The sequence below is a fragment of the Corvus kubaryi genome, unplaced genomic scaffold (genome assembly GCF_017639235.1).
Source record: "Corvus kubaryi isolate FWS band 111438036 unplaced genomic scaffold, C.kubaryi_AGA036_p1.0 37385, whole genome shotgun sequence".
Taxonomy (NCBI): Eukaryota; Metazoa; Chordata; class Aves; order Passeriformes; family Corvidae; genus Corvus; species Corvus kubaryi.
Genome location: NW_024581127.1, coordinates 28,647,757 through 28,791,935, shown reverse-complemented (window position 1 = coordinate 28,791,935; position 144,179 = coordinate 28,647,757). Strand labels below are relative to the sequence as shown.

At 38.9% G+C, this 144,179-nt stretch overlaps 2 protein-coding genes across 11 annotated transcripts; one reads left to right on the top strand and one right to left on the bottom strand.

Moving 5' to 3' along the window:
- Positions 1–6,633: 6,633 nt before the first annotated feature.
- HHLA1 (HERV-H LTR-associating 1) lies at positions 6,634–20,389 on the top strand (the record flags this gene model as incomplete). Its single annotated transcript, XM_042036489.1, has 15 exons — positions 6,634–6,841; positions 7,739–7,798; positions 8,853–8,933; positions 9,399–9,482; positions 9,564–9,647; positions 10,968–11,051; positions 11,612–11,668; positions 11,777–11,863; positions 12,633–12,725; positions 13,797–13,994; positions 14,507–14,578; positions 14,816–14,890; positions 18,996–19,152; positions 19,802–19,884; positions 20,109–20,389. Coding segments are annotated over 15 exons (1,467 nt in total), but the record flags the coding sequence as incomplete, so codon positions are not given.
- A 27,001-nt stretch (positions 20,390–47,390) lies between these two features.
- On the bottom strand, positions 47,391–123,858 carry EFR3A (EFR3 homolog A). 10 transcript variants are annotated; one of them, XM_042035898.1, is made up of 26 exons: positions 123,796–123,855; positions 119,283–119,336; positions 113,593–113,673; positions 100,794–100,870; positions 98,844–98,971; positions 97,307–97,457; positions 88,779–88,900; positions 86,929–87,078; positions 82,347–82,484; positions 77,461–77,539; positions 76,301–76,436; positions 74,935–75,099; positions 72,544–72,658; positions 70,690–70,741; positions 67,753–67,925; positions 67,227–67,302; positions 64,559–64,720; positions 63,208–63,339; positions 62,656–62,723; positions 61,303–61,430; positions 59,243–59,278; positions 56,687–56,775; positions 53,443–53,491; positions 52,283–52,386; positions 51,627–51,676; positions 47,391–48,571 (listed from the first exon to the last, which is right to left on the bottom strand). In XM_042035898.1, the coding sequence occupies exons 3-26, from the start codon at positions 113,603–113,605 to the stop codon at positions 48,454–48,456; spliced, it is 2,511 nt and encodes an 836-aa protein (XP_041891832.1). In that variant the 5' UTR covers positions 113,606–113,673; positions 119,283–119,336; positions 123,796–123,855; the 3' UTR covers positions 47,391–48,453. The 10 variants fall into 10 exon arrangements, with proteins under 10 accessions (XP_041891832.1, XP_041891833.1, XP_041891835.1 ...); XM_042035899.1 differs by lacking the exon at positions 113,593–113,673 and having other exon boundaries at positions 123,796–123,858; XM_042035901.1 differs by lacking the exons at positions 113,593–113,673; positions 123,796–123,855 and adding an exon at positions 119,551–119,588.
- Between the last annotated feature and the right edge of the window lie 20,321 nt (positions 123,859–144,179).

Sequence of the window (144,179 nt, the reverse complement as noted above, 5' to 3'; positions counted from 1 at the left end):
TAACTGAAAATAAAGCTTCAATGCTCTGGAGTAAACTTGTGTTAAGTTTGCTTCTTTGTTCTCTATTTAAAAGTGGCATTTCCTTCTCTCTTGCACGGCAGTATCTGATGAGACAGAGGCACAGCTGGATATGTGTTTTCCAGGTAGGCAAATCAGACAGGTTTTCAAGGTGCTTTAGGTACTACAGTGCTCCAGGTGCCACAGGTCATCTTTTAGGGCAGAGATGATTCATAGCCCAGGCAGGGCAGAGGGTGTCCCTGAGGGCACTGTCACACCAGGACAGAGCAGATGGGAGGGGAAGTGGGTTGGTGCCACTGGCTGAAGACACAGGGATGTATGGCTGGAGCTCTTGCAGTCACTCACACACACTGCAATTGCTATAGAGAAATGTGTGCTTTTGATCACATCTAAAGGTCTAAGAAAAAGCCAGAAGGAAGAAGTAGTGCATTGCTCTCACTCTGTGCTCTCAGCGCACAGAGACATAGAGCTCCAACAGCCAGACTTCATTTTCTCCCTCCTTACCAGAATGTCACATCACACTGTCCTCTCTCTTACAGATAAATTACAGGCATTTCCTTCAATTGGTGTTTCTTCAAATTGCATTAGTGGGGCCTTACCCTATGCAACCTTCAGCAAATGAAAGCATTTACTGGATAATTTATATTAATTATGTGCCTATACTGTGTTACTAAGAGACATTAAAAATGTCTTCTTTTCCTGTTCTGGATTTTGGGATGGTAGTTATGGACACAGTGCTGCCACACAAAGGGATGCTGGAAAAAGGAGGCATGTAAAGACTATACTCCTGAGAAAGCTACTTGCTCAGAGGGGTGTTCTGAGTGAGAACACAGCATTGTCCCCAAGAGTCAAAGTTGGGGCTGAACAAAAGCCCCCTCCCGGGTCACCTGAGCGTTGCTCAGCAGCTGAGGAAAGTTAAAATTACAGAGTCCCAGGGTAAAACACAACATGAGGCAAAACCTGCTGAAAGTCTAATTATCCTCATAGGCAAACATCAAACGGCTGGAAGTGATCCCAGCACACATATTTTCCTGGCTATACCTGGTTTTGTCAGCTGTTACAGAGAGGACTTTCATCCCAGCCTTCTTGATGTGATATTGAGCAACTGATAATTAAGTCAGTAAAAGTAAGTCTTGTCAAAGAAAAGATGTTTCCATATTCCTCAAGCTGCAGCATTCAGTCACGAGTCATGAAAATTTTCTTTTTTTCACACAAGTAAATTCCATATAGAATTAAATAATATTAAATGCAGAGACACCCCACTGCATGTTTTTTTGTGAAAGGCAGAATAAAAGAAAACAAAGGTAAGATTGTGCATGCATGTGCACAGATGTGTGGGCATCTTATTTACCAGCTACGACTCTGTTAAACGGGGCTTCAGTTTCCTCACAGATCCTGAAATTCTTGGAGAAGGCAGGAGTGTTGGACAGACAGACATAGCCCATCCACACACTTAACATGGTCACTGAAGCACTTTTTATTTCATAAACCAACTATGAATCCATTTAACTTTCCTTTATTAATTGCTATAAGGTTTTGAGTGATTTCATGAGTTGAAATGTTCAGTGGATTGTGGTAAAATTACTGAATGGATGATCATTGGCTTTTAAATGTGCTGCACCTAAACTCACTGATTTCAGAGGAATCATTTCCAGTCCACCAGAGTAAATGGGAGCAGAATTTGGCCCACTGTTTCCAACAGTGATCATTTCTTGGATACTACTATACACCACTCAGCATCACTGAAACTGCCTTATGTCATTGCTCTTACCAGATCTCTCTCCCTTCCTCACCACCTCACCGTGATTTCAGGCAATTTTTCCTGGTTTGACTGCCATTTTATTCCTTTTGAGGTTCCACACTTAAGATATAGTTCAGGCTTCATCTCTACCCTCTTGACAATGTCCCTTGTTTGAACTTAAGGATGGCTGAAGCTTTACCAAAGGGGCTCACTCTTGTCTACTTCTCACCATCAAAGGTGGCATTGGTCTAATAGCAGTAAGCTGAGCTGTTCCTTTAAAAGGAAAAAAAAATCCTCCACAATTCAATTCTACTGCCAAAAGGAGCTTCCAATCCCCACCTGACCTGCCACAGAGCCTTTCCATGAGGGATTCAACAGGCACTGTGTGCTTACGATTGTGTTACCTCTAGTTAGTCCTTCAGGGATTAGGATAACAATTTGCACAGTATTTTAAGGAAAGATTATCAAGCCTATCTACTCAAAGTTTTTCACAAAGTGTTTATTAAGACCTGGCTATAACCTCCAGTTTAATATAGGCTCTGAAGATAATAATCTTTATCAAGAGAAATCAGGTAAGTTGATATTAACTATTCCAGATCTTGGTGGTTTCGCTTGTACTTGGAGGAAACCATTTCAGCTGTACTATTAATGCTCAGTGGAAATGTAGCAAATTAAATGTATTTTTATTAAATGTATACTTATTTAATTTTACTGCATTTTCACACAAAAAAATCTGAACTTAAGAAGTAATTGTTTCATTGCAATGAAGCATGCTGTTGTAACGCAGTCAGGTTTTCACATTAACTTGAAATATTTCTTCAGACTTGGTGGATGATGGTGTGCTTAAAATGAGAGACGACCTTTAGATGTTGCAACTGAATGAAGGTAAGGAAATTCATACTCAAGGACTTTCCTCTCTTATTTCTTTGTTCTCTTAATTTCTGTTCCACTCTGTTAAGCGTGAAGACACGAGGAAACTGCTGGAGTGCACTACATTTGTACAGGAAAAATGAAAACAATTCAAACTTCATGGTTACCTGCCACATTAAAATGAGTTCTCCTGAAGCATAGCTAATAAACACATTGGTTTCAGATTGCTGTTAACCCAGAGTAACAGAGAGGGATTTAATAAGAAGTCTTCATGCATGTATAAAGATAATCTGAACTGGATTAAAATCTCCAATTTAGCAATTCAGGGAACTCTGGATCAACAGTTCTAAATAAAACGGATTCTACTAATATCATTCAGCTTAAAATAGCAGAGGAGGATTATAACATCCAGTAAAGTTGAAGGAGAATTTATTACCAAAGGCTTGAGCTTCAGCCTTTATCAGAAGGCAAACCTTCTCTGAGTCAGTTTATGGGATTTTTCTGCCTGCTCAGGGCTGTGAGGCACTGGCGCCTTCAGTGCCTGTGAATCTCAGCTCAGTCTGAAATGGAAACGATGATTTTGATCTGGAGGACAATGCGGGTTTCATATTTGCAATCTGGACATGTATTTCAGTCATCGCAGTGGTGTCACTTCAAGAGAGATACAGTTACAAAGTAATAAAGACTTGTCCCTGATAAATAAAAATTGGATTTCGGATAACCAGAGTAACGCAAATGTGATGTGTATTGCAAGAGTTAATATTACCAATATTCACATTGCTGAGAGATAAGGTATTTCAGGCAGCAGTTCTAGCAATATTTGTCACACATGGTTTTGAAATTTATTTGGATAGCATAAATTTCAGAGAGTTAATGCCAGAAAAAGATTTTGGGAAGCAGCTAAAAGCTAATGCTTCAAATTTAAATCAATGTCTCTGCCAAATGAGGAGCAAAGGTAGTCCATTGTGGAGTGATATCCCTAGTATTAAGATTTATCTGTAATTTCTTTTCAAGTATCTTGTGCTGGTCAGGGAACACACCAGTGCTAAATCCGGCATTCAGGAAAAACATGAACTCCACCAATGGAGGATTCTCCATCTTTTTATACCAACAATATTCATTTTTTTTTGCTAGAAGTAGAACAGGATTTGTCTTACTGTGATCCATCCTTCCAGGTTATGTTTACCTGTTGTCCCTATCGTTAGATTTTGCTTAGTTGAGTCTGTAGTGTGATGAGGCCAGGTTAATGCCTTCTCTGAATTCTTGCTGGAAATCAGTGCTGTGTGTGGAGAAAATTGTGTTGATTAGCACAGAGGAGCAGCTCAGTCGGGAGGACAGCAGGGAAGTGACAATTCAGGTGAGAGAGAAAGCATCACGCAGTGTGCAGGGAATGCTTCCAAGCACAACTTTGTATCTTGCTCTATTTTGTTTGTACTTTTACAGCTTTTCTCTCTCTCCTAGAATAGACAGTCCCTTCATGTGTCAGTCCTCTTGCTTCTTCTCTGTCTTTTAGGAATGTGCTCTCTCTAGACCCTGCTCTTACTTGCTACCCCAAGTTCTCTGTCAAACGATTTTTCCCTGTCCTGCTGCCACGAACAGCTCTAGGCCAGTTTAAATAAATCAGTACTAAATTAAAACTCTGATAGGAAATCGCCTGCTATGTACCCTTTTACTTATGAACCTTTGTAAAACAGTTGTGCTTTCACATCAGCCTCTGAAATGCTCTTACCAAGTATTTCAGTGTTAGTGTGATTCACTGGTGACCCAGGAGAGCCCACCTTCCTCAAAGCAGGTCCTGGAAAATGAAGTCCTGGAAACTGGCCATCCATCTGTATGGACAGACTGAAAATAGGGCAGGGGATGCCTTCTTCTCCCACCTCCTAGGTCTGGGTCTTTCACCTGCCGTGCAGCCAAAATTCCTGTGAAGTGCAGGGGTGCAGGGTCTTTCACCAGTCAGGGCTGCAGAGACCCTCCAGCTGACCAGCCTTGCACCTCAGGGACAGCTCAGTGGCAGCACTTGTTTTCCATGTTCCCTGCTGATGTCCCTTGTATTGGTGTGCACAGGGACAGCACTGACTGTGCCGCCTGGTCACTCCTGTGTGCATGGAATAGGTCATGGGGAACGTGCTCAGAGGTTCTGTGGCCCATAAACACTGAACCATCATCACAAGGCACGACTCATCCTAATGCAGATTTTGCAGAGCTAACACAAAACTCACTTCTCATAGTACAATCAAAATTCATAATGTTCTGTTAAAAAAGCAGCAAATCACCCCACTTCTCACCTCAAACGAAAACACAACCCAATAGTTCCCCTTTAATAGCACACTTAATTGTCTAGATGCACCAGCCACCACAGACCACCTGCTCCAAAACACATGTAGTTACAAACCTTACTTTAAACGATCACCTAACTCTACACCTCCCAAAGCCTGCTCTCCCCAACAGCCACCTCCCTACACCTTTGCAAAGCACCAGTTCCTCATACTCAGCTCCACTGAGGAACACCTTTCACCAACTCCTCTCTATTTCATTGAACCAAAGCAGAGGACGACAGAAAAATGAGCAGAATCCAGAGACGTGGATCGGTTTTATACCTATCTCCATGCAGACTACACCTCCACTGCTTCCATCACATCAGCCTGTGAGCAGGCTTGAACTAACACACTGGTCTTCTCTAATTACAGAGTCCACAGATTCATGAAAAAAAGCTGTTACAAATCCCAGCAAGCTTCGTAACACCAGAGAGTGGAAGTGGGGATAGCCTTGCCGGGGAGTCACGCCCTGTGGTTTTCATGACAGCAATACTTTCACGGTCTGTAGCCTAGCAGTTTGCCAGATCCAAATATTGTTGCAAGAAAAGCCAGGTTTAGGATTTTTGGTGCTAGACTTGTTCATGGGATACTGGAGTATGTCCATGCATAATTACTCCATAGAAAGGTGATGGAATATGAAGTCTGGGGATGAGATTTGTCCAACACTTTCTGCCTCAGTTCTGTTCTTCTGCACATGCTGTGCAGAAACAGTGGATGAGTCCAGGCTTAGGGCTCAGTAAAAAGAATTGGGCAGATGGACTGGATAGGTAGGATGAACTTCTTGGAAGATCCCAGACCTTTGTTTGAATTAGCAGAGCTGGCGCTTACATATTTTTGACTCATCTGACCAGCTAACACAGACATTTCAAACACAGAAATACTTAGTGTTTCATCCCAAAGAAGAATCTCTTTAGAGCCACTAAATACAAATAAACTGTCTTCTGAATGTGTTATTTCTCTAGAGACTTTAATATGAAAAATGGTTTAATTATGATCATACTAATTTTCTAATCAAATAGTATTATCTTCAAGATAATGATTTGCTGCATATTGAAAGATTAGCTACTCCAAGAGGATATTAAAAATTTTTGGAATTCTTTTTTTTTTTCTGATTTTTGTATCATTCCTAATTTTCTGACAGCTGCTGAGTTATTTGGCATGCTCTGATATTACAAAAACAGGGGAAACATGAAAAGAAACTTTTTTTTTCCTCCCTAACTACCTCTAATTAAATCTTTGAAACCTGGAAAGCAGCTCATGGTCTGAAAGGCAGACCACTGCTAATCCTTCCCAAGCAGGTAGGCAAGGCAGCACAGGACACAACCTGGTGATAGTAACTACAGAAATCCAAGACCAGGAATGATCAGACAAGCAGCATTCCTGTGGAAAAGAACCTCAGTTGACATTTCTGGTTAGAAATTAAACATAAGCAAATTTTATCTTGTTTTAACAGAAAGGCTTTAGGCACTTGATGTGTCAGGTGCCTTTTAGGCACCGGTCATCCTGCCAGAGAAGAGGGTTGTGCTGACAACCTTACCAAGTCCCCAGCAAAGCCACTTAGGTAGGACTCAGGAATCAAGAGTTACGTGCTAAACTCATGGCGCCCACAGGCAAAAGAAAGTACTGATTGTGGGATTTCTGTTTCTTCTGTTTCCATCATCAATCTTTCTCTGCATCACAGAGATCTGATATTTCTCCTGTGGTCAAATCATTCTGGGACAAGGGCTGGAAAAAATCACTCAATGCTACAAACTTGACCACCACGAAAAGAGAATTTCTCTCTCCTGGACCAGCCAAACCTGTTGGAAGTCAGCATCCATAATGCAGGGGTTCTGCTGGCATGTGGCAGCAAAGATGAGCCTGGGATTTCTATGTCTCTTTCTGGTTTTCAGCACAGGTAAGGACAATGATTTGGTGCTCCCCAGGGAATAACCCAGGTGCCTCTTTCCCAATTGCTCCCATAGCCCCATTCCCACATCTGTGGCAGGCTTGGTTCTTTCACCCTGTGTAGGCAAGATTCATGGGCTGGAGCTACAGGTCTGATGCCATTCAGCAGGGCAGACCAGGTGATGTCTATTCCTGGATCCCATGCCAAAAATCTGAAATCAGAAAGGTTTACAAGGAAAGAGAGAGAAGGGTTAGAAGAGCTCCTACCACCTAGATTATCAGTCCAAATTTAGCTCTGACTAATTGAGGGTTGTTAATACAGCTGATTAACACTGCATCACAATTTATAAGCCCTGTTATACATTTTCTATTGGGTATTTCTCCTTTATAAACATATACAAAGGGGAGCTTGGATGGGCTGAGAAGTTGAAGCTTCATAGGAACATGGGAGATTAACATTTTCTAGCACTGACTCATTTGGAGAGCCTTTAGGATTACTCTTTGGAGGCACTCAGCTCTCCTCTGGTGGAATAGGAAACCTAAATCCCAAACACATATCTTCAACTTATTCTGCAATCTCTAAATCACTGCTCTGCACTCAGCTGGTCACTGAGTGAATCCCAGAAAACCAGACCAATCTCCTGAGCCCAGCTCCAGCCCATTCCTCCTGCAACACAGCTCTTGAGGACAGTTCTCAACTGCATCACTGTTCTGAATAACAAACATGCACAGAGAAGGGAAGATTTGTTTGGATTTGGCTTTATTTTACTCTGTATCTTGCAGCAAATGCTGTGTGCAAACCTAGTGAAGATCTCTACAAATATTTACTATTATATTTTTCTTTTGATTATTGAGGGGCAAGCTCAACAGGGAAAACTGTTTCTCTGTCTCTTTCTTCACTTTTCAGCTTCGTGCATAAAAAAAGAAAATAAGAAAGAGAAGCAGGTGGCAGTGCTGGCTACTGCAGGTAACAGGCAGCACACCAGGAGCCCCAGTGTCGGGTGTTAATGGGAGTGGGAGGTGCTGTGTTGGGCATGGAGGTGGCAGCAGATGGGCCCTGCTCCTGCAGAGTCTGTGAGCCCCATCCCACCCCTGCTGTAAGGCCACCCCACCCAACCTGGTCCCTGGCCAGGTTAACAGCTGTCCTTCCCAAAATCTAATCTTCTCTTTTCCCGTTCTCTCCATTCCCTTTTGTTTTTCCTTTCCTCTCCTCTATGTTGTGGATAAGTGCTGCTTTTACCTGGGGTGCAGCTTGGTTCAAATTGGTTATAAATAATAGTGATGTAATTGGAAAATTGCATTTCTCCCCAAATTCGATTTTGTTCTTGTCTCAGCTTTCTGTGCTTCTTTTTCTATCCTGCTCTGTTCTTCCTCTCTCTGTCATGCTCACACACACCTTCCTCCCTCAGACACTGTACTGATCTGCTTTGGCATGGCTTTGTGGGAGGGAAGCCAAAAAAAATCTTTGAAAATTCTGACTTGGGGAAAACAAATAAGCAACATCAACAGAAATAAAACATGTTAAGATAAAAAGTGTGATTTGGCTACAGCAAAATTATTCTGTTGTAACAAGTAGTATATCCATCAATGCAGCCGAAAAACAAGAGTCTGCATTTTCATGTAGATTTGGGGAAGAGGGAACATTTCCTAGGCACTTTCTCTGCCTTTTGTGACCTGTATGAGAGATCTTCTGCTCTGTTGGCAGCAAACACCCACTGCCCAGCAGGAGAGGGCACCAGCATGCCAGGGCTGGCTGGGTCCTGCAGCTGCTCAAGGGCAGGGTCAAGGGCATAGCTGGCAGACCTGAATTTAGGCCCACCATTCCACTGTTGCTATATCTTCCTATTTTCTAGATTCATCTCCACGGTCCTGGAATTTTATTTTCTCGTCAGCGTTTTTTTGGTGTGTCCTAGTACATAATCTGCTCATTTTGGTTTTCCCATTCTGGCAGATTTCTAGCACTTTTAAGCAGGGGATGAACAGCTATTTCCTTGTGCCCTCACACATGCCTTTTCTTTCAGAGCTGCCTGCAAAGTCCCTGGACCTGTCTGCTATTAACCTGACAGAGCTGGTGAACGGGATGCTGAGCTCTGCTCTCAGAGGTAATGGGACATGGCTGGGCAGGTCACAGCTGCCAGGCCAGCAGTGCAGGAGAAAAGACACTAACAGTGTTAGCAGGAGAAGCTGCAAACATGGGCTGTCTGGCTCCAGAATGGCTTCTAGGAGCATGTTACCTTCACTCATTTATAATGCAGATGGCTGCATTATAACTTAGAGAACTTAGAAATTAGTGAGGGTTTATACAGAGACAATGTAATTACTTGTGGGCCGCCTTTAGAAAGCACTTTATAATCCAGTGTATGTTTCAATTAAAAGAAAAACAAAATAAAAAGGAAGAAGCAGTACAAATGATCCTTCCTCCAGTGACAATGGGAACAGACTGGGTGTCAGGCAGCTGTATCATACTGGCGCCTCAGGAATCCTTTAGACACTAAATGAGCAGAGTAAAACACACTGTTCTCACAATTTGTTCCAAGCACTAATAACATGGACGTGTGTTTCTGCAGGCACCAAAAAACTCTTCTCTTTGCTGAGTGTCACCTCTTCCAGCTCGTTCGCCTTCCACAAAGTGTCAGTCACCATTTATAACAGTGAGTGTTGGCTCAGGAGCAGTTTCTCTCCCACAGCCTGTGCAACAAGACACTGATTTTTTTCTCTGTCTCTCCCTCCAGTCTCTAATGCAAAAAATATTGACCCTGGCAAGTTCCCTATGCACTACTGCTACTGTTTGAACAATGTGACAAATGGCTTGACAGGTGGGTACACAAAAGAGGTTGGCAATTGCATGTGCTTAAGCTGAATTATTTCCTTTGGAGATTAAGGCTGTAGCCTGAATTCTGCAGAATTCATCCCTATGATTACTACCACCACCACAATGAGGTCAACAGCCATAACTCACAATGAGTGGCTGTTCTGACTCCGTGACCTCAGTCTCAGGTGGCTGCACCCAGCCAGCCAGTCTGGGATGGAGCCATCAGTCAAGTGACTGGCATGGTTTGACTGACAAAAGGCCTCTCTTTCCTCCTTGGAATACAAATTGCAGCACAGGAGAGATGACCAGCAATGTATGATACATCACCCTGGCCACTTTTGCTGTCCTAAAATAACCCACAGGAGGGGAGCAGGGGCTTCTCTGCAACAATAGACTCCAGCAACTTCAGTGAGCCCAAGAGAAAGGGAAAGCAAGGACTAACATGGATCTGTTTAATGGAGCACAAAATACTGTCAGGCAAACCCTTCGCCTGAAATCCTCATCCTCACCCCTGATCTCACAGTAGCTAACATTTCAGGATGCATCTGAGTGCCTGGATTCTATGACTGGTTAATGTAAGGCATCAAGAGTAGCTCAGCAGCTGCAGACCAGACTCCAAACCCTCTATGCCACACGTGGTGACCCCATAGGAGCCACAGTGGCTTTCATGGCTTTCTCTGGACCCACACATCTCACAGGCCTTTATGGATAATGACCCAGTCTGTCTTGGAGAATAGCAGAGAAACTTTAATCTTTCTGCTGCAATTCCAGAATATCTTGGTGATTGGAGCATTCTCCAAAGCAGTAAAAATTCAGGGCTCAGGTCCATCACTCCCTAAGTGAGAATACTAACCTGTCACTGCTAGGAAGCACCACCACAACACCACCAGCCACTTTTTGGGCTGACAACATCATCAATACACCTGAAGCAGACCCCAAAGGAAAAAATCTGATGCCTCCTGGAAGGCCCTACATGACAAACAGGCAATTACAGCAGGCAAAGCCTGCAGGCTTTAGATCTCCTTCTACATTTAAGCAGAATAAGGAGAGCATTACTTTAAAATGTTCTCTTGAACAGATAAATTCCATTTAAGTTTACTTTTAGAGAAACTGATGTAGTTTTAGATATCATCTTTGAAATATACTTCTGCAGACTATTCTTGTGATTTCTTCAGTCCACTCCATCAAAATCCCTTTAAACTTTAAATTATTTTAAACTTTATCATGTATGAGTACATATCCAAAATATCATCACATATGAAAGTGAATTTTTGATGGTAGTATATGTGTTTTCAATAACAAACTTTCTCTATTTGTTGTCTAGATTTTACAGCTTTACTTGTTGATATCATTGGAAACACCACCAGTTATCTCACAGAAATTTTCAAATCCACTTCTATTCTCTCAGGTTTGCATATCCTTTAAACATTTATCATTTTCTTATTTGTCTCATTTACTCCTGGCATGAAAAGAAGCATAAAAATGTGGATAAAAGCCTATTGCTCTTGCTCAACAGCATTTTTCTTGCAACCCATGGAACAAGATATGTATAAATGTGTATGTGTGTAATAAAGAGATGTACATGTTTCTATGAGCAGTTATGTTGTTTGACTGTTTTATTAATGATTAATAAAAAATGGTGGATTTGAGAATTATTATTAAATACTGATATTTTGGACAATTGTGGTTCCCAAAGAATAATTATGGACTATGCTATCTGAAGATTTTTTTTTCCATATAAAAATAATTGTAATTTAGAATTTTAATTAGATAGAAACTTTTCCACTGACAGTATTAACATTTGGGTTTGATGGTGGTTTGAAGTTTTTGTTGAAAATTAGAAGGCAAATATTTGCTCAGCTGCCGTAGACACATACCATTTTTTGTTTGCATTTTTAACTGTTTAGGATAATGCCATAGAAGGAAAACTGGTAACAATGATGTCTTTCATGTTTGTTTGCCTTTCAGTGCATCAGAGCAATGACTCTGATTGTATCTACATCTGTGTGATGGCAGGGCAGACAGGTAAAAGTTAAAATCATTCCACCCAAAAATATTGCCCTGGTTTTCCTCAGTGATAATTTATACTAGGAACAAGCCTTTCTTGATATTTGTAAGCATTTCTATTTGCAGGGAAAAATCTGTCTGATTTTTTGGAAATACTAGAAAAGTCTCCTGTTATTAATTACACATTTTCCAGTAACACATCATCTGACCTGGGTAAGTACATCCTGGGGAATAAAAGGAAACAACAACAGCAGTGAAAATCACATCCAGGTAACTCTTGCAATGAGTATTTCATCCTCATTACTACTACTTTAAATATAATTTTGTGTTTTATTATTGCTTATATATTTGCATAGTATTACGTATTTCATAATATTTAAAATAGAATAGTATTTTATATCATGTAAAGGTTTAATACAATAATTATATCATAAATGTAAGTAAATTTACAAACTTTCAAATTATTTGTTACAAAGTGTTCTAGTGGATGAACAAACAAAACCTGCTGGGATGAAAGTTTTCCAGAATTCAGCACTGGGCTGGGGAGGGCCTCTAGCACTCTTAATCTAACTGGGTGCCTGCCATAGCTCTCAGCACAAATGACCTCCTACCTTTACATGAATTTTCTTCAGAGAGGAGGTGAATACATTCAGTCATTGTCCTGAATGGCTCCTCCTCCCAAAACTGCTTTGCCAGGTTGAGCTGCACTTCAGATGTTCATCTTTCACTGCTGCCCATCACTATTTCTCATTTTCAATGATAGATTAAAGTAGGCAGACTGAAATCAGTGACAAGTTGTGTGTGCTGAAAGCTGTGGCATGTTTCCTTTAAAAAAAAAAAAAAAGACCCTTGGCCAAAACCCCCTTTAATTAAAAAAGACAACAGCTGTTTCTATGGTAGCAGTACATGATTTCTTCCCTTTTTCTCACACAATATATGGTGGATAGTGAGCGCTCTAACCTTGTCTTCTCATACCTCAAAGACTTAGATTCGGTATTCTCAAGTTTCGAGAAATTGCAGGAAGACCCAAACAAGACACTGGATTCATCAGCAGAACACGTGCGGACATTTCAATGTGAGCACATATTGTCAGACCTAAATTTGTGTTCCTTTGATTAATGTCTTGACAAGTGATCATGTATGTTGGCTTCACAGTTAACTGTGATGTTAACTACAAATAAAGGGTAGCATAAAAGTTTCTTTGAAACAGCAGAAGATGATGTCACTAATGCATTGAAGAGCTGGAGGATGGAAAAACTATTGCAAAAAGCCATTTTACCAGAAAAATAATATTTCTAAAGAAGCAGAGAAGGAGAGGAAAACTGGTTGTTGGTTTCAAACCAAAAATAAGATTATTTAAACTATTTCCTCTTATTTTCTATGGTCATTTTATTTTCTGTATTCTTCTCTGTTTCTTTACATGACATGCAGTTGTACTTGAGCATTTCATAAACTTGAGGACATTTAACTTTGCCATGGGCTACAAGATAGAAAAGTGCTTCTCTGCCCCATTTTGGAAGCCAAAAAGCAAAGCTTTGTGTCTGTTCATTTGTAATAGAAATCAAATGAAATTCCGACCTTGATTTCATACCTCCTTGTCATTGCAGCTGCATCCCTCTCCTACAAAATGTCTGCATTTCCTGTAGTCACTCTGCTGTCTTTTATAAACTTTTTAATTCCCTTAACCACATGCCAACCTTTGTTATCTCTCCTAACCACGAGTGTCAGTTCTCACACTGCAGTATCTGCCCTCCAGTACCTGCCTGCTCACCTTCAAAGAGACAAGAGCTTCCTCTCTTTCCTTTGTAGTGAAGCAGTTTAGGAAATTAAACATAAATTATGTGAAGAAAAAACCAAAACCCTGCAGGAACATTTCAGTTTCTTCTTTTTGTTTATGAAAATTCACATATTAAAATGTTCTCAGTTAAAATTTCTGACATTATTAGCCCTCCCTGTGTTTTTGTATTTAAAATGAAATGGAGAAGTGGCCACTCAAATGCCAGAGAAGCACTCGAGGAGTAGATGGGATTTTCTGGGTGTATTTTAGATGTTATTTTCCCCCAGTGTGTTGCACTCGCTGCTGCCGTGGAGGCACCAGCACCCCCAGTGCGCTGGTGCCCTCTCTCTGTCTCTCTTTCTTCTCCAGCTACCAGGATCCCTCTCGCCCAGAAAGATGAGGAAATCCCCACCACGAAGTTCCCACTGTGGCCAAAGACAGTTGGAGCCAAAGGATCGTGGTTTCCATCACCCCACGTGGATGCTCTCAGGCCCCAGGGCACGGCCGGACCCCCTCTGAGCCCTGGGGGGAGCTCAGCCCCGCCGCCGGCCCCGCAGCCCAGCCCCAGTGAGTACAGCCAGGAGCACTGGAACCTGCCCTAGCCTGCTACTGTGGGGTTTGGCCAAGTGTCTCTGAGGCGGAGGTTGGAGGGCCCTTCAGGGAGACCCAGTCTGGTTGATTACCTTATTGCAGAAATGTTAAAATCAGCTATAGACTCCATCCTGTAGTTTCTTATCTTTAGGGAAAAACTCGGTCTTGCATCCCACAAACACTTCTGCCGCTTGGGCCTTCCCTCTCATTTCGCATCGAGTTTGGTGAGCAGACCTGTGAGAAAGCATATAGAGATGCTTCTCCTGGTGTCCCCTAAACATGCCTTCTTGAAATCCTGCCCTTCCCTAGTCCACAGGCTTTTCAAGATCTAGCCAAGTACAGCTTTTGTTCTTCATATTTCATGCTGGCATTTTTATATGCCACTGGCAGTACTGTGTGAAGGACTCTGTCTCATAGATAGCAATTCTTCTCAGTAGACAGATAAATAATACACATGAATGACAGGAAGCGTCTCTCTGTTCTCATAGGTGACGTGTCCATGCTTTGGATGCAGACAATGTCTCCACAAGAAGCCAGCAAAGTGATGCAAACAGAGCCAGGTAAGACTGATCTGGGATAACAACAAAGTGTGTCAGTTGGCACATTTATGAAATAGAAATAATATATAGAATATATAGACTGATAGAACATATTTATACATCAATGTCTATGTAAGTGTTTATTAATGAACTGTGAGTTCAGGATTAATTTTTTATTCTTTTCTGTTGCTCCTTCAATCAACCTTCCTTTTTGTTTTAAGGTGTCAAGGCAAGTTCTGTTCTTCTCCTTCCCCTTAGATTTGCCTTCCTCAGTACTGTCTATTCCACCTTCCTACAGACCAGCTGTGACACTGAAACTTTACTCAGCTACCAGTAAGTAAATGCACCTCATGCAGGAAAAATAGCAGTATGTTTGAAAGTAATGCAAGATGGAAACATTCACATGCAGACAAAACATACGTGGTTAATTTGCTTGTGATAGTTTCTGTATCTAAACCACCCAAAATGTCCAAGGGACTGCTTCCTATTTGTTTGTGAATTGTACACAATTGCACATTCAAAACATAGATCATACTGTGGTGATAGAATTAACATAGGTAGTCTGTGTGTCAATTTTTGCACTGATTGGTTATTGGAGAATTCATTCTTAAAAATAATTCCAAAAGAAAATACCATGCTTTAAATCTCCTCATTGGTATAAATAAAATTATGAAACCAACTCATGCCACATGAAACCTCCAGAATTTTTCTGAATTTACAATACTGCAAACTACTTTCTCAGGTAAAAAAGGATCATCATCAACTAGATTTTCATGAAAGTTCAGTTCTCAACTGCTCTTGTGTCTGTGTGGCGACTGCCTAAGAGAAGCTTAGATGCTGGGTTAGAGCAAAGATAAAATATCAGACTAAACTGCAGGGGTCTTCAATATCCTTTGGGCTTGATATTATAGATAAAACCAGAGGAGTCTGAGGAACTAAAATGCTAGGCAAATAATATTTTTAAAGGTCTGTTTTAACATCTAGGAAATAAAACTAGGAAATTTGATAGTATGAATGAGCAAATAAATCCTGCAAATTCTGAAGGATCATAGGTGAGGAGAGCAAATAGAGAAGCTGATTACATGGTTTGTGATGAGTTAGTAGGAAATGTGGAAAAATAAACTTTACCAGTGGTATTGTCAAAAGAAACTGTGGGTCTTTGATGTGAATTCCTAGTAAATCTGATGAAGAGAAGACCACTGCTGATAGTTAGCCTGCTGAAACAGGAGACATAAGGTGAAAACAGCATCACCAGCAGGTTTGTGCACAACAGGAAACTGCAGCCTTGTGGTCCTTCTCTGCTGGTGGAGCTGACCCAGAGCATTGGTGATGCTGCCAGGTCCCTGGCTCCACAAGTAACCCCTGGGTTTTTGTTTTGGGATTACTTGGAGCCTCAAGATCCAAGTTTTTGTCTGGATTCCCTGCTAATTTCATAATTTCTGATGATATTTTGATTACTTCTCTTTTACTTATCTGTAAAGGTGTTTTTTGGGGGTAAACACATGTGATTCAGAAAGGTTCTTTCACAAATCTTCAATTTTTCTGTCACTGGGAATAAATGCACAGTAGGGGAGCAGCAGCATCTCACAGTTTTGGTGTCATTTGTTTTTTCCATTGGTTTTCATTTTGTTGCCTATTGCAGCAATCCAAGACCAGGACCCTGTGTTGTTACTTGTAGCTTTTGCTGATTTAGATCAGGTTTTCATAGTTTCCAGTTCCATTCTGGTTGATCTGACAATCAGCAGATGTTGGGCTTCTTGTCTTTTTTTTTATCTTTTATTTTTTACTCATGCTATTAGAAAAGAAAGCATTTGAGAGTGTATTACTCAGTGGGGCATCTATTTTCAGAATCAAATAGCACTATCAGAGCTAAAGAGACGACCACGAAAACCAAAGTCTGACAACATCAAATGATCATACAAATACAACTCCTGCAGAAAACCTGTGTCAGGGAAGAGGGGGAGGAAGCTATTGCTTGGGAGGCTTGAGAACACTGCAGTAAAAAAAATTGTCAACTGAGACACATTTCCAAGGAAAAGGCTCACTGGTGTTGAGCCAAGGAGCAGTTCTTGTTGCAAAAGTCTTTTCAAACCATGGAGAGAGGAAGTTAAATAACTTTGGTTTTCATGGTAATCTTTTTAACTCTTATAATGCTATTCAATTCTGAAATCAGATTTGTTTTTCTCTCATCTTACTTCTGTTTAAAGAGCTCTAAATACCAGAGTCCTCTGGTGTGCAACACTATAGACCCTGGAGAACCTAGGACTGGGGACAGCCCGTTTTGAAAAGGCTAGGAAACATGGATTTCAATGAGATGGGTACGTTGGAGTCACCAAATGCCTCTCTGTGAGAAACCATGGTGGCACAGGCTGCCTGCCTAATTCTAAGAACCAGGCATTTGGGGAAATAAATCCAACAGTGGGATCACAAAGTGAGGAAGGGCATCCACATTGTTCTGAGGGCTGGCTCATTATTCCAATAATTCATTCCTTAAATCACAGAAGTGGGTGACAACTAATAAAACATGTAAATATGCATGTTAGAGCATGCAGGGAGGGATATTTTAAGTCTGAATCATTCACAGTAACCGTAACATTGCTTTTCACCGGCAAAAAAATTTAATCTCAGTGTCACAGGGATGTGATATTGAGTTAATAAAAGAACTGTCTGTTTACTGCAAGAGTTGGTCACTTCACTGCCCCTGACAATAATATGGCAATTTAAAACAGAGAGCAGAAAAGCTCTACACAGGAGCTGTGGTTGCTGCCTTTTCTGGTCTCTTGACTAACTCAATTTCTTAGGAAAGAGCATTCTTAGAAAAGAAAGTAGTTAAATAAATTCCTATTTTTAATTAGCTGTATGAACTTATGCACTGAATGCAAAAAATACATTTCACAGTAGAAATTTATCACAGAAGAGGTATAAAACATTACTATGAATGGGTGAAAATTTGAATTTCAATAAGATGTGAATATACTATGCAATCAAAAAAATTAAATAGAAAATTAATTGAAAAATAATTTCATCATTAAACAAATATAGTATTATGCAAATAAAATGTTAATTTAAATTTAAGTGATTGTCAGAAATGAAAACCAAATCAATTTCTTTAGCTTTCAGCTTTTTTTGTTTGACTTCTCTTTCCCACATTGATGACTCCAAATTGAAATTGCCATCATTCAATTTGAAGCTAGATAAAACTGAAATTCTGCTGGCAAAACACATAGCTTGAGTAAAGCATTTAACACCTGGCTGGCAGGATAGCAGTACCCACTTCGGCAGAGACTGAAATTTGTAGGAGGGTGGCCTTCAGCAAGTTTTAATTATTCGTCAACTTTATTATTTCTCATCAACTTTAATGTTACTTTTCAGAGACAACTTATATTAAAACCTCATTGCCCCATGCTTTGATGTTTCATTATTAACATGAAGTGTGTTTACTCAAGCAAGGAATCATTAATTTTTAAATGACACCATGTCGGAAAATATCAAGGTGTGTCAAATGCTATTAAGTGGACAAAGCATAATGACATTTATGTGAAATTGCTGAGGTGAAGAGAAATGGGGCTCCCTCTTGCCCATCTCTGGCTAATTACACCTGATATTTGTGTAGTGGCTTTGATACACAACTGGTTTTCAGAGCAGCCTGTGAGTTTTGGAGCTGCCAGTGTCTGTCCCTTACTCCTCACATACACCTTGGGCAAGTGCTGCTGGGAGAGAAATAACTTCATGCAATCTCCTTCAGGCTGGCAGAGCCTTGATTTTCCTCCTGCCCAAGAATGCCATTTTATATTAAACTTCTTGTCAGCACTAGATGACTCAAGCTTATTTCAACAGAACTTAATTAGTCCAAATTTAACCTTCATAACCTCTGCTATCACATAACATAGCATTGCCCAGAGCCATAAAGTATATGAGACATTTGAACCTGGAAATGCAATTACTCTGTCTAAGGGGATTGTAAACTGCCTTACTGCAGGTAAGGCACTTCATCCACACATGGCCGAAGCCTGCTGCTAGTTACACAAATGGAAAAAATAGTTGGCAATCACACTGCTGCCCTTTTTCTTTTTCTTTTTCTTTTTCTTTTTCTTTTTCTTTTTCTTTTTCTTTTTCTTTTTTTTCTTTTTCTTTTTCTTTTTCTTCTTTTTCTTCTTTTTCTTTTTCTTTCTCTTTCTTTCTCTTTCTTTCTTTCTTTCTTTCTCTCTTTCTCTCTTTCTCTCTTTCTCTCTTTCACTCTTTCTCTCTTTTTCTTTTTCGTTTTTTCTTTTTCTTTTCCCCTTCCCTTCCCTTCTTCTTTTTCGAAGCCCCAGGAAGGCATTTGCAGAGATATCCCTTATATGTTGGTGGAGGGAAGACATTGCTTTGGAGCTCATAGCCCAGATAAAGTATAGAAAGGATTTTAGTGGGACAAGTCAGAATTGTGTTTTTTCCCCAGGGTGCCCACAGGCGGTGCTCAGAGAGCCCCGTGTGACCTCGCCTCCTGTCACTCTCATAGTGCAGAAAATCAACCCCTGTGTGATGGAGCTCTGTAGGTTCTTTCAGCTGTGCCTCTGTGTTGGTCAGAGAAGATACTCCAGAAAGGAAGCCATGAGGTAAAACCTGGCACTAGTTTTTCTTTCTCTGTCTACTTAAAATACTCCTTCAGGCTATTTTTTCCCAAATAACAATTTTCAATCGCCAACGATTATTTTTGAGGGTCTGTGGCCACCAGCTGAGACCCAAATGTGTCCCAGTGCACAGATCAGTACCTGATCTGGCTTCAGTATTCCAGCTAAGTGAAAAAAGCCCACCTGCATTTTTCCAAATATCTAATGACATCTTTGAGGTTGGAATCTAGCTTTTTATTTCCATATTCAGTAACAGCAGCATGATATGCTGTGCTTATCATAGAATCATAGACTGGTTTGAGTTGGAAGGGATCTAAAGACCATTTAGCCCCAACTCTGCTGCCATGGGCAGGGACATCTCCCACTATCCTGGGTTGCTCCAAGCCCCATCCAACCGGGTCTTGAACACTTCCAGGGTTGGGGCATCCACAGTTTTTCTGGGCAACCTGTGCCAGGGCCTCACCACCCTTGCAGTAAAGAATTTCTGCCTAATATTCAATCTAAACCTGCCCTCTTCCAGCCTAAAGCCATTCCTCCTTATCACTACATGCCCTTGTCCAAAGTCCCTCTCCTCATGAAAGATAACAAGCCTCTTATCTTTAACTACATCTCCTATCTGTAAATACATCTTCAGGTACTGTGTTGAATACTATTCCTGGTTTGTGAAAAATGCAAGTTATGTCTGTGAAAGAGTCAAAAGGGTTACTTACTCCCACAGTAAGTACATTTTCATTTTATATCTCCGTATCTCTACATACCTTATTACGAAGATATAACAAAGTTTTTTATATATTCACAGAGCATTTGCTGTCTTTCATCAGATAGCTATTTTATCTGATAATGATTTTTAAGACATTAAAAAAAAAATTATTTCACCTTCACGTGTTTTAGTATTTCCTCATAAAACCTCTTCTAACTAATATTTTCTTGTGTTCTTCCAGCATTAAAGCAAAAATGCCTTAAAAACATCTGTACATCAGTTTAGAGCACTGAGAAATTTTACTGCAAGTTGGAAGACTGGTGGCAGTTTTAGTTGTCTTTTTGATTTCTCAGTGTAAAAATCAGAAAGCAACATGTTATTTGCAAATATTTGAAATAAGACAAGCTATTAACCAGATGTTAACCTAGAAATGTCTCCTCCTCCAAGGCATTGTAAAAATAATGTGTAAAAACAGATATATTTTACACAAGTGATGTAACTGCAATAAAAGCATTGAAAGGCTTTTAAAAATCTTATTTTATAATGGATATTTACATGGTTGGCTTGTGAATCCAAATAGTTTCTATTAGTTTTATTGACATTACATAATCAAAATTAACAAATGCAAAATAATTTAAAAGCAACCTCACATACTGAAGACAAGAAGGATTCTCTGGTGTTAAACACATGCAGATTATCTTCTAAATTAGGAGCTTCCATTACTTCAGCAATGCATGTAGTGCAGAGGGTCAAGCCAGGAAGTGACCAGACCTCTTGTACTTTGAGATGTATTTGTGTGAGCTCACCAGGATTCGTAGAAACATGGAATTATAGAATGGTCTGGGTTGGAAGGAACCTTAAAAGTAATCTACTTCCAACCCACTAGATCAGGTTGCTCAGGGCCCCTTCCAGCCTGTCTTTCAAGTCCTTTATATGCAACTCTGGTGAACTGAGAAACAGTTCTAAAAAAATGAAAGAATAACCAAATCAATTGCATGATTCCGTATTTTGCTGTGCTGCAGCAACATCATGCTACTATCTATCCAGAGTACATCATCAAGCCATTAATATTGTTTTTAAATAAGAAGCTTATTTGCACTGTAGCTGCTGCACATTGATTTTTCACTGAAGAAAGATGTGTTCATAGGTAAAGCCAAGGAGAAAAGTGGCACTCTAAACAATGCAGACCGCAGGGAGAGGTGGGATGCAGGAGTTCTATTCCAAAATACATTTCACTGTTATGCTCAATAGCGCGAGAGAAGCACTTCTGTCATGCCAAAGAGCAGGAGAGATTGGAGCAGTACCAATTACAGCTGGTACTGAAAGTTAGGCCAATGGGATAAACAGGAACGTCGACACAAGGGAGTACGGGTTGGGAAAGTTAACACGGCCATAGTTCTGCGATGCTGTGGGAGACCTCGCCCTGTTGCAGCAGCTCTCAGTCTGTGCCCATTGCCTCTTGTCATGTCACTGGGCACCACTGGACAGAGACTGGCTCTGTCCCGTTTTCACTCTCCTCAGGTGTTTACAGGATTGGTGAGATCCCCCTGAGACTCCTCTAGCGAAGCGTCCCAGCTCTCTTGTCCCCTCCTCATGGGAGATGTTCTAGTCCCTTCATCATCTCTGTGCTCCTTCTCTGAACCGTTTCACGTTTTTCTATGTCTGTCCTATACTGAGGAGCCCAGAACTGGACACAGCCCTGCAGGCATGGCCTCACCAGTGCAGAGCAGAGGGGCAGGACCCCCTCCCTCGATCTGCAGGCAGCACTTTGCCCAATGCAGCTGAGGACATCCTGAGCCTTCTCTGCTGCAAGGGCACACCCCTTACTCCAGTTCAACCCTGTGTCCAGCAGGACCCGAGGTCCTTTCCTACCAAGCTGCTTCCCAGCTGGGTGGCCCCCAGCACATATCTGTGTATGAGGCTGCACCTTTACAGGTGCAGGACTTTGCACTCCATGTTGAACTTCATGAAGCTCCTGTTGATGTTCTTCTGGATGGCAGCATGACCCTTTGAAATGTCAGTCACTCATCCCAGGTCAGCGACACCAGCCAGGCTGCTGAGGGTCCATTCTGCTCCATCATCCAGATCATTAATGGAGATGCTAAGCAGGACTGGACCCAGCACAAACTGCTGGAATGCACCTCCAGTCACTGGCTTCCAAACAGACTTTGTGCCACTGGCCACCACCCCCTGGGCCCCAGCAGTCCGTTTTCTACCCACCTCACCAGGCACATCCAGCACAGATATCAACAGCTTCTCTATGAGAATCTTACAGGTGACTGTGTCAAAGGCCTTCCTGAAAACCATATAGGTTACAGAGTCAAAGAGCCTTTTGCTCATGTTAGTATTTTTTCAATTCCCAATTGTCAGACTTCTCGCTTCTCCATGCTACAGTTCAGCGGACAGTTTGCCTTTGTTGATGGACTCTTTGAAGGGTAGCTGTGTCTGGCCCTGGCAGAAAGCACACCTTCCTGATGAAGAGAAGCCTTCCCAAAGCTCACTGAACCAACCTTCTCCTGGATTTCATTCAGCCTTGGATCAGAGCCACTGTGGATAGATGAGAGAAGACTTCCCAACCCTGAGGAGTGCCAGTGTTTAAAGCTGTGTAAATCCTCACTCATCTTTCATCACTGAACACTACCTCTTGCTGAGCTATTAAAGCCATATTCACATGCCCAAGAGATTCTGTGAGTGATTAATAACAATGGGACGACTGTTATTTAATTACAGTCAAGAGTATTAGGGAAAGTTATGATATGGTGAATGCACCTGCAGGACAGACTTCTCAGTATAGATCCTTTACATGGCTGGAGCCATATTACCAGAAACACTGTGGGCATAATGACTCTAAGGAATCTCATGGAAGAATTAATTAATAAATGTTGAAGTGGGTTTGATAAAGGAACTGATCACATGGGTGAGGTCTATATCCAAGTGGGTATAAATAACTTAGCACTGGCTTTGCTGAAATCCATTTGTCCTCCATCCAACTGCTTTGGGATAATATCCCTCAAGGTAAGCCTTTCTGGGTGTTCTTTATAATAAGGGAAGCAGGAAGAAAACAATGTAGAATAAGCTATTTGTGACTTAGGAGCAATAGAAAAAATATAGGTAAGAGATTTGGGAAAATAGACTATAAATATTTAGAGCTGTTAGATTTAGAACCTCACTTTCTGATGAAATATTACAAGATTTTCTAACAGAAATAAATTCAATATTTGAGCTCAGAAAAGCAGATAATGATCAGTAGGCACATATTTGAAAAAATTATATATATATGTTCATTTATTTGGCTGTAAAAAGGTCTAAGCCTGACTTACTTGGAAAATCATTCTAAATTTAAAGTAATTTGTGACTGTAGTTAAAAAACAATCTATCGTCTTCCATTTAATGAAAACTAGTGCAACACATTTAGAAGAACTTTTTACACACATCTCTTGAAGCTCTCCAAACAACATCACTTTTCTCGTTAGGAAAATTTATGATCTATTACATCAGCCTCAACACAGATTAGGATAAATGTTTGACTACAAATTTTTGTGATATGAAACAAATATAATGGATTGCAGATAAACTGAATTCCATAGGCATAATCTCAGGAAAACGCTTCATTTACATAGTGTTTCACAATATCTTCATTTAAACATAAGAATTATTTGAACATCCTGTTAAATCAATGAAGATGTAAAAACTGTTTGCAAAACAAATGAAACTGCAAGTGCACCATTTTATTGCTAAATGGCAATTTCACAGAGTCTGTTGAATCACTTAAAGCAACACCAAAATAAATATTGTTAGTCAGATTTATAGAGGACATTGATAAAATAAGGATATATAAGGCTCATCATTCCTGTAATATGTGTGTTTACTCTGATAAGGGTAAAAACTGAATTTTATCAGGCAGCAATACATCCAGGCTACAAAAGAATGATGTCCTAAAATTAGGTCTTCCCATTCCCAGATTGAAGAGATAACATTCTGTCTAATATTTTACTTAACTCACCAGGCACGCCAGTCTGCTGCGTGACTTTTTTCTTGTCTTTGGATAAAACAAAAAATGATTGTAATTCTGCTGGTATCTATGTCCATGGTGGTGTACAGTGGTAAGTGGCAATGTATTTTTATGTTTATTTGACATTATGTCAAAATACTGGTTTAAGTATGTGCATTTGGAAACAGTCCCTTAGAAACACACCTTCTCTCTCCTCAAATTTTGGTGTGCAATACCCAAATGCACTTGAAGAAATTTCTTTATGAAGTACTTATATTTTTCTCAGGACTTGTAGTGAAGCAAAAAAAAACATGTAGTGGGGTTAAAAATACAACCAAAAACTTGCAACTTCTGTTTGCTAGCATTTTGTCATTCTTTAAGTCATTGAGACTCCAAAAGTTATGTTTCATATAAAGAAATTCTACTCATTAAATACATTTGTATTCTCTTAATTCTCCAAACCATTCAGGGCATCCTGAAACACAACCCATGTTCAGCCAAAACTCCTCTTTTAATTTTACTGTGAACAGGGCTTTTTCTTCATATATATAAACTCTTTAGATTTTATTGTCCTGGGTGAATGAACTTCCCAGAGTCAGGGATGAGCAAACATCTCAAATTTCTGCAGTCTCTGAACTGTGTAGGAATGTCAGTAAGAGTTGTGAGGTGCAAGTGAAGAGAAGGACCCCTGCAAGGTCTATCACAATTTCTGGTTTATCCATGGGGATATTTCTGAAGGAAAGAGAAAACCCAGGACCCCAGCATAGACAAATTCTGCACTGACCCACATCAACTTCACCAGTTGCCTCTCTTCTGAGGGGTTGCTTGCATTGCAATTCAGAAAAGAAATAGGTCTTACACAAAACATATAGGTTAAAATGATGAAGCTGAACTTTAAGATTCCTACTATATAAAGAGAAATCAGGGAGAATATTCACATTTCCCACTGCAGTGATAGTGAATGCCAAAATACCTGCACTGTTTATTCATTTAAAAAATAAATATATATACTTCTATATTGATAATGGACTCAAAATATCTGGACACTCATGAATTTTTCTGACATAATATTTGAAGAACAATTCCCCAAAACCTTAAAAAGCTGTTCAACAGTGTTTAGATTTCCCCCCCCCCCCCCAGCTAAGTACAATCTGAGCAAGAAGATTTAAAGTGTTACCACGTTTAGATTTGGGGAGGATTATTGGTTTATATTTGTATAGGATTTATTCTGCTGATCTCTGCTTTGAGACTGAACCAAGTCTCTGTGCATGAAATAGCATCTTTGAGAGGAATTAATGTGATTTACTTCGAATAAATCAAATAGTTTGGTTTTGCTGCACCCTGCCTTTTCCTGGCATAGTTAAGATTTTTGCTTCCCAAGGATTATAATGAGTGCATCCATGCTCTGTATTAGGACATTTTAGCGAGCCATGACTGAAAAAAATGACTGGAGGTGCAATGATGTTTTTGATGGGGTTTTATTTGGCAACACTTCAGAAAACTGTTGTCAGGTAGGAAAATCACAGTTGCAGTCCAGAAACAATTTTAAAGAAATTCCATGGATGAGGTGTACAATGGGAAAGCCCAAGAGCTGACGTATCATACAAGTCTCCTCAAAACGTGCTGAGTTTTTTAGCAGGTTTTAGACAGAGGTGAGAGAAGTTGGCATCCCCAGGGTCTTCTGAGATTTAAAGGATTGATTTTTGTAGTGAAATATTTCGCTGGTTCTACAGGGAATGTAGAGCCAGTGAAAGGGTTAGGGCATGGGTTAGGACATTGGACCAGTAGCTCCAAATACATGATACCAAAAAGAGGAAAATAGAATAATTACTCCAGAAAGTCTTTCCTCTTTGTTCCAATTTAAACAAAAGTAAGCAATCTTGTTAGCAAACATTGGCTCATTGATCTTGACTTGGTGACAATTAGAAATATTTTTCTTCATAATGAGAGGATTAGAAGAGCCAATGGTTTGCCAAACTGCTGACCCTGCAGCAGAGATTCCTCTCCAGGGGAACTTCAAAAATGTATGTGTTAATTGGGTGTACACAGTTCAGTTTGCTGAAAAGAATTAAGTGCAAGTGAAGGATACTGGAGCAATCACAGTTTCCAGTACCCCTGGAAATTTATTAATTTTCTCCTCTGATTCATTTCACCTCAATGGGATTTTCATGCTTTCAAATATTTTGCTGAAAGGACCAAATTATTAATGGCTATTCATCAAGACAGTTAGTTTGAGCTCTGGTGTTATGCAGTGTGTCAAACCTGGCTCTAGTTGCACTTGACAGAACCTTGCTCAGGGGATGTTTGTCATTGCTGGGGAAATACAGGCTTTAAGCCAGAAAATAAGGGTTAGTTTTTCTTTAGCAAGCATGCGCACAAATATAGCATTCAATGCTGGTTTTTTGCAAGGCAAGCCATTACTTTGCCTGAAGCTGAATTCCTCATGGCCATGAAGCTTTCAACAGACTTGTTCCACTTCTGTAAAAAGGCCAGCTTTTATTGAGAGACCTTTTCTGGTTTGTGGAAAGCAATTTTTTCCCCTTGGTCCTGCTGCAGTGAAGGACACTTCTGATGGGTTGCTATTTACCTAAAAGCTTCTCATTGTGACCAAGAATTTCAGGAAAAAGAAGAACACAAGGGAAAGCACCTCTCCCTGCCTCACTCAATCCTGTATACATATTCAGCAACTGAACTTGAGAAACTAATTGCTGGGAGCATATGATTGTTATCATGAAAATCTTGTTCACACCACAAAAGTTTTGGACATCCTGAAAAAACACTTCTATATGATCTAAAAAAAATTTTTTTAAAAATCCTATTTTTCCTAATCCCTTGCTAAACATAGAGTTAAGCCTTATATCTAAAAACCCCTTCTCTGCTTTACTCTTTACACCTATATTTATTGCAGGAAAATGTAACAGATGAGCAAGACAACTGTCAGCTCTTTTCCAGAATCTCTTATAGAGAAAAAGGACAGCTTTCCTAATGCCAGTTATTCTGAGATATAAGTTATGCCATGAATTTAACATTATGGGCTTTTTCAGTTTTAAATATTTAGATTCTTGAGACAGTAAATACTCTTTACTTACTATGTTTTTTAAAAAACCCAAGGTTAAATAAATCCAAAGTAACACACTGTCTTCTGAAATCATGCAGAGGAAAGGAACAGGTTAAAAAATGGGAAGGGAGAGAACAAATATTAGATTTCCCTCTAATTCAGGACTTGGCAAACAGAAAAAAATGCAAGTGTTGAAAATTTACCAAATCTACCACATCACCTTCAAAAGGAAAAAGAGATAATTAACTTAAAATATAAAGAGTTATAGGAAGAGAGACAATGAGCAATAAGACTTTGTGTTAAATAACTCTGCTTCAAATTATAGCACAGGGTTACAGAGTATTTGGGACATAGTTGGACAATAAAACAATTTCATATAATTCTACTGATTTGTCCCAGTAAGGGCTATTGTTGAGATGAGCACACAGAGACAAGGGTTAGCACATCCTCAGTACATGTTTAACAGAGACTGGGTTTTGAGCTGAAGTGGGTGTCACTTACCAGTACACACCAGTACACACCAGTACACGCCAGTACAATTCTGGGCTTCCCAGGGTGCGGAGCTGAGTAAGTGCTTCATGGCTTTGCTAAATCAGCTTGCTGGTGTAGGAAGATATTCAGAATGCCTGCAGTGTATGTGTCATAATGAAATATATGTTGCTGGTTTACTGTGATTTTTTGGTTTTGGGTTTTATTTTTAAATCTTTTTCTTCTCAAATTTATTTGCTGAGGTAGGTGGCCAAGAACTGGAGCCGCCAGCATTCCTGCCAGAGCTGCTTAACACACCTGAAAGAATCTTGAGTAAGAAAGGTTTAAGCTTTACTTTCTGCAATATTGCATGGCAGTGGGGAATCTCTTGAACTCCAGAACCATCACAGGGAAGTGTGAGCAAATAGCTAGGAACTCATCTCAAAATGGTTTAACAACTGAAGCAAGACCAGGGGAAGTCTGGGGACAGTTATTGTCATTTATCTTTTTTAAAATAAGCATGGTTTGTTTATTTATTTTTTCATTTAGACAATGCCACGCTCTTCAGCGGAGTCTTTCAAAATGTGGAAAGTGTTGCATTATTTTTTGGTAAGCACCTGTTCTAGTTGTACTTGAGCACTGAATAGAAATCCTGTGGGGTTTGCTTTTATGTATTTACTAAGATGGAGGGGGTTTTTTTGCATGCAGATGTCCCCAAAGACCACTGTAACACTAGATACTGCTGAGTGACAAGCACTGCTCAGTGTCCCTGTGTCACTGCCTTGTTTGGGCTCCGTGTGCATGCAAACATCATCCATGTGCGACCCACACCTGCCTCACCTCCCCTTACCAGGTGTTTTATGGCTGCTCTCTTTCCAGACTGCCTGGGTTCTCACTTCACCTGGTTACAATCCATCTTCACTAACTTCCCTGCCCTTCTCAACTTTGTGACCAAAATGAAGTGTGTTACTGGGTTTTGTCCCAGGGATTTTGAAGACTATGGTTGCTCTTGCCGGTTTGAGATGGAAGGGCTCCCTGTGGATGAAGCTGATGAGTAAGTCATATCCATGAGAGGTCCTTTTCTGCTCTGACTGGCAGTAAATGCCCTCATACTCTGATTATCCAAAGCATGACACTTGTATAAGTGAATTAAAGACAGTAATAAAAATGTAGATTTATTTAGGGGTAAGTAACACCATCTGGCCCTAGTGAAAGTGTAATCTCAGGCCAGGGCAATCAAATGGTTGTTCACTTGTATCAGCAGGAGGTGTGAAAGGAAATTCAAAGAGAATCAAGATGTATCCATGTCTGTGAAGAAAAAGGGTTTTCCAACAACATAATGTATTAATTCCCTGAGTGAAGACAGCAATGGCTCAGAAAGTGTTAATGCTTATAGATGGAAATTAATCCATCCACTCTGCAGCATGGGATGGCTGGGAAAATGGAGACCTAACCCATGGAAAAAAGCCATGGAACTTCTCTGTGAAAGGTTTTCTGAACAATTGTGATGACATCCTGAAATGGGAGCTCGAGTCAGTTCAATGGATTGATACTCAAGAGCTGAGCACCTGAGTTTTTGCTTCACTAACTTTCATTTTAATGCAGAGCAGCACAAACCCAGAAACTGCAGAACCATCCATCAGCAGGTTTGTCCTGAGAATCATCCACAGAGCCAGCTTGTATTTACAAATTGGTTTGCAGCCCTGGGGTGAGGTTTCCTCAGCAGCACAGAACTCCTGCTCCCGTGTGCAGCAAACAGAGACTGATTATTGCTTTGCCACTGGCAGAGATGTGCTCTTGGTTCAAGGGAGCCTCTAAACCAGTGGCTGTTGCATGTCTTTCCCAGAGACAGTTCCCACAGTGCTGCAATTTTTTTCACTGATGTTATTTCTTAGAAACTAGTTTTGTAAACCTTGGGGCTTGTCTGTGCCATTTCTGTTCCACGGAAAAGGGCTCAATGCCTCACTGCAGATTTTTAAGGCATTGGAAAGTACTAGTGCCTATAAGACCAACCTTTTCCCATTTCCCAAAGTAGCTCATTGTCATATCTAAATTAGGAGACAAGTTTACCTCCATGGTCCACATGAAGGAGAAGCAGGCCCAGAGGTCAATGCATGTTTTACAATCTCCTGCTTGCAAAGGAAAACTGAGTAAACTTTTGGATTAACTGTTGCAGTAAATGCTGATGTAATTGTGATTCTCCAAACGAACAAGCAGTGCAGAGAGTTTGTGTTAGACTTCTTATGCAGTTAGAGGAGCTTTTAGATGCTAACACCTCCCTAGACCTCAGGCAGAGTCAGAAGAGTGTTGAGACATCACCAGTTAGATGGTTAAAACCCTGTTCCTGATGGAGCTCACAGATTTCAGCCTCATGTCTGCAAGACGGCACAGTAGAATTTGTGGTGCAGAGGAGCCATCAGGCCCCTCTGCTGAATGCTACTTCCCTTCACTTTTTAGATACATTCCTCAGAGTCCTTCTTTGGTTGTGAAGGCAAATTAAATATTGTGATCATTATTAATTAATATAGTCAGTGATTAAATATGAAATGCTTTCTAAATATAGGGGATGAGAAAGTGCACGTGTGGCCTAGAAGGGAGCCTGGCCAGGGGCAGGTGTTTGCTCCGTGCTCCGGACAGTGCAGGAGTGCTCCAGACCACGGGCAGGCTCAGTGCACGTGCAGGGCTGTGGGGGCTGTGTAAGGACACATTCACTGTGTCTTTAGCAAGAACCCCACGAAAGATAACTCCTTACATTGTGATCACAAGTTCACCCTTCCTGGCAGCAGATGCTGGGTTTGGGTCTTCATGTTGTCTTTGCATTCAGCATTGTCCTGGCCAAATGCAGTTCAATAACAGAGCTGTGTCCTGAGTCCATTGCTCCGAAATGAGGGTATATGAACCTAAATCTAACAGCAAGCCCTGTTAATCTATGTAACAATTTTACCTGTGGTAAACGATGGCTGTTTTACTGGTATGTCATTTACAGCTGATGTCAGTGCACACAGATGCTGTGTAGATGATTTTACCTGTACAAAGAGCTGAAGAGAGGAGAGGATTGAAGAAGAACTTGTTGGTTTAGTTGACTTTTTATTCCTATTCATAACTAAAGTGGCCCTGCAGGCAATTTGAGGTTGGCAGGACAACAGGGGTGCAGGAAAACACAAGGTTTCTGACTGTTCATGTTGTGTAGTGGCAGAAGAAAGCTGCTTTACTCCAGTGCAAGAAAAATATTTTATGGCCCTTCTGCGTGGGTAAATGGTGCATTTCAATTGTGATTATTGCATAGAAGTACAAGAAATACAGGATAAAATTGTATGTATTTATATAGTCCCAATGAGACACAGGGATTGACAAGGCATTGCAGAACCATTAACCCTCCATGGTTAACCTCCAGGCTCAGTGCAGTTCTCCCAGTTTGCAGTGAGAAAGGTTAGGACAGGACTGGATCCAGGATCTCTAGAGCTGACTCATGGGGCATTGCTTGTCAGTAAGCTAGCAGTGCTGGGAAGTACATGGGCACTGGTAGTGGATTTATTATTTAAAGTGCCTGTAGAGTCCTTGCAAGCACCTGGGTACCACAGCAGGACAGAAATGCTTGGTAACCCACAGCATGCAGACCTGCTCCACCCCTCAGTTTTGCACCCATCTATAGTTATCCCACCACTCTGACTCAGGGAAAGGCAGCACTTGGCCTTTCTTGCGTCTGGGGATCAAACCCTTTTCTCATTTGGCAACTTTTGCAGTTTTGTGTAAGAGCAAAATGACATCACTAGAGTCTGACCTTGAACTGAAACTAAATTGTGTGACCTCGCTGTAATTTCATTTTTAAGATGCTGTTTTCAGCACCGCAAATGCTACGAGGAAGCCCTGGAGATGGAGTGCACGTGGGATGCATCAAAGATATCTGCAGATGTCAGCTGCTCTACTAAAAACCTGACCTGTGGTGAGATTAACCTGTCAAAAGAGCTTAACACTGGAGCCTCACTAGGGCCAGAAGCTTCTTCTGGTTTACCTACCAAAAGTCATGGACAAATTAATCAGAAACCACCTCCACTTCCCAGGGTTCCTCCTCCTGGGATTTCCCTGACTTTGCAGGACCACTAAGCATTGTTTGAGATGTCTCCACACATCAGAAATGCAGCAGACACTGAGGAGAAACCTGACAAACAATCTTCTTCTGAGACATAAAGGCCTGATTTTTCTGCAGTTTGAGGGATCAAATTCTTTATTCAGAGGTGATGCACACTCCTCAGGTACAGCAGCCTCACCAGTGAGGGCAGAGACCATGTGTTACATCAGGAGCTATTCCACGTTAGGCTGGTACAGGCCTCACAAGAGTAGAGTGGGGTTCTTTAATGACTAATAACTTTTAATATAATTTTTCATCAAGTATTGGCTCTCAGAAAAGACTATATGCTAGAACATGGTTTGAGGATACCAGCAAAGAGGGGCAGAACCCCTAAACTAATACCCTTACATCTTATATAAGCAACAATCCCATCCAATTTCCATTTTTTCTTTCAAATTAAAACCATTTTTGCTATTTAGGCCAATGTCTAAGGGTCCAAGTGCATTTAAACATTAATAATGCTTTTTAAGCCTTTCTATATAGTCCCCATCAAAAATATGAAACATAAGTGTGACAGCTATGAAAAGTCAATGTTTTTTTAAACTCTGAAAGGTAGAAGGTTTTGAAGAGGGAAAATAGTATTTCCTGGGAAACTGCTTCATATCCTTTATATTAGGAAGAAATTCTTTCCTGTGAGGGTGGTGAGGCACTGGCACAGGCTGCCCAGAGAATTTGTAGATGCCCCATCCCTGGAAGTGTTCAAGGCCAGGATGGATGGGGCTTTGAGCAACCTGTTTTAGTGGAAGGTGTCCCTGCCCATGGCAGGAGGTGGAACGAGATGAGGTTTAAGGCCCCTTCCAATCCAAGCCATTCTATGGTTCTCTGATTTTTTATAAGGAGCAAATCACAAAGGTTTGGCTTGTGGACTGTGACTTCTTGGAGTTAGGAGGAATATTTTAAAGAAGTCTGTGAAATGTCGAATGCAGTATCAGCTGTATTAAGTTTTCCATGGAAAAACAAGAGCATTGCTCTGTTGTCCTCCATACTCTGCAGACCCAGCCAGAGAGGCAATAATCTGTTGCCAGCCATGCCAGGCTGCATCGATTGGTGTTTAAAACCAGGGTTAGACTACAAAACTTCACTGTGTTTAGCATGGAGAAGCACAGTATAAATAGGTTTACATCTAACAAAATATGGACACAAACCTTACAGGGAAGAAAAAGCAGGAGGTGGAAAAGATTTTTCAATAGAGCCTTGTTTGTACTTTTGTTTTATTTCCAGAGTCTGGGGATCCCTGTGAACAGTTCCTCTGCAGCTGTGACAAAGATGCCATTGAATGCCTTGTGAATGCACAGATTAACTCCTCCTTGAATAGGCTGGATGTCTCCTCCTGTCCATCTCCAGTTACAGGTAACAATAGGGATCTGATCGACTGCCCCCTCCTGCCAGATTTTCCACTGGCATCAAATGTGACCCAATGAGAATGAAGCAGGAGCTGGGTGCTTTCCTGTCATAAATCTGGTCTCTATTTCATGTGTCCTGTCCATTTACTCCTACCTGGGTGAATAACAGGAGAGAAGGTGGTGGCAGACTAATTGCTGTCCAGGAGCAGAGCCAGGAGAGGCTTCTGAGGTGGGGAGGGGGCTGGAGCCCATGAGGAAAGAGGAGGAGGCTTGGAGGAGATCTTTTTGCTCTCAGTAGCTAGTGGGGTGTGTAGAAAAGATGGAGCCAGACTCTTCTTGGAGGTGCACAGGGACAGGACAAGAGGCAGAAGATACAACTGCAACAGGGAAATTCCAGTTAGATGTGAAGAAATTTTTTCTTTGGGAAGTTCCTGTCAACTGGAATGAATGATACTTGTGATCAGGTCACTAGCAGGAATGCTAAAAATATTGCTACTCCAAATCTTCCCTTAAACCATTCAAAATCTGACTGGAAAAGCAAAAACAGGCTTACTCTGTTCAGGTACCTGATTTCCATTTTGGAAGGAAAAATCCCTGCTAAAAAAGAAGGGGATGTTTGTCTCCATTGTCACACACTGATCCATGCTCTGCAGCTGAAATTACAGCCTTGCAAGACCAAATGCCTGGATTAAAAACTTCATTCATATGGATTGCAATGGGAGCATGGCAGGGGCAGGACCTCTGGGCTCCCAAGCTGAGGGAGATGTGAAAAAGCAGAGTTAGCTTTTCTAATCCTTTGGCCCACAGTCACAGCCCCCAGTGCTAAGGACAGACACACACACCTGTATCACCCCCTGGATGTGTGCATACCCTCCTGAATGGGTCAATGGAGAAGAAAAATGCCCCAGGAAAGTTTGCATCAAAGCCAGGTTGTTGTCTTTTTTTAAGACAGTAATATTTCACTGGGATCAGATGACCCTAATATATAGTATGGGAGGTCCAACACACTAAAAATAAAGGGGAAATTGTTCGGTGCTAACAGGAAAGTCATGCTGATTTTACCACTGCTGACAAAAATAGATTCAATTTTAGTTCGCTGGATGCCTCCGCTAATTTTTGGCCCCTGATTATATTTCTTGATGGAAAAAAAACCACCTTTGAATGAAACATTTTCATTTAATGTTCACTCATGTTATGATCCTTCTGTGTAACTGTTCTGTTCAATTCTGACTTTGAAAAGAAAAAAAAAACCCTATCTGATGAATCCATAGGCAAAGGGTTTTGGTAGGTTATTACAGAGAAAAATTAGAGTGAAATGGACATGTATTTGACTAAATCTTTGATTTAATAGGAATACATTCAACAGACTCCTGATTTGTACTATTCAGATAAAACAGTGAAAAAGTCCCCTTCTCACACCTTATGAGAGACTTTTCTCTTTCAGAAACAACCAGCAAGAGAGAGCTGACAACACGTCACATGGAGGGTAGGTCATCTCTGTAATTCTGTGTCTGGAATGTATTAAATTGAGAACAATTTATGCTCAGGAAAATAAGCTACAGAAGTGGGAATTTAAAGAATGCTGATTGCCAGCCAATTCCCCTTGTTTAGGCTGAAATTCTCTAGGATTATTTTTTATTATTACACTGTATGTTGCTCAGTAGAATTTAGGAACAGCTGGGTATAAATACTAAAGCAATATTTTAATATTGATACTGTAATTATAATAATATCTAGAAATAAGTTCCCTTCTGACAACTCTGATCATGTTATGCCATGATACAGTCTAAGGAGGACCCTAAGCCACGAGTTTCTGAAGTAAAACATTTTTTTTTTGCAGAGTTTGTTCATCAAGGGACTGATGAAACACAGGCTGTGACTGCATCTGTGGAAGAAGGTTTGCAAAAAGCTCTGCTTTCAGCTCCCAAAAGCTGAGAGAATACAAGATGTTTGCTTTCTTTCTGCCCTTCTAAAAAGACTGATGTAAAAGTAGATGTAGTGTTTTGGCAATGGAATTCAAGATTGAATGGGAAGGTGCAATTTTTCAATTTGTGCATGTAATGTGTTTACAGTAAGTTTCCCAAGGGCTGAGAATGAACGCTCTACAACAAAACCTGTTTTCATCAAAACAGCCTTTTTTCCCTGGGAACACAGGTTGAAGCAGGTGAGCTGTTCAGCAGAGATGCCCTCTGTGGGTGCCAACCACCGGACCCACTGCCAGTTGCATATTTCTTGTCTTCAAAAGATGTTGAATTAATTAGGATCAAGTAGCACGAGGAAATACTGAGCATGGTTTGTGGCAATGAGCCACCAGTTTGGTGGCTTGTTTACTTGTAACACAGAGATGCAGGCTGAAACCTCCTCAATCTGGTGCCTCCCGGTGAGTCGAAACCACGAGACCTGGTGGTTCTTGTGACAGTCTTAAATTTTTTTATACTTTTTTTTTTTTTTGCTACACTCAGTGGTTGAAACTGTTCTCTTGTCTGCATAGTGAGCACTGCAACACGAGAGGCCAGGGACAGAAGGAACCCAAAACACTTGGTATCTCTGGGAGGGGCTTGTAAGATATGAAACAGAGATGGAGACCGACCTTGGACCATTATGCACTTTAGCTGCTGCACTTTTGTTTTGTGGCTCCATCACAAGCAAAGCCACACTCTTGTTAAGAGAGGAGTGGCTTCAGAGGTGTTTGGCAAAGTGGACTGCAGGTGCTGGTCCACAGCTGGCTCAATAGAAGGCCAATGGCACCTTGGCCTGCGTCAGCAGTAGTGTGACCAGCAGGACCAGGGCAGTGATCATCCCTCAGCATCATGAGGCTGCACCTCAAGTGCTGTGCTCAGCTGTGGGCCCCTCACTTCAGAAAGGACATTGAGGCGCTGGAGCATGTCCAGAGAAGGGCAACAAGGCTCATGGAAGGACTAGAGAACATGAACATGTCTTCTGAGGAGTGGCTGAGGCAGATGGGTTTGTTTAGTCTCGAGAAGAGGAGGCTCAGGGGGCCCTCACTGCTCTCTACAACCACCTGACAGAAGGGTGAAGTGAGGTGGGGGTTGGTCTCTTGTGCTGTGCCTGCAGTGAAACAATCAGAGGAAATGGCCTTCAGGTGAGACAGGGGAGATTCAGATTAGATATTAGAAAGAATTTTTTCACTGTTTGGGTGCTCAGGTATTGGAATGGGCTGACCAGGGAGGTGGTGGAGTCACCATCCCTGGAGGTGGCTAAGAGGTGTCTGAACCTGGTGCTGGGTAATGTGGTTTAGGGGTTACGGGGGCAGTGCTGGGCTGACAGTTGGACTGGGTGATCTGAAGGTCTCTTCCAGCCTTGACAATTCCATGATTCTCTGTTCAGAGACTCCATATCTGCCAAGGACACAAAGCAACAAGCACTGGATATGTGCAACCAGGCCACTGCTTAACTCAGAAATTCACAGTGTGGTTTGGGTTGGAAGGGGCCTTAAAGCTCATCTCATTCCAATTCCCCTGCTGTGGGCAGGGACACCTTCCACTAGACCAGGTTGTCCAGGGAGAGGTGGAAAACTGGATTTTTTGAGAATTTAAGAACCTGGTTAAAAGCTGTAGTGTGCTCCTCTGGGTGAGCCATTACCCTAAGCATGAATCTGGAATAATGAAAGCCACTCTTTTTTTTTTTTTAAGAAACAATGTTTCTGACATTTAAAGGTTTGTGGGTTTATTTGTTTTTTATTTTTTTAAATAGCAGTGCATGCACAAGTCTATAGGTACCAGAAGAGGCTATATGCTAAATGTAAGTGCTGGCTGCTCCTTCATATCCTTCCTGTATTATCAAAGTAGTTTTCTACCAGATATTTTTCATCCTAGCAACATCTCCAGTGTTGATTCATATTTTTCTATCTGCTTCTGGAAGACTTTGTGATAGAAAACAGAACTCCTGAAGAAGTGAGAGAACCTGTATTTGCACTTGTGTTGCAATATTTTACTCCCTAAAAAAACAACTACACGTGCTCTCTAATGAGGCATATTCCATCAAAAGGCTCCGCATATTGCCTTAAGGAATAAAAACCTGTATCAGGAATTTTAGAAAGCTGGAAACAACATAGATAATATATCTAATCAGTCTTTGAAGGAAACATTTTGAGAACTACTTACTCTTTAACCAGTTGTCTCCCCATTTAAGCCCAAAGAAACTTCAACATTGCCAGCTGTGGGAGCTGCATTAAACCATAGTTAAGTATCACTGACAAACTCATTCAAAGGCAAAGGAGTTCTTCTTCACATCACAACATTCTAACAACACAGAAAAGGACGTGGAGATGATTTTTTGGATCACTTTATAGCTATGTTTATAATTTATCAAAAGGCAGCTGACAAATGAAAATCATTTTATCAGGTAAAGAAATAAATTAGAGGTTAGGGAGGTATTTGGACTTAGAGCTGTCCATCCATACCTGACTTTCAGTGCAGGTAAACACAAGATGTTCACAGGGAACTTGGCATCCTTCTGTGCACAACACTGGGATTCCAGACCTAATCCTGTTTAATCTATTTGTCTGACAAACTGACTTAATATTGAATTTCCCAATTCAGCCATATTTATGCTGCTTCATTCATAGAATCATAGAATCCTATGTTAGTGCAATGTACATTATTTGCATGCAATGAGATTATTTTATCAGTATCCCTTTGTCTATAACAATCAGTACACCACTGAGAAAAATAGGCAAATGTCTATCCATAATATGTCTGGAATGCCTTCTCTTCAGAAAAAGCTTTTCTCAGCAATCTGACTACTCATAGCTGTACTGGCAGTGTGTTTCCCGAGTTTATATTTTCTATTTTCAAAAGTGGTTGCTTTTGAGCCCCATGACATAGTCTTGGAGACTGCCAAAGCCAGAGGTAAGAGTCTGATTAAACTTTTATTGACAACTTTGGCACTTGACTTCAGGTGAAGATGTGTTTTCATTTATGAAGCTTTGTGGTGCAGTCAAAAATCTGCAGCACAGGATTTCTGAATAACACCTCTACTACTTCTGCTGACTTGCACATCCTTCAGTAAAACACTTTGCTTCTCCTAATTACCATCTCTATAAATCCAGGCTGTTTGGTTATGGTTTATAATGCTTTAAGTAAAAGTAATTTCAGAAATGCATAACAGAAATTCAGCAGGCAGGTCACTATCACGATGCCTCTGTTTTTTGTACAGTTACCACAAGGGCCCACAGAGGCACAGTTCCTGCTCCCCCCATACCCTCAATAAAAGGTCAGTGACCCCCAGTTTTCCTCTTTCTTTGACTGACACAGCAATTCTTCATCTAAAAGCATCACAGTTATGTTACCATACCCTGTGCATGGTAACAACAGGGCTGCTGGAGAATCAAATTTAGATCAGGGTCAGATAGCAGATACACAAACAATAAAACCTGGCTGAGAAGCATTAGCTGTTCCTTGCCTCCAGCCACTCATTTGCACTCCTCATCCAAGTATTTCTGAAAGCCTCTTCACATAAGATTTTATGATATAATGGTTGTTTCTGCAAATTACATTCACAGCGTCTGCTGCCAGAGGGTTCATTTTGATTCTGCCTCCTCCTTTATTATAGATAATTTCATGGAACTCTTTCCCAGCCTAAAACCTGTTTCAGTTTTTGCAGGTGTCCATGCTTCAAGCACAGCCTCACCAGTAGGTACAGCTGGAAATGGAGCACTTTGGTAGATCTGGAAGTTTCCTGTGGCCCCTTACGTGTAGAAAGGGTTATCCAGGAAGGCTGAAATCCACCAGAGAAATGTCAGGGAAAACTGCATATGGAGAGTAGAAAGCAGTCATTTTTTGTCTCTGATTACACTGTCTGAACAATATCCCTGTCTCCATCTCAATGAATTTGGCATTGCTGTACTAAGCACTGGTCAAAATCACTAAATGCTCTCCTACATTAACTTGAACGTATCAGAAAATCTGTGTATTGGGTTGCAGGTCTGCATGGCTCCCAGAAGATTATTTGTGATATCTATTCTTAGCTAAGCACAGAATTTCCCAAACTCTGGTTTTATTTTTTACATCCAGCAGGAATCACTTTCCTTTCAACATTCCACTGCCAAACAAAGTGGCATAAAATGTGCACCATGCTGTGCTATCAAACCCAGGGTGTGACTACTGATCTCTTTCTACCACCTTTCATGGGCTTTGCTGTGTTCTTAGCAGTACTTTAATTTCTTTTAATCTATTCTCTTACCCTGTGACAGGTTATTTTCAACACATACTAAAACCAGAACATCAGAGGAACAAGTTTAATGAATTTGAGTTTAGTCCAATTAATAAATTCAGCCAAAGAATTCAAAAAGGAAAGCTTTAAAAATATGAAAATACATGTCTATTAGTATTTTCAAAGTATTTATTTTGTGAAATGCCACATTGTTCACATTGACATTTAGAAAAAATGAAGCCATTTGATAAGTGTTTTCATTTAGAAATTACTTTATATGAAAGAAGGTTTTAAAAGAAAGAAAAAATATTTTAAGTACCTCCAAATTCAACAAAACATTCCTGATCAACAATAAAGTGTCAGATAATCTAAAAACAAATACCAATTTAATTTTTAGGATAAAGAATCTCCTGCAAACAATTATTTGTTGACTTACTTTCCCCTCAATATTTCCTTGTGGTTACAACCCAGTAAACCCTTCAGTCACCCAGCTCTGCATCATTCAAATAATTTTCTCCTTTCATTGATGTTACTCTAAGTTTTAGAAACTTCAAGTGAACAGACACTTTTTAAAAGAAATTTACTCAGAAAATGACATCTCAAGACATCTCACGTGTACTTTCTCTCAAAACAGCTGACTCAGCAGCAACCAACACGATTTTCAGCACCTGGCACAGCTGTCTGTCTCAGTACATAAAAAATTTAAAGAAAACCAATCAGCAGTTAAACTGACCATAGTTAACCACAGTCCTTTCTTCTGAAAGGCAAGAGATGTGAATAAATGACCAGTGTGGATAGTCTGCTCTTCCAATTTTCCTTTTGGATGTTCTTTCTCTATGGCCATCAATTCACACTAGTTCTGCTTGAGGATTTTACTCTCACCAGCTATCTAAAATTAAAATCTTGCTGTTTATTTTCTATGTCTTCTTCTTTTCTGCTTATTCAGAGGAAGACAGATTTATGGAAGGTGTGGTCCCAATGGAAGAGATAACCACCTCCCCAGCCTTATTCCCAGGAGACAGTAACTCAATGCAAGTCAAAGTTATCCCTACTGAGAAGATTCCTGCAGGCACACCTGCAAGGACAAAAGGAAAAGGCAAGTGAAAAATGAGTGACACCTTTTCTAATTTATAACATTCCTCTATTCCTGTTCACAGCTGTCTGAGGAGTCGGCTTTTTTCGTGGATATGTAGAATGACACTATTTTGTCCCTAAATCTAGAGGTTACATACAATACAGGATGCATAACACTGATTGCCCTGGAAAGGGCAACAACTGCCAGCTGACCAGGAAAACTCAACTAACTATTAATGAACAGCCTCCCACTATGAATTAACAAATTTTAGAAGACTGTTGGTTGATAATAGTTCAGAATATGCACTTTTGGACAGACCCCTGAAAGAAGAGTTTATTCTACCTTCACAAGTCTAATCTTTGCATTTGTCTTCTCCAGAGACAAGCCCTGCAAGGGATGGCCTGAGCATAGCTTCCTCTGGAATAGCTCTGGACCTGGGACTGTCTGACAGAAGACCTGCAGGAAAAGGTAAATAAAGGGTTTTTTCCCCATTACATCTGATGAAATATTCAGTTACCTCTGTATTAAAAGCAGGTATGTATTACATATAAAGGTTATAGTTATTTTAAACCATATATATTGGTATTTAGAACAAGAGGTGCAGACATCTGCAAGAGCTTCCATCACTTTAGCCTCTTCTGCCAATTAGCTATCAGTAACACAAAAATTGCTTATTAGTAGCTTATAAGTACATTTTTCCATATAGTGCAGTACCTAAAATGAGCTCAGGGAATGTTTCCCCCTGCTCTTGTTTGCAGAAAGTAATTTAGTAATTTAATCACGTCTTTAAGTTACTTTGTTTTACTGGCAGCAGCAGCAACAGCAATAATAGGAAATTCCCTGCTCTTCATTCCAACCTTTTGCCAAAGTCTTGCCTGTCAGACTTTTTCTCACCATTTCTGATTCTGTTCCAATTTCTGCTCAGAGATCCCAAGACATTTCAGACCTGTCATGGCTATAAATCCACTCTCAAGGACTGTCCCATCCATCTTGTTAGGCTTCCCAATGGAGAGAAGCAGCCCTGGAACTGGAAAAGAACAGACATGAAGAATCAACCCCACCTCTCACCAAACTGGAAAATTTGATTTTAAACTACCAGCTTTCAGAGAGCACAGATAAATGCATGAGCCTGTGGTTCATTCTGTGAATTAACATGAATGAGTCAAGACCCAAGCAGGCACATGTGCGAATTTCCTGTTGGAGACAGTGATCCAGGACTGACCCTGGCAGAAGCAGGGAATCAGTCTAGAGCTGCAGAGGGGAAGATGGGATTACTCGAAGGAGAAAGGAGGATGCAGACTGAACAGAAGCCCTCCTTCCTTCTCCTGCAATCCAACCATCAGCCCCTTCCATCCGTTCCCTGGCAAAGTTCCAGAAGAGGCCCCCCTTTTCCTCATCTGGAACACTGTGTTCTTTCAAATCTTATGAATAATTCCCACAATACCAGTTCTTCCTGAGTGGGGGAGCCACAGGGACATTAGTGATGCCAAAACCTCAGCAGCACAACAGCTATTACTATTAACAGATCACTCCTGCATTTGGTCTAAGGGCACCAAGCTCAAAATGGACTGTATTTCAAATGAAAACACAAAAAATACTGTTTCCTCCAGCAAAACATGGTCACTGCCCAGCTACCACTGTGGAAGCACAAGAGGTTAGGACTGTATTTTCTGAATTACCAAGACAGAAACCACTGAATACTCAGCTGGGTTTAAATATTAAAAAAAAAAAGAAAAATTAGCTATGAAAGATTACAAAGGACTGCGAAGTATTCTCATTGCAATCCAATTTGACTTGTATGTTCTATCTTCATAGGGATTTCTCTCCCTTTTAAGTATTGCCTTGCCCTTCTGTTGTCTTGCTCAGTCAGCAGTATTCTAAGAGCCATAATTCATGGACTGAAGTTGTAATTTAGAGATGGTAAAATGTTGTCTTTCAAAGTTTCTGATAGCTCTGGAAACATTTCTATCTTCACAAGAGAACCCTCAACCAATGAAAACATGATGTATCAAATAACAGCTTCGCTTTGTAGTGTGCGAGCGACTGACCTTTCTGCAAGAGAGAGGACGTGGAAGAGTGAAGAGGGAGCTGCCCCAGCTTGGAGAAATGCTGTTTTGTTTAACTGAGAGATGCCCAGAGGAATTTGAGTCTTATGGTTGCTATTGTGGCCAAGAGGGAAGAGGTCATCCCACCGATGCACTGGACAGGTGTGGGCTCCTCTGTATGTGCCATTAACTGTGGGTGTTATTGGGGTGCCCATGGACCAAGAAAGATCAGTATATCATTTTTGGGCATTGTATAACTATGTATCAGTAGTCAGGTCACATTTTGGGGAAAAAATCCACTTAAATAAAACATGAAATAATCTAATGTGACTAAATCACATTCTATTGTTGCATCAATGTTTTGGAGAGGACTTACTAACTCAGTTAAAATGAGAAAGGAGAATGATGGGAGGTAAGCAGAGCAGGAGGAGGAGTACATCAAATGGATAAGGGTCACTGTGAAACTTGGCTACGAGGTGGTTTGAAAAGTGATTTATGAAGAGAAGAATTAACATCCACTCAGGGCAAACTGTCCTTCAGAAGGGAGCAGAGCTGGAGCAAAGTCCTGTCAGAGTTGCAGCCAAGAGCCAGCATGGCTGACAATGAGGGGCAATGTAGAGAATTCCACAAAACAAAAGCTCTGAGAGCCTTGTATTTATAGCTAAAAATCTCTTCCTCTGTGGAAGGTTATAACAGCTGGGGCACATCAGGTCTAAGTATAGCAAACACCTTTTTCCTGCACTCACACACAAATAAAACTGCCTACCCATGAAAAATTGGACTAGATGACAAATAATTGTGAGCACTCTGGTATTCAGGAAGAGTGACTATTTTCCATTTGCTTCTACTGCGTATTTCAGATGCTGCTTCTCTCATCGCTGCTGTATGGAGCAAGTTAAGAAACTTGGATGTCATGCAGAAAGAAATTTGAGGTCTGAAGTTGTATGTTTTGATCACATGCCAAAATGTAAGTTTGTGTTAGAGGAAACTCTCATGTCCTGATGACAGTGTATCAGCATGATAAACTCAATGACACTATGACAGAGCTGCTAGAGCTGAGTATGGAGACAGAAATATTTAGCTTACAAAAAATTAGCAATGTTTACTATAAACTTGAGCTTTTTCCCTAGTTGAGACAAAGGTTACTACACCGCTGTGTATGATGTGACCGGGTCAGGCTGAGAAAATTACAGACATTTTATAATTGCAGACAGAAGTCAGCTACTTGTGTCTTTACATTCACAAATTCAACTAAAGCCAGAAGAACCTTCCACTGCCCACCACCTTGGTGTAAGGCTTTTGTTTAGGTAATTAATGGTGACTTTGGAAACTAAAATTGACGGCAGACTTGAAAATTTTATTTTCAAAAGCTCATCTACTTGTGGCAAATTACACATTAACTGATTTTAACAAACATGAATTTTGAAATTAATCAAACATTAATTGTGAAACTTCTCTTTCAGGCATTGGCTGGAGCACATGTGAGAAGCTCCTCTGTGCCTGCAGCGAGGCTGCTGCCAAGTGCATGGCTTCTGCCTTCTTCAACGAGAGCCTGAAGCTTCCCCACGGGCAGGAGTGCCGAGAGGAGGTCTCCTGCCAAGGTGACCCTGCTGAAAGGCCTCCAACAGGCACAGAAATAGGCACAGGGGGTTCCAGCTCCGAGGAGAGCAGTGAGGAAGAACGTGCCCTGCGGAGCGGATTCCGAAGAGCCAAGAGAGAGACACAGCATCCCATCGGGAACTCTGGAACTGGGGGACAGGAGGGCAGATAACCACCCACCCCCAGGGTTGGGGAAGGGGCATGTCAGCAGTCAGCCACTGAGTACCTGCCTCCTTATCCTCCACAGGCTGCCTCACACTCTCCAGTACACAAATGACATAATCATAGACTAGGATTAGGTGTTAGGCTGTACTAACTCCTTACTGTAGGGAAGTCAGCACTATGGACCATCTATCTAGGTCAGATATTACCGTAAATCATTATTTGGCAGTATTCTGTATAATTTCACTTGATTTCTATGTAAAACCTGTTATGATCAGACTGATTTTTGTTAACTGTGCACTTGGTTCAGACTGGATCTTACCGATGGTGGCCAAATATTTCAGGTTTTTAATTAAATCAGCATGCAACTACTCCAACTCCTTTTGCAGACATTCTTTACTGAGCTTAGCAGGCAACACACAGAAGAAAAGCTAAAGTAATTACATGAAAATGAGTTCCTTCCTTCATTCCTGTCTATAGCAGCATGTGACTCCCTTCTGAAGGCAACAGAAGATCCAAAGTGCTGGACAGACCCTCCTCTTAGAGAAGCCTCTTGCCTCCCTGGGGCACAAGTTAAGGACATGACCAGGAAACTTCCCAGCCTGGTACAGCCCTCAGACTGCTACTCGTTATTGCTCTTCCATGTAGGGACAATGAAATCACAACGTGCAGTCCAAGGGTGATCAAAAGAGACTTCAGCACCTTGGAATAGCTGATCAGGAAATGTGAAGCACAGGTCTTTTTTTCCCCTATCCTTTCAGGAACACATCAGTAGCTGTCTCCATGCCTGGTGTCACAGCCAGAATTTGGGGTTTTTTTCATAATGGGATGATCAGCACAACACCAGACCTGTCTGCATCAGATGGGATCCATATCTCTCACAGGGGCAAGAGGGTCTTTGCTCATGAGGTATCAGGGCTGACTGACAGGCTTTAAAACAGACTTGAAGGGAGAGAGGAGTAATATCAGGCCATGACAAACCTTTAAAGATCCCTTCCAACCAAACCCATTCTATGATTCTATGACTCACCAACATTTCCTAGAACAAAAAATGTTGCTACAAACTTCCCAGTGATTCAGCTGCACTGAAAGGTCTGGATTTCTTCTCCATCATCTTGTTCTACAGGGCTGAACTTTGTCACCAAAGTATTCCTTACAGACCAATGACTGTATCCTCACGCTGGATGCAGAGATGCCACCTGTATTCTTCCAGATCCTGCAGCACTCACTAAACCCCAGCATCTGACCCTGTGCAAAGTGAACGGTGTGAGAACAGGAGGTGAAAATGCCTGTGAATGTTCTTGGAAGAGCAGTTTATATTCTATAAACTTCTGGCTGGTGATATTCCCCCCTTCAGCATTTTTTCTACATTAAAAGTGCAAAGGATTAGTACAGTGCAAAAAAAAACCCCCACAAAACCCTAAACAAACAAAAAACCAAACATCACCATCCCCCAAGTGCAAACAAACAAAAAAATCCCCCCACACAAACTCCCAAAATAAACCCCAAAAGTGTTTAGTCACGTGAATCCCTCTGGATCCCAGTGGCTAAACCATCAGCACTACTGAAAAAAACCAACAGAACAAAAAGACATTTGTTAAGGGAAAGCAGAGAGGTCAGCTAAGTGATGCAAGAAGTTCTATTTGCAGACAAGATTTTAATTAACTCCCCCCTTATGCTGTACAGAAAAAGGACATCTCAGTACTGAAGCAAAATGCTAAAACTGCAAAATGCCCATTTTTGTCTTATGCTGAGGATGAGATTTGCATTACACTGCAACTTTTATCAGCCTTTTATTATAGGGATGAAAAGTTATTTTACATTTCACAGCATTTATAAGTAAATATTGCAATGAGAAAGTGAGATAGATAATGAGCTGAAATGGGGAAAAATGGCCTGTAAACAGGTGAGTGCACTGCAGAGTAACAGTAACACCAGCTCATCTCTCAAAGAGCAGTGCTGCTGCTCTGAACACTGCACCTTAAAATAAACCCCCCTTCCTTTCTGCTAATTATTACTACCTTCACGATTATGCGAACATTCACTCAATAATGCTGAATTTTCTGACTGCAGAGATGGGGACGGATCATTTGATCAATCAGGTAAAAGAGAAATAACAAAATAAATATGCTGTTATTCAGGCAATGTTGTCATTAATTCCTTTGGGCTTTTTTTCCAAGTATCTCTTATTTCAGGAAGAATTTAATGCCCAAGTTGTGCCCTAATTACCACCAAATGAATTGTGTTGATAAAGAGAAGTATTAAATAATCTAGTTATGATTAGCTTTTTATTTGTAATCAGAGAGCAGAGCTAAAATATTAAAAAAAATGACAAGATGATCAAAAAGAAACATTTAGCATAGCTTTTTTCTTTCTTCTCTCATTCTCATAGTCACTTTACACTATATTTTTCATAGATTTGGGGCACAGATAGCCAACACCTAGCTGTTACCCAAAAGCAAACAACTAATTTAATAACTACTAATCTAAAAATATTTCAGTATTTTAACTTTTTAAGCACTGAATTCTTTGCCTGTCCCATGGGCAGGGACACTTTTCATTAGACCAGGCTGCTCAAAGCCCCTTCCAACCTGGCCATAAACACTTCCAGGGATGGGGCATCCACAGCTTCTCTGGACAGCCTGTTTCAGTGCCTCACCACCTTCACAGGAAATTTCTTCCTAATATCTAACCTAAACCTGCTATTTCAGTTTGAAGCCATTTGTCCTTGTCTGATCACATGCCCTTGTCCTATCACATGCCCTTGTCCAAAGTCCCTCTTCAGCTCTCCTGAATCCCCTTTAGGTACTACAAAGTGCTATAAGGTCTCCCCAGAGACAAGGGAAAATCATGTTCCTCCAGGATGAACAGCCCCAACTCAGCCTGTCTCCATAGCAGAGATGCTCCAGCTCCTTGATAAACTTTGTGACCTCCTCTGGACAAGTCAACTTCTTTCTTGTTTTGGGGGCTCCAGAGCTGGATCCAGTACCCCAGGTGGCGGTAGAGGGGGACAACCCCCTCCCTCACAATGGCAGAGTAGAGGAGGACAACCCCCTCCCTCATCTGCTGCCCACGCAGCTTTGGGTGCAGTGAAGGACACGTTTAGTTTCTGGGCTGCCAGAGAACACTGCTGGGTCAGGCTGAGCTTCTCACCCACCAACACCCCCAAGTCCTTCCCAGGGCTGCTGTCAATCTCATTCTTCTTTCTCCCAGCCTGTGTTTGTGCTTGGGATTGCCCTGACCCCAGTGCAGGACCTCACAACTGGCCTTGTTGAACCTCATGAGATTCCCACAGCCCCACTTTCCAAGTCTGTCCAGGTTTAATAGTAAATAAATGCAGTAGTTTAATAACGATGCAATGCTGTAATATCTGCAGAACAAAATGGGTGTGTAAACTGAGGGCTATTTTAAATGCTAAAAAATTAGTAATTGACATCTAAATTGTGAGCAGTAAAAATTAACTGACACCTTAGAAAACATTGATTTTAAATTTTGGTTAATTTTATTGCTTAAATATAGATTGCACAGTGTGTTCTTACATTTACTGAAACTGGTTCATTACGTACAGTACAGAATATATGACCATTGGAACAACAGACAAATTAGCCCTACTCTGATTTTGGACAACAGGCTATTTCTACCTTTTAAAATTACCATGGATTTAATTTATCTTAAAGTGAACCACTACCAAAAGCTATATTATTTTTCAAAATGACATAATAGGAAAGAGAACCCCAAGAAACAGCTGGAATACATTTAAACTTGGTACCAATTATAACCATTATGACAGTGCTCAATGTGCTGCAGATAATGCAGGGCCACTTTGCATAAGGAGCTTTTAAGTTCTGCAGCTTGTCTAAAGGATGTAAAGAGAAGTGAAACAAAGCAGCTTTGTACTGTACAGCAAACAGCATTCTTAATTCTTTTGGTTTCATTCATTAGCTCATGTAATGATAGCTACCAAAACAATACATTTTACAGTCACTCCCATCTCCCACATGTCTAGAAAGGCCAGAGTGAACCAATTATCAACTTACAGACTCCCTGAATTTCCATAAAGGAAGAAATTAAACAACACGTGAACACAGTGTTACAAACTCTTCACTCCCTGCACTACACCTGCACAACACCTGCATTTCCCAAACTGAGCACTGGAAACATGGAAACCTACCATCACCATAAAGGAAAAATACTTCATTAACAGAACAGAAGATGAAATGCTGAATCTAGTTTTTTCACATGCAGCATTCATGCAAGAGAATTCAATCACAGAAACAATCCTGTATTTACAGCACAGTCTCCATACTGCACAAGTGCAAACAGAAGTACATTCTTTATTACTTAGACTCCTTATTTTCTTCTTGTACAAAAGTGCTGAGTGATATTCTTAAAAAAATGACAGAGTGGGTAGGTGTTTTACATTGTATCCCTATGTTGGATTTACTTTTTAAAAAATTACACTCTTTATATAGGCCAAAAAACTATTAGTCTTACCTTAAAAAAAAAGAAAAAAAAAGTGAAAACTAAAAGCTAGAGTCCTATTTATGTGTAGACTGTGGTCTGATCAGGCTGATACGCTGCAGCAGTAAAAATCACAACGGAATGCTGTAGATAAGGGGCTGTTTCGTCATCCACTAACAGCTGTGATTGCACTGTTAAACTGAAAAGAAGGTCTCAATTACCTTTTGAGCTTTGTGAATGCCTTCTGAAAGTCTCAGCATGTCATCTCATAGGTTTAAGTAGCTGATACTTCTCTGATGTCATGCCACATCAGGCTTCTAAATGTAGTCCAGTAGAATACTGAACTACAGTTCAAAAAACTTAAAATCCTTTATACAGTGGGTTTGCAAATGCTCCAGTCAGCAAATTAGCAGGGCTAATTACCCTTCAGATCTTGAGTTATGCAATCAAAGATTAATTTAGGTTGGGACTTCTGAAAGTCATCTAAACCAAGCTCCCGCTCTAAGCAGGGCTAACTGAAGTTAGGTTACTTTGTTCATCCAAACCACTAAATTAAATGTCTACATTTACTACAGATATTTGAGAGCATTCATTCATGTCTATGCTGCCCCAGACAGATTCAGATAGACTAAGGGACTTCAAAGTTATTATTCATGGCATCAATGAATGCTGGTTTTCTTTTTTTGCCTGCAGAATTCAGTGAGTCATAAAGAGAGCCTTGACAATTATCATCAAATGTCTGTGATTTACTCTGTCAGTTTTACTTTATTTACATTTGATTAGTATATGCTCAGATACATAAACCTATGAAAGTTACCTTAAAGGTTTGAGAAATGAAACAAAAACAAACACAGAGATGCATCCCTCAAAATGCTTTTGCTTGAAAATATAGGTAATAAATTCTTGATCTTTAAATGGTTTCATTGAGTTTTCTTTCAATTTCTAAAATATCACTAAAAAGCTGTTATAAACTACAGAGAAATGTCTCATAGAATATAGTTTCAGTATTTATGATTAAAATGCCCTCAGTATATTTTCTGCTATACTAAATATATCTCTCCTGTATTTATACTAAAGCAGACAGTAAAATACTACAGTGTTTTCAAAAGTACAGTCTGTAAACCATACATCTTAAGACATGAAATATATTGCACAATTCCGTGCTTCAAGAGGAGATTTCTCCTCTCTTATGCAAAGATTAAATTTAACTTTTCGCAAGAGACACAGGACATATACTGGATGTATCTATCTAAAAAGCATGTTATGTGATGCATCAAAATATACTTAACAAGTGTCCATTAATTCATTCACTGTATTTGAACACATGTAAGGTACTGGGTTCTTTCCAGATGTTCCAAACCAAACAAGCTGAGTAGCTATGACCGCATGAACAAGAGGGAGCTCAGGTGGTGCTCCACTGGTTACATGGAATGAGATGAAGCAAGTCAAAAGCATTCTAGTTCAACATAGAATTGAGGTGGTAGAATTGAGGTGGAGAGGAGTAAAAAAAAACAAACAAAAAACCAAAAACCAACCAACCAAAAAACAAATCCAAACCAAAACACAAAAAAGTTTTAATAGGTTTTTCAGTTACAATATCTCAAATTAAAGGAATTTGAAGCAATACAAATTCCTAGAGTAACTGAAATATTTACCTATATGGCAAGACAAGATTTAAATCTGAGTTTTACAGGTACTCAAATATGAAAATGAAGAAACATGATCTGTGAAAAACCTAACTTAAAATCTAGTACAGAATAAAGCAATTCAAGACAGTTTCATGAATTTGGCTAAAGTAATCTGTATTTGGCTCATCTCCATCATTGTATTAAAGTTAGATACAACAAACAATAAAATTTGAAAACTCATCTTGTTCTTTCTATTGTACTCTACTCTAAATAATGTCCAGCAGACTTCAGAAGACACTTAATACACACAAAGATCTGGAAACTTCATCTCATAGACTGGAACAGAATGGTAATGAGCATGTCCAGCAGTAATGGTCATCGTTCCTGAGGGGCTAGGCGGAGGACTGTGTGAGAAGCACAACCAATATACAGAATTTATAGTTACATGGATTGCTTTTTTATAACTTTACATACTAATAGTTGAGAAACAAGAGTAAACTAACCCCCCATATATATATATAGTATACCATAAATAATAAAATACCAACAGCATTTTATCCTAGTCCTGAAATCCTAATGAAATTATTATGCCCTGAGGATTTTTATATTCTTGTCTATATCATCAATTTCATTGATGTTACAGAACTATCCAAATGCATCTTACTGCTAATAAATACTATTTATCCTGCATAATGATGTGCACAACTCTCTACAATAACATCATGTACTACTTGGGGTACTCAGTATCTGATTACTTTCTCAACCAGATGCAGCAATGGGAAAACAAGAACATCCTGCAATACTACTGATAGACACAGAGATACTGTAAGACACAAGGACATGGTTTCTGGATATTCTCCACTATCAGGAAGATTCAAAGTAGTAAGAAAATCAAAGTGATGAAAAGTACTCTTTTTCAGTGTGATGGTTTTGGCCTGGATAATTTTTTTTTTTTACGGTAGCTAGTATAGGGCTGTATTTTGGATTCGTGCTGGAAACAGTGCTGATAACACAGGGATGTCTCTGTTACTGCTGAGCAGAGCTTACAGCATGTCAAGGTCTTTTCTGCTCCTCACACTGCCGTGCCAGTGTGTAGGCTGGAGGTGGACAAGAAGTTGGGAGGGGACACAGATGGGACAGCTGACCCCAGCGGACCCATGGGATACCCCCTATCATATGGTGTCATGCTCAGCAGTAACAGCTTCAAGGAAAGAAGTAGGAAAAAAAAGGGCATTCAGAGTGATGGTATTTGCCTTCGAAAAGAGCCCTGCTTTCCTGGAAATGGCAGAACACCTGCCTGCCCATGGGAAGTGAGTGAATCTCCTATTTTGCTTTGAGAGCATATGTGACTTGTGCTTTACCTATTGAACTGTTCTTATCTCAACCTATGGTTTTTCTCACTTTTACCCTTCCAATTCTCTTCCTCATCCCTCTGAGGAGGCTTAAGCCAGTGGCTACATAAGGCTGAAACACCTATCAGGGTTAAAACACAGCACTCAGTTAAGGTAATTATTTTCTCCCTATTACATGTGTTTGAGATCACTATGACATAACCATCTGAAAATAGCCACAATTGCTTTATAAATCATTCTTCAGTCACAATATTTTTCTTGCATAAAGCCTTACCGGATGGTGAGTTCCAGTATCTGTGCCAGTCTATCATGAAGCAAGTTTGCCTAGGCAAAAAAAAAATTAAAATTGAATTATCAACTCCTAGATATTGAACTGAGCTACAATGGGTGTGCCAGGCCATACTCCGGTGTGTGCGTTCCACACTGCCACATGTAAATCTAGGCCACATTTCTTCTCAATTTGTTTTCTCACTGCTGCAAGGATACGGAGCATTAAAGATGCATTTGAGATTGTGTGAGCCTGTCCTGGAGTGCCAGGAATTATATAGCAAATTCTGCTGGTGCAGACAGGAGTTCAACAAACATGAAATACATTTAGTTGTTTAAAACATACAGTGGGTTAAATACTGCTCCAGTTATCCCAGAATAAAATAGGAATGGACTGTGAACCTGGATTTCATAGATAGCAAGGAAAATACTAAGGTGAAGAATGTACAAGTTACCCATTACCTTCCAAATGGTCTAGGAACAAACAAAAACACACTTCTAATTACTGGGATCTCCCAACACTGACAGCAGTGGAGACAAAACAAAGAACTGAACTTCTAAAGAAGTAACAGCAGCAGTGACATAACAAATCACCTTCAGTCAGCACATGCCCACTAATACCTACACAGATAACCTCAGTGCTAACATTTTGCAGAAACTCACTTTGGTTTCACACTGAGCTGCGATTTCTTCAAACGGTGCTTTTTGGAATTTTTCAATCACAAGACGCCTTTTTTCCTTTTCCTGTTCTTCAAGTCCATTGTTATCTTAAAAGAATAATGAAAAACAAATAAAGACAAATGTAATCTTTGCCTATGAAGTATAAGGCAGATGTGCACTGCAGAAGCGAACAAGGACTGTGCTTGAAGTGATGCAACCATTCTCAAGTGAAATCTCATCTGGCATTGGTCCTAAAGCAAAATGCAGATAAAATTTCAGGGAAATGGTTTGAGGACCCAATATCCTCCCTTTCTTACTAAGTCTTTAAATATGAGTAACATCCAGGCTCCCTTTTGCTTTATTGCCTGCACTTCTCACTTACTGCACACAGGTTCAGCTTCCCTCCCAGTATCATACTCACAGGTGGCCAGAGTTTTCTATCAGAATTTGGGAAAAGCCAGTTCAACCTCCACAGGCAGACTGAATGTACAAGCAGTTGGAACTTTCCAGCATCTAATGAATTTAAGTACCTCAGGGATTAGGCACACTTGGAAGACTGTCAGATCAAATTGCTGTTTAGAATGTGCCTACTGTTTAAAACATCAATGTTATTCCATATTTTAAACAGGATTTTGGTGGACTGCACAGCATTAATTAGCAATTACTTAAAGTAATATGAAATAAGGAATCTGGATAATTCTGTGTTCTTGCAGCCAGGTCACTTGTCAGAAAAATATTCTTTTAAAAAATCTTAGCGCTTTAAAGTCCACGATGTGTAATTTACAACCTATTTTTTGAATGCCCTGAAGACCTGAAAATCTTCATGCATAAAAAATACTCAAGTTACTTCATAAATAATCACTCAATGTAACTTGAATATCTCACATTTATAGCTTTGTCTATAAGGCAAATGTAATAGATGACAGGCATTTCCAGATGCTTTTCATTCAGTCCCATTAACTTCAGAAAATGAATTCACTAACATTACATCAAGATATAATTTCAGAGATTCAGAAATAAATAACTGGAGTTTTAAATAAATTTACTAGCTGAAAAGAAACAAAAGTAAAATTTTATGTTATTCTGGCCTCTCTCCTTTTTATTCAGCAATTCCATAGTAATCGAGAACTATGCTGCACAAACACAACTGTAATAAATCTTACCAATGGCTTTCTTCAAAGCTTCAAAGGTGATTTCTTCAGTATTATCAACCTAAACACAACGAAAAAAAACTCCTTAATCATCACATTTAACATATAAGCTTCTAAAAAATAAGGAATGTTATAAACACAGAAGGCCAAAGCAGCCAGAACTTTTCTGCCTTACAAATCTCTAATAACTTTATTTGGATTTTCTGTGATAATCAACAGATCACTAATTAACATTTTTAAGTCACTGAAATTAGTGAGGAAATTTTTAACTAATGAGATCAAGGAAAACTTTCTAAATTCTAGTCAAGATGATCTACGGCAACAATACTTTATAAACGGATTTGGATTTTGGCAGAACACTCCTTTAGGTCAGGAATAAGCTGTAGTGTTCCTATACTGGAAAATCTCCGTGCTGGTTCTTAGACAGCTGCTGCCAATAACAGCACCTGCTTCCTTAGAGTAGCTGAGTTTCCAGCTATGTGATGCTAAAATAAGAGATGATAGTGGAGTGCAGAGTGGAAAATGGTTACTGCTTTAGGCTAACTTTGTACTATTATGGCTCCAAATAATTTGGTGCTTACATCATAAACACTGGAGTTAAAAGGGCTCTTCATAACAAGCTATGTCTAATGCACTGACAAAATTTGTGCATCTAATGATATGAATATCCATTTGCTGCTGCAGATGTACTTCACCAGGAATTGCTTGGGGATGCAAAATGACCAAAGTGTTTCAATTCATTACAGACCTAGTTTCTATACTAGTAAATATATTTACAGTGAAGCCACTTTCATGGCATTAGGGGAGAATGCTTGGATGGCAGAACAGTGTTCACCTGAACATAACACGGTTTCTTGGCTTGAACTTCCTCACTTCAATCCTTCCAACATGTAAACAGGCAGCACTTTTATTTTTCCTAATAAACACTGTTTACAATGGTCCAATGTGATTTAAGATAAGAGATAAGGTAGCAAAAAATTCCTTCATCCAGTTCAGAAGATTCTGAATTCTTTCCATTTTTTAATTCATTGGCTTGAACTACTGTTAAGGGATAAGAAAGTAGCTGTTTCCTTTTTACATGAGTGTTATTTCATGAGCTGCAAATGCATGCTTTTCTAACAGGCTTTACTTCATAAGCACGTATTCTCTACCTCTGAATAAATACAAATTAATAAATAAACAATGAAACACTTTTTTTGTCAAATATTCGTAGATATGGGTACAGATCAAGAGTATTCAAGAGTATCAAGGTGAAATCACCGTTTGTACAATTCACATTTGATAAATGTAGTTGTTTATGGCTGCCTTTCATAGTTCTAGTTAACATCCACATTAGCTGCTGATATTACCCAGCATTATACTTGGTTATTAATATCACAGAAGCACTACCTGCATTTACAAGTGCTTTCACCTTATAAATGGAGATAATTATAGAAAAACCCACCTTCCTGAACAGGATTCACCAACAGACTTGGCACCACAAAAAACTCTGAGTCCACTGACAGAAGAATTGCATTTATATTGTATACAATAACAGCTATTTTATGGATAAACAGTCTTCTACCTCAGTGCAGAAATTATACCACACATCATTAATCCTGAAACTTCCATTAAGTAGGTAATCCTCCCAATCATAAAGCTTTATGCTCCTTTTTTTGCAGTTTAGCTCTGCTGACTATTATATATTGTTATATTTACTAATCTACACAGCAAGAAAACCAGATTTCATTCATAGGTATGAAGGTACAGTCAGCTAACTGGAAAATACTGTTTTCTGCTTTGCCTTGTAAACAAACCTCATAAAGCAAGTAAAGGAGGAATATTTAGCTCCTGTGTTTCTGTTTAATAAAATTCTTGTTTTTAAGAGACAAAAAGTAATTCATTATCCAAGACACTGGACCACATTAAGCTGAGAACCCATAAAAAGACTTTATCTACAACCACTACATCCACTTCAAAGAGGTCTGTGTATCAATGCTTGACATAACATCAGCATAACCTGAAATCTGAAATGGAAACTTCTCTCATTTAATTCTAGTTTCAAGAGAGTTGTTCAATTCCATGATTTTAAAATGCATGGTTTTAAAAAAGAATACTAATGTTAAACAGCCCCAATCCTGTGGGGACCATTTAATTGCTTCAGAAAGGTAGAGGTCCGATTGTCTCACTTATGTTTCAAACACCTTTTTATTCCTTCTCCTGAACTTTTATCTGTATCCTTGCTAAAGCAAAAAGCAAAAACTGAACACGAAAGATCATCTGAGGTATCATCAGCACAAAGCAGAAAGGAATAATAATAGTAATAGTAATAATAATGCAAAACACATCACTCCTGTCTACACTGAAGCATGCTCCTTTGCTAAAGCTTAATACTGAATTTTTAACTAACACTCAGCTTGACTAAGTCCGCACATTTTGCTTCATGTCTCCAGGCAGTTTGTGCATGAAGATGCCAAAAGAATCATCTGTACCTCATCTGAGGTACAAACACCTCAATTTCAACAGCTAATCTCCATTGCAGCCAGCAGAAATCTAGTTAATAAAAATCAGCAGAACCTTGAAAAAGATTCAGTAGAAGTAGAAATTTATTTTAAGAAATACTTCAAATGAAGTGTCAAATGATGTGGGATAATTTTAATTATAATGCAGTCTTCCTAAGGGATAATTAACATCAGCGCCTGTACCCTACATATGAACTTTTTGTTGCTGCTTTATCCTTCCTGTGACTTTTAAGTGCTGCATGCTAAATTCTTCTGGAAGGGAACAGTGACACTGGTGCACACAGCCTGCCTAGTGTTTACCTGTCCCACTCAGAGACTGCAGGTCTCCCACTAGGATTTTATCTCTCTAGGCTTGTATCTTACAGTCCCAGGTTGTTGAACAAGTCTCTCAAATACTTCAACTGATACAGGGATATAGACGCTGAAATTTATTGTATCTCTCAAAAGGCAAAGAAAACATTTTAGAATATTTACTCATAAAATGCCAGTTGTTCAGCATGTAAATATATGTATTTCAACCCCATATTCTGCAGTACTATCTGTAAAAACTGTAGTGACAAAATACTTGACTCTTTTATACAATAAGATCAGCAGCGTGTCTTTGACAACACAGTTTTGCGAACACGCAACTTAAAAAAATCCAACCCCCGAAGTACTTAACATTGCTAGAATAATCAGATATTCCACCTCCTGGGAAAACTTCACTTGCATTTCCCCTCCTTCCACTGCTTTAAAATAATCTGTGATTTTCATACCTTATCCTCTGTGTTGTTGCCAGGCAGAATATCCACCTGAAGAGATACTGTGTCCACAATACTCTTCCTCCTGGAGAGTCTGTCCTCATCTAGCACAAAAACAAATTATCTCACTTTTTGCACAACACTTGAAACATGATCAGTCAAATTTCTACCCATCAGATGCAGATTTTTTTCCATGTGCCCGTTTAACCCAAGATCATTTATTTTATCATTTGAATTGTGAAAAATGATCAGTTACTTCTCTAAATTACTAAATATGAAGAAAGATAACATTTTTATAGTCCCTTCCTCCTCTCATTCCAGATCTTTTCAACTTTCCCTTGAAAGTCCAGAATTTTAAAAACGGAGGTCTTATTCAAATGCATAATAAGTAACATAGCACAGGATGATACATAGCTGTAACATCCTTTACAAAAATCTGAACTTATTTTTTTTGCTTGTGAAATTAAAATATTAAGGTCTTAATTTTAAGAAAGTCTGAAACAGAAAAGGGTTTCTTGGAAGATGATTTATTGACAGAAGAAAGATTTCTGAATGGAAATGAACAACTATCCTTCCTTATTCTTGTTGCTACAAGTACCATATTCAGCAAGTCTAAGAATCTACTGGGTGAAAAAAATTCTCAATTTCTCACTTCCTCCAAATATTTTAGCAGGTCCAGCTGGCCTAAAAAGTTGTCAGAATAAGACCAACTGTGCTGATACTAAAAGAAGTACAATTTAATTAATGCCTAAGGAGATTATGATCAAATGATCCATCAGTTGTTGGAATTTTCTTCTATGACTGCAGTCCTAAGACAATGCACCAGTAATATTTTCTCATTTTTGACATTTAATACATTAACGTAAGATTTTAATGAACAGTAAAAATACATTTTAAGATGTCATGAGGATCTGACAAACAGAGACTTGAGTGGCCTGATTTGTGTATCTCATTTACAAAACCATAAATTGCAACGTCACAATTTAGGTCTTAGCCAAGATCAAGCCATTTGGACCTGGCTATTATTATTTGATGACTTGCACTGCACATTTAGAACCACCTACAGGCACTTGATACTAAAAAAAGGAGAAGGACTGCAAAACTCTCCCTTGACAAGATAATTTATGCTGGTTCTTCTGCAACCTTTGTTTAAACCACTTCTAGCAAAGCAAAGTTCTTTTGCAGTGCAAATATTGAGCATGAACAAACAGAATTCATTCCAGCAGAGCTGAACACGCTCAGCTTTTAAAAACCAAGAAATAACTTTCAGAAGTCGCATAAATGAAATGTCATTTTAAGATCAAGAGGCAGTGAAAGAACAAGATTAGTGAAAAACACCTGAATCCTACTAATATTTGCCAGGTTCTCAGAGACCCTGAGCATTTGAAGCACCGTTCTGAAGGATTTACTGAATTTTTAATCCCTGACGGCTCACTGGTACATGACTCAACACATTCCAAATCTGAGGAAACCACCTCAGCCCCCAAGAGAAAACACCGGAGGAAAACCACATCTCTGCTGCCATCTTGCTGCTCTCTCTGTAACTAACACTCAAACACCAGAAGATACATTTTAGGGACTACTTTGGATAGAATTCATCTTTTTAATGGATGCCTCACTATACTTGCATGTGAAATATGCGCATATATCTCTAATTTCAACATATTAAGTGGGTAAAAAATGGTGAGAATTTCCATTTTTTTCTCTTACAAGATACAATGTTCATCCACATGCATAAAGGAGCCCAAGGGCTTGAGGACAGTGATGCAGCCCCAACATCCATTGCCCCAGCCCCTGCCAAGGCTGTCCCAGAAGCCTTGGCCCCATTGCCCAGGGACGGTGGGAGCAGCTCTCTGTGCCACCTCATTGACTGAGGCAGGATCCATCACTTTTGACAAGGGGCAGCGGCTTCAAACTAAAAAGGGGTAGATGTGCATTAGATATTAGGAAGAAATTCTTTCCTGTCAGGGTGGTGTTGCACTGGCACAGGCCGCCCAGAGAAGCTGTGGACACCCCATCCCTGGCAGTGCTCAAGGCCAGGTCGGATGGGGCTTGGAACAACCTGCTCTAGTGGAAGGTGTCCTTGCCCATGGCAGGGGGTTGGAACTAGATGACCTTTAAGGTCCCTCTTTTCCTGGGTGAGGGACTCTATTCTTTGTGCAGTCATTATCCTGAATGGCCAGTGACTAAGATGAATTCTTTGAACATCTGAGAGCTTCTTCCAACTTTCTACAGGGTTTTGCAATGTCACTCAAAGAGGTAATTAGCACCATCACAAAAATGACACCTACAGCTCTACTACCTGCTCAGGAAAACAAAACAGGAAACTACCATTTTGTAGAGCATCAAATCATGAGTAAACACAACAGCAAACCTCACAGCAGCTAACATTGCTACAGGCATGTCAAGGAGAGAAACAAAAAAAAAGCATAACAAACCACTAAGTCCACTAAGTACAACACAATTTCTGGCCTAAAAGTCTTTAGGCCTTCTAAAAGCATTTTTTGACTGCACATCCTATAGGGACACACCACAGGCAGGAGAGCAGGCTGACCTACAGCTCATTTTTACCTTTTGACTTGTGTTTGCATTTATGAGGTTTTTTGCCTGATGGAAATAGAGTTGAATTAAAAAAAAAATATATATATATATGTATAGACAAAAAATGATTGAAAGTCATTTAAATTATTAGTTTTCTCCCTCCCCCAAGTAAGAAAGAGACAAGTAAAAATTTGCAGATATGAATGTCTTTCAAACTGTTAAGAAGTATAAAGACATGAAACAAAGATAGGACAACAAAGTTATGTCTGTAAGTCGTTGTTAAGCATTATGTCACTGATATTTGGAAATAACAGAAATAATTAAGATGAAATATTTACTGACTTTTTAGGTTCAACCCTAGATTTCACAGAAATACATAAAAAATTGATCATTTTTTACTAATATTATTGATCTCTTTTGAAACACTACATTCCAACACTATAACATTAATAGCAGAAATGCAACATTTCATTGCAGTAAAAAATGAAAAGCTTAGGAATTCTACAATATTCACTCAGTCCTGATTTAGTTAAATGAAAACCTTGGAAGCTCAGTACTCCACAGGATCAGAGATAAATGAACTTAACTAGCTATGGCAACAGTCAAGGAACAAGTTTTGGTTGCTGCTCTTTACAAAAAGATTACAAAATCCCCGAGCCCATCTGACTCACATATGTTAAGATTTAGGATTAAATATGGCAATTTCTCATCACCTGCAGAGGCAGTTAATCACACACTTGCAGCTAAACTCAATTAATCTTGATGTCAGAACTTGCATCTCTTCCTGTGTGGGAATGCATTTTTAGCAAAGTATACACAAAAACCTTAGCGAGGTCATTTGGGTACAAATATATCTGAGTTTCTAGGAGAAGCTCAACATAAATTTCAAAGCAGGCTGTCTTCCTCACTCCATTCTCATTCAATTCAAAGCCTGTAACATTTCCTTACTTGCTGCCCACCTCTTCTGCCAATACTAAAATATAACATTAACCGGTTTTTTAGATGCTAGAAGAAGTAAGTATAGAAACATTATCCTTTTTAGAAGAAGACAACCAGCAACAGAAAACAGACACTGTGGCTGTGCTGGAACGTATCACTTAATGCGCCTGCTTGTGTTTGGGACAAAACCACACCTGCTGTCTGGAGAACTCAATTCCTCCCACAACTATCCAAAAGAGATATTCAAGAGCAGGCAGCAATGTCTCTGAATCAGACTGCAAGAACAACACATCTGGCATTCACTGTTCAAATGTACTTTGGTTCTTCCTATGTGTGAGCTAAAGAACATAGAAATCACATTTTTCTGCTAGGTACTTTAAAAAGGCCATGCTTTGGGCGGGGGTGTCCCCTAGTCTCTTACAATAGCAACCTGTTATATACAGCCACAAAACACACATGGTTAAGAAAACAAATTCTTCAATCAATTTTGTTCAGTAAGTTGCTCAATTGGCTGTTGAAAATATATTAAAAGCCAAAAGCACATGAATGTCACATACTAGCTAGTCCTTCTCACATTATTCACTCAGCCTGTGTAGCACAAACTCCCACAAACCTTCCTCAGGCAACACTTTATTTCCACTGTTACTTGACACTAAGCTTGCATAGGTATCTGATGGAGGAAAACATCCCATTCTTGCTTAAATTAACATCTGCTCATTAAGAATTTAACTAAGGCAAATAAATCAGCACATGACCATGGCAAAAGGACAGAATATCTTTCATCCAACATTTACATAAAAAGGATAATGTAAGCTGACTTCCATATTCTTCATTTTCTAGACCAAGTTAGCACAGGTATTCTTTTGAAAGCCAAGACTTAATTAAAAAGAGTCAAAGTGGGTTCTAGGACTTTCTGCCTCACTTCCATTGTTTAAGGAAAAAAAAAGAAATCTTAAAAGGACAGATAGTTGAAACTTCTTAGCAATAATACAGTAGCTAATGAGGAGAAAAAGAAACACCTTGAGAAGACAAAATTATCTGATTAGGTTTTGTTGCCAAGCAGTCACATTACATTTCACTGGCACACAACACATCAGGAAAACATCCTTAATAACTGGTATTAGGTGGTGTAGCTACTAATCACCACTTACCTGTTACCTGGGGCACATATGGGACTGACAATCTTTCCACACTGTATCCACTGCCTCCTAATGATTCTGCAATCTTGTTCGTCAGGAAAAATAAATCTGTTTCATCCTTCTCTAAGGATTTTGGAAGACTGTCAAAACATATATTGAAGTTACTGTCTACCAATAGATACTTGTTGGTTAAGTAAAATACTTTTCCTACGTCTGTGAGCAATCAAGAAGGGTCAATGGTAACGATTTGATTGAAATAAAGCCTGGTTAGTTTTTTAGGAATTAATATACACCTAAAATTAGTCCATTGAAAACCTCTGCAGTGTTTTAGATTACTTTAACACTTCTTGTTTACTTGAAATATGTTCTTCACCTGTTCTGCTACATCTTGAGAGAATATGATCTCTGTTAAATAAAAAAAAAACCCTGCACAGAAACAGTAATACTAATACTAATTAATTAATTAGTACTAATATTTGTCATTTGCCAGCAGTGTGTCCTTGTGGAAAAAATAGACTGAGGGTATCCTGGGCTGCATCAGGAGGAGCACTGCCAGCAGGTCGAGGGAGGAGATCCTTGCCCTTTATTCAGCTCTGGTAAGACCACAAACGGAGTGCTGAGTCAGGAGATGGCTCACCAGGACATGGACTTACTTTAAAGAGCCCACCACAGGGTCACTAAGGTGGATTACGGGGCTGGAGCATCTCTCCAGTGAAGACTGAAAGAGCTGGGCCAGTTCAGCACGGAGAGAGAAGCTGGACCATATCAGTGTGTACATATCCCTTAAGGGAGGGAGGGTGGAAAGGCCTCAGAGCCAGGCACCTTTCAGTGCTGCTCTGTGACAGAACCAGAGGCAACGGGCACAAACTGAAACACAGAAGGTTCTGTTTCAATATCAGTGAACACTTTTTTGTGTGAAGGTGAAGGTGACCAAGCACTGGCACAGGTTACCCAGAGAGGTTGTGGAGTCTCCATCCTTGGTGATACTCCAAAGCATCTGGATGTGGTCCTGCACAGTCTGCTCTACGTGACCCTGCTTAAGCAGGGGGCTTGGACCAGATGACCTCCAGAGAACCCTACCAGGCTCACCCATTCTGTGATTCATTGAACATATATTTTGCTCTGTTAGCACACTGAGGGCCCTGCTGTGCATAAATGCCTCTGACTACAATAAAAAAGCCTGAAACCCTCTTTTTTCTCCTGTAAGTGCACATGCTTTTAATGCTTGGGTTTCTTCTGCCTATCCAGAACACCATAAAACCTCTGGGTTTTTTTCACATATGTAACATTTTTCAATGATGTATGATTTTTAATAGGAAAATAGGGACTTCACGGTCCACTAATTTCCATTTTGTATCTACTTACTCGCATTTGTCTTTGAAAATTGTTTCTGGTAGAAAATAAGATGCTTCCACACTTCTGGTTTCAATGACCTGAAAAAAACCCCCAAGTCAAATAGTACAAATGGAGTAGTTCCATAGTTGTCTTCTTTAATACCTAACCTTCACTAACATCTACCTCAGGAGAAATGAGACATTTAGGATTTCTTTTAACCAGGGAAAGAGACTGTGGCTCTCACCCTTTAGACTAAAAATCTGGTTCTCATGGTCTTGTGCATGTCAATTCTGTTTTTCAAAAGACAGTTGGGCCGTAAAGTCTTATACCAGACGGGGTTTTGGCCCATTATATATGGTACCATAAGCAAAATAAAAATGCTGTACCTTGAGAGAAGACTATTTTGCTTATAATTTTAGGAGTCAGCAGTAATGCCATGAGAGACTGAAGATCAAGAACAATGTCAGTGGACACAAATACAGGAGACCAGCACCACAAGCAATTACTTGAAACAAGTTATTTACTGATTTTACAGTAGAATGTGTACTGTTCTAAATGACCTGAATTATTTAACCATGTTACCTTGCTGACATGCTGACAAAAGGCAGGAACTGCAATCATCTGACTCAGGAAGTTTAGATAGGCTGCAACCAATGCCATGACACCACAACGATTAAACATTGGCAGATTATCCTCATTGATGATGGCAATGTCCTGAAATATAAGGGGTAGCATTATGTTTTCCAAAGTTACCAGACTGTCCTGAATATATGGAAGTCACATTTATCATGTGGTAACACTAGCTGGCATGTGATGTTTATCTGCTATTACTTAACATTTGATATCTCTCATCTTAAAACTCTCGTCTTTTAGCTCACTCCTGAATTAGGAATATACTGATCTGAAGTTAGAGAGCTTAAAAGATTCAACCATTATGAAGAGAAATAAATTTACCCAACCCAAAATCCTGTTTCTCAGAAAGGAAGTACAGGTTAATGACCGGTAGTTTCTTGTCCTTACCACATGTTGATCATAACATTTTCTCAGGAAATTTAGAAAGACCAGTTTGATAATAAAGATCACCAGTGTGAACCACAGATATAGCACAATAAAGGGAATTATTTACTGCATATTAGCACTTCTATATTTATTCAGATTGCATTATTTTTGCTCTAGTAGAACTCCTAATGTCATTTCCATCAAGTAAAGATTTGGTTCAGTGATGTATTTTAAAATTAAGGATGCACACTGCATTTCAGATGTTTCATAGTGCAGCTGCACATTTGGGAATAAAGTTAATGACAGAGTGAACTGGGAATACAGGGGCTGATTTCATCAAATTTCCAGGGCACATGTTAGCACTACTTTATTTCTGACTTCAACACAGATAAACTTAGTAAGTTATCCAGTTTCCCTGAGGACTGTATGCACAGATGAGTTAATATCTGAACCTATTAAGGAAATGTTAAGGAATAAAGCTTGCTAAGACACTGACAGAATTTTACTCCAAGGTAAGATTAAATAGCCTGGTTTGGTAACTATTCCCAACCAATCAATTATACAAAAGTTTTCATCCTGGGCGCACACAGTCCATACACTTTACACAGAACACTCATAAGATCATAGGTTGAGAGAACACCTTGACAATCTGCTAATGAGTATCAGTGATTCTAAGAAATGTTTCAACAGATTTCCACATCTGCTGTTTTTCCTGAACAACACATGCTGTGGAAGTTTGTCAGAAAAGTGATCAGATGAAGCTTCCCCATTAGTAAGTGGTAGGTACAAAGTGCACTTCCTTAGTGGATCAATCAAGTTTGGGCCAAATGATGAGATTTCCAATTTGAAGATCAATATACAAAACCCCCAAGTTCTTCACATCTCCAATTACAAATATGAATTGTAAGTCAATGAACCCGACACAGCCTCATACCTGCAAGGCAATAGCTAATCGAATGAGGTCAATAACCACTTCTTCATTGGCCAGTTCAATTGTGGTAAGAGCTAGAGATGTAAACAGCAGTTCAAAGTTTTTTTGGACATTGTCCTCTTCTTTGCAGCCTAAGTAGATGTGTCTGTACAACTGCTGACCATGCTATAAAAGACACAAAAGGGAAAATGCATATTAAATAATAGAATAATTTAGGTTAGAAAGGATATTTGAAGGCATTCTAGTCCAACTCTCTATTCCAAATGGGGCCAACTTTTATGTTAGATCAATTTAGACAGAGAATTAAAAAAATAAAAAAGGATAAAATACATGTGTATAGATACATACACAAACAAGTACATGCTTAACAAGGAAGACCTCAAGTTTCTAACAACAGCTTCTTTATAAACACAGTACTGTTCTATTTTATGCAGAAAGGTACAGATAGGGAAGATGATACAGAGAACTGCACGATTACTGCACAGTGTCAGATGCTGGAATTAATTTCCTGTTGAAACATTAAAAAAAATAAAATTTGCCCATTTATGAAAAGGAGAAACCAAAAAGTAATCTTGAAACATTCTCAAGAACATTCAAGTAAGCTCCAAGTGTTATCCTTGTGAAGACATCGAATTTGTTCATTAAGCAACTGCCCTCGAACAGCAAACCAAGAAATAATTCTCCTAGAAGGTGTTTCAGAAGGTGAGCAGGGCTCATTTACCAATGTGTGCAGGGAGGCTGCAGAAAAATGCAAACACAAGAAACACAGGATAAGAAGCAGGTGTTGTATGCAACACACAGCTCACTACCACCCCAGCATTCTTAATCTGTGGAGGGGTGGGTGCAAGCCTGTATCAGCTGACCCAATTTTCAAGATTTCAAGACTAACTCTAGAAGTACTAATTCAGCTCTAGAAGGAGGAAGAAAAGTGATTTTTAACCTCTCTTTTTCAAACAGGACATATTTACTTAAGAAATAATGATGATGTTGTTGGTCTTTTCAGTACCTCCAAAAGCAAATAGTTGTTCTAACACACGTATTTAGAAAATAGGGAAACAGAGATATTAGCAAAGCACAGAAGCTACTATGAAATCAGCAGAGTAAAGGTCAGCTGTTTAAAGATCCAGTATATTTGGAAAATAAAAGTAACGAAATTTTTTATCCCACTGATTTAGAATTGCACTTAAATAGGAAAATAAATTATTATGTGCATTTTCTCAATATGTATCTTTCTAGAAGACTGGAAAAGGCAAGAAGTTAAATATTTCCCTTCAAAGAAAGGATAGAAATAAATTGAGAAAGTGGTCTGAGATGAAGAGTTTTGTGCCTATGTCTGGTTCCATTCCAGCTGGGTATGGTATACAACTGCTTCAGGGTCCTCATGTAGTATCAAACAAGCTTAAGTGGTCACCCAGATCTTAATGGACTTCTGGAGATGCCTCATCCCTCTCCTTTGATTATGCAAAGAATCTGGGAAGAGCAGGCTGCTAACATGCACATCTACACCAGGTGAGTAACATTTCACTTATGATACGCACCTGAAACAGTACCACACAGATAATCCTTGAATGACTCCATTTCCCAGAGTTAACGCATTTTTTAGAAGCCTGTATGATTTTTTCTTGACCTGTGGAGAATCTCTTTTCCTCTTCTGCCTTTTTTTCAGATCAGTATTAACAATTCAAATATTTAGCTTGACATTGACAACTTTCATCTAGCAAAATCAGTAAATACATCCTATCCAAACTGCATAAAATCATAGATATTAATGAATTAAAATTCAATTCACTTTTTAAAAGACATATTATTAATAATTGCCAATGTTGGAGTATTTTTTATATTTGTATTATTCCAGTTGTACTGGAAATATTAACTGGACTAACTTAGCAAGAACATTTATCTTGCAACGTTATTTGAATGCTGTACAACTCTAGTTTGCATATTATTACATATGTAGTATTTTTGCCTATTTCAGTAATTTACCTTTTTTTGTTTACAAACATACCTACACAGATAAACCACAGCCAGGAATGACGGAGCAGAGTAATAGCTTTATGTATTTTTCCCACATAAAACCAAGGTGTTTACTGTAAGTAATTTCACTCCATGTAAGTATCATCCAAAAAAACCCTGTTTTCTTTAGAACCAAATATACTCAGAAGTCATCTGGCACAAAGTTCTGTGAAAACAATCTTTTAAGAAGATGGATTTTTTGTGCAAAGTTAACTTTCTTTGACATCTTTACCTAAAACATAAAACTTAAGTCCCTGTAGCACAGCTATAAAAAGATTTCTAAGTACAAAATTGTCTAAAAATACAGCAAAATAAAAGCCATACAAGTGAAAAACTACTACTGAAAACAAATTAAATGCTGCACAGGGATCTAACAACAGGGAGGTCTTTTCACAATCATGGTTTAGACGTACACTGTTCTAATTTCATGTACATAAAGGTTTTAACTGAAGACATAAATTAAAATTTTATTGCATGGAATCATCTTTCAAGTATCTAGAGCAGCTCAACATTGAAATCACTGTCATTTGATTACAATAATTTGAAACTGATCTTTGTGACTTGTTGCAAAACCACAGATGTAGAAGAAAAGCAAAACCACTGCTTCAATTACTTTTATCTTATTTCTAAATACAAAAGTGATGTTTTAGTCTATTACCTTTTTCATGAAGCTCACGTCTTGCCTTGAAATCTTGTCTCGTTTTATCTTTAGATCAGAAACATCTGGTATTATTCTACAAATGAAAGAAATGTGTTGTTTTAGCAACAACAAACAACAAAAAAGTTGGAAAGGAAGAAAATGTGGAACACAGCAGCTATTCAAACAGATCTTGACCCAATTCCCATTTCAATTATTCCATGCTTTACAAGGATATTCAAATTTCAGCTGAAGAGGGAAAACCAGAAAGAGAATTATGACAATCACATTTTTTTTATCTACATAATAGAAGATTTTTTTTCTTCCACAGCTAAATGAGCAGATATTTATAATGGTCATTTAAAGTACTGTGCTCTAAGGCTTACCTGTAAAACACTTGCCATCAATAAATGACACTGAGAACTGTACATTTACCAAAACAGTGCGTTAATAATTCATATTAGCAAAGACATTTAAAAATCAACAGTACTTGTCTTTCAGGTAATGAACTGGAATTTCCAGTAGGCCAATAAATAAAATGCAGTACCTTATCCCTCTGAGCTTGGCTCTGTTGTCGTGCCGATCGATGAGGTTGTGCAGGATTTCCAGGACCAGCTGCCTCAGCTCGGAGTCTTCCATGAGAGAAGGAGACAGCAACGGGTCCAGAAAGGGGGCAGGAAGCGCATTACTTATTGTTGTGGCTTTGTATCCTGAAGTCACCTGTTCATTGTTGCAAGTAAAATTAATGTGTCATTACTGCACTATAAGAATTAATTGCAGCTGTCACTCACCTTTTAGTGGGTTTGCTTTGGCATCGGCAAGGTGGATTCAAACTGAAGTATTGTATTAATTTTGAAAATTCCTGATCTCAGTATGAATTTGGAAGAACTTTAGCACACGTTTTCAAATTAACTCCCTCATGATAAAAGTATTTTTCAGGATCCTTTCTTTAGAAACACACCCAGAATCAAAAAATGAAGACATGATTTCTGTTTTTTTTATATGGCCTATGAAAAGTTGCAGGGCATAAAATGAAGATGATAGTAATTCCAGTAGATAATTACAAAAGAGATTTTTCTATTTCAGGTTATTAGCTGTTCATATATGGTAGAGTAAGCTCATGTGAAATAAAAAAATGAGATATGAGGGCCTATATGTACACCTTAAATGTTTACAGATACTATTTTATTGCAAAACATGATGCAAGCAAATATGACTTTCTTAGAAATCTGGTACGATAGTGTTATTTTTGCTTTTCTTAAAAAATTAATACTACCTCTGACTTGTCTCATTCAATTACTTTTAATTAAAGCAAACTTCTACCTAACTACTAGTTCAAACATTAATGAGCTGAACATTTACAGCAGTCAGAAATATTTAAAATTTACCCCTTAAAATGGAGGTTACCAGAATATTACAGTCTCAAAACCAAAATGGATTCAGAAACTGCAAAGTATATGTAACCTGTTGAGGATAAGGGGAGCAAAATTATTCAAAATTTAATTATAATAAATGCAATAACATTTTTATCTAAGACTTACATAATAATTGTATCTTCCTTATATATATTTCATACCCTTACAGCTTTTACGTGTGAACTGTGTTGTACTTGCTTTGGCTGGGATAGGTCATTTTTTTGATAGTAGCACAGATGCTGCTGTGTTCTGAATTTGTGACCAAACCAGTGCTGCTAACACAGGGATGATTTAGCTACTGCTGAGCAGGGCTTACACACTTCTAGAGGGATATCCCATACTAAAATGTGTCGTGCTCAGCAGCAGAACAGGAGGCACTTTGTGAGGGCTGCCACTGCTCAGGGACTGGGCTGGGTATCGGTTCGCTTGTAGTGAACAATTGGGTTTTATGTGGGGGTTTTGTTTTATTTTATTATTACTTCTTTTCCTCGTTTCTTGGTTTTGTTTTTCTTGGTTTCCTTTCTTTACTTACTAAACTGTCTTCATCTCAACCTACTTTTCTCTCTGGCCCCATTCTGATTCTCTCCCCCATGCCCCTGGGGCAGAGTGAGTGAGTGACTGGCTGGTCCCTGGTGCCTCTGGGATGTGGCTGGCACAGGAGCACCAGGGGACAGGAAGGTATCTGATCAATCATTCCAAAAATGGAAAATGACTGATATTACAAGCAGCAAAGCTGCAAATCTAAATGCACACTTTTAATGCAGTGCCAGATTTCAGCTGCCTATACAGCATTAGCTTGTCTGCCTGTGTGTGTGCATGACAAAAGACTAATTGTGTTATGAACTATTATTCTTTTGTAAAGAATACATGATGTACAATGATAAATTTTTTCCAAATATTTATCTATTCATTAGTAATTCATTAAGCACCAGAACAGTGACTTTCACACCTTTGTGCCATGATGGGATTTTACTTCCATAATCTGAAAGAGGATACAATCCAAAATTCAGTGTCCAAAATGTTGAATCCCTTCCACATGTACAGTTCGACTCCCTTAAAGCATACTTACAGGCTATGTGGCACCCAAAATCATTAGAACAATTCTTACCTATTTTAATGGAATTTTAAGACTGGTGAGATGAATATTGTCAAGAACAGTTTAGACGTACCTGAGTCTATGTTTAATGAAGACAATGTGCAAAATGACCACCTGAGATCCTTCCTAACAAGTTTTCTATCTTTAAATTGCAACTGTGAATGCCCAGCTCTTTTGCAAACCAAAGTCTAAGATTTCAGATTTGGACAAGCCAAGAATGGTTCAATCTATTTGCCTAACACCATACACGAGTTTCACGTCAAAGCAGGGATAGAAACTCATTTTCCAGGAGGACATTCTTCTGCTTTAGTCATTCTTTATGCCATTTCCCCTATTTGAGTCACTGAACAGTTTTCAGCTTCTGCAGCAAAACAGGCCAGGATTCTACTAGCAAGAGCCTCCTTTACTACCCACTTTCTGATTCTTACCATCTGGGTCTATTTCCAGAAATACTCTTTGAAAGTTTACAGCTGAAAAATGTATTTGTGATAAAAAATTCAATCACGCCTTAAAAGAAACTTGGGAAACATTAGGAAGGAAAGAACAACAGTGTCTGAGGTTCTGATGGCCTGGAGATAGGCATCCATTCCTACGGTTTTAAAAATAATGGCCATTCTACTAATTGCCACTTTTCCACGCTCAGAGATAAAAGTGATTTCACTTTGATGTTGCCAAGTATTGCTGGCAGAACTCAACCTACTCTATGATGTTCTTTTGGATCTGAAGATCCAGTTATAACTGACATTCACTGAAGTGCTCTAAGGGATGGAGGCGTATTTCCTGCGCTGTTTGTAATGTAAATTGGGAAAATGCTTTCACAATATTACACAATAGAATTACAGGTCCATGCAATACGAATGCATGTTTATTTTCATAATCCAGAGTTGTTATACTGTACTTTTATATGTAAACATATACATATAGTGAAACACTGTGTGTTTATAACATAGTATACTAATCTCAGAAGGCTTACCATAAGTAAAGATCTCAATAACATGATTTGAATTCTTCTGGTTCCCAAATCTCTAAAATTGGGAAAAAAAAGTTGCAAATTAGGTTTTCTTGCTTATCTTTGAAATATTATTCTACTCTAGACATCATTCTCATTTTTGACAAGTGAATACAGCAGTCTTAGAAGGGATGCTGGATGATCACAGATAAAGGGAAAATATCTCTTAACTGAGCTGCAGTAACTAAATGTTTTTGAAAGACATGTTTACAGGAAGGCTTAAAAACAGAGCACGTGATATTGAAGAAAACAGTAAATTGTGTATGTGAAGCAGATCTAAATTTTCACGTTTTACTCAAAAATCTCTAAAATGTTCAACTACTACAAGCTTGACTATTTCCAAAAGCATCTGCACTAAAAATTTCTTCTGGATTAAAATGCAATTGAGTTTTCTAAGAAACGAGGACACTTCTTCTTTAAGTCAGACCCCAAAACTTTGAGAAAAAAAGTTATCTGCAAAATCAGTAGGAAAAACTGAAAGACTCCTCAGTTTTCATATCAGAGGAAGGCACATGAAACACTACTTGACCTGTTCTTCATCTGTTTTCATTTCCCTTCTGCAGGTACTAAAAGTAGCCAAATAGCTAATGGTATATAGTCACTCTTCTTGCAAGACCTTAGGAGATAAAAGTGGACTTGGAATAAATTGCTCCATTCAAAGAGATTCTTTCAGGAAAGTAAAAAAGGTACAAGTCATTTTGTCCATTAAATAGTGAAAGGAAGATCAACCCTCTTCACAAAAGCTGGCCTCCACTTAACAGTGGAAACTTGTATCTTAATGGGCTATAATCCTGGCTGTTGTATCATTCAAATGCAGAAATGCAAGACTTTATCAGCACTCAGAAAGCCTTCTTTGTTCAGAGTGACATATGCAGATCATACTAACACACTGCTCAGGCATATATTTATGCAGAATTTCATAAATGGAAAACTGTACAGTTAAAAAACAAACAACCACCACCCCCAGCTGTTAATCCGAGTAGAGAATTTCATATGGATTCTTTCTTCAAATACCTCCATAATGAGTGACAACTGCCTGGCACAGACAGATTTGTATCTTCCATGGAATAGCATTCCATACTGCAAAGATACTGTATGAAAAGCTACCAAGAAGCTGGAGAATGACAATGATTTCCTACTTAACCTAGTAGTGGATCACTTATGTGGTGCAGTGTCCATGTGCACCTGGAAAGAACAGCTGCAGCCTTTTCAGTGACTTCCCCATACTGAGGAAATGCAGTCTTTTAAACAAAGTTATTCATGTCACAGGGAAAAGTATTCAGTGTAGGGCAACTTTTAAACTGTGGGTTTATTACGTCTGCCCAGTCACAGCTCTTTCCTATTTCTAAAGACATAAGGAAAATCCAAAACTCACTGGAATTTCTGCAGTTACTTCATAATCTGAAGTCAACTCGTACAGAATTAAGAAAAACCCTTAAAAATAGTTTTTAAATTATGCAGCTATTTGAATGTATTTATAATTAAATTTCTCTCATTAGCAAAACACACAAAAAGTTATGGAATTAAAAACTATATAGTACATAATTGCAGAAAAATTTGTACAGCTGCAGAGAGAAAGAGTGTTTTAGTGCAAGGTAAACTGCATTCCAATCAGGTATTTTCTATCAATAACATGCCTGTACGTTGAATTCATGTTGCTGACGCTGTGCGTAACTTGGTTCTACATAGTATTCAATACAGCCCCTAAAGAGCAAAAATTTGCATTTCACTTTTCTTAATGTTTTTTACTTCTTAATTTATCAGGATTCTAAAATCTAGATTTTTAATTAGAAATTTATAAATGTAGGATATACAAACCCAAGGTGACTGGGATCCAGTATTTGTGAAGTTGTCCCCAAAACAGGAACTTTGCTCATAATGAACATCATAATCTCTGATCTCTGGTAATCTGGAAGATTGCTTCCAAAAAATCCTAAACAAAAAGAGAATGAAATCACAGATGAAAAGATATATAGGGCTTTCCTCTTTATATGAAAAGCCTTATAAATACAAGGAGTATTTTAACAAGGTGAAAATAGATGAAGAATAAAATTATGATTTGTTTTAGGGCATATTCTCATGTTCATTTCTGCTGAATGATTTTAGAGAGTCTTTCCATGACACTCATTTTCATCTTTAAATCCTAAAACCTTCTAATTTTATCCTCCTCTAAATACACCATCTCAAAATTAAGTATTTGGAGTCTTCTAAATACACCATTTCAAAATTAAGCATTTGGAGTCTATCAATTTGTACATAGTGAGCAAGTGGAAGCGTTTCTCATGGCACACCGTACTGTTACTTTTGTCTGTTAAGTCTCCATTAAGTATTACAAGTGAGGGGACAGAAATCCCAGAGACATACAAGTATTTTATGACTGTTGCTGCTCTTGGGGAGTGATGAGGTGAGCAGCTTCTGTGCCAGCACCATGGGAAGAGGAGCACTCCAGCATGGGGCACAGGGAGGGTTCCTGGGCCAGGGGAACCTCAGGGCAGCAGAAAGAGCCACAATGGCTGAGGGAACCTGGGCAGGGCCAGGAGAAATGTCAGGCACACACACCTCCCTGCCTTAAAAGAATCCCTTAGGAAGTGCCAGCATCAGCTGGCAGGCAGGAAGGGCACTGTAGCTCCACCAGCTGCACCAAGGAGAAATGGTTTCCACTCACAGAAGACGCCATCCTCTCCCAGCTCTGCACCCACCACAACTGAAGCAGCTTCCCTGACACAGCTCCAGTGGAAACAGCTGCCATCCCAGAGCCAGCTCCAGGCTGGGCCCTGCTCTTACGGCAGCACAGCCACAGCAGTGACACAGCTGTGGCACTGTGCCCAGGGAATTGAGACAGCACTGTTATTCCCAACATTCCTCATGGAAAGAAATTGGGGGGTTTGGGTTAATGGCAACTTGAGTGTGACTCAAGTGTGCCCTGGCAACCAAAAGGGCCAACTCTGCCCTGTGGTATACCAAGCACAGCATCATCAGCTGGTTGAGGAGGTGACTGTCCCATCTACACTGCACTGCTACAGCCCATCCTCGAGTCCGTGTTTTGAGTGCTGCTATCTAAGAACATCAAACACCTTCAAGGGAGGCAGCAGAAGGGGAGGTGCAGATCTCTCTCTGGTGACCAATGACAGGACACAAAGAAATGCAAAAGCATTCCCCATCAGGGGAAGTTCAGATGGAACATTAGGAAAAAGGTTCTTCACTGAAAGGATGGTTGGCCACTAGACCAGGCTCCCCAGGGAAGTGGTCACAGCACCAAGCCTGACAGAGTTTAAGCAGCATCTGGACAATGCTCCCAGGCACATGGTTTACTTGAAGCAGTCCTGGGAGGAGCAGAGAGTTGGACTTAATGATCCTTATGGGACCTGTCCAACTCCAGATATTCTATTTTATTACTGTGCAATAGTATAATGCTAACTTCAATAGAAAGAAGCTTCACTTTAAAAGATTAGGTTGTGGGGGTCTCTGGGATTTTTTTTGGTGGGGGTTTAATATTTTAACTGGGCAGTTTTACTGCAATGGGGAGAAATAATCTACTACATACTTGTTACTGCTCTAAAAAGCTTCAAGGCAAGCAAAGGTACAGACTAGTGAACAACATTTAAGTTACGTTCCCCCTTGTTCTTTCAGAAAAGGACAAATAAATGCACCCCAATATATAACATCAATACCATAAAGGGAAAATCTGAGAAAGGGGAAGATGCTATTTTAAGAAAATAATTTTCAGTGCTGTGCATTAAAGTACTTCAGTTAAGTCATGGTAGCACAACTGGCCATTAGGTGTCATTGTTGCTACTATGTTTAACATTCATTACTATCAATTTTAAAGTAGTACCTACTAAAATATGTATTCCTGTATATGACTGTTTGCAGTGATTTTCATAAAAGGACTAATATCAGTTCTGTACCAAAGGCAGAGATTTTTACATTTCAAGGGCCACAAAATAATATAATTAAAATTAATTTTAAGTCCACCAGCATTTTTAATTTTCGTAAGCTTCTTGGGCTATGTGCTCAGTTAGCATTTAAAAGAACAACCTTTCAGAAATCAGACACATAAAGCAAGCCTGAGAATAAGAGGCAAATGCAATCAGAGATACCACAATCAGTAGCATTCGTTGATGATTCAAGCTGGTGAAATATCATCTCATTGGGGAAGGGGGAAAAGGGGAGGAATTTTAAGTGAGCCTGTGTCATTGTGTTACTCACCAATTGTCTGAATAATTGCATTCTGGACAATCCTCTCATCGCTCTCCTTGGAGCTCGTGCTCAAAGTGGCACTTCCTGCTGAACTGCGCCTGTCACCCAGCTCCAAGTCAACACTGATGCGCAGGTGCTTCAACAAGGTATTAAAAACCTCCAGAACTGTTGGGCCTGGAAACAACAAATAACAGTGATTGCACCTGTCAAGGGGAAGATGTCTAAAGAAAATGAAAACTGGGCTTTTCAATCCCTTTTCACAAGAAATGAGAGTAGGATGAAAAGAACCAAGTGAAATTCAGTGTCTGAGGCATCAGGACTAGGGATAAACTTTTGAGGTGTGCCTACACCTTGATATTTTAGAAATTAACTTGGAATCAGGAAATACAATCAGGTATGTATGCATAATCCATTACGATCCATTACTGAGTCTGGCCAGGATGGAGGTAACCCGATTTTCCTTGTGCATGTGGTTTTTGCTGCACCCATGAAACTGCCTTTATCTTGATCCATGAAACTTCTCACCTTCTTTCTACAGTGTCCCTGTCCTGTGAGAAAGGGGAGTGCAAACAGCCCAAAGTCAACTCACCATGCAAGCTTCAGATACAAAATAGGAGTGGTTGCTGAAATTAAGCATCAATAATGGATTAAACTGCAGGTACTTGCCCCCGAACTTCAGTTATTTCAAAACCTGCTACTAAAATCCAGATCTATAGATTGGATCAAAAAATAAGCGCTTTTCATCATATGGTCAAAGATTTCACAAGTCTGTGCATGCAAGTGGGTCTCATATAAAGAGGAAGGACAGACTCAGGCTCAAGCTAATGAAGCAAAACAGTAATATTCCAGCAGGACACCAAAGAACATCAGGAACAGAACACATGAGTGTACATCTCTTCATAAGTACTCTTGTTTCAAGGAACTATCCTAATCTTAAATGACATATTTTACCTTATTTCAGCTGCTTTACAGTTAATAAAATAAAATTTCTCAAAGATCATTCTACTCCCACATTACCACTCAGGTCACAGCTGTATTGCAAAGCAACAGTGCTCTTGACGTTTTGTAGTGACACACAATTCTCTCAGACTTTATAATTTCTCTTCAAATAGGAATACCTGCCTTTCACAATTTTTTCACTCATTTTGTCAATGCAAAGGATTATATAACTGTCAAACAACCAAGTACATATGTTCAGAATAATTGCAAACCAAGTAAGACTTCAAGCATTTTATGAGCACAAAGGAGAAAAAAATTAATAAATACAAAACCTTCTCAAAATAATGTGTCCAATCAGTCTGAAATCAAAGTGAAAATGAGCACAACCCTCCAAATTTATCCTTTGACCTGATGCCTTTAATTTAATACAACTTACCTATTGATCCTTTAGCTGCTATTGCAACTGCTTCCAGAAGAACCTGAATAATGCCAGCACGAACTCGCGGTGAATCCCTTTTGCGGACATCAAGGTGTCCAAGGATTTCTTGTATTACATGATGGGAATATTGTGCCTATTAAAAAAAGCAGACAGAAAATCTACATCTGTGACTTTAACAAGAATAAACTCATACACCACTCAGCTATGGTCATGACCATATTCCCATTCTGCAACATTTTCATTCAGAAATTTATAAAAATTACAATAAATTAATGACTAAATACAGGTTCAAAAAACTGCCATGAGAGATGAAGCCATACTGGTTCATTCAGCCAGCCCAGTGTACAAAAGCTGAGAGTCTTAAAATATCCAGGAACATCTACAAGCACAGAGGAAGCGTGAAGTGGTCCTTCACTCAGCTAACTGCAGTTCAAGGACGTCAGCACCATTGATATAAATGCTGAGAAAACTCAGCTTTATTCCACAAATTTGGAATTTTACACTTCTCTTTTGGGCATCTGCGTTTGATGCAATCCAAGAATAATACCTTGATGTTTACAACAGACAATCATAGACTCATTGAATGTCTTGAGTTGTGAGAGACATTAAAGACCATCCCATTCCAAGCCACCTGCCATGGGCAGGGACACCTTCCACTGGACCAGGTTGCTCAAAGCCCCATCCAACCTGGCCTTGAACACTTCCAGGGATGAGGCAGCCACAGCTTCCCTGTGCAACCTGTGGCAGCGCCTCACTACTCTGCTGATAAAGAACTTCTTTCTAATACCCAATGTCTACCTTCTCTCCTTCAGCTTAAGGCCACAACACAGGTGACTCACTATTCAAAATCCTCAGCACAACACAGTTGCACTTGAAGCTGTTTTCTTGGGTTGGAAAAGCAGCACAGCTGTATTGGCACAAAGAAATAACCAACCTGAGAGTTTTCTTTGTCAAGCACAATGTCACACCAGCATGGTTATCCTGCTGCTTGTTCTGGAGCTTAGAAGCACCACCCCACTACCTTCCATTGGATCTTTCGGATTCTTTGACTTCATCTACTGTCTACCACTAGCATGGTGAGATGAACATTTAAACCTCTCTCATGTGCTTGACGCATCTATGCAAAGAAAAAAAAAAAAACCAGGAGAAAATCCTACCTGTATAGAATACATGATGATTTTAAAGCAGGAAACAGCAAATTCATTAGGATCCCATAGTTTATGATGGTCTAAATGCCTGTAAGCAAAAATTAAATAGACCTGAAATAATGACATTCCACAGATATAATAAATGGTATCTTAGAGTTTTCTCAAAATTCAACTCAAAAGGATCACTTACTTACATAAAACCTGTATACAATGACTTATGAACTAGGTGAGACATTTAGAACTTCAGAAAACCACTTGTTTTCTAGGTTTAGGATGTGATCACAAAACATTTGGCTGAACAGAAATTCCTGATCTTCCAGTTCCAGAAATTTAAAGAACCTAGTTACACCAAAGATATACAGTTAAGAATATACTGCTTCCACAGTTCATGCATAAAAATTGCTGTAATATTAGACGCTTATTTACATGAAAGGGATCTGCTGAAGTGGACGGTTGCAACACATTGACAAACTTCTACTCTACAGAAGATAAATAAATTGTTTTGAATTACACACTGCAAAATAATTAGGGCTGAATGCTCCATCCAGAACAAAACTCTAAGAAATATTTTTGTTATCATGATGGTTTCATAAATAAAATATACAGAAAAAAAAAGAGCTACTCTTTGTGCATATATGCCTTTACACTCTGAAGCATTTCAGCACTTTCTGCAAGAAATATCAAAACAAAATCCAAATAATAAATGCATCAGTTTCTCTTTAAATGGGACAGGAACCACAAATGAAAAAAAACTGTCAGCATTTCTAGCAAATACAAAAATTCTGCTTAAACAGAAATGTTGAAAGCTATGAATAGGGCACACAAATTTTTGCACAAAAGAGATCTGAGTCCCCAGAAAAGCATGACAAAAATAAATGTGTTTTTCATTCTAGAAGATTGAAGAAAAGGTAATTTTGGACACATTTTAATTGGAATGATTTAGGTTTTAAAAAAATCAAAACAAATCCACAAATTCACCAATGAACAGCAAACATGCCTAATCAACAAAAAAAGTTTGTAACAGAAACTGAAATTAGGTTGTGTTCCTGAACAGGTATCTGAATCTCAGCTACTGAATCATTACTGCTCTCCCCTTCCTCAAAGAACTTAGGAAACATATAAAGATGCTTGAAACAACAAACTCAAAAGCCCTACAGGTGAAAGAAGTCAGCGCTGTGAACACAGGAGGACTGGCTGGATGCTTTAAGTTACTCTGCCTAGAATCTGGAGATTTCAATTCACTCACTGGGCTGCTCACAGCCCAGTGACCCATCTGAGTACACAGGTCTCCTTCAAGGTTGACTAAACCAGATGACACAAAGCATCTCCTGTGCCCTAAATTACCTCGCATTACAATGCGGAGATTAAAAAAAAAGTTCTGCCATTTGACACATCACATACCTTTAAAAGAAATCCCTACAGGAAAGAATGTCAGGAATTTTAAAGGTATTTGGCTGCCCAGATAACAGCAGATTTGCATTACTAAATATCCAACTTGAATACTTGTTGGGGATAGCTGCCTTTCTTGTGCACACTGAAAATGCACAGGCATATTTAATTCTGCCTTGGGACAGAAAACCAAACAAAACTACCTCTTTAAATTCTTCAAGGCTTAGTGGCTCATAATGTATTTATTCATGTCTTCTTCCTCTATTAATATCATTCCAGTACAGTCCACCATATCTTGTACATGATGGCTTATTTTAGGTAACCTATTTTATTTTTGCCTCATCAAATAGAAGATCATACTCTCCACTATCTTCTCCTGATTGGAACTGATCCTTTAATCTTTCAGGGCAGTACGTGTTCTCTGTTACCCTTGACAGTTCCTATTCATCTGCCCCAAAGATCCATTCAGGCAGATTACGGTCAACTACATCCCATATCATGTAAAAAAAGAAAAAAAAAAAAAATCCCTCTCTAAACAAGACATATAGTTTTATTTTTCCAGAAAGGCCAAGTATTAGCTGCTTCAGGTAGATGAACTGCTGGGAGGACAGCAGGGGGAAGATGCCAGCCTTGGTTAAAGCTCCGTGTAACAGCTCAATGGGCAGGATACTTTGTGTACTGGAATCTTCCTCCTAAGGACAGCAGGATTAGATTCCTGTAGGTGATGTATTTTACTGATCATTACAAGTGTATTCAATGTAGTTTTGTTTTTGCAAAAGACAGTAAAGGGTATTTTCACTATGGTGCATTTACTTCAGTTAAAATCAAGTCACACCTTAACTCCTCTTTTTTTTTCCAAATTACATGTCTTTAAATAAAGGATATCTAAGACTGAAAAACACTCTATTCCTGGATTAACAAATTCCAAACTCTGCCTTCCATCGAGATCTGCTGCATATATGTAGCAAACGTGCACAATTAGGTTTCTCAATTTCAAATGGACAGCAGAACTGATGATGCAAATTTCTGGAAAGAGAGCCAATGATCCCTGAATTCTCTCCCAGTACCACACACACAAGCAATCCCTATAGTAATAGATGATAAATTCATCCTGAGGATTAGAAGGCATAACTGAGGCACACATGTATGGGAATATATAAAATATTCTGCTTTTGCATCATGTTTGCTGACAGAATATTAAACACCAGTCTGTTAATATTCCAAACCCCTGCACACATGATGTGATAACTGACAAGAATGGAAATACAGTTGTGAAGTTTCACTAGATTTCTGGATCTCTCTGAATCTGCCTAATTCTATTCACCATTGCAAATCCACGCTAAGTACGTCTCAATAGCTTCTGACTGTTGACACAACATACACAATTTTTTCAGGTAATGTTAATGTAAATTTTTTTGACTTTCATTAGGCAATTTGTGAGACTGATCTGCAAGATTTTATTACAAATTATTATTTGAGAGTTTCTAGCTACTGCATGTAGACACTTATAACCATGGAGATTTTTTGCCAAAGGCAAGGAGAATTAACGTCAATCCAAACCTATACCAGGAGACTGACTTTAGATTTCTACTATCTTCATTACATTTAAATCCTTCAATCAATGAATACACCCTGCCTCATGATGCAAGCAGCAGTGATCTCTGAGTTTCGCAAGGAAATGATAGCATGTTGCCTGATACTGGAGTGCCACATGAAGCAAGCCTTCAGGTGGGGAACTGAACCTGCACCTTCATGTTAGCATTGTAATAAGAGGCCTTATCTGTATTTCCTGAGTTTCCTTAAAAGCTGTGAAATAGCTGAAAATTGTTAGAAGAAACTGTTTTCTAATCATAAGCTAAGTCAAGTTTTTCAATCCAATACAGTGCAACAGACTATTTCAAACTTTCATTCTAACAGTTCTGTCATTCACAAAATGAAGTTGATTAGGTAGAGCACACTCTTGCTGTTTAGAAAAAACTGCTTGAAATGGCATTTTCTGCATCTCTTCCTCTTCAAAAATACTAAACCTTTACAGCAGTCATTTTTAGAAAGACACATTTGGTGATTTGTCCTCAAAGTAGAACACAAAAATGGTGACTACAAAGACTCGCTATTCATAGAAGAGATAATATATTCTGAGTAACTGGTCATTATCTACTCATTTCGGTGCATATGCAGTATGTGGCACACAGAGGTGCACTCAGTCAATTGTTCCTTACAGTCATAGCATGTAAGAAAACAAAATAGGCTGGAAATAGTATTATAGAGACACAGGCTTTAGATTAGCCACAGGAAAAGCAGCTACAGCACCTTCTCAAATCGCAAACCAAGCACTACCTCTAGTCTAGGGAATCAGCAATTATTCATAGGAAACTTCCCTGATACTAAAATGATTGAAAAGACTGAAGTCACTGCAAATGATGATAAAGTTTTGAGATAAACCCATAAAAAGAATTGAAAAGTGGTAAGAAAGCAGCTGCAGTATGGTACCAAGTAGTCCACCCAGACTGTTTAGTACCTAGGTGTTCCCTGTGATCACAGTTATTTTGGAGGAATGCAAATTTTACAACTAGGAAAGAATGAGCATTTTTTAATAAAACACTCAACTTTGCAACAGAAACTCCTATCAGGTTGGTATAACAGGTACATACAGAAAGTAAGAGAATGGTACAGCTCTTCGTAGTCAATGCTTTTTCAGGATGAACAAGGGGTTACAAAAGTTTTCTGCCTTCAACACCAACCCTATCTTCATTTGTAATTTCTGTTCTTACCGCTAGTAATTTGAAAATGGCTTTTGGTATCTTGAAGGTCATTCAGTATATAAATAAAATACTTAATTTTGGTGGGAAGAACTAGGCCATCTAAGAGAACATATTCCTGTACCCGAGATATACCTTGAAAAATCTACAAGCAGCAAGCAGGTCTCCTCACCACCAGGAAAAGCCAGCGTTTGAAAGTGGTATCACCGAGTGTTAATGTATCAGGTATAATTTGTACTGTGTCTGTTTGTGCATAATGTGCATACTGTGTGCATATTTGCCACTCACTACTAAATGAGCTGTTAAAGATATTCCTCACAGAATATCGAAACAGGTCCTGGAAGAAAATGGCAGGAAAATATAAATTGTAACTTTATGGGGCACAGTATTCCTTTGTGCTACTTGTACTTTACTTGTTTTGCCACTGATTGTAACACTCATCTCTGGGACATTAACAGCTTGGATAAAGTTTCCCATTGAAAAAAAGTAAGGCCAGCAGAAGCAACAAGTCACGTAAATTATTGTATTTTGCTTCTAAAAATCAGTAAAGCAGGACATGCATTCCTCCGTAACTACCTTTAAGTTTACAGACAGGCAGCAAAGAGGAGAGATTAAAAGAGGGGCAATTATTTTTAAGAAATGTGAATGGAAACCTTTGAGTTGAAAAGTAGGAGAAAATTTAATGCAACAGAATTGAGGATGAAATAAAGAAAACCTCTTAAGATCTGCCATGAATTTTCAACTTACGCAAAAACTGGTCTGACAGCATTATTCATATTTCCATAGGTTGCTCGTCCCAGTAGTTCCCTGAAACAATTCTCAGCCAGCACAGAAGGATTTTCTTCTTTCACTCCTCCTGTAGGAGAGGACTGGGGGCCTGTTCTGCTGAAATAAGACAAAATGCATTGATTATATTACTGACTATATTCACCTTTTCTTTACTGTATCCACCCTTGGTATTAAAACATTCATGAGTCACACTCTTGAACTAGGCAAGAACAGTATTTAAAATATGCATTGAACCAGAATTCTGAATAAAATATTTTATTCTCTTATAGCAGGACCATAGATCATCATCTGTTCACTCAGTACTGACCACTGTATTAGTAAGTATTTACATGGCAAACACAAAAGCTGCTAATATTCAGTTAACTTGTTACCCACCACATTTTGACAAACCACTATGTGTTGCTAACAATGAATGAAGGCTGTGAAACCATGAAAAAGTAAGACAGAATCTTAGTAATTTTGTTCAAATTAACTACTGAGTCCATACTGTGTGGGTGAGCATTAAATGAAACTCCAATACTTCTGCACAAACAGATGGCTTGTGAGTTGAAAAAAAATGTCTGAGTGAACTAATTAGAACATTACTACCCACACAGTTACCTCTAAATAGGCAGTGTAGAAGTTGGTCACCTTTCAACTGAGTGTCTTCCATCATTACTGTGGACAGGGCACTACTGAGCCCCTTGCTGTGGGCACCATGGTGAAAACAGGCTTTGGAAAGAAAGCAAACAGCTTCCCCTGAGGTACCTCTATCACTTATCAAGAGTCATTGTACAGGTGGCAACCTTTTTATTTTCTCTCACAAAACACATTATAGAAATTTAACTGAGGATTCATTTGCCTACATTAACATTATGCATCTTTAATTTTAGATTGCAGAAATCAATATGCTAAATCCTTAAACAAAATTTCAGTTCTGCAGTGTAAACTTGTCTGGTAAATACGTTTTAAAGTGCCCACTAAGAGCATCCAGTTTAGTTAAGTACCATAAAACCTTAGCTTTAAAGCATTATAAAAAGTTGCAAATCGAAATATCAAATGAACATGTTAACATCATAGTTGTAATGTATCATCTGATGGCAAAGGATTTTCTAGTGTTTCAATACTACTGAAATTTGCCTTATGAAAATCCTGTTGCCTCTGGAAACATCACTGTTTCACGAGTTACCGCAACAGCGCTAGTTTGTCAGATTTTAATAACAGAAAAGCCTCAGGAACCCTGTTAGATAATTAAGGAAAAACAGTTTTACAAGTGCAGCACGATTAGAATTTTAAAAGGCATGACAATTTGTATATAATCCACCACAAGTACCACTAAACTCCAGCTTTATCCAACTGTTGTGCCACTCAATCTCTCTGTTTCTTCCTTCCCCTGTATGGCCTGGACTCTGATCTAGGGAGATGGGCACTCACAGCACAGAGAACGTACAAGAGACAGTGCAGGACTGTCATTTCCATTGCTGTTTTGACACAGATTCCCTAACATACGACAGCATTGTAAAGGTGGTGTGTGGGGAGGAAAAAGAAAGCAGGCTGCATAGGACACAGAGCTAGGTCTGTCTGAAAGAATTCCAGTTAAAATGAAGTAAAAATAAGTTATGTTTTAAATGTTTGTATATGCAAACCTACAGAAGGTGACTTCTCAGCACTGCTTGGAGTCTTTTTTTAGATGAATCTTCCTAGTGTAAAATGTTACTCTTGGATTGCCTCAGAATGTCTAAAATTATCTTGCGTTGTCTGTAGGAATAACATTTTATTTTGAACTTTAACAGCACCTACGTCAAAGTATTTCTCAAAGTAAGTGTCCCTTGGCATTGTCAGATAATAAGACAATGAATATTGAATAATCTTTTTAGTTTTAGAGGAAAGCTTTGTACAGCCTCTTAAGTTTCTAGATTCAAATGAGCAACTCATACTCATTTTGTTTCACTGATTTGGTTTTTACAGAAATATCAGAAAACCTCTGAGAAATCCAACTGCAACAGTTAAGAAAAAAATAGTAGTATTCCTCTGCACCTAGAGCTTTTGTACTACAGCAAGAGAGCTGAAAATACACTTTGCAATGAAATGGGCAAGGACAACTCCCTCTGGCTGCTCGACCGACTTTTTTGTGGGCAATCTCTATCAGAAGTGGCAACAAGGAACTGGAAGGAGGATGTGTTGAAATACAGCAGTTTCCATAGCAAATACCTAATCACAGACTTAAACTAGCTCAGAGCAACTCAGCAACTTAATGAGACTTCTTTAATGCCACAAAACCAGGACTGGCCAAAAAATATGACAGGACATGTGAAGTAAGACTTAACCACTACTTTTGAGCAGAGTAGGTACAGGAATGTACATTTGACTATGATTCACTCACCCTGAGAAATAAATAAATTCTAACCTACCTCTATAGCAGAATCTGTATGAACATTACAGATATATCAGAAGGATCTGAAGTCAAGTTTACGACAAGTACTAGAGTGTCCCTCTGCGTGAAATAAGGCTGGCAGGTTTAGCTCCACAGTTATCATGAGGAGTGTATTACAAAGTAAGTGGATTACCAATTTCATACATCCCTTCCCTATTTTAGAGATGCACATAAACAGACAGACATCACATGAAGTCTGATAGACATGTAACTAGATCGTGCATTCAGATATATTAACAAATAATGACATCCACAAATACAATTATCTTTTTAAAATGTTGTTTGAATAGTAAATTCTTAACTCTAAGACATGTCTCATCTGCTATGTAATCAAAAGAATATTGAATTAAGCTATTAAGGTTCCAAAAGCTAGAATTACACTGACTTTCAAGGTAAGCTTTACCTACACGTACTTCAGCTTTAAACAAAAATGCTTTTTTTCTATGGACTTAAGTTGGGGGTATTTTCTGGAATTTCTGCTCTTTCTCAAATAATGCTTTGATTCCATCTGCCAGAACAATATGCTTCTTACTCCTACTCTTCAAGATGTCTTTGTGCTCCACAAATATGAAGTCACACACAAAATAAAATGAGAAATTGTCTGGAACATCATTTAAGACCAGCAGGTAACAATTTACGAATACTGCTTTCAGCTTCTCTATCATGCACATCATATAAGGCCCCTACTCACCACTTGGAAAATCGTTAGTCCTTTTTTTATGTTCAATGTGCATTATAGGACAAGGTTCAAGTACAACAGTTCAGAAATTTAAGTTGCTTTTTGACAGATTTCTTTTTCTACCACTACTATTGCATTCCTCAGACGATAAAAATCACTCCTGCAGTACATATAAACTGATCCACTTTAAGTGGTTAATCCAAATCCTACTTCAGTCAGTTTTTCCATCAGTAGTTAATTTACTTCTGCTATAAAAAAGAAAGTGTACGCCTGAGGACACTGTAAAGAGTAACAAAGGAAAGGGCCCACCTGCAGTTAGAAGCCCTGTAAGAGTAAGCAAAGGCAAACCAGGCTCTCCTTGTTCAAACAGCAGCTTCAGAAACCCTTGTCTCTTACTCAGATCACTCTTCAGATGTAAAATTCAAGTGAGTATTTCTGTACATATTGTGTGAGCCCTCAGTTATATGCAGTAAATAGATAAAAGCATGGACAGACAGGCAACTATTAATTTTAGTTATTTAGTCTGAAAATTTGCTTTAGCAATGAGACAGGTACTGGCAGTTAGAAATAACGGAACAAAAATAAAGCTGACGAATAGCAAAATAAATGCCAAAACTCAAACCAAAAAAGAGAAACTGACAGATCTAGAAAGCTGAGTGAAAGCATGAAAAGCTTGCTGTTATAGGAAGGCTCCTGAGCCTCTTAGCAGGCAAGTTTTGAAGCAGCCAGAATTGGACATGGAATGAATATTCAATTTGCTTGCACAGCTGAAACTGGTTTATGAAAATTTCCCAGTGCTACCAATAAACAGTTTTTATACCTACATAGTGTTTAACCATGGACCAAAAAAAAAGTGGCTTTTCAGTTGTAAGGTGACTGGCATCTCCTCAACCTTAATTGTCACAGAGATCTTTCTGAAGATCCTTTTGCAAATGTAGCAAGTAATATGACTAGGAGTCACTGAAAGCAAAAAAGAGAAGGGGGTCTGCATATAAATAAAACTTTAATTCCTTACTCTGAGTACTGTTTCAGCCAGGACAAGCAGTTCTTACAAATGGCTAAAGGAAATAAACCCTCAATTCTTAACAAATCTAAGTAGCAAAATCATTTGAGTCACCTAAAAGCCTTTGCTTACTCATCCCTGCATCTTATGCAATAAAAACCAGAGTTTATAATTTTTATCAAGTTAAAATATGGATATATGATTTCTGGAACAACTTTTAGGCCAACAGAATCTCGAACAAGTGAAAAAAAAGTGCTTAAAAGGATTTTAGGACAAGAAACAGTAAGAACCATTATGCAGACCTATACTATCAATTTCAAGGAGCCTCAGGCTAGAAAAGCAGAGTTGTTGCTTCCACTAAAAACAAAAGAAAAAAATACCCATCATAAAAACTTAGCATAGAGATTGCTTAAAAAACCACACCAGTGACAAGGAATAAAATTACCTGTCAATATCTTCTATTTTCTGCATGTTGAACAGCAATGATGGCACTATCTTGTCCATGTGCTGAGGTTCCCATATAGTTGCTCTAAGTTCATCATTAACTGTTTTTCGAACCACTCCCTGAATGCCCCTGATTCCAGCAATTCGGATCCTGAGGAAGGAAAAGAGGAATTACTGAGGCCGAGAAACAAAGCACCTCCCAGAATGGCTCTGTACCTACTGGGCAGCAGTAATTAAGTAGTGTGGAATTCCAGTAGGCTCTTACAAGCAGCAGTTGGGAAGTTGGCCAATCACCAGGGTTGCCCACAGTTTCTTTGAACACCTTTAAAGCAGTAAGGAAGCTGACAAAACAAACAACTGAACAGAAGATGGCCTGTAAGGATAAAGCTGACACTAAGCAATGAAGACTTAAACTTTGTGCATCGACTCTGACAAAAGTCATGTGGATGAAACCCACCAACTCTATGCAATTTATAATTCATCAGTTGAAACTTTGCACAGTCTCAGCCTATTCCAGAGCTGAAGAAAAATGTGAAGTTACCACAACACAGCTGAAGTAAAATCTAGCATAACCACGTGATCGTGTCCTTAGAAGTTGTAATTAAGGCTATGGATTAGTCAGGGAACATCTTTAAAGATTTCCGAAAAATTCACAAGATGGAAAGCAAAGGATAATTCTCTCAACTTAAGCCTAATGCACAAAAGGAACCACCACTTTTATTCTAAAACCATTTGAATGAAATCAACTGAGAAGTAATCAAAAACAATGAAATAATAGAAAGAAAAAAATAATATAAGTTCAAAAAGTCTAGCTGCTACCTATTGTCATTATTTTATTAAACAAAAATAGCTTGCGGGAAAATCTGTGCAATGAAATGAATAGCAGAATATTATTTTTTTAAGTGATAATAGCAAATTATTCGCTATAATAAATGGTAGGAAGAGAATTTACTTCCTGAAAACATGTAGAAGAAAGCTGGTGCAGCTATCAAATAAGCACAAGCTTCACTAAAATTTTTAATTATTTCTATTAAAATCCATCCCTCATTTTTTAAATCTTGATTCAAGTATGGACAAAACTTAACTGGCCCTTGCTCAGCCGAATTCGCTGAATTAAAAAATATCTAAGATGAGCTACAGAGGTAACTAAGTTCTATAGATAATATTCTTGTTTAGATTTAAATTTGTAAATACTTAAACCTGTAGCTGCTTGTATTTTATCTATTTCTGAACAAAGTCTTGTGCATTCAATACGAATCCAACATCATTCTAGACCTTTTGAGATAGTTTATATAGGATTACACACAAAGCAGGAAACAAGAGGGATGTACAAACAACTAGAAAAGCTGCTCCTGGGAAGGACACATCCTCGAGGGGGAGCCACAGGAAAACAAACTGCAGCAATTACTTAAGAGTGGGAAAAATTGGAACTGCCATTCATGGAGGCTCTTGAGCTTCACACACATGAGCATACTTCAGACATCTAAGAAAAACCAGGTTTAATGAGTAATTCTCAAAGAGCAGACTTAATATATGCATTTGTTTTTCATGTAAGTAGCCTTGTTAATATCTCAAGTAAGTTACAAACTCGCATATTTACATTAGTAAGTTGTGCCTTTCTGCAGAGAATCCACACAATCCAGTACGCATTTTTCAGGTAAAATTACACCTAATCATCCTAGGAGTTCTAGCTATCTAAAACTTGCAATATTTGGTGCTACTCAAAAAGTCAGACTGTTATTTTCTTCATATGGAATGAACTACTCCAATAAAAACCTTAATAAAAAGCTGTATTACAGACAATATTATTGTGTCAACAGTTTTCAGTAATTCCTACAGAATGGCTCTTACTCAGTTTGTACTTCTGGATCCTGGTCACAGGAATGACACATGGCACTGAACCGGGACACGAAGAAGTCGTAGCGTCTGTGATACGAAGGTGTGTCTTCCTCAATGTTGGCAAATTTGACAAACTGAAAATAAAATACATTAAAAAAAGCTTTTAATACCAATTTCCCAAAAGAGAATAATGACTACTAAGCTTCATTTAACAAGTAACATAAAATAATTGTATTAAAGTAAGAACCCAATTTTGACAACACTTTAGAACTTCAGAGAAGAAAGATTTGAATAGAAGGGTTTTCTTTTTAAGGTCTTTCCACAAGAACTTAATTTAGATAGTTATGGAAGGGTGAAACTAGATGAAATACAACATACTATGCAATATGGAAACATCTAACACTTGAATAGTGAGTGTCATCAACTGTCAGAATCATTTATGTTGGGAAAGACCCTTAGGATCATTGGGTCCAACCATTTGCCCAACACTGCCAAGTCCACCACTAAAACATGTTTTATGTAACTCCAGGGATGGTGACTCAGCCACCTCCCCAGGCAGCCTGTTCCAAGTAACTCCTTCAGAGAAGAAATTTTCCCTAACGTCCAGTTTAAACCTCCCCTGACACAACTTGAGGCCGTTTCCTCTCGTCCTATCTCTGGCAACTTGAGAGGACAGCCTGACACTGACCTCACTACACCCTCTCTCAGGCAGTTGTAGAAAGCAGCCCCATCAATCAAATGCAATACTGTCACTACCAGGTTACTTAGCAACATTCTGACCCACCAAAATTAACGGGAAATAAATTTGGAGGCATTCTGTCAATTCTATCTTGACAAAACGGAAAAAGGAGGAGTCTGGGAATTATAATCCAGTCAACTCTAGTCCATTCACAGAAAAACACTGGGAAAAAAAATGCCAATTTGCCAACATCTACAAAGTATCGAAGGGATAAGTAACAGTCAACATGGATTTGTCAAGAACAAATCACATCAATCCATCTTATTCCTATGACAAGTAAATAAACTTTGTGAATCCAGATGAAGCAGCATCTGCCAAAACTTCAGTGATGCTGTTGACAAAAAACCACACAAATTCTCAAAGGAAAGCTAGAAAAACACTGTCAAAAGAACACTCCCCCATAAGAGAGATGTGTAAGAGTTTGGAAAAAATATGGAAACGCTTGTAAATCATCACAGTACAAACGTATGATTTGAGCTTCACTAGAGACACAGATGGCAGGCTGGGATCATTGAATTTGCAAAGAACACTAAGATGGCCAGAGCTGTAGGCACACTTGATGCCTGGTTTTTGAGCAATTGGAAATAGGACCTGAAAAATTAAGGAAGCAATTTGGGAGTGGTTATTGCAAACCAGCATTTTAAGACAGTTGTACAAATACAAGCAAAAATCACCTGAATGAAGAAAAGGAACTTAGTCAATGCCAATACAATGGCATGAAAAACAGAACAATATACTGTGATACATCTGCATTAATCATGATACCTACAAAGAAACTTCTGCCATCTAATTGGGCCAAATAAGCCCTTAAGTGAAGTGGTGCATCCAGCTGAAAAATCACAGCTGAATATGATGAATAACTGATACAGCCCTCAAATTATTCAAGAGATGAACAAAGCTTTAGGTAACTATCTGTAAAAGAAGAATGAAATAGATTAAATTACCTAGACTACAGCTGCCTAAAAGGTATCAATCTTAAAATGTACAGAAGACAGCTATAAAAAGAGAAGAAATAAATTGGGTTTTTTGTCCAATAGTAATAGGAAAAGCAATAATAGGCTTACAACGAAGCAAAGGGTAAGCTAGACACTAAAACCCCTCCTTTCTAAAGTAAGCAGACTGCCTTAAGATCTTCTGGATTCTCGATCACTGACAGTTCTAAGAATAGACTACAGAGGGAAATAAAAAGTGAAACGAAACATTGTCAGGAAAGGTTGAACACAGTGCTGGTCCTACCCTGAAGCGGAGTGATGTCCCATTAAGACCCCTCTGCTTTTAGTCACACCATTTTATCAATTCCTAAGGACAGGCTGAGGCATTTCCTTTGTATTTTTCATGATGCAAAACCTGCTTTCATCAGCACATTACCAACAGACATCCAGACAAACCCAAAGCACTTTAGCATAATCTACAGCACACTGATTCATGGAGGGTGAGGTTTTCAAGCTGAAAGTGAAAGCTGTGTATTTCAGAAAAAAAAACTCCCACCATTTTTTTTCTACTCTTTTGTTTAGTCTTTTTTTCTGTTTTATGTAGAACACTTATCCCTCTCAGCTGCAGTACCAGTTCATGCTCTTGAACTGGTACAGCTGAAAACGATACAGTTCATAAAACTACATTCTCAGCTATTATGGAAAATGGAGCAAAATTGTATAGTACGAGCCCATTTTACAAGTCCTTCTGTTAGGACTACCGTGGTAGATTTCAGGTGGTAAGAAAGTGATAAAAGTCAAAAAGCAGGACCTATGTGTTTTCTCCAATAGAGAGTTATAAAAATGATCGTTTCCTTCCCAAGAGACCCTGGGAAATGCTTCATATGTAATATGTCTCCCTAGTTTGCTTCATGGAATTGTTACTAGCAGAACAGAAATAGACTTTAATTTTTTTTTTTTTTGCAGACAAGAATTTAATTAGTCCTTACATCTCAATAAGGCACGAAGACCAAGTATTTTAAAAAAAAGCCCAAACAATATGATCTTAGTATTTTCCAGACATTCAAATGCTCAAGTCTACAAATTATTCACCCAGAAAACTTCCATAAAAGCATGGAAAAGAATAGAAAAAAAAAAGAAGTTTGAAGAATACAGAGCACTGTGGGAATGGCTGTGACAATGAGAATATTAGTTCATGTAGCATTTAATACCAGCATTTAATATTGATTAATATTATCTGAAGTACTAAATTATTTGATTGACAGGATCTTCCAACAGGAAAGCTCAATAAACTCTAATAACTGTTTTGTTAGCAGAAAGATTTATTGCACCAAGAAACTGCTTTGTAAGAATAAATGATGAATTTAGGCCAAGCACATGTCAGGGACTCCCCTGCTCTGAGTACTTCTCCTGTATCAAGCTGCAGCTTTGCAGCAGGGACACAAACACATGAAAGTCACACCTTTCAAAATGGCATGCACAGTCAGAGATCCTGGGAGAACAAAGGTTTTTTATGTCCTCATGTGTATAACAAAACAATTTCACCCACTGAACATACAGAATTTCTGAAGCACAGTCCAGGATTAGCATTCAGATGACTGAGCATTTAGGCCACAGGAAAGCTGATTGTGTAACAGTTTTGAGTAGTGCATGGTCTTCCAGTAAAGTGCAAAATTCCATTTCATCACAGAAATTTTAAGTTTCTACAGTACACATCAGTCTCTACTTTGCTTTGCAGTGGTGCTCTTGTAATCGTCCTAAGCATATATTTTCAAACAAACTTCAAAGATAAAAATTATTCAACCTAAAAAAAGGATAAACTCTTATTAAAGTCCCAAGCACTTGCCTAGGAATTACTTACAAAGCTTTTATAGATGTAAACATGTCATTCAGTCACAGTAAATGCTTGCAAGCATCCAATGGTAATCCATGGAAGTTTTACCAGGACAAGGATCTTCTATATTTTATAATACAGAAGGTACAGAAAGGAACTTATATTGGTAGTATCTTATTTCCATTAACTTTGAAACCAATAAAATTCAATCAGTATAAATACACATAAATCTATCACAAAGTGAAAAAGAAACATATTATTTATTCAGAAGATGTTTTTTCCAGGCTGAGTTGAGAAATTTGGATCATATTACCAGTGAGAGACAGATTGTGCAAGTCCTGTAAGTAAATCATACACGTTCTCAAGGACAAAATTTCTTCTATGCATTTATGCTGTTTTATTGCTGTCATGTAGCAAGTACATTAGGAGAAAAATCGTAACTTTTAATGGTCCCTGGTCAGTTTTTTTCAAGAACAATCACCATGCATCATATTTGAGTTATGTTACTTAAAGTATCTCCCTGTAAGAACAGTAGGCTAGTAGGCTCGACCTGAGCAGTATTTTTTTCATATCTGAGCTCCCCAATCTGTCTTCTACAGCCTGTAATATTTTCTCTTGTTTCAAACAGGGAAAGAGGGTGCTGACACTGGCAGTTACCACCTTTTAGAGGACAAGGTACTGTATTTCATTATTATGAAACTGTCACATGGGAAGTCATGATCTCTTATAAACATAAGACTCTTACAAACCACACACTACAGCCTTAATGAGAAGTGTGAATGCTATGTATGCACTTCAACAAACAAATGCCAGAAGGACAAGCATTTCAACCTTCCTAAAGAGAAAAGCTTCAAACACTGAATACATTAACTTTACAAATATAGTATTAAAATGATCACAACAAATAACCTCAATATAAGGTTTTCAGCAATGAAAATTGGTGATTTAGTTTCTTTATTAATACCTAGGGTCACCTGACACTTTCAGTTTTATCGGAATAGGATGGATAATTTCACATTCTATTTTACTTTGTGCCCCTTGGATGAAAATTCTCCTGATCACCACATGTACAGTTATGTAACAAAATCCACAATGGAATGTTGGCTTACAGGGCCATGATAGTGTGGCCATGGATCTCCAAAACCAGAGAGCAGAAGTACGAGTGGGGGAAGCAACACTTAACTTTGAGTGACCCTAAAGGACTCACTCAAATTCTAGCAGATGCAGACACACAATTTCTAAGATAATTTAATAAACCACATGATGAGAAAGAGCACTGTGTGTTAATCTGTCTCCCTGAGCTTTAACTCCTACTAAAAAGACAGAGCTGGCATCCTAGAGATGGAATTGTTCCATTCTGTATTAAATCACTACCAGCATATAATTCTGTATTGGTACATGGAATGAAAGAAGCATCTTGCATTAAGGGTAAATTTCCACTGCATACTTCCAGATTAGCATGCTGCAGAAAAGGCAAACAGTACCCTACTGGGAATATTAATTGTGACATTGCTTAATTTTAAAGTGTTGAAATTTTATACTATTTTTACATACCTATGCACTTCAATTCTGCCCAAACCAACTGCTTTTATAAGCCAACACTAACAAATATGAAAGTCTCGTCTCAGGGACTGGTTGATAATTTTTCCACTTGGGATATAGCTTATCTTCATTTAAATAACAAATTATGACAACCAGCAATAACAGCCACCTCCTCGTGCACAGGAAGCTCAACACTGTCACTGATGGAATCATTATTTCCCTGCTCCTACAAAGAAACTGCCTTTATAAAAGGAAGCACCCTATCAACTGAATAAGCATTTGTGCTAGAATGTGGTGACACTGGGTTCCACATATTAGCTATTTTTCACATGAAACCCCAATATCTCACTGGCAAAATACAAAAAACTCACCCCATCAGCATTCCAAATTAGGTTAAAATGTTTTGTATTTAACTGAGTCTTTTAAATATGGATTAAGATGAAAGTTTTACTAAAATATGTATCCAATTGTTCTTGATCAGCTGCTGACTAAAGAAATTTTCTTTAGAAATATACATAAATTTGATATAGATAATGGATATAAATTGGATCTCTTATTCCAAAAAATTTTGACCACATGGTCAAAGATTTTAAAGCTTGTCACTTCTATCCTAGTAATAAACACTAGACCTAAGCAATACATTTAATTATTTGTACATGAGCAATGGAGATGTTTTACATGATACTCAGTTACTGAAATTCTGCAAGAAAATTTGAGAGAGAAATAAAGTATTGTCATAAATTTCTAAGGAAAAGCTTTTTGCAATCAGCCTTCAGATCCTATAACACATAAGCCAAGGAGATATCACTTTTTCCCACCACATTTTTTCAGTTTCCTCACTAGCATATGCTATCTTAGCACATGGTCCATAAAAATTTCTTTCATGCTAGAAAAAGCCATTTTGAACCTGACAGACTTATCAACCTGAAATTTGGTCTACATAAAAAAAACCCCCAACACCTATTCAATATATTCACTATTGAATTTTACCGATTTTTAAGAATCTGCCTTACATAAATAGACTTACAATTATGCTATTAAAAAAAAACAAAAATCACTGCTGCTGTAGAAAATAAGCTAACATAACTTATAAATGCAACATATAAAGATCACAGGAATAACTTATATGTAACCTCAAGATCAGGCTTAAAAGTACATAAATAAAACCCAAACAATTATTTATCTAAAATAGTCATCTTCAAGTTTGCTTTTCAAAAATAAATCAACTACTATGATAAATTAAATGGAGTTTGAAGTCCAAAATTAATTTAAGATGACAAACAGCTAAGTGAAAGTTTAATTTTCTTCTTAAAATATAGAGCACCAAGTAGAGCAAGTACTGCACCCAAAACCAAATATTTGGAAGTCAGCAAAACACGCTCAGAAGACAGTGGGAGTTTCCGAATCTTTTCAAGCCTTTAAATTACTTAAAGATGTTCAGTACAGAGATTTGCTTCATTTGAAACCCCGACTTTTAAGCCATCACAAGAGTCCCAAAGCCGAAGCAAAATCTGCGAGGTTGAAATAACCCTACAGTTCAAGTAAAGAGGCTTGAATTTTACTTCAAAGACATCACTGTCTTTCTATCTCACTGAAGCTTTGGGTAGAAAATAATCAAAATCTATTTAGAACCACAATCATACCCCATATATTTTAAATGTAAGCAGACTATAAATTTGTAGGGCCTTAAACTGAGTTTCCTAAAAATACTATGCGAAAATTTTCCAAAGGCTGCCTTTTCACCAGTTTAAAGACATTTACTTCGTATACAGTCCAGTCTTCTCTTCTAGACAATACCAGTTTGCACTCCAAAGTGGTACATCAGAATAGCTAAAGCACATGAAGCATTATTCAGTCACCATACCATCTCCTCTTGGTTTTTTGTTTGCTTGTTTATTTCCTTTTTGAGGAGAGAAAAAAGGCTGAATATGGCAGTAAACTTTCTTCGTTAATCTAACTAACAAAATTTATTTAAGAACACAGTAGGGCAGTGCCCTTGGTAACAGACAAGCTGTTACCCTTTGTTCCTCTGAAGTCAGTACAAATAGACTTGTATCCTTTGTCCTCATTAACTCTAGAAGGCACCTAGGGAAATTAGCAGTTAGGTTAAAATAAGGTTTTGGAATACTGTTGAAGAGCCATAAAAATTCTCCTCACAGAATTTCACCTCTTATTTAGGGAAACTTCTTTTTTTTTTCCCTGAGTTTTATAGAAGACAAACACAAACTATCTCCTAATTCAGGAAGTCCAATAATCTCCTTTACTCACAAAAGACTTAGGAACTGACAGGAATATCAAACAGATTACCCCAAGGTGGAGTTCTGTTCAGTAACATGCATTTTGAAGTGACACATGCCTTGTACATCAGAGTGGAGACTGGCAGTAACTGTTTGCCACCAAGGATTTTAAACCACTGGAAAGTGATGTACACCTTGCCAGTTGGCAGCCCAGGAAACAAATTCCAACACCACTTCCCTAAGGGGACTTGCCCAGGCATTATTATACAAACAAATCAAAGAAGCAGGGTAGCCTGGCTCGAAAGTATTTAAATAAATAAGTAAAATTTTATATGTATAATGAGATATAGATCTCATTATCCTCAGTAAAGCTCCCCTGCTAGTGGGGGAATGAGGGGACACTTCTACCCTACATTACAGCAAAACTCTCTTTATTCCATCACAACAAGAAATTCTGCTCTGGGGTAGCATCACTTTACTACACCCTCCTGTACACCTCTGCAACTCCAACTCCACCTAATTTCATCAGCTGGGAACCCAGCCCAAAAGCCCAACAGTTTTACTGATTCCTCCACTGTTAAGAATGGCAATAATTTACATGAAATGCAAGCACTACTCTATACGCATGTAAAAGCAGTCACTCTAAGTGAAAACAGTCTACATCACAGTCCTGGGATTTATGAGATTCCAATGTTACCAGCTGGAAAATACAATGGTTAGAAGGGAAATATGACAGAGCTATAACCCTGATTGTACCCATCACTCTAACTGGAAAACTAGATCACTAGATCTTTATTTTGACACTTTTAGTTACACCCTTCAAGCCTGGATCTGAATCCTGAAATATTTAAGCTGATAAAATGGTGAGATTGCAACAGTCAAAGCTACTTTTCAGCTAACAAGACTCTTTCCACATAGCTTAAGTTGCCAGAAAACAAAACTCTGTCTTACCTATACACTGGCTCCAGGAAGGCTGCTTAAAGACTTAAAATATGAACTCACACATCTTTTCTGTTCCTTTCAGGAGTTATTTTTGGAGGGAATGAGCCCAGACATCAAAAGAATTTGGGACACTGAAGGGAAACAGTTTATCTGCCTCCAGCTGGTATCTGTTCTGTTTTTAGGCCCAAAGGATATACCCTGCTACAGACAGCATCTTTCAATTCATGTCAACTGGCAGATACTTTAAGACTTCTTAAACTACTTTCCCAAGCAAAGATTTACTCTGATTTGATTCAGCATCTGAGCTTACTCACAGAATTAGTCCCAAGGACTTGCAGCTTTGGTTCACCTGATTCCAGAAGCTTGGCCACCATATGAAGGAAACTTTCCACAAATGGTTTTATGCTTTGAGAATGGCAAGCCATTAGAAGTTGGTCCAGTGCCTCCATGGCAATTAAAACATAACTGAAAATTAATTAGAGAGACTCACATAAAGATGTATTACATTTATCATTAACTCAATTAGTTCAATTTAGGATCTTACCACAAAAAAAAGAAAAGAAAGAATGGAAGGCACATATTTACCATTGTTTAAAAATGACACTTAGGGCTATTTCCTGTATCCATATTTCCTCTCTTTTTTTCTTTCTTTCTTTTTTTTTTTTTTTCGGGGGGTTGGTGATGTAGGAGGGAGGGAAGTACGGAATTGAGTGTTGGCCATTTACCCACCCTTTCTATGAAGTTGTAAAAACAGCTTCTGATGTCATGAAGGCCAAAAAATGATGGTCTGTGATGGATGTTGCTTTTCTTTGCCAATTCCCCACTTCTTAGATTCAGAATTTCTCACTTAAATATTTGAATCAGCCAAAAGGGCTCAAAAGAAAGATATCCCTGTTTCCCTATATCCTGACTGACATTCAAGGGTGTATTAGGCTTACATAGCCACGTTTTAGCAGCAAGGGGCTGCAGGGGTGGTTGCCATGAGAAACCAGGAGCTGCCCCCACGACAGACGCAGCCAGCTCCAGTCAGCTCCAAGACCAACCCACCGGTTCCCAAACCTGAGCCCCTCAGGGACACTGGAAGTGCCCACAGGTAAGCAGATATCCATAGTGCAGACCATGGAGGACCCCCTGCTGGAGCAGATGGATGTACCCTGAAGGAAGCTGCTGCCTATGGAAAAGTCCTGCTGGATACAGGCTCCTGGCAGGACCCATGGAGAGGAGCCCATGCAGGAGCTTTTCTGGCAGGATCTGCAATCCCATGGGGGACCTATGCTGGAGCAGCCTGTTCCTAAAGGACTGCACCCTGAGGAAAAAAGCCATGCTAGAGCAGTTCTTGAAGGACTGTCTACAAGGACAGACCCAAGGCTAGAGCAGGGTAAGAGTGTGAGGAAGAAGAAGCAGGAGACACAAGATGGTACGAGCTGACCACAGTCCCCATTCCTAATCTGCACTGCTTGGTGGAGGTGGAGGTAAAGGACTTGGAAGGGAAGCTGAGCCTGGGAAGAAAGAGGGCTGGAGGAAAGATGTTTTTAAGCTTTCCTTTCATTTCTCACTATCCTACTCTGTCTTTAACTGGCAATAATTAAATCAATCCTCCCCAAGTTAAGTCTCTTTTTCCCCATGATGGAACTGAGTGATCTCCCTGTCCTTATCTCAACCCACGAGCTTTCCATTTCTCCATCTGGCTGAGCAGGAGGAGTGAGAGCATCTGGACGGGCACCTGGCAGCCAGACAAGGGTAACTGACCACAAAGGGGCTGTCTTGCCTTCCAGACTCGATCAGAACAAACATGATGAAATTCCATGACTTGTTAGCATCTATTTTTAATGCTGTGACTTCTCTCCTTACCCATAGCGATGTCTGACCACATCCCTGCTCAGTCTCTCTGCCAGGTAAGCCCCAATTCGATCTAGCTTCTCTGGTGCAGAAACTGCATAGAAAGTCAGCTTTTCCATGTCAGCTTTAACAAGGCCATCCTAAAAACAGAAATACAAAATAGAAAATTAAAGAGTTCATAGGAAATATAAAGCTTTCCAAGTGTTCTTTCTTTTTTTCTAGTTAACATTCAAAGATCAGAGCCTTACCAATGGAAATAAGCTGCTGGAAAAAACCCCCAAACTTCTGAGCAAAACTGCCATTAGCTTAGCTGTAAAAACCAGCAACATTAAACAACTGAAATATTTTTAAAGGAAGTGAAGCAACTAGCTTGCTCCACCATTTTTTTGTGAGGGAAGGAGAAGGTATGTAATGAGATATGTGACCAGTTCTAAGACACACTTCTTTCCTACAAGCACGGTGTAATTTTTTTCTGTTCCCAGACCCGCCTCAAAGTATATTTGATGAATAATTTGGATAAACTATACAAACAAGATTGTAGTTTAAATATTTTATACTGTAGTTTAAATATTTTATTCCTTCAGTGTGAGATCTTGAACAAGGCTGACCCCCGGCACCTGAAGGCTAATTGGCAGAAGAAGATCAAAGATTAACATATTAGTTCCAACATTAACTGTAACATGGATCTGCTCAGATGAGGTTATAATCATAACTATTAGGTAAGCAGGATAAGGCTTTTTGTATTTTTATCTTTTTTTTTTTTCTGGAAGTTCATAAGAACATTTATTTTTCAAATAAATTACTCAGAAGCTTTTAAAACACTCATTATTTATTAATGGATTTTACCAGGCAAATCTTCTCATACTTTAGAGAAGGTCTGCAACTCAAGGGAAACATCGTGGACTGGCCTGTGTCCTGCACTGAGCCAATGAATAATAACCAAAGCAGAGACTCAAAAGTGCCACCTCAGAGCTACTGAGTTTAGCTTAAACTAGAACACTACAATCGTAGCAATTCCAGGTGCTTCTACACCTGTATCAAAAACTACATTAGAACAAATAAACCTACAAAACCATACTATTACATGCATCCAATACACGGTATACACAGAAAAACATTTCCTTTAAAGCCAGTAACATGCACTTACATAATCACTGGCAGTCAGTAACAACACAATTTAAAAGAAAAGCCCACATACTTTAACATATAAGCCAAATATTATGCAAACACTGACTGTTCTGCTTAATTCTAATGTAACAAAAGATACAAAAATTTGGTATCACACTTAAAAAAACAGAGCAGCAGAAACATAAGCCCTTGATCAGTCTGAACTGTCAAATGATTATCTGTAGACATAGGCATTACTAAACGGTACAGAGAAGTTATTTACAGAGAGTAACAGTTAGGCATTAATATAGCTCCAAGACTGTTACAGTGAAATGAAGAAATAAAATTGTAGGTAGGTACCTGGAGAAAGTTTAAAAAAACATCAGAAAAACCTTTTTGGGACACAAGAGTCTATCAGAACTATAGGAATGTTCAGAGTCAGTAAGTCAAGAGTTAAAAAATTAAAATCCTGAAGAAAATCAGAGAATGCTCACACCTGCAACCACAAGAAAGCAGGGGTTTGTGGTTTTAAAAAGTGATGAAGTTAAGTGCTACCTCTGCAGCAGAATACCTTGTTTAATTAAATCTGTTTCTCTGAGCAAAACATACTAATTTTATTCTTCAGTGTGCAGCCCTGTTTTGGAAATGGAATAAGACCAGATGATCTATATTGGTCCCTCTCTAGATAAATTAATCTACTAACCTCTCTTGAAACTATTATGTGCTAAAGCAGAATTTATGGTAAGATGTTAAAAGAGAAAAGAAAAAAGAAAATTTTTAGAAGTTGCTAAAGCACTAGCTATAAGCACAAATTTTCAAACACCAATCCCTTAAAATTTTAAAGTCATGACTCACTTTTGGATCTTCAGGAAATATGTTGTCTACCAGACGCTTGTAGCGAGGTCGCAGCGCAGCACAGCAGCAGCAAACTCCTGCAGAGAGATTTACCCAACAGCATTTAGGATGCAGTTCTAGGGACTCATTTGAAGGGACAAGCTGACAACCATGGAGGAAGAAGATAACACTGAATTCAGCTTGCTATCAGCAATAAAGCAAAATCAAGGGAATTGAAAGTAAGTACAAGTAAGTCAAAGAAGCAAAACGACTATCACACTACAATACATGAGAAAATATGCAAGCATCTCGGGTACTAGAAACGCACCTGTCATTCATACTTAAAAAAATGCAGAAAAGTCAAGGCATTTTAAAACTTAGTCATATTAAAACCAAAGCTACTTCATTTGTGGGTTTATCTTCATTCTAAATGACTGTTTCAAAACATCTCAATGTGCATTATGTTCATTAGTCTAAAAAAAGAAAACAAAAATGAAATCTGTTTTAAAGGCACCCATATAAACGAATATAAACCATAATATACAAAACAAGCTCTGCCCTCCTTATCCCTTATCCTTCCTTTTACTGGGCATCAGTGAAATGACAGTCACTTGAAGCAAAGAAATGAATTTTTTTGATCTCATTCCCGCTCTACTACTAATCCATGTAATCAGAACAAATGAATGTAAGTTCAATTTTATTAATTTTAGAAGTCACACTGCCTGCTCTAAAAAGGTAACCAACCTGCAAAGCATTGTTTGGTCTTTTTTCTAGCACTCAGAACTACTAGAACTTTGGAGTTAGGTTAAAACTCAGAAAAACAACAACAACAAAAAAACAAAACAAAAAAACCAACACCAAACAAACAAACAATCAAACAAAAGCTTCTAAGTATCTGTCCAACTGTTTACCGGGGTAGACTTAACTCCCTTTTTAAAAAATTTTCTTTACAAATCAAGTTTTAAATATTTCAGTGGGCATCAGACTAACTCACTGGTCAGGCCTCAGATCAACACCAAAGCAGCTCTAATGCACAAGAGCCACTGAGTAAACAATAATACACTCAATAATAATGTATCAAGCATACATGCAGATCATGTCTTTCAAGTCTCAACACCTGAAAGATTCAGAGTAGCTGAATACCTTACAAAAGCTAAATACCTTACCTTATTAAAGGTATCCATTTACATACTCAAAAAAATTGTACAACACTGCTGAAAACAGTAAAAAATGCAAAACAATAAAGGGTATCTTGGCATAAACTTTTGATGATTACAATTTATCTGCAAAAGCATTATGACTTCTATTTCTTTACTTAAGATGTATAAGTAATCTTAGTGGTTTTAACCATATTTATCAGAACATCTGGAAGACTCATGACAAAGATTTCACCTACTGTACTTAGTTTTTATCACAAGACTACAGGAGTAGACATTTTCCCTCTAATACACCTGTTTTCTGATACTATCTGTCTTTTTGACGCAAACTGTATTCTGCTCATACTTTGACAACTTAATTCTTGCAATTTATTTAATCAAAAACAATTATCAAAGACAAACCTATGATTTTAAAACTGTGCATTGACTCCAAGTTCTCCCAAATGGTCTTGAATTCTCCCCAACTCATGAATTAGAGAGTTCTGTATCACCAGTAACATCAACACTGACTTATGATTTCAATACATAATTATGAAAACAAAAAACACTCAAGGAATAAACAATTGGAATGATGAGAATTTTTTTGTTAAACAGTACTTTGTTACTGCTGTCAAGTTCTTCATACCACTCCTGATGTCTTACTCACAGAGGTCTAACAAATGTAAAAATCTACATTTACATAAAAGCTGCAGGTATGAAGTAGATAAAATCAGAGTTCTTTAATATGTCACTGGAAAATGCAGGTATGAGAAGAGGTTAAAATCTTACTTGACTTAAAACAGAAGTAATTTAAACAGTTCTACAAAAATATTCTATTGAGAGCAGTGCTGTGCAACATTTTAAAAGTCAAATCATAATAAGAAAGGAATGCTGTATTAGTGTCTAGTATATCATTCTGCATTGCGAAATTCAAGTAAGATCATCAAAATCCCCCAAGAAAGACATAATATTGCTAAATATTTCTTGAGTTGGGTATCCAACTCTGCACTTGGCTCAGCACTCTTTTTACTAGGTCTTCCTACTTGTTTTCTACCTTATGGTTGACCATTAACTTTGGTCCACAGTATACAGTATGTTTGATTACTACTAAATATAGAAAAATATTCTAACAATAACTGTAGCAAAATATTTTGATGCAACTATCTAAAATATAATGAGCAGGAAATATTCTAAAATATTGCAAAATAGGCAATTAAAAATACTTTAGAATTACTTTCTCCTTTAAGTGACAGAAGAAGAAAGTCTTCGCAAAGAACTGCAATTTAAATCTTAAAATGGTGTTTTAAACCCGTGTTAATTACATAAATTTAACATAAAATCTGGATACAGTTACTCCTTTGAGATGGATAAAAAAGATCAGATAACAGTACCAACTCATTCTGGCAGCCTTACCAGACTGTAATGGAAACATAATATTGTTGAAATACTGCTTTTCAAATTTATGGCACATAGTGAATTTTGACACCAAAGAAAGGCCTAACAGTAAGTATCCATAAGATTTGAAATTTTCTCCTCATCTTGGATTTTCAGTAGTATCTTTACATTGCTATGTATTTAATTATAGAACTGTTTACATGGAAAAAAACCACAAACTTGTCAAAAATTCTCTATAATTGAAGTACAAACCTAAAATTAATATGACTTTAATACCATCAAAAGAACTTTCTACATTAAACAGAACATTCAAGTATCAGAAAGTGAGATTTAATCTGTCAAAGCTTTCAGCCTCCAAGCAGAACACTATCAGAAATAAAACTGACAGGCACTCCAAACAACACAGAAAAAAATGACAACCAAAAGCAAAAATCAAAACAATTAACAGTCATGACACAGATTTTGTGGAAAAACTACTAATCATTGCTCAGCTATACCATTTTGATATAACAATAAAAGATTAATAAAATCATAGGAACAGGTTTAAAGAATGTATGAATATAAAAAAGAAGAGAAGAAAACAAAATCCCACAAAAATCAAGTCAACAACTTACAACAAAAATAACCCATAAAAATTTCGGAACATTTTAGTACACAGACCAAAATGATAAATCTTGTAAAAGATGGATTGAAGGTGAGTAACTGAAAACGGATTCCCTACTTCTTGGATACCAATTTAACATAGATAAAAATTTATACAAATAAACATATTCGTTCCACATAAATAAACTCTTTTGTAGGTCTGTAGAACAGAGTCAGGTAAAAAGAACCTGTTCCATTTTATGCAGGTTTATCAACGAAAAATCCTATGACAATTCCTTTTTAGTGTCAGGCAAAATTCGCATTTTAACGGCCTCCCCCTTGCAAACATCTTTACATCACTTTATACAAGTAAATATAAAGGTTAAAGCAATCTCTACAGAGAATTCCACACTGTAATATGATAGTTAATGTAAAAGGTTTAAAAAATACTTGTTTGCTTCTCCAATAGTAGGATTTTTATCAAGTTCAAACATGCATATTCTCTTCTGCTAAAGGAGTCCTATAATCTGCATTTTACACGTTAAAACTGTACACATTTACCAGCTGCACGGGTACTTCTTTTTACTGTATTTATTCTACACAACAACAGCAGTAAGATACAGCCCCCGCTATCAGAAAATGGCAAGTTCACCTACCCAAGCACATACATGGTCTCGGCTCAAAAGCAGAATTATAATCATAGGCTTTTTCTTTCTCAACAGTTGGAACTTGCACATACTGCCTCATGCTGGATATGAATTCACTCTCGGAGAACTGTCTCCTTTCCCAGAAATTTGCTCTCTCACACTCGCATAGCTGCGGTTACTTCCCATGAGGGCTCAGCAACACTGTAAGCTTATCTGATCAGCTCAGTGACATCTGCATAAAGCCACCAAACACGTGAAAAACTTCAGTATCAAATTCTGTTAACAAGGCCAGGCACAAGAAAAGAGAACAGGATAAAAGATACATTGTCAATGTGTGATTCACAGCTCCTCGAATGAAACTGCACAGTTAGTTTCATTGCTTCAACTTGCCCAGAACACACAGTTCATTATTTCTCTGACTAGAAGCAAAAAACCCAAATAGTTTCAGGAAAAACTACCTTCAGTCAGCTGCCACATATCACTGCAGAGTGATAAATATTTTAGCAAAACCTACTCACTTGGTCTTCCTGGAGAATGGACAGAGAGAAATGTATTTAAGGCAGACTACTGACCAAAAAGACTTTTAAACAGGAAGGTTTACACCTAAGAACAAAGAAAGAGTCTAAAAATAAAGAAATTAACATTATATCTAATAATACTTCTGAGTTTAGGAAGCAAGGATTACAGAATTTAAATCATTAACATGATTATGACACATCAGGTAGAAAATAAATTTTGAGTTAAGCAATTCTGAAGTCACTTTCTGGTTTCCCATTGATTCTCAGCATTTTATTGTTTCACTTCCTATATTACATCCACTTGGGCAACTCAAATACAGGATTTTCATACAGACATTTTTATAAACCCTGGAAATTATAACTACTGTTTTTAATAAAAACACAGCTAATAATTTCCACTACATAAAAATTCCATACCAATTCTAGACTTAGGAGATTAGTGCTAATAAACTCAGAGAAAACAATGAGCTGCACAGAAACTGTCACCACATAGTTTACTACAGAAAACCCTATGGTGTAAATTAGAAAAATGCATATTACAATAAAGCTGTATTTCAAATTAGTGTGTCTGAATATTCATGCTATATCTCACTCATACAAAATTGCAGAAAAACAAAACCTTCAAGGTGGGTTTAAACATAAAACACTAAGTTCTGCCCATCGAGTTTAAAACTCCCACATTATTTTCTTCTTTATCAAAACCTAGGAAAAGGGAAAATAAATAATCTGTTTTATCTAATACTGGAATTTCTTCCAAAGTTTTGAACTGTTGTCTAATATTGTTGTCAACTGTTTAGAGAGCATTAATAACCTGAAGCAAGATTTCATGTTCACTCACTGAATATTTTTGTTATGTCCCAAGCCTGGATCTGGTCATCCCTAACTTTATTTTCTATCTTCCAAGCTTTTTTTAAAAAAAAATCTTACTCTATCAAAAAATGGTATAATTAACATAGAATTTTCAATCTACAGAAAAATATATGTTTTGCTAGTATCAAGAAACTGAGCAATATTAAAATTACATTTGGTTGCTCAATGTACTTAAATAAAACTATGTAAAAATTTACTTGACTTTAATACATTAAACTTTCATTTTATTTTTCTGTATCTGAGATGAGAAATATAAATAAAATAAATTTCTTTCAAATATCCTGATGAAAGTGCATAAAGTAACACTTCAACTATAACCACTTACTATACCTGGTTATTTCTGAACCGTTATTATCAGTTGACGCATTTAATTCAGAAATAAAATTACTTTCAAGGGCATTCCCATTCCACTATGAAAACGAGATCAGACATTTTATAACAAGGAAATTATTCCAGCCATGTAAGGGAGATAATTAAAAATATTCTTCAACCTGCTATAAAAAGAGCAACTGCTGTAAGGCCGCGCTGATCAGCCATTGCAATGTCCCTGGAATGCACTCCCAGAGGGCACAGTGGACTCATCACTTAGACAGGATGAAGTCTCATCCCCTAGATGAGCCTCTCCTCCCCTCACTCAAGTGCCAGCTGACTTCTAAGTGGCTGGTTTCCAGTCTCTCTCCACCGAAATGCACCAAAGAAAATGTCCACCACGGGGATGAAATTTTTATCTTGAGAACGCAATATTCATCTTGATGTGAACTACTGACCCCCATGACAGCAAACCCTCAGTAACACCTAACAGGGAAAATTCCATCCATGCCTAGGTTTGGCAATTTTACATTTATTTAAAAAAATATTTTGGTGCTCAGTTTATTTGAAACAAATGAAAACAACACCCAAAAAACCAGCTTTCTCCTTAGAATTTCTTACAGTAAGCTAAAACGTTAAAGTTAATTCTGGTGCGATATGACTTCAAGAAGAGCTCTTCTAAACTAGAATCATAGAATCGTTAACATTGGAAAAGACCTCTGAAATTATCAAATCCAACCATCAACCCAGAACCAACACGATGTTGGACATTAAACAATGACCTGAAGTGCCATATCCACACATATTGAACACTTCCAGGGATGGTGACTCCACCCTGGGCAGCCTATTCCAGTGCCTGACTGTCTTTTCTGCGATATTCTTAATTAATTCTTAATATCCAGTCTAAACCTCCCCTGGTGCAACTTGAGGCCGTTTCCTCTTATCCTCTTGTTACCTGGGGGAAGAGACCAACCCCCACCTGGCTCCAGCCTCCTTTCAAGGAGTTGTACAGAGTGATAAGGTCCCCCCCACGCCTCCTTTTCTCCAGGCTGAACACCCCCAGCTGCTCCTCACAGGACTTGTGCTCCAGACCCTTCCCCAGCTTTGTTGACCTCCTCTGGATATGCTCCAGCCACTCAATCTCTTTCTTGCAGTGAGGGGCACAGAAGTGGACACAGGATTCAAGGTGAGGCCTCACAGTGCCGAGTACAGGGGTAGTCACTGTCCTGGTCCTGCTGGCCACACTATTGATGACATAGGCCAGGATGCCATTGACCTTCTTGGCCACCTGAGCACACACCGGCTCATGTTCAGCCACTGTTGACCAACACTCACAGGTCCTTTTCTGCCAGCTTTCCAGCCACTCTTCCCCAAACCCACAGCGCTGCATGCTGGAATCAGCATGGAGAGATGCACACCTTGCTATGGTGAAAAGCATGTGAAAAAAGTTTGAATATAAATTTTTTGTGAAAGCAAGAAATGACAATGCCTGTGAAGATACTAACAAGAAGTAGGAAAAAAATCCAAGCTAGTCAAATAATGCTCACCACCAAGCTTCTTCAATGAAGTATTCTTTTCAGAGCCTGTAGCAATTAAAACAAAACACCCAGAAGATATTATCTTTGAGACAGTGCATTTTAAAGACTTCTAATCCATTAAAAGAAAGTTTTCCATTACATCAGGTTCTCCAGTTGCAATCCTTAAGTTCCGCCACCTGTAGTGTTTCCATACTGTCTCTCCTTTCTCCCACCTTTGTTGGTTTCACATAGTAACTTTGTTTTACTTGCCCATTTCTGTTCTCAACACCGCCTCCTCCTTTCCTGCTCTGAGATAGTACCGTCACTCTCTATTTTTAATACAGCATTAAAATGACCTAAAACTAATCTGGTTCCAGAGGAAGAAGCTCTATGACATTATGAGTTTTGCTTGTTAACTCCAGTCCTTACTTATATTCCTATTAAGGTGGCCAATGTCACTTACTTCTCTGTCCACTATCACTAAAGCAATACAAAAAAGAGGCTTTAGAAGACTAGAAAGACACATTTACAAAAATCTCCTTGACCCCTCTTCATCACAGCTGGCACTGATAATCTGTTCAGCGGAAAAAAAACGAACGGGCAAAGCCCAACTTTCATTCCTGCCTTCTGTATTTGGGTTGCAGTTGGGAAATGAGTTCTACATGATAAATCCAGCAGCAAAAAAAAAAACAAAAAAACACAGAGGTTTTGTTTCATCGTACTCCTATTTCTAAACAAATACTGATTTTATACCAAGGTGTTTCATAAATCAGTGAAAAATGTGGTGTAAGTAAACTACTGGACTAAAGGAGACAGGGAGCAAAACAGAGGCTCATAGTGCTTTGTGTATTCTCTGAAGCACATGAACTGCTATTATTCTTCCTTCCAGGCAAACAGCAGAGCATGAAGCAGACTCCTAATACTGACAAAACACCCACTGTGCACATCCAGTAACACACCGAGGCAGGAGGACATTCTTTACCTACTATTTAATTCAGAATAAAAGAAATAAAGAAGGAGAGGCATTATCACAGCAACCTCTTTCTACTCCTGCTACTTAACACAAATATTTTGACCTATCTCTGTCCAAATGCCTGGCTCCTCCCAACATCCATGGGTAATGGTGAATGGAGTCCCTCCAGGACAGTGATGATCCTTGCACAGAAGTAGCCTCCCAGTTCCACACAATCCTGTTCAAAGCCCAGCTTCACCTTGACCCTACGCTATTCTCTAACCCAGATGACCCATTTTCAGAATGCTGCATCCTTGAACACTTTCCAGGTGCAGAAGACAGTTGCAGGTGACAGTACTGTAAATGTTGTGTGTGCTCAAAGGCCAAGCCAACTAACTTACTTAACACTCCACTGAGAAGAGAGACTGGAACACCTGCACCTCTCCTACCACCTTGTTCCCACTTTGTGTCAGGCTAAGGAGCAACGCCTAACACAGAAGAAAAGAGGCTGGAGCACCTCTGGATTGAGACGGACACTGAAGGAGAAAGATGCTACAAAAGGCATGGTTGAAAGGTAACACGCTAAGCAGAAACACTTATCCTATCTCCAGGGTGGCCAGAGATGGGTCAGAAACAGTTCTTGAGGGGTGCCATAGGCCTCTAGAGCTTTCAAACTATACTTTTGGTCAGCAGGTTGGCCAGGTACTGGTAAAAATATATATACTTGGCTAAAAGTCTCAGCACTTTGGTGACTAGGTCCAGGCTACAGAATGCCTCCCAGATGCTCAAGCTGGTCACACCTTTTCTTCCCAGTCCCAACTCCAGGCAGCACAGCAGACTGACAGGAAATTTCTTTGTGCCACTCTCCCCACGCCCAGTTTCAGTTTTAAATTTTCTAATTTAGATATTCCACATTTCCCATTCCGTTGCACTTCTTCATACTACTGGACATGTGGTCCTCTTTCCCGGCAAGGAAAAGAGTTATTTTTTTGCTTTAACACTGGCTGCTCACTTCTGTTTTGCTACAGGATTTCATGTGGATAAAGCTACTGCCTTGCATACATGAGGATGAGAGGGGTAACAATGAGAAGTTGGGGTAAGAGCATAGGCCTGGATACAACTCTAGGAGTTACAATTAACGGAACCTTCACGTTCTCAAGCTTAGGGATTGAGATAGACACATAGGGATTACTTGGCATTTCAGAGCACAGTCACTCAAACACCATGAACAGTTCTGCCTTTCAGGAGATGTTTTAATTCCAGGGTCAGCATCACAAAACAAACTGGAATGGCTCCTGAAACACAGGAAAGTTGCCAAGATGTCTAAAGTTCTACCTCCTCAGTCAACTGAAATCTGCATTATACCATAGTCTCTTCTGCTTTGGAAGCTGTTGCTTCCCTACACCAAGAAACTGATGGAAGAGTGTCAAACACTCTCTACTTTTGGAATTTGATGAAGATTTTGTTAGTACTACACATTTTCATTATTTGAAGAGAGCTGTAAGGGTGGCAGTGATAAACTGATTACCTGCCCTACATATGACAAGCCCACTTCAAACCAATGAGTAACTGGTCAACAAACGCTCAGGGTTTCAAGTCCTCTTAGGGGAGTGATAAACACCTGAAACTTTGTGCATTGAAAAAACATGACTGTAAAGATGCATGAAGAATTTTCCTGATGACTGCTACTTTTTCCATTTTCTTAAGACAATGCCATTTGCTTTCTTAATCCAATCCACAGGGATGGAATACAGCTGTAATGGTAAGAACTTCCAGAATCTTATGCTGCTATCCATCTTTTTCCTCAGAAAAAAAGGATGCTCAGAGCAATTGTGTGACCTCCTCATCACAGATACCCTATGACTGCAGTATGTAGGCTGGGAGGATTTGATTCTCCACTCCTGCCCAGTGGTGCCTTGCAGCTCACACTGCCCAAAGACATGGGGCTGAAACAGACCAGGGAGTAGGTACCACACTGTCATTTGAAGAAAAACAAGGCATGAGAAGCTTTTTGTGAATGAAAAATGCAAGTATGTCATGATTAAAAGTCATGATGATGAGGAAGCAAAGGTTCACAGGCCTCCTCTCTGGAACCCTCAAAGTTAATGGAGAAGGTAAGCTTAGCTCAGGAGACTAGATTTTAACTAGTTCAGCATAAACCTGATCAGTTTATAGGACATGTAAGAGAGTGTTGTTCTATAGATCCTTCCTTCTATTAAAACATCCCAAATACCCACATAAGCATGGCCAGAGCTTCAAAGACGTTTTACCTTCATTTGAACAAACCCAGCTTCAGACTTCAGTACGTATGCACAGATTTTGAAAAATATTTCCTAATTAAAAGAAAAATGTTCTGTTCACTAGTAGTTCAACACCACATTACATAAATTTTATTTCCTGCACACATACACAGTGTACACAGAAAGTAATGTAAAAAAGAGTGGATGAAAGTTTCTGTGAATCTAGAACCATACTGTGCTATCTACACTGAGAAAACAGTGCAACAGTTCTTCTGAGGCACATACACAGAGGTCAAAACATGACACAGCATCTGCTCCTGTTCAATAACAAAAATATTTAAACTGTACTGGCATTAATGAAAAATAAAATGCTAAACAAAAATGTTGTAATGTTACTTTGAAAAAGAGTCACAGAGGATACTTAGGCTTCAGAATTCAAATTCTTGCTTAAATGACACCAATCTTCAATTAAGTACGCTGCTTGTGTCTATTCCTACCTGTCTGATTTTCCTAGAAAGCATTTACAAAATAAGATATTGCCATTTGGACATGGAAATATACATGTTTCTATTAAAAGAAAAAGAACATTAAAAGTATATGGAATCAAAAAGTTGAAAAAATATCTCTTTACATGTTGTCAAGAACAGGTCCTTGGAGCTGCCAATACATTCAATTTTACATGTTTTCCTTTCTCTGCAAACAGCTTTACCTAGTTCATCCTGCCCTCACAAAAGAGCAGCTTTTGAAACCAGCAAACAGAATGCAACAACTTTTCAGTTATTCACAATTTTAAACATAGACATGAAAGACACAAGTTTCACTGAAAAAAAACCACCTCCTTCCAGGTTAATCCAAATTATAAAACATCCTCATGGTTGTTATCTTTCCCCTTAGTTCTAAAGAGCACTTTGTCTCGAATTCAGGTTCCCTCAAGAACTGAAAAGCAGCTCAGCAGCTCTTCTCCCGAACAGCGGGATATAAGGTTAGAACACGTGCCTATCTAGAGCCACATATCCCAGCTGATTAAAAAGCAATTTCTCCCCTCCTGTAATGTCTAATGAGTCAGAGAATAACACAGACACAGTGGATTTGCTCTTCTGGGCACCTTCAGTACCTAAAGACTGTGTATGTCCCTTTACTACCACAACTTCTGTTTCTCACCACACTGAACTGGCCAGCCTAGAAGATGGTCAGTGTAGAAGACAGACAGCTTTGTATTTATACACATACATCTTGTTAGCCAGTAAATCTTGGGGTGTCTCAGTTTTCTGTAGAAAGCAGACAGGACATCTGTAAGAACACAAGCTCATTTGCTTCTGCAGCAACCCAGCAGTTCTTGCCCACAACCAGCACTTCTAACCACACCGCAATTCCAACATCAGACTCAATTTGCAAAAATTATGTTTTGTCAGTTCTGAGGAACTTCAAGCTCATGTCTAAACCAACGTCAGTAACAAATCACAAACTCATTTAATAAAAAAAATCACAAGCACATAGAAAGTCTTGAAAACAGCTTGTACTGCATTTATTACAAGAGAACTCTGCTAGCTCAATCATGCCAGACACAGATCAATTACAATAACTATTCATGCTTTATTACATATAAAGTTCATAAGTAGGGTATCAGCATCCTAGAGTCCTTTGCTAATCAGTAGACAGTTACATTCCAGTTTAATAAACACAAGAAAATTTGTTTTAAATGCATAAATTATTGGGTATTTGTTGGTGCACTTCTAACAAAATACCCATGAACCTTTATCTTCACTGATTTCTTTACCTATTAACAGCTTTACAAAAGTATCAGGAAGGAGCACTGATTAGCACAATTATATAGCTAAGTGTTAGATTGGAATTCCTTACTCATTCTTGTACTAACAAATGAGTAAGCTTTCTCAAACCACAATTAAAGACTTGGGGTGCCCATTTTCAACCAAAGTACAGACTGTTATCAACAAAATACCATAACAGGTCCAAGTACAATTCAGAATCACAACTGTGCTCCTCTTGAAAAATGAAAGGACTGAGACCTCTAACAGATCTCAAGCTGGACATGAAAACAAAGGCTGAGTTATACAGGGGCCAACTATTTTTTTAAGTCTTGGGGTCTACAAGTCATTAGACGAGGAATCACAGAATTGTAGAATATTCTGAGTACAAAGAGACGCAAAAAGGATCGCTCCCAGCCCTGCACAGGACAGCCCCAAGAATCACAGTGTGTGCCTGAGAGCATTGTCCAAATGCTTCTTGAACTTCTGGCAGACCCGGAAGCGTCTCATTTATCTACCTACCCCACCTTTTATTCATTCCTGTCTAATTCCTGCCTGATCATGAATAATGTAACTTTCTAGAAATGAAATAGCATTATTCAAAAGCCACGGGTGGTGTACACAGCTAACTTTCATCTTCAGCAATTCACAAGGAATGTGATTCCCTGGAGAGCCACTGAGGTTCACAGTGGCCAAGTGTGGGAAGGAAAGTCCATATATCAAGGAAAGCCAAAATACTTCTAAAAGCAGTTCATTCTGGCTTTTCCAGAGACATGCATTTAACCACATAATGGAAATCTTACCCCCGCTCCCCAAAATCAATTCTGCTTTGTTGTCATGCACAAAAAATAGGACACTCACATGCATAATCAGCATGAGCCTTCTTACCCTTTCGTCCCATGATTCAGAAATCAATAGCAAACAAGGCTGCACATGAAGATTAATCGATTGATAGTTGCAAAGCGATTTCTGTAAATAACAATGACAGCCATATTTTAATAAAGCCCGAAAAAATGACTAAGCTACATTTTAACATTTGGTGAAAGGTCCACGTACAGTTCAAAAGCACACAAAGGCTTGGATGGGCACCGAATGAAGTGCATCTCTACAGCATTCGATTTTTTATGTTAGATGCCTAGGTTGTGTGCACATAAGTAACAACAGCTGAAAAAATAAATTCTTCAGATTTCGACAAGGAATGGATGAAACACAATTATTCATTTCTTGGTCATGTTGAAGTGTGTTCCAAAACAAATGGAAGAAATGGAAGGATGAATGATGAGGGTGATGTCACTCATCATGTCTTGTCATAATACAAGTGGTTTTGACTCTCTGTGGAACTGCTCCTAAACATTAACTTTCCCAAGTGGGGTAAGGATGATGGGTACACAGAAATGACAGCTAACAGAAAAGAGAAAAGGAACCCTTGCTCCAAATTAACAAGTCTTAAAGAAAGCCATGTATATTCATTAAATATGGAAGCACCAATTTGACAGCACACAAAGTTGCATAAGGTACCATGCTTCTAGATGTACTAAAAGCTACAGTTTTCCATCTGCAAGTTCCTGTTTTGTTTCTTTTCTCAGCTTAATTGAAGATATATTTGGAGAAGTTACTACTTTTTCTTTTCAGTGTAGAAAAGACAGTTACCTAAATATCTGAAAAAACCCCGTATCCAAGTGTTTACATACTGAAAGTATTTCTTGCATATTATTATGCACAGAATCGATAGTATTATAATAGTTACAGACATTCTGAAATACAGTTATTTTCCTTTTCTGGCCTAGGTCTAGCAATTGTCAAACTGCTGAAGGAAGCTGAAACTAAGACTTTCCCCTGGCAGCTGTTTTCCAAGTTCCCATGTCCCCAAAGTTAGGTTAGTAGTTCAAAAGGACATTATGCAGGGCTTCTGATGTTTCTCATCCTAAGATACCAGAATCAGGCAGCAAACAATAATTTCAGATACCTCCTGATGTAACTCTTCTGTAATAGCTGAAATATGAAAATGTTACAGAATTATAACCTATTTAACACTGGTTTAAGTAGTTGACAATGCTGTCATAAAATTAAGAGGGTTTCTCCTGCCTTTAAAATAAATTAGGCAATTACAAAAAATATTTGAAGTAGCAGGTCCCATTTTAAAGTGTGAAGGCTACATGAGAAACATATTCCAGACGAGGAAAAAAGTATGCTGGATGGAAAGAGTGGAGTAATTAATAAGAGACAGTAATTAATAAGAACTATGGCTTGATTTTCACTAAAAACATTAGAAAGCTTAGTCCTTTAAATATTTATTTAGACACATTTAGGAACACATCTCCAGCCACTGGTATTTCAGAATTTTATTTGACAGGGAAATAAATCTTCCCTTCCCATTACCAGTCTTTTTAATATTTACTTATTATATACACACAATAAAAACTAGAATCACAAAACACAAATAAATGAATTTCGCAAAACTGTTGGCAGGGGAGAAAACCAAAACGAGGAAGTTATCTGCCACTTAAAATGTGTTAAAAATGTTAAATGCCAGTTAAGAATTCGCTCATTTCAAATTCCATTTCAAGTGCTGTTTTCCCTCCTACACTTGGCAAGAAAGTTCTGTTCACGCAGAAAATTATAATTTTATAAGTTTGATGGGTATTTTTGGGTTTGAGGGAGCAGTGGGTCATTTATTTGTTTAAAGACTATGAAGTAACACAACGAAAGCAGTAACATGCATGAATACAAAAGTTAACAAGCACTACTCAATTGTTCCATCTTCTGTCTGCTTTCACCTTGCACAAAGCAAGGAAGCCAACAGCACACTCCACCTGCTGTCAGAGAAGCAGCCTCTGCACAGACAAGGGGCAAAAAGCCACATGGAGTTTGGGAGCTGAGGAAACAAAATGTTACGTAGTTTAATGAGAAATAATCTGCACTGGGCATGCTTGGAGCCATTCTGAAGACACCAAAACGGCCTCTTCACTGTAACCAAGAACAGGCCAAATCACAGAATATTTTCCACATAGCTAATACATGTACCTCTTAAATCAGAATGGTCCCTTTCCAACTGGCAAATATTTGACAGAAGAGTGTGGGAGGTGTTCACATTACTAAATTTCACAGCAGTAATTCAAAGGAAGAATGTGGGAAAATTACATTTGGCAAAATCCTTGTTTTTATTTATTTGTTCTCTTAATTTATGTTACAGTCAGTCATAAGGACCTGCTAATCAGCTGTTAAAAACTATTTAACTAACAATTATTATTAACAAAACTTTGAAAACCAAAGGTTTTCATATATATATTTCAAATATAGATAATTATGTTAATGGCATAAGCCAAAAGAGAAAAGAATAAACTAAGAAAAAGTTAAAAAAAGTCACACATAGAGCCACCACAAGTAAAATACATTCTTATAGTCAACAGGTGCTCTCATCTGTGCTACACATAATTCTTCTAATTCAGTCAATTTAATTTTATTATAAAATCTGCCTTTAAGTAAAACATTTAATTGAAGTCAGGGAATACATCCAGTAAGTAGGTTAGCTGTTTCTAGAAAAGAAAAACCTCATTATCTACCAAGCTGTTTTTCAAACATCTGATTAAGTGTGAATATCCAGAACGTAACGTTAAAAAAGAAGAGAGCCTTCAACAGATATTTTGATATGACTTAGCTGTTGCTTTTTCTCCTTAGCAGAAGCATTTGTAACATTTCAATCCAAATGCAGCCAACAAAAAAAACCCTACTAAAACTGCCCATATTCCAAACCAGAAGTATGCTAAATGAAATTATCTGCACAAATTATTCAACAGGGAAATTGAGAGCACAAAAGCCAAGTGAGAAACACACACTGCCTGTACTGCAAAGGCTATCCAGTAATGAGTTCTTTGGTTTTCCTTTTAAATAAAAGCACTATTTAATCTTTTACTCCAGAGTTCTTTGGGATAAAGCACAGCTTTAACAGTTACTTGAACAGCTGTGGTTCAAACCTACTCCTACTGTACTATAACAGAAATGAGGAAACACATTTGCTTTCCCAACATTTCAGAATTTGCATTTCAACTTCAGCTTAAGACACCATCCATGTCTGTAACCATCCACATGAACGCCCATGTTATTTGCACAAGAGAAACTCATAAACATAAAAAGTACAGGGAAAAGCTACACGTTGGCAAAGTTGTTACAAATGCTGCAGCAATGATAGAGCATCACACCTCCATTACAGAAGTCAACACAAATGCCATGTCATGGCTAGTCAAAGCCAAGAGCTTTTACATCTCAAGGTTAAGAGAGCAGACTGAACATTTTCTATTCGGGCTATTACAACTGCACTGAGATTAAGATCTTAACATTTTTTAGGACTCAATGCAGCACTAATGCCCACATTCCTAAGCGGGATCACTAAGCAGAAACATCAATAGGAAATGTGAAAATTCAAGTATGCAATGAACAAGTCGTGCAGAGCCCAGGATCCACGGCTGAGCTGAGGTTCAATGAGAAGAGCATCCATCACCTCTGGCTAATGACCTTTGTTCATCTCTCCCCCTCTCAGTACCACAGCCCAGTTCTGACTAGTGCCTGTTTTTTCACAATTAATGTTGAAGGAGTTAAAAAGCATATTGTCCTGTGAATGTTTCATGCACAATGATTTCAATACTGACTTCTAAAGTGTCACCAGGAACAGCTGAAGTCCCCAGAAAGACTAATTAAGTTCTTACTCAGTCTTTATGTAATACCAGTATCTGGACTTCTTGTGATATTCCAGAAACCACCTTTAGACCTATAAATTCATTCAATTAATGTATTAAAAGAAAAAAAAAAAAAAAGAAGGGGGGGAGGGCAAAATTACCACCAGGAACACAGACCCAGAAAACAAAGAACAAAGCAGGAGAATAGTGGATGAGGGAGTTGGTCAGTATGACCCAAGAACTCCATCAAAATTTCCTGTTAACTAGATATTATTTTTCTACTTCATTTGTAAAGAACTCATTGTAACATGACAGAAAACATTTTTGGAAAGTATCTCACTGTAACAGCCTTTTCTAGTTTTTATTCCTAAAGACAGTCAATGCACTTCTTGATGTGTGGGATGAGAGAACTCCATGAGAAAAGAAAATAAAATAAACACACAAAACACTCCCAGCCTTTAGAAACAAGTTTTTAAGATTTCATGGACAAGTAAGATTTCAAAGTAACACTGTAGCAGCAGCCTGTTTCATCAATATGCTCTGAAAAGAATCCTATGGAATCTTGAGAGAAGCCTAAATTAGCAGCCAGAAGATTTCCTTTTCACATGCAACAGAGTTGGACTCCTGAAGGCTCTATTTCTATTGATTAAAAGTACAACCAGACACAAAAGGATGCTTGAATCCAATCCAATCATACTTCTTCACAGCCATAACTTTTGGAAGCAAAATATTATGAAATTACTGTTATTTCACAAGAATTGCAATACACACGCCTGCCTTTCCCTTCACCCATGCACTTAAACTCATTAATATAGGCAAAGATAAATAAATGGCTGTGTAGTTCTCAGTGTCGTGCTAAAGATAAATACTGCAATCAGTTCTTTTGGTTCCCTTTAATTCCCATCTGACTGTAGTAATGCAAACTCTACATGCATTGATATTAATGACCCCAAACATAAGCACAGAAAAAAATCTTATTTTTCCATCCTATTTGGTTAAAAAAAGCCCACACACTCCTTTACATGACAAGCGTGACATATCTTACTTACAGTAAGGTATTTTACATGACTGGTTCAAACAACACAACACAGAACTACTGTAAGGCACTTCCAGTACCCACAGTCACAGCTGATTACAAATCACAGCCAAGAACAAATGCTCAAAGACTTCCTCATGAAATTAAACATCCATGAAATTCATTACAAACCTATATAATTAAAATGCATTCAGTATGACTGGTACTGTAATTTTATGAAACAGTCTGCTTTATCCAAAGACTGATGTTAGCAATCTTACTAGAGATCATGTAGAATGTTTCTCTAAATAGAAAATAGAAAAAATAATTAAAGAATTCATTAAATGTATACTTTTGTAACACATTTTATAATGTGATCCTTTGTGTTAGAGAAATTTGCTACTCTTGAAGGTAAATAATTTGATTTGTAGAAACATTTGCCTCAAAAATCTCACTTAACTTTGAATGTCAAAAAATTTAAGTCTTATTGCTTTTTATCCTAAATTCTATTTTCTATAAACACTAGTTGTAATTTTCCAAATATAGGATTATAGCTGTATCAAAATACAGCTTTTATTCAAAAGTATCTCCTTTATTTTTTGAATACAACTATTTCAGAACATAGTCTAAATCACAAAATTCAATTTTATAATGTGAAGTTCTGACCAAAAGGGCAATTGCAGAGCCCATATTGTTATCTGAATAATATATGGATATTTACAAAAGCAGAGACCAGATAATGTTAAGGTCTTAAAACTCTTAAAAATTACAAGTATAATGTTTCTTTTTACATTTGAATTTTTTTTAGCATTTTTAAACCCCAAAGAAAATACCTTAACAGTAAACATCCCTAAATATTGTCTTAATGTACTTAGGATAAGAATACTTACTGCTAGGCATTGTTAATCGGGGATCTGTCTTCAGTTTTGCAAAAACATAGTAAACTATAAAGAAAACAAACAAACAAACAAAGTCAAGACTAGGTTTAGACAACTTACATCCAAATATGCTCAGTAATTTATGCAGAATGAACCCAAGTCACATTCTTCAGCTCCTATACCAAAGAGGCTGTCACCACAGAAACCCAGATATTCTTTTATCTGACCAGACTAGATGTAGGTTTTTCCAGTTCTTGAAATGCAGTCATTCTGTGCTTGCCTTTGATGCCGGAGTAAACGTTTTTCTGTTGTGTATTGTGACCTTTCCAAGTGCCACTGTTTGGGATGCTAAATCCTGCACAGTCTCACAGGATGCTTCCACTTCAGATGTAAACCACAGCACTACCCTGTTAAAATGCCTGTGAGAGGTTTCTGTTCAACACTAAGAAAAACAACTGAAAAACCTGTGTGGCACTTTCTACGGCTTTCTTCTCCCAGTATTAAAAAAGGCAGATTTTAGATCAGAGTGCAACCTTCTATACTTGTTGCAATTAAATATATTCATTAAATTAACTCATCTGAAGTTACAACAATCTCTTTCAGAAATAAAAGTATCCCAATCTACTGTTCAATTAATTAGCACTAAAATGCAAATCATTTGAAGATTTTTCTGTATTAAAGCAGTGCATTTGGGTTTTACTAGTTGCCAAATGCAAATTCCCCACAAATGTACCTTTCCACAAATAAGAACAAAATCTCAGATACTGTGTTGCTGTCATCAAAAAGAAAATAAAAATTTAAATAAAAAATATTCAGCTAATAATTGTATGTATATGCACACGGAAAAATTGTAATTCCGAGACTGATAATGTGAGAATAAACACTGAATTTGGTCAACATATGTTTTAATGACCACATATTAAAGCAGCGCTCATAGTTGCTAAAAATAAATTTTATTCTCGTTGTGTATGGATTTCAATCAAAGGTTCCAATTTGCTGACAGCAACTGGGATTAAAAATAGTGCTTCAAAGTAAGTTATTTAAAATATCGCATCTATTAGAAAGCTGTATGTCCCTCTCCAAGGACAGAGTGAGAAGCAGCATAATTTTATAAAAGGAAACGTGCTATGGATTGTCATGTCCAACAGACACATGGAAAAGCAAAATCTCTAATTCAGAATGTACTTATGTACTTAGCTGAAACATTACAGGAAACAGATTTACTGACATGTAGGAAAATAAAAATGCAGAGAACCTGCTGAGAGTTTCAGGGAGTCAAGTGCCAGAGACTCAGAGTGTTTTACAGACAATCACCAGCAATCAGGAATGCAATACATTTTTCTAGAACATTACCACTGCTGCTGCCAGCAAAGTCAACTCACTTTTAGAAGATTTTTAGGGGACTTTTTTGCAGAAATTACTAGAAAATTTGCATTACCAACTATGACAAATAGAAAATATCTGGTTCTGTTTTTAAATAACTCGCTGGATTTTTATTTATTTTATGATCTGTAACAGGACCAAAAATTCCATATGGAGGTGGCCTGACTCTACATGCAGAACAGACCACACAATTTTCTCTCCATAAAATCTTCAATTGCTGTCTCATTTGGCCTAGGACAAAGTTTAATCCACAGATGCTGTCACCTGTTAGCAGAACAGAACTAAACTAAACCAAGAAGCTTTCCACCACGAGTGTACTCAGCTTTTTGTCACTGAACTAAAATTTTACATAACAAGAGAGGGAAAAAAAATCCCCACAGAATCTGATGAAATAGAACTTAGCTAATTAAAAGAAAGCTACAGAAAATAATGTGATACTACTTAGTTTCCTAGTCTAACACGTACTATTTAACATATCCCATGTCAATTTGTGACATGTGACACATCATGAGATGCAATTTATGGATGTTAAGTACTATATAATGCTTCCTTTACCAAAGCAACCAACTCCTGGATATTAAAAAGGTAAATAAAATCGTATCTACTTTTCTGTGGAGGACTAAAAGTCATTGTGTTTTTCCTAAGGATATAACAATAGTTCTAAATGCAATTATAATCAAAGTGCAAAGATAGTAAATGTACCTTAAAAGGCAGATGAACACTTGCAAGACACATAAAAGTTGTTCTTCTGAAGAACTTACAGTTTCGTTCTGAGAAGATTTTACACCATTTGGCTAGGAGAGGCTAGGAAACCCAACGTGAATTCATTGTTCATCAGAAAAAGGATAAAAATGCACTTTGTTTGACTTTTTTTTCCCCCCATTAACTAACCTGGGATATGAAATTAAAGGATAGTTTATAAGAAAAATATTTGTTATTATCACAAGATTCCAGAAGTGTCATTGAAAGCCAAACAGAAAAGCAAAGATTGTTTTCCTGTCTGCCCTAAAACAATGGGGCTCTTTAAAAGACCTAAAATAGAAAAATTTATATAACCTTGTGCTACAGGTAAACAAATGGAGTCAGCATGCCTGGGTTTTTGTATTTTCTTTCAGTAAGCCCTTGTTGTGTTATTTTATTATGTAACACCATAAATGTTTAACTTGATTTTGGGTCTCCAAAATGAAATTGCCAGCTGGGCTCCTATTCATTCCTCCAACTTAAGCCAAATAAGGGCATAGGCTTAAGCACCTCTGACGGCCACACAACTCAAGCTACGCAGACATTAACTGAAAAATTAAAAATCCACTGCACAGTTTTTACATCACTTAGTTCTCCACTCCTATATCCTCTTTGAAAAATTAATCAATGCCTTTAGCTTTGAAAGTAGGCAAATGGCCAGTGCAATGCAAGATTAATAAATCACATGTTCATTCCTAAATATAGATAGTTAAGCTCCAACTATTATTCCCAGAACACAAAAAATGCATTATAAAATGGATTTGCACACCCCAGTGTAATACTGGGTACCTGACTTTAGTCTGAATTAGTTTTCTCAGGTGGAGAAGCATGAGGCTGGGTGAATTAATTGAGACTACCCTGCTCTCTTACCTATGAGAGAATGCAACTACAGAAAACATTGTTTGTTTTTACTTTAAAAAACTAAATATCTTCAAAGTTGTTTAAAAATTGTGTGGTAACGTTACAAGGATTACTTCCTTACAGAGTTAGGCTGGGCAGTTAAAAGTCACTGATATCAACCAAAGCTGTTCCTAAGCCACGCTCTTTGTAATTTAGATTTTATAATTAGAAGTGCAATCCCTTTTCATTATACTTGAAGTTCAATTGCCAGCTCTGGTGAGTATTCTCACACCTCCTGCAACTTGCATGCAATATAAAATTTGTTCATTCCTTCCTACTGCACAAGTCTGGAGCAGAAGTAGAGAGAAGCTACTGTCGCTGTCCATCGTGAACCGCAAACATTTGCAATATGTAAAACAGTTGTTTAATCACAGACTGTATTCTAATTTCATTCTTGTGAGATTTTTCCTGAATCAGTAATTAATCGCATTCTAACAGCCTCTTTCAGACAAGTATTAAAAGTGCTATTAAAAGGCTTAAATAAAACGTATGGATAAGCCTTTAGGCCTATCGGGGCACTACAATCAAGATTTCAACTCCAAACCACCAATTTCTCACAGAAATTTAACCATATGTTTAAGAGCATCAACACCAAATCTTCCAGCAAGATGCCCTGAAGTTACTTGAGAAACATTTCAAATTACTTAGAATGAATTACAAATGCTTTAGGAAGTAACCACCTGTAAAATCCCAAAGCCTTTGTTGTTAACTCTGGTTTTAGTTTACCTACTCAATTTGCACAACAAACATTGATGTAGCTTTGCAAAGTATAACATCTGGGCTAGCAAACTGGATTTTGATATAGCAACTGAAACTCTGGTTTAAAGTTACAGGCTTTTCCGTAAGTTCTACAACAGCATAGAGACAACCCACACCGGCATCTTTTCTCCCTTGTATCTCAGCTCAAAGGACCAGGGGATACATTTCTAGATGTATTCCAAAAGAGACGTTGCACTAGTTTTCAGTAACAGGATTTGGGAACCCACACCTAAATTATCTAAAGCATGGCTCCGTGATGCACAATTAACTTCAAAGACGAAGCCACGAAAGTTCACACTGTCGTCTCCTGTCAACCTGCATTGTGTTCGATTAGTATCTCGCTGTGTTAAGGTCCATTTGAGGAAAACCTGCTGAGGGAAATCCCAAAGCCAGAACCCTGCCCGGTAAAAGCGGGGGGTCCGCTCGCTGTCCCCAGCCCCGCTGTCCCCGCAACTCCCGTGCCGAGCAGCCCTTCCGCCGGGACCGTGTACCGCAGAGCCCACAGGGACACGCCGAGCCGCTGCCACGGCGGGTCCGGGCTGAGGCGATGCCCTGAGGCTTCTTCTCCCGCACCAGCCGGGCGGCCCGAGCCTGCCACCACCCCCTCAGCGCCCACCTCTCAGGCGCGTCCTCCCCGCTCCCAAGCGTGGAGAAGGGGAACGAAGCGGGAGATCGCGACGAGGACGCGACTGTGAAGGTGAACACGAATAGCGGGAGCGCTGCCCGGCTACCCCAAACTCACCTCAACCTCCGCTCCGGCTCGGTTTAGCAGCCGCCATCTTTCCCCCCCTCCCCCCCGTCCCGTTGGTTCTCCGTAGCGCGGTGCACGCCGGGAGCTGTAGTTCTATCAGGAGTTGCTCCGTGCCCTTTTCCGCCCATCCCTCTCACACAGAGGGTTCCCCAAGAGGTCGCGGCGGATGCAGAAGCGCCCAGACACGGCACGAGGGGATATCCCAGAGGCACGAGGCCGGCTGAGCACCGCCAGGCACCGGCCGGACGAGCGGAGGCCGCCGAGGCGGACCACAACTCCCAGAGGCCCTTGCGGCGTGGGCTCGCCGGCTCCTGGGGGCGGTGCTCCCCGTGTCACGTGCCCGGCTCCCCGGTGTGAGGGCTGTTCGGTGCCGCGGGCGGGACTTGGGGCCGCTGCCCGGCGGGCCCGGCTCGGGGTCGGGTTGGGCTGGGCTCTTCTCAACCATTCACTGAAGGAAGAGGCAGGGGAGGGCGAGCGGTGCTGGACGCTCCTCTGAGAGCGGAGTTCAAACGCACCTACACAGACCGTGATGCCAAACGCCAGTGAAAATCAGTGAAACCCAAGGCGGCACAATCTCTTAGTTTTCCTTGAAATAATACTGCCAGCTTCCAAATCCGATGCCTTTGATGCCTGATTTTCCAGACAGGCAAGGGGAAATCTGAAGTGTTTCATAGAATTGCTGAGGTTGGAAAAGACCTCCAAGATCATCGAACCCAACACCGCCTTGTCAACCAGACCATGGCACTGAATGCCATGTCCAGTGCTCGAACACCACCACCTCCCTGGGCAGCCTTTTCCAATGCTTAACCACCCTTTCAGTGGAGAAAGTCTTGCTGATATCCAACCTGAACCTTCCCTGGTGCAACTTGAGGCCATTTCCTCTTGCCCTGTTGCTTTTTGCCTGGAAAAAGTGACCAACCCCCACCTGGATACAACCTACTTTCAGACAGTTGTCGAGAACGAGAAGGTCGCCCTGAGCCTCCTTTTCTCGAGGCTAAAAACTCCGAGCTCCCTCAGCTACTCCTTATCAGACTTGTGCTCCAGCCCATTCCCCAGCTCTGTTGTCCTTCTCTGGACATGCTCCAGCATCTCAATGTCTTTTGTGTCATGAAGGGCCCAAAACTGAGCATAGGATTCAAGGTGTGGCCTCACCAGTGCTGAGTACAAGGAGACAGTCAGTGCTCTCACACTATTTCTGATACAAGCCAGAGGCCATTGGCCTTCTTGCCCATCTGGGCACACACTGGCTCATGTTCAGCCACTGTTGACCAGCACTCCCAGGGCCTCTTCCACCAGCATCTTTCTTCCCCATCTTCTTTCCACCATCACTCTTCCCCAAAGCTGCAGTACTGCATGGAGCTGTTGTGACCCAAGCACAGGAGCTGGCACTTTGCCTTGTTGACCCTCATACAATTGGTCTTGGCCCATCGATCCAGCCTACAGCCCTAAAAACCCATTTCCACTTGTAGTTCCTTTTAAAGGAGGACATTTTAATCCATTTGAGTTTATTTCTTTCACTGGTTTCAGGTCTGCTTATGTTGCATCTGTTAAAAACTAGCATTTCATTTTCTTACACTTTTGAAACTACTTGAAACTTTCCTTTCACCAATAGTAGAAACAGGATCAGTGTTTCACTTGTGTTCCTGAAAATAAACCCTGAAAATGTGAAACAGGAAGTGAGATGTCTACATGTCTTACAGTTTTCAGCAGTATCCAAAACATGTTAATTCGCGAAAATTGGACAGACTATCACATGTGGGTGCAACTGAGCAAGTAAAAGGAGTAAACTGAAGTCATGCTTATTTGTTTATATGATTTCTGAAATACAGCTTATGGCTTGGAACTCTTGGGGCCAAACATGAAAGTGATAAGACACAGTGAAGAGTCAGCCTTCCATAGATACGTGTATTGAGTCGCTACCTCCAAAGCAGAACATGTTGGCATTAGCAGGCAATTTATTAAGGTTTCTGCCAACAACAGTCAGAACTGGGATATTCCGTAGATCTACATTTGCCCTCTCTCCGTTAAGTACAGCTGGTGATAATAATCCTTCTCATTTTCTGAAACCTAGAGGAAAGTTTTAATTGTTTTTTCATCAGCCAAAAATGCAAATGCATTATTATGGTCTTAACTCACGTCAGATGCAGCTTTAGTTCAAAGATCGTCCTTCCAACCATCAGCTACAGGCAGTCTGCTCTCTGTACTGAAGTGTTTCATTCCAGCTATTTGTCTCATTTTTCTATTATCTATGCATAAGGGCATACAGGCTCCAACATTCTCGTCATGCCATATGGTTTTGGCAGAATGCTGGCAAGTATTGCAGTTGCTAGATCTTACTAGCTGTGTAAACAAAACAAGCAGCAACCAAGGCTGGAGCCACTGCTCACAGATTAAATGTAACATGGTGAGTAACATCCTGATTTCTCTAAAACAATTTAAAACCAGTTTCAGTTGCCTGACATTACAGTTCCTGTTTCTGTGATGAATACCCTTTATTCTCTGAGGGTTTTCAAAATGTTTTCCCCCATTTTTATTGTTTTACAAGCATCTGTGTATATGAAGTAGCCTTACAAAGCTCAGATAACAGAATAAATACAGTGTTGGAATTGAGGTTTGTTTGAATACAGCTGTTATGTTTTAAAGCAGGCCTCTTTTATGACATTATTACATAAACCATGTGGTGTCTAATACTCAATAAAAGTCAATAAAGTCCTTAGCATAATTGTAGTGCTGTTGTTTAAAACAACTGTTTTCCTAATTCAGTGTCAAAACAGAGGAAACAGCTGTAGTCTATGAATATGTATTTGTTGATCTCTTTGAGCTTCCTTAGGTGTTACGTAATGGGTAGCAAATTTAGTTGTGAATTACAAGAATTTCTCATTTTAGTGAGGACATCAGAGAGTATCCAGACACCTTTTTGTCCAATGCCAATTTTTCATTTACTGTCAATGAAAGATGGACCTGATCCTTTGACCACATCTAGGCTGACAATCAAACTACCCAGTAAGATTAAGGAAAAGTTGAATTGCATACATAAAACATTTCTGTGTGGCTACTATGATGCCCAGCTATCTGGTTTTACTCCCCCTCATCCCAAGCCCATCTAAGTGGACTGGCCAGTTTTGCTGAAATATCTCCTAAATCTCCTGAAGTAACAGTTTGTACACATGTTGATCCACACATGCACAGAACTCCATGGCCCAAGTGACCTGCTTTTACATTTCTTTAAATAGTGATGGTCATCATTTTGGAGCAGGTCCAGCAGATGGCAACAGAGGTAATTGGAGAGAGGTGGGCCTGTTCAGCCTTGAGAAGAGATGACTGAGAGGGGGACCTCATCAATGTCTATCAGTATCTGCAGGGAGGTGTCAGAGGATGGACCAGGCTTGGTGGTGCCCAGCAATAGGACAAGAGGCAACAGGTAGAAACTGATGCCCAGGAAGTTCCACCTGAAAATGAGGAAGAACTTCCTGACTGTGTGGGTGACCAAGCACTGGAACAGATTGTCCAGAGAGGGTGTGAAGTCTCCCTTACTGGAGATATTCAAGAACCATCTGAGTGCAATCCACTGCCATGTGCTCAGGGATGACACTGCCTAAGCAGGGAGGTTGGACCAGATGACCCACTGTGGTGCCTTCCAGCCTTATCCATTCTGTGATTCTATGGTTATTATATTAGCAGAGCTTTTAGAGCTTTCACATGAGTACTATATAAAGTGTGAGACAGAAACATCTTGTTCAGCAGCCAGTAATAAAATGTGAATTGCATGAGTAATTTGGTGGCAACAGTTCTATGTTTTCTAATTGGATTACTAATTCACCTAAGACTGCAATCAAATGTTCAGTGTTTGCAGCAAGCAACAAAAAGTACTTCAATTTGAAATGTTCATGGAGGTTCAAAACGGTATCAGGAATGATTAGTTAACCTTAGATGGTCTGAGAGAATGAGCTCTTCAAGGAGTTTTAGAGAAAAAAAAAATAGAAGTAAAAATCTTAAAGAAATTAGTGTACCTCAACAACAATGTATGCAGGAATGACAGAAAGTTGATACTGCTTTTATACCCATGTAAGAAGTATACTGTTAAGTTTAAAATGTTTCAGATAAAGAAAAAGAGATAAGGAAACGTACAGTATTCATTAACAGAAATGAGTAGTGGCTGGATTAGTGAACATTAACAATCCAATTGCTGAACAGTTAGAATACATTATAACATTAATTTCAGCTTTCGATAGTGTAAAAACAGGAGTTTTCATAGCACTGACTCCATTGCTTGCTCACCCACCACTAAAGAAAGCCAGTCACAGTCATATCATGAAACGAAAATGAAATGTTTTAACTATATAATAAGACACCAAATAATCATTTTGCTAATAAGTGTTTGTTGCTGTATTTTTTCAACCTTGCATTTTTTTGGTTGATTCTATAAATGGGTGGCGACTACAACATTTTATTACCATCTGAATATAGTAGATTGTAGAAGATGTTTCTACCAGTCCCATGTAGCCAGTGCAAAAGTCTAGTGGGGAATGGAGGCTGACAGTGGACTATCATGGCCTGAATGAAGTCACGCCACCTCTGAGTGCTGCATGCTGGATGTGTTGCAACTCCAATATGAGCTGGAGTCAAAGGCAGCCAAATCATGGCACAATTGATATCACTAATGCATTTTTCTCAGTCCCTCTGTCAGCAGAGTGCAGACCACAGTTTGCTTTCACTTGTAGGGATGTCCAGTGTACCTGGAATCAACTGCCCCATGGGTGGAAACACAGCCCAACCATCTGCCATGGCCTGATCCAGACTGTGCTGGAACAGAGTGGATCTCTGGAACACCTGCAATGCATTGATGGGGCAATTGTGTGGGGCAATACAGCAGAAGTTTTTGAGATAGAAAAGAAAATAATCCGAAATCTTGTGAAAGCTGGTCTTGCCATAAAACAAGGTGAGGTAAAGGGACCTGCACAGGTGTGGCAGGACTCTCTCCCCTACCACAGAAGAGCTTATCTGTTCTATCAGCTGGTGTGACAGCTCCTGGCATTCTCCCCCTCACATGAATTGGTGAGAGAACCCAGGCCAGACATGTGTCCTGTAGGGAGTTATCTCTGGTGCCAGAGGTGGAATTCTCAGCTGACAATAAACATCTGGCCTTGAGAACAAGATGCAGGGAGATAAGCTGGAACTTCTGACTGACAGACACTATAAGCTATGAAAGCTGCACAAAACTTTCACAAAATCAGAAGTCTCTTATACACACTCTGGAAGTATGTAGGGCTTTTTTCCAAAGTTTGGACTCAGCCTTTGTGGTTACTTTCCTGGGAATTGAGTGGAAGGATTCTCTGTGTACTCCATCATCAATTCAGTGGTAAGCTACACTGACTCCTAATCTATACTATTCCTTTGCTAGCTGCAATATAGGTACCTTTTATCAGGCACTGTATTTTTTATCTACTAGTAATTATTTTTTTTATCCTGTGTAGTAAGTAGTCTGTTTAAAGTCTCACCTCTGTTCATCTTGTGTCTATGCAATAAATAATTCATTTTGTAATAGACCTAATCAGCCATTCTTAAGAACTTGCGAGCAAGAGCAGTTAATGAAAATCTGTGTTTGGTATGGAGATGGTTAGGGACATACTTTAATTTGTATGTGTGGTTAATAATGGATTCCAGTAATGAGAAATAAATACAATGAAACAGTTGGAAGATATATAAATTATGTGGGATTTGAGTGTGACTCAAATGATATGGAATAAGGGATGGAGATTGTATTGGGTCTGACTGAGGTAGAGTTCATTTTTCCTTAGCTGCCCTCACAGTATTGTGCTTTGCATTGGTAGCTGGAGGGGTGTTGATAACACACGAGTGTTTTGGCTACTGCTGAGCAGAGCTGGCACAGCATCAGTGCTGTCTCTATAACATTCCTCCCCTGATCCCCCCCATCAAGGGGCGGGCAGTGGGCAAGATCCTGGGAGGGGACACAAGCAGGCCAGCTGACCCAAATTAACCAAAGGGATATTCCACACCATATGACATCACCTCAGATATAAAAGCCAAAGGAGGGAGGAGGAATGGGGGGCATTTGTTATTTAACAATGTTTGCTTCCCAGGAAGTGGCTGAACATTGATCACCTACGGGAAGTAAAGATCAATTTTTGTTTCTCTTTGCTTATGCATTCAGAGACTGTAAACTGCCTTATCTCAACCTAGTAGTTGTTTTCCATCTTATTTTTCTCTCCCCTGCCCTACTGGGGAATGATGGAGTGGCTTGGTGAGCACCTGGTGTCCAGCCAAAGTCAACCCATTACAGCATTGTTAAACTGCAGAGATAAAATCCCCAGGGCCTGTGTTAGGACTTTTACTCTGTCATTGTTAATTTTGTCAGGAGCCATGGTGGATGCAAACTGACGATATTAACCAGCCGTGAAAAGCAGAGCAGAGAGTTCATGCCAATTCCACCCCCCAGACCATCCAGTAGTTCCTGGTTGATATCACTTTTTTTTTTCCCCAGTCTCGTCTCAAGTGAGAGTTCTCAGTGACAGCTCTGCTCAGTGGGACGACAGCTGTCAGAGGGACAGCAAAAATAGATTGGAATGACTACATTTCTTTAGAAATTCCCAGGAAGTGGTGAGCAGCCACTGACAGAAAAGTCTTGCAGATGTCTCAGAGCAAAAATCTTAAAAATGCAGCCCAAATCCCCACATACCTTTCAAAACCATGGCCATATATACTTGGAGAGTTAATTCCACATCAAAATTAAAGATGTTGGTATTACAGAATCCTCAGGGGAGTAAGAAAGGTTCTCATATGATGTATATCTACACACGTATGTATTTGATAACAAATAATAGTTTATGATTCACAGATGTTTTATTCTTAAGTCATTAATTGTCTTAAAGATGCTTTGCAACAAAATTGTTCAGAGATGTTCTTATTCCATTGTATTACATATTTTCCATCCTTTCTGTCATCAAGAGTGTCTATAATTATGATTTTTCTGGCAAATTGAAGCAATCTTGATTTTATTTTTAAAATGGGAAGTGTTTCTATGAAGTAAAGGGGGTTGCAATACCATATTCAAGTGCAATCTGTGTTATTAAAATTTAACTTGTCCAACTGAGGGCAGAAGGAGAATGAAGTAATGAGGTACAGAGCTTTCACCAAAGGAGTGGATGGCAATGGCATGCCTCAAACACTCCAAGTGAAACTCAGATTTCCTGAAATGTTGTCTGTAAGGATAGCTAGCCACGTGCACAGGTGGTCAAACTGCAGTATTTTATGCTCCAAAATCAGTGAGTTTATGTATTAGTCAAGTTCCCACTCCATTCTGCTGAGCTGCTGATGTACCTTGGTGCATTCTGTGGTTCTTCGCTTGAAGGGTTCTCTTCCCTTTGCTGTAAAATAAGAAAATGGTGTCAAGATTTTTGATTACTATAACATTCAAAAATAGAATCTAATTATTCTCTTCCATTTTCAGACTTGGCTAGATTATTTTTTTTGGGAACCAATTAAAACCCGCTAGAAAAGAATGAATGTGCTCCAAGAATCTTCGCTTTTGCTGCAAAAACTATTTATTCTGTGTCATTTAAAGTGCTGACAACAAATAATGCACATTATGTCCCATAACATATTTTTTTTTCTTTTTCCTTAGTTTTAAGGCTTTTGCAATCTCACTGGCCAGTCTCTAATAAGTTGGGAACGAACAGGTCAATTTTAGCCACATTAGACAATAATAGAAGTCTCACAGGTAAAATGGTTCTGGAGGTTTTGTGGAAATCTGTAAAATGGTAGGCAAAAGTGAACTGAATTAATGACCTCACTGAGAGAAAAAAGCCTCACATGAACTCAACATTTTTTTGTGTTGCTTGGCTTTGCCACTCTGTGCATAAGAGCTACAGACTCACCCAACAGCAGACAGCACAGATACAACACCAAGGCAGACCTGACTGTGCTTCTTTCTTCCCAGATGGCAGTGAGGGAATGTGGGGAGGCTACTAAAAGTGTCACAGAATGATATCATGATGAAAATAAGAGAAGAATTTGAATTATCACAGTGCAGGTACAGGTACAGGGATGCAAACCCATGCGAAATCACGTTTTACTGGTTCCACTGGTCACAGAAAAAAAAAAAAATTATGTTTTTCCCGTTCATATCTTTTGGACAAAGATATGTCACATTCATTAAAATAACCAAATAAGTTTCTAAACGACCTGTGGATGACAGTCTCCACTGAGTAAAAAAAGACTTAATTTCCTATCACAGTGGGCCAGATTCTCAGCCTGTGTGAACTGGCAGATTAATATGAAATTAATTGAGTTGTGCTGACCTAATGCCAAATGGCCTACTGGTGTTAAAAATACTTCCTTGGAAATTCATAAAATAACAAAAATTAGGCAGGAATATGTTTTGGGAAAATAGGCATTAAATTATGTTAAGGAGGTAAAATACTGACCATTTTAAGAGTATCAAAACTAAGATACTCACCCCTTTCTATCCCAAAACGTTTTTTAGGTTTCTTTACCCTGTGTCAGGAAATAGTGTCTGTTTGGAAAGAAGACCTGGCGTAGGGCAAAAGCCTGAAGCATGGACACAAGGAGGAGACTGGGACTGTGAGGAGGTGTCAGTGACACCATGAAACACAGAGTGGCACTGGGAGAGCAGAACCTGGGAACGCCTCTTGGTTGAAATGCACAATCTGTGCCCTCTGCAGCATCCTCCCTCCTGTGCTAGGAACAGACACCAAGGCACAGGAATCCCCCTGCCCCTCTGCTGATACCTGATCTTTTTAAGAAGTGCTGGCTAACTTGAAATACTGGGGTTAGGGGTAGCTAATGAATGTCTTGGATCAACTCACGTAATTTCACATATTTTAAAAAATAAATTCCCCCCTGTTCCAACTGCAGGTGAGTCCAGAAGATTTTGTTCACCCGTATTATAATGTTTAACCCACTCTCTTTTTAGATAAATTTTGAAATAATGTTACATGGAACAAAACCTGCAAGAGATTTCATTTTGAAAATAACAGTGTAGATGTAATTTTTTTTCTTTTTTCTATTTTTTTGCAGTCATTATTATTTGGCACATACGTCAGATTTGCATTTTCCTGCAAAGTTACAATGTGGGCAATAAATAAGTCACAAGCTCTATTTAAGAAATGCCAGGAGGTGGCGTGTGCCGACCTAATTTCCTCCCTCAGACTCAAGCACAGAGTTTTGCACTGCGAGTACCTGATCACATACATGCATTTGCTTCCACTTGGACTTCTGCCGTGTTTTAGGTACATAGCAATTAGTGTTTACCAAATGAGAAACTCTTCTCTAAATTGTTTGCTCATTGCTGTTCAGTGTGTGCCCCAGTGGAGCATTTGTTACCTCTTCAGATTTTCCTTTTGTAACTTAATTTCCTGGTGGGCTTTTGCCTTAGTGCTCATCAATACTTATCTTAGTTCCTCACTAATGTACATGCTAATTTGCTTTTTTCAGCACCTTTCTGAGATGAGTAGTTAAAACACTTTTATCTCATTTGAATTGAGGCACAGACAGATTAAGTTATGGGACATAGACTTTGCAATGCAGAAACTTGGGTTTTTCTTTCTGGAATTTTGTCTAGAAGGGCAATTGTAACTGCTCTACCAAGTGGCCCCTTGCAGAAGCAATCACTGTCAATACCTATCCACTAATTTCCAGTGCCTCCAGAGGTTCCCCTCTAGTCCTGGCTCCTAGGTCTAAGGTTCATCTTGTTTTTTAATCTCTCTGCACCACCATGAGTGGAGGGGAGTGGATGTTGTTTCTTTCCTTGAAAAATTTGAAAAAATGTAAATAGTTGCCAAGGGCAAGATAGGGTTTTTGTGTTATGGGAGAGGGTGGGGAGACCCATAGTTCAGGAGAACTAAGGAAGAGGAGAGTAAGTGGAGGCGGAGCCCTTGTGGCCTACTGTGTATCAAAGCCTTCCAGAGTCACACTGGCATCATCAGCATTCCTTGCCAACACCCTCCAAAAACACCCAAAAAAAACCCCCAGAAAAGCAGGGGAATTCCCCTGCATGCCTCACAGCCCTTTGGTCTTCTCAGCCTCTTCATGAATTTCTCATGGCTTTCTTCAGTCATCCCCTACTTTCCTTTTCCCCACTTCCTGCCCACATTGCCACTGCCATCAAGCTGAATTTTGCCTACAGAGCTGAAATACTGATAAAAACTGCTGCCACCAAAGACATAGAAAGTATTTCCCAAACATCATTTAGCATCCTCTCCTCTCCTCTTTTTCATGTATTTAGTTATATCAATATGCCAAGTTCATAAATAGAAAACTGAGGTAAAAGTGTTGCTTTATCTAGTTTGTGTTTGATGCAGCAGTCTGGGAGGAGGTCATGCCCTTACATGACATCTGTGACTGCCAAAATCTGGTTTCAGCTTTGCTCTCAGGTGTGCCAGCTGGTCCTGCATGCTTAAAATCTGATTCTGTGGCCATGTGTCCTTCATTAAGGATTCACATTAGGTGCCATCCTGAAGACAAAATTGCTTAGGGCCTAAACCGATCAAAACGTTGGCAATCAGGAAGGCCAGCATTTCCACAGCTAGGTTACTGCTGTCTGCAAAGTAGCCTGATGCTATCATTCACATTCTTTTTCTTTAAGCACTGGGATGTATTAAGTTTGCCCAGAGTGATCTAGAACTTGCACAGCTGAGTGCCATGTTGTGTCATATACATCTTAGTCCTCTGAAGCTTATTGCTGCTCTGGGAAATTCATCTGACTTTCCCCAGCTAATTGGGATGCCCAATGAAAGAGTGAAGGACTGAGCATGTATTTAAATACTATGGAATCTGACTGAAAAACCCAAACCACACAGAGAATATAAAGAGGACATAGTTTTAAAATGCAGCTTCTTGATGTTGCTGAACCACTTCCAGAAGTGCTGTTCAGAAAATCACGGAGGGGGTTGATTTCTGACATCACTTTGCCTCACAGAAGGAAATTCAGTGAAGTAAGCAAGATTTTTATACATGTGAACAGACAAAATTTAGCTCTGAGTTGTTCATCTGCTGTGACTGCAGCAGAAAATATTATCTGTTGCTTGACCATATTCTCTTCTTTATCTTGGTATGATTTTGACAGAAGAGATATGACATTTATCCTATATTTAACATGTCTCAGGAAACTCTTTAAAGTTTTAAATAGAAAAATATCTATAGCCCTTTCTAACCAGTCCTGCCTCTGTGAATAGGTAATTACTGAGATTAAACAAGTGTCTCTAAATTGCTTATATATTCCAATTGCTTCTATTTTCTGCTGGTTTTATGATTTGCCTTCTAAAGAAAGCATGAAAGAGATATTTGCTTTGCTTTTAAAATAGCCTGCAGAAGATATGACTTTCATTTCAGGAATAGCAACAATTTGTTGTTTCTGAGGAATAAAAACTTTATTTTGTGATCTTGAACTGGTTTCCACTTCAAAGTTTCTGAAGCAAGAGCTTGTATGTATTTTTAGTCTTCTAAATTCAAATTCTCATAGCATTGAAGAAAATAAAAGCAGCAAACAAAAAATTCTAGTTGAGTTAAAGTAATAACGTGACTCCTTTCTCCAAGAAAAGTGTCACTGATGAAAGGAATTGCTGTGCCTGATCCTCAATCCTAGTTCTCAACTTTTGCAACAATAATAGCAGTTAATTTTTTCTAGTCCTTTATATTGTACTATTGGAGATGTTCTGTCCCTAATCTAAGATTGCAAATATGAATAAACCATGATCCTGCTGACAGATACTCCTTTGACTCCAGCAGAACAGTGATTACATTCACAAGTCTCTGCAGTGCAAATGTGAACAGGACTAAGCACAAACCTTAGTTTTGCTTAGTTCTGTTTATGAATTTTACTGAATTCTAATTACTGAATTTTCCAAGAAGAAATTGTTCATTTTCTTTGTGGATTTTGTGAAAATTTTCTTTCTTTGTTTCATTCATGAACCATAAAAAAAATGAAAAACGCTGCACAGTATTTGTAGTACTCGTGCCTAAATTGTGAGTAGTATATTTAATATACCTGAATATATAAATTTAATGTACCTGAAGGGAACTTTAATGAAGGATGGGGCAAGCAGCTCAAAAAGGCCACTCATTACACAGCTTTTCCCCTAATGTGTGAAGTCTCCTTAAGTTTCAAGTTAATTCAGTATACTATGGGATGTCCTAAAAAATCCTGTGTTATAGACTTCTATGTTTATAAAATAACTTCTTATAGATGCACTGTTACGCCTGCAGAAGTGAATGTAGCGTATTGATGATAAAAGGTACACAGTTCCTCATTTGTAACAAACACACTGACTCACCCTTCAGTGTTACACTGAGTGTTAGAGTACTTCAGATTATTCTGAAGTCAACTCTTTCCTTCCCACTAACATGGTTTTGTTGTTCAGATAAGTGCACCTGACAAAAATGGGGTGTAACTTTTACCGTGTGTTGTATTTTTACTCTAGTGTGCAGTGGTTTGTATGCATCACTAAAATGTGTGGTTCCAAGACAAAATATACTTTAACACCCGGAGTATTACATGGCAAAAATTTGTAAAGTGTTGGTCATCTGGAGCTAAAGGGTTCCTTTTCAGGGTATTGTTAAAATTTTTCATAATGTTACAGAAAGGCCTGTTTAAAATGCTTCTGGGTCCAAGACACAGGAGTGGGATTCTAATTTACCACCTAATCACTCCCTTGGTGATTGTGCACAATATAGCCCAAATGAGATGCATCTGGTTTTTCATTTGTTTGCCTTTTACTAACATTAATCAAAACAGTTCTGTAGAGAGATCTGTCAGATTCGCCTCTTTCCCTCCCTCATTCCTCCCCTCCTTCCCTTTTCTGTGATGACATTCACTCTGCAGTTGGAAAGTAATTCCATCATGTGTTGCACTAGTATGACTAATCATGGATGACAGTACTATCTCCTTATGGTTTTTGAAAACAGAAAAGCTAATTTCACAGGGAATAAGGCTTGACAAAATCAAATTCTGTCTTACACTCATCCGGTCTTTCACGTTATGGTTAATGGATCTTGTTATCTGTATTCTAGTGTAAAAGGAGAGCATTGCTCATAGGAAATGTTTTTCACTTAGACCTAATCTAAAATTTGCTTTATTTGTAACATGCAAAATAATTTTAAAAAATCAGTTATTTAAAACAAACTACAACTATCAACGTGTATTGGAGAGTTATCAAAAGCTACAACCAAAAAATGCTGTGTCCTGCTGTAATTCTCAGCTGCTTCAGTCATTTCCTGACCATCTTCAGATGTCTTGCAACTACAAATACACTTGCAAATAAATCTAACCAGGTTTAGCCTCTATGGGCATAGGATAAAGTGTTTGCTTGTCACTGCTCATAGTTGATGCGTGTCACCCACCAGATGTATTAACAGCATTTGCAGTTTAATCCATCTTCAGTATCATTTACATTGGCAAATCTATTATCTCCAAATGCAGGAGCTCATTTTGGATAGTGTCCAAAGAATTCATTTGAATGTTTGATCTGACTTCTGTCAGGGAGTCTAAACAAATTCTGGTCCCACACAAGTGGGCTGTGGTCTCAGGCATCATCCTACTGCCTCAGTGTTGGTCTTTTTATATTTTAAAAAGCTACAGAGAACAGGCCTTGGTTTACAACTAGTGCTTGTGCACTTGATTCTTAAGTGAAAGTTGAGTGAAACACATTTTTATTGTATTAACAATAAAATTTTTATTAGCAATATTAAAAGCAAACTATGTACATTTTTTTTCCGTGGTATTGTGTAAAATGTGAAAGATTAACATCTTCTCCTACTACTTTTAGACAGATATTGGTAATTAACTGCAAACTTCTGGTACAATTACTCAGTCACTTTCATGTTGCCTCTACTTATTACTGGCTCAGAAGGTACTTCAGTATTCCATGTACCCTTGTACTCTTTCAAAGGGCAGGTGGAAAGCATTGCTGTCACATAATCAAAGCTTTTTCCAAAGGAAGGCTTTATCTCCCTATTTCACCTTTTTTAGAGGAACAGTCTTGCATAAACCCCTCTTCCTTCCCAGCTGCAGGGCTATAGAAGCCATGTGCTATGAGAAACTTAGTATTTCCTACCTCATCACTCCCATTCCACAGAGAAGTGGTCCATAAAATTACACCTTTCTGCTTGGCTAGAAACACACTATCATTTTGTTCCCTCGCATAGAGCAAAACTTCATAAAGCGAAAGGAGGAATAAAAATAAATGAAGGAACAGGGTTTTTTTCCAGGAACTCTGTGTAGCGACAAGAAGCGACTTTGCTTACATGTCAGAAGAATCATAGAATCACAGAATGGTTCGGGTTAGATTGGACCTTAAAGAGCATCTCGTTGCAATGCTCTGCAGTAGCCTGTGTTTGAAGTGAGCTGAAATTGAAAGAAACCCCAACAGTCGTTTGACATTTATCCTTGACTTCAACCTTCATTTTACTTCTCAAAAAGACTAAGAAATTGAAGGACTCCAGCAACCTCTCACCTTCAGCCTCTTGGGCTTGTGTTAGGGAATTTTATAATGGCTGTTCAAAGTAGATGGAAATGGTTGGGGGTTGTGGTTTCCCCATCTGAGGTTGCCTTTATTCTCCCATAGCATTCATTAGGAATGTATTTATGTGATCACCTGTCCAACCTGAAGAGTATTTTCCCACAACTCTCTGTGTATTTCAAATGCTTGACAGATAGCAATTCTGATCAGCAGAGCTCGAAAATGTCCTGTCTTTAATTCTGAGATTAGATTTCCATGACATCATTAACTAAACCGTAGCTGGGTGAAATTATGGCAGGGACAGGGTAGGGGACAGGAGGTGAGGTAAAGATCGGTGGAGAACTTGAGAACTAGGAGTAATTTCTCTGTGCTGCTCACTGAATGTTATCTCAGGCACAGCATTTCCTCCCAGCTATGTCTCCAGCTGTGATGGCTGTCTGGAAAGGTGACCTACTTACATTCCCATCCCATGCCTTGCTGAGGAGTAACACCCAACAGATCAGGAAACTGCTACAAGAAATGAAAATCTTAGCTGAACACTCACGCTGCTTAGGTGATGTTGTGGTAGATTTCCTGTGGTGATGAGTCTGGTGAGAAAAGAATTGAGGGCAGTAACTGATGTCACCCAGGCTGCTTTACTGTGACTTTGAATTCAAAATGACAAGCAGCTCAAAAAGGCCACCCATTACACAGCTTTTCCCCTAATGTGTGAAGTCTCCTTAAGTTTCAAGCTAATTCAGCATACTATGGGATGTGCCAACAAATCCTGTGTTATAGACTTCTATGTTTATAAAATAACTTCTTATAGATATACTGTTACGCCTGCAGAAGTGAATGTAGCATATCGATGATAAAAGGTACACAGTTCCTCATTTGTAACAAACACACTGACTCACCCTTCAGTGTTACACTGAGTGTTAGAGTACTTCAGATTATTCTGATAACTTCTGTCTCTGGAGAGAATCCAAGAAAGATTAAGCTGGGGTGAGAGGAACATGAAGGATGAAGGGAACGTCAGTACCATTCTTTTACCACCCACTCCTACAGATCCTGCAAAAGCTTGAGTTTGGCCCCATCAGCAGGTCTCAGGCACCAGAGAGGCTTAAGACCATTCTCCACAGTACTTCTTCCACTCTTCAGGGGCTGCTGTTTGATGGGAGTAAGGGAAGGGGACAGACAGGCGACAGGACACTGTGCCCACAAGCTGTGAGGTACATTTAGAACTGGGAGATGAAAAGCAGGAAAGAGTTGCCAGACTTTGAATATTTGCATTTCACAGAATAAATCCCCAGTGTTTTGCCCACAAGGAAGAACAGAAATTTCAGAAATGTTTAAGGGACAGCCAGCCCTCTTCCAGGCATAGACTCTGCCTTTGCTAGGGCTGTTCTGTTCCTCCTTTAGTGCGACAGTATCTCGCTAGAATAACAACATGTCTCAGTTCATACATAATGTCCCTTGCCATTGCTAAGATTTAGAACGTAATTTAGTTATAAATATAGCTATTAATTTCAGGGTCTCCAGGGTCATGCTGAGACACTGATGCCTAGTTCCTGCATTACTCTATAATGTATTTTACACTGTCAGATTGCAGAAACATTTTTTATAAATTCTCTAGTTTAGATTAATAAGTGTATTTGCAGGAAATAAATTTTTTATCAGAACATTTTGGCACAAATTTAACTTTCCTGTTAAACTTGTTGGCTGACTGAAAAATATAGTTTGAATAAAGTACTCTTGTCATAAATAAACATATTCTCCATGAGCAGGCACTCAGGACTCTGCCCCTCCCCTTCTTAGCGGCATCAGTTCTTGTGTTCCCCATATTTGGGACAGGATCAGTAATTGCAACATCATGTATAACCAACACTCTCTTCCACTGATGCAAAGAACTTGTACTGGAGCAAGATATTCTGATAATATTGCAAATTGGCCATCCTCCTATCTGCTATCTTGGCTGTTATGACACACAGTGTCAGTGATCCAAGCACTGAAAATGTATTAATCTGCTGTGCTTATTTTCCTGCTTCTACCAAAACATGAGGCTGGCTCAACTATCATTTGATTTAGGCAATAATAGCAAGAATTAGATATTTCTTACTTCCTTCAGATATTTGAGACTTATTGTAACACTTATGTCTTATTTCAAGCTTTTATTCATGGCAGAGACAGCTTCTTATGCAGAACGTTATTTCTAAAATCCAGTAGCCAGGACTTTGCCACACAAAAAAAAAAGTATAGAATCATGGAATGGTGTGGGTTGGAAGGGAGCTGTAAGCGCACATGGCTGGGTCATGTCCAGTCTCTCATCCACCAGCACCCTCAAGTGCTTCTCAGCAGGGCTGCTCAATCTGTCCGCTCATCAAATCTATCTCCAATTTAGATAGAAGGAGGTTGTGGGTCTGTTGTGTCAAAGGCTTGACAGAAGTACAGGTAAATAATATCTGTAGCCCTTCCCTTGTCCACTGATGTAGTCACTACATCATAGAAGGCCACTGGGTTGGTCAGGCAGGACTTACCCTTGGTGATGCTCTGCTGGCTGTCCCAAATCACCTCCCTGTTTTCCATATACCTTAGCATGGCTTCCAGGAGCATCTGTTCATGATCTGCCCAGGCACAGATGTGAGGCTGACAGGTTGGTAGTTCCCAGGGTCCTCCTTTCTACCCTTTTTAAAGATGGAGATGATGTTTCCCTTTCTCTAGTCTCCTGGGACTTCACCTGACTGCTTTGACTTTTGAAACATCGTGAAGAGTGACTTGGCAACCACATCAGCCATTTCCCTCTGGACTTATTTCTGGTTTCACTTTCTCAATGATGTCCACCAGCTGCTGGTTGCTCTTCACCATCCCATTGGGCATCACAAACACTTTGGTACCCTAAAAGGTGTCTTCACAGTCTTCCAGTTTTAACCATTCATATTTTGTTCCTATCTAGGCCATCATGGCTGTTAGCGAGAAGCATTGGGTCAGTCACTGGGAGGTTCATGTCCAAATGGATCTGAGTGAGATCATGACTATTCAAGATAGGCTCCTTAAGGAATCCATTGAGTTCTAGCAGCTTTTTTGGTTTGCTACAAGGTCTTCAGCCTCACTCATGATCCACTCCCTGAAGAAGCCCACCTTGAGCTTCACCTTGGGATCCACCTTGAGCAGCAGGTTAGCTCTCCTGAAGCCCATGGTTGCAATCTTACTTGCTGCTCTGCTTTTTCCTTACCTGATATGGAACTCCACAATCTCATGGTCACTGCAGCCATGGCTGCCCCCATTCTTCCCATCTCCAGCAAGGCTTCCCTGCTTGTTAATATGAGGGAGCAGCACACCATTCCTTATGGGATCCTCTATCTTTTAAGTATAAATTCTATTTTTCTTGTGTAATAAAGAGACTTAAATGCCTAAAATACAACCTGCTGTCTTGAATTTTGTAGTAGAACTGCCTGTAGTGATTAACTAAGCCAAGATGCATGTTGAGTATCATTTCATTAGCAAAGGTTCAAATTTACATCACTGACAGCAAAATCATGTGCTGCTGCAGCTGTGGAACACTGCAATTCAAAAGAAGGATTCAGAGGTCATTTTGAATTTATAACCACAGCTGATGTGAAGTACAAGTGAAAATCAGCTGATGCACACTTCATGCTGCCCAGATCTCTCAGAGAGAGTGGGTATAAATTCTGTTGGCCGCAATAGGGGAAAAAAATACTGTACTGCTCTTGTAAAGAAGTTGTTTGATTGTAACAACCATGTTGTAGGGAGATGGCACTTGCCTCCCACCCTCTCTCCTAACCAACACTCAGCAGAAGATAGAAGTTCACTCTAAAATGGACATGCAGCACCACCTCTCGTTGGGATTGCTTTCTGCAATGCGATCCTTGCAGTTTCGCTCCTTCCTGCTTACCATGCCCTTGATAAATGTAACAACAAACTGGGACAAGTAGCACAGTATTTTGCTGTTATGAATCTGTAAAAGTACAATTATTCTGCCTTCCTTGAAGGCTACAGGATCAATGTGCTCACACAACTCCTGTAAATTGTTTCCATTTACGTCCCTCAGATTAGAACTGTCCACTCTGGGCAAACTGCCTGTTGGAAATCTTTGCATGTCGGCATCCCATGAGTATTCCAGATATGCCAAGGCCTTTGCCATGGTTTAACACTGACCAGCAACTAAGCCCCACACAGCCACCTGCTCTCTCCCCCAGCTGGATGGGAGAGAGAACTGGAAGAGTGGAAGTGAGAAGACTCGTGAGTTGCTATAAAGACAGTTTAATAGGTAAAGCAAAAGCTGAGTACACAAGCAAAGTGAACCAAGGAATTCATTCACCACTTCCCATGGGCAGGCAAGGGTTAGCTATCCCTAGGAAAGTAGGGCTCCCTTGTGTACAACAGTGACTTGAGCAGGCAAACACCTCACTCTGAACATCTCTCCTTCCTTTTTCTTCCCCAGCTTTATATGCAGCACCATATGGCCTGGAATATACCTGTGGTCAGTTGGGGTCACCTGTCCTGGCTGTGTCCCCTCCCAACTCCTTCCACACTTGTTTCTGTGAGGAGCAGAAAAGGCCTTGGCTCTGTGTAAGCCCTGCTCAGCAATAACTAAAACATCCCTGTGTTATCAATGCTGTTTCCAGCACAAATCCAAAACACAGCCCTATACCAGCTGTAACCTTTATCCCAGCCGAACCAGTACCACATCTTAAATGAAACTAGGGCTGGAAAACTGAGGCATTTCCTCTATTGAGAGGTAGGAATGCACGTTTAGGTGCTCTGTCAAGGAGGTAGATGTAGCAGGGAAAGGAACCTCTTAAATTTGATCTGCTACCGTCAAAAAAGTGGTATGGGTAGCAGGCTTTTATGGAACTGTATTTTTCATATAATTCAGCCATCCTGATGATGTTAACTCACTGTAATTGTAAATTATTTTTTTCCTTGAATTTCACTATTTTGGTATAAAGATAGATCCTTGTTTTGGGCTGGATTTTTTCTTAACAAACATTAAAGGAATAAAAACTCTCTCAATAAAGAGAAGCTTTTCTTAGAAAACACTTAAAGCCTGTTTGCATATAAACAGTAAAAAACCCCAACATAGATCCATGGTAATTCGGGCACCTACAAATATAAACAATAAAAAAAGCCTAGAAAAATTCAGAAGTTTCTAGAGACTGTGTGAGAATCTCTTGTAACTTTTGTCTATTTTTGTGTAATACTGTCAAGAACTAGCTCTGTTTTAGCAGCAAAGGTTAGCAGATATCATCGCAGACTGACTGGCGTAAATCAGTATTTTTAGGCAATTTTTTCTCTCACTTTCAAATTAGCTAGTGGTCTTTAACAAAATAAAAAAAAAACCAACAACAACAACAAAGAAACCCTCAGTGATGAGGCAGTATCTAAAAATAATCCAAAATGTGCAGATTCAGAAGAAAATTGATTGTCTGTATGGCTCATTTCCTTCACAAAGAAACATGAGCTCCAAACTTTGATGACTGGATGCTTAACTACTCAACCTCCTGGCTGACTAGATCCTTATAAAAGCATTATTTTTCTGAGAAAGTCCTAGTGGAAAAGATTTTTTAGAGCACTGAACTCTATTCTGACTTTCACTTATGGAACAGAATAAAAGAGTATTTTCTCTTAGTACAGAGCCTGCTGTGGGAGGAGGTAAGAAGGTGCTTTTAGGTAGCATGAATAGTATGATATAATAGTATAATCATAATTTTATTCTGCTACCAAAACATATGACACTGCAGGAATTCAAAATTCCTTGCATGTTATCCATCACAATCCAGTCTTGTGGTTAAATACTAAAGTGCCACAGACTGATTTACACCTTAGAGGAAAAGAGTGTTTTAGAGTATATGCACCAAACTTTTGGTCATGGTCTCAGAA

Coding starts and splice junctions, on each gene's coding strand:
- EFR3A (XM_042035891.1), bottom strand. CDS start 104,632: ATGAGGCAGTATGTGCAAGTTCCAACTGTTGAGAAAGAAAAAGCCTAT. Junction 72,659..74,934: donor TGCAATTATTCAGACAATTG/GTGAGTAACACA, acceptor CTTTTTGTTTAG/GATTTTTTGGAAGCAATCTT. Junction 51,677..52,282: donor CAGCTCAGTGTGAAACCAAA/GTGAGTTTCTGC, acceptor TTTTTTGCCTAG/GCAAACTTGCTTCATGATAG.